This window comes from Barbus barbus (assembly GCF_936440315.1).
Source record: "Barbus barbus genome assembly, chromosome: 32".
NCBI lineage: Eukaryota > Metazoa > Chordata > Actinopteri > Cypriniformes > Cyprinidae > Barbus > Barbus barbus.
The window spans coordinates 10,883,120-10,999,241 of NC_136760.1; the positions used below are offsets into that span (position 1 = coordinate 10,883,120).

At 41.4% G+C, this 116,122-nt stretch overlaps 3 protein-coding genes across 5 annotated transcripts; 2 read left to right on the forward strand and 1 right to left on the reverse strand.

The window, feature by feature from the left end:
- The first annotated feature begins 18,410 nt into the window (after positions 1-18,410).
- Positions 18,411-37,957, forward strand: LOC306851973 (signal transducer and activator of transcription 5B-like). Of its 2 annotated transcripts, none has more exons than XM_079388523.1 (19): positions 18,411-18,539; positions 21,801-22,035; positions 22,130-22,286; positions 23,025-23,114; positions 23,209-23,383; positions 27,231-27,361; positions 28,375-28,526; positions 29,265-29,420; positions 29,514-29,693; positions 30,731-30,818; positions 31,037-31,159; positions 31,277-31,369; positions 31,748-31,954; positions 32,773-32,867; positions 32,941-33,083; positions 33,245-33,400; positions 33,938-33,995; positions 35,350-35,454; positions 35,575-37,957. In XM_079388523.1, exons 2-19 carry the CDS (start codon positions 21,908-21,910, stop codon positions 35,696-35,698), a joined length of 2,361 nt encoding a protein of 786 aa, XP_079244649.1. In that variant the 5' UTR covers positions 18,411-18,539; positions 21,801-21,907; the 3' UTR covers positions 35,699-37,957. The 2 variants fall into 2 exon arrangements, with proteins under 2 accessions (XP_079244649.1, XP_079244648.1); XM_079388522.1 differs by having other exon boundaries at positions 21,900-22,035.
- A 2,318-nt stretch (positions 37,958-40,275) lies between these two features.
- On the forward strand, positions 40,276-49,204 carry LOC306852450 (GH3 domain-containing protein-like). Its single transcript, XM_079389301.1, has 11 exons — positions 40,276-40,439; positions 40,836-41,099; positions 41,557-41,753; positions 42,078-42,272; positions 43,888-44,007; positions 44,446-44,743; positions 45,132-45,321; positions 47,140-47,211; positions 47,664-47,797; positions 48,067-48,155; positions 48,241-49,204. Exons 1-11 carry the CDS (start codon positions 40,361-40,363, stop codon positions 48,460-48,462), a joined length of 1,860 nt encoding a protein of 619 aa, XP_079245427.1. The 5' UTR covers positions 40,276-40,360; the 3' UTR covers positions 48,463-49,204.
- Positions 49,205-49,810: 606 nt separating this feature from the next.
- Positions 49,811-107,016, reverse strand: LOC306852451 (voltage-gated delayed rectifier potassium channel KCNH4-like). 2 transcript variants are annotated; one of them, XM_079389302.1, is made up of 17 exons: positions 106,480-107,016; positions 102,685-102,918; positions 100,142-100,273; positions 96,421-96,551; positions 92,510-92,750; positions 92,192-92,349; positions 91,690-91,897; positions 81,959-82,153; positions 71,468-71,667; positions 61,374-61,623; positions 60,711-60,925; positions 59,775-60,184; positions 58,805-58,911; positions 58,651-58,727; positions 58,161-58,422; positions 57,008-58,043; positions 49,811-51,270 (listed from the first exon to the last, which is right to left on the reverse strand). In XM_079389302.1, the coding sequence occupies exons 1-16, from the start codon at positions 106,553-106,555 to the stop codon at positions 57,340-57,342; spliced, it is 3,600 nt and encodes a 1,199-aa protein (XP_079245428.1). In that variant the 5' UTR covers positions 106,556-107,016; the 3' UTR covers positions 49,811-51,270; positions 57,008-57,339. The 2 variants fall into 2 exon arrangements, with proteins under 2 accessions (XP_079245428.1, XP_079245429.1); XM_079389303.1 differs by lacking the exons at positions 57,008-58,043; positions 58,161-58,422 and having other exon boundaries at positions 106,480-106,949.
- Between the last annotated feature and the right edge of the window lie 9,106 nt (positions 107,017-116,122).

Below are 116,122 nucleotides of genomic sequence, written 5' to 3' on the forward strand. Positions count from 1 at the left end.
ATGATTATGGCTTACAGGTTATGAAACCCCCAAATTCAAATAAATGAACTTTTCCACGACATTCTAATTTGAGAAGCACCTGTATGCATTAATTAAAGAGATTATTTATACAAACATGTACTCTTAATCCTTTCAGACACAACTGACCATGATGTGTCTGGGCCTACAAAGTTGCAAGCTAGTCATCTGGACACCAAGTGAGGACATCGAATTGGAGATTACATTTGATAAGCACTACACAGATGCACAAGTGCAACATCTGCAGAACTTCTTCTTTGTACACATGCTACCTAGATTGGCTGATGATTTTGCTGACAAGAAAATACATCTCTGTCCAACATACCTGCAGATGTTTAATGCGTAGTTGGGGGAATGTTTACACTGTTCTCAATATTATAATAATATTATTAATAATCAATACTTATAAAGGCATGGTTACAGTTGTGTGAGGAAACAAACCACAATTAAAATAAAAAAATACACACTGAATTAAAAACATATTACACACTTAGTCATTGGCTTTTGAGTTTATAAGAATAAATTAATGTGTCATTTGCACATTTGGTTAACAGTGGTATTCAGAACATTTCATTAAATAAAAATAGCAATACTATACTGTGAAAGTACACAGACTTCTCTCTTTTGCAGAATATTACGAGATTAAAAAAATTAAGAATTTAAACAAATTTACACAGCAAAAAGAAAATAGCTGTCTATGTAACAACAACTAAAAGAAAAAGTGTTGGTATATCAGTGCAAGTAAAAGTTTTGTTGTTGTGACATGTCGAATCCTAGGTCGGCGTCTCTTCTCCGGTTGCTTCTCGTAACCCAGAAAGAGCGTTGGGTACGGGTTATCCACTGTTGGCTTCTTGTCCACGAAGTGAAACGAGCACACAAACAGGTATTTTGGGGGTGTTTTTAAGTTTAAGTTCTTCCTCCATATTCTATTTGATTCGTCGTCTTTTGGGAGGGGATGGCAACTGTATAATCGTTCACAGGAACACTCAGATTTAGTTTTAGGCTTATGTTCAAAACACTCACGTTTAAGCCACTGAATTAGTTTAGTGCGGTTATATGTACAACCACGAACAGCACATGTTGTCCCTGAGCTCCGTAACGACATCTCTCATTAATGTTTGCGACTTTAAATAGCAGAAAAATGTACTCGAAAAATACCTAACCTCTTCGCTATCTAACACAAAATACCGTTGATTTACTACTTCCGCCACCTAACCGGAAGTTTCTCCCACGTTCTATTTTACAGTAGCGCCCCCCGAAAACAGGTGGATTGGGAGAGTGAAAAAGCCGAATCATCTCGGTTACGTATGTAACCATGGTTCCCCGAGTAGGGAACGAGATGCTGCGATGACGTCATCGCTTTGGGAACACCCTCGGTGTGACGAATGTCTGAAGCCCTTATACCATCACGCCAATTTATTGGCCAAATAGCGCTTGGCAACGCCCCTACGCATACGTACCGTATGCTATATCAGCGTTCCGCGCGCTATTTCATCAGATTTCCAAATGACGAAGGAAGCGCTATCAAGGTACGGAACGGCCCTCATCGCAGCATCTCGTTCCCTACTCGGGGAACCATGGTTACATACGTAACCGAGATGTTCCCCTTCCTAGGTTCACTCAATGCTGCGATGACGTCATCGCTTTGGGAACGCTATACCATAACGCCTGACGTACCTTAGATAGCTGGAGACCAAGGAAGCGTCTGCTCAAGCGGATAAGACCCGGGAGCCAGGAGCCATCCTCACATCTAAACTGTAGAACTTGATGAAAGTGCTAGGAGAGGACCAACCTGCCGCAGCACAAACATCCTCTATTGACGATCCTCTCAGAAAGGCCTGAGAAGAACTGCTCTTGTGGAGTGAGCACGTAATCCCAGAGGCGAAGTCAAGCCACGCGCCTCGTAGGCAAGCGAGATAGCCTCAACTATCCAGTGTGACATTCGCTGTTTGGTGACAGCGGAGCCTTTGCTCTTACCACCAAAACACACAAACAGCTGGTCAGATCCACGCCAATGAGCTGTGCGGTCTACATAGATTCTTAATGCCCTAACTGGACAAAGATCCATGTTACCTGATCCCGCGTCAGCATGGGAGAAAGCCTCCAAAACCACTTGTTGGAAACTAAATGGATTCGAAGCAACCTTAGGAATATAGTCCGGCCTGGGTCGCAATAAAACCTTCACCAGCCCTGGGGCGAAGTCCATACACGAAGGGCTGATAGAAAGAGCCTGTAAGTCCCCTACTCTTTTGAGGGAGGATAAAGCCAGCAAAAGAACGGTCTTGAGAGTCAACAACTTGACTGCCACAGACTCCAATGGCTCAAAAGGATGGCCCGACAGGCCTTCCAAAACTACTGAAAGATCCCAAGAAGGTACTCGCGTTGGGCGGAAAGGCCTAAGCCGTCTCGCACCCTGCATAAAGCGTGATACCAAAAGATGACGACCCACTGAAACACCTCCTACAAGTGCATGTCCCGCGGATATGGCCGCTACATACACTTTGAGAGTAGCGGGGGTCACTCCCTCAGAAAAACGACTCTGAAGAAACTCCAGCACTGAACCAATGGGGCAATGAACTGGATCCAGGGCACGTTGTCTACACCACGAAGTAAAGAGTCTCCACTTGAAAGCATATAAACGTCTCGTGGAGGGAGCTCTAGAATTAATAATAGTGTCAGTAGTCTCAGCTGAGAGACCAGAACACACTAACGCATTCCGCTCAGGGGCCACACCCATAGCTTCCATAAATCCGGCCGAGGGTGCCAAATCTTGCCCCGAGCTTGAGTCAACAGATCGTGTCTGAGGGGAACCTCCCAAGGAGGGCCGACCGACAGACTGACCAGATCTGAAAACCACGACTGGGTAGGCCACCACGGAGCCACCAACAACAGGTGCTCCACTCTGTCCAATCGTATCCTGAGTAGAACTACTGGGAGCAGCCGAACAGGGGGAAAAGCATACAGACTGGTTCTGGGCCATTCGTGGGCCAAAGCATCCAGACCCAGAGGTGATGGGGGAGACAGGGAAAACCAGAGCGGGCAGTGCGTAGTCATGCTCGAAGCAAATAGATCCACTTCCGCTCGTCCGAACTTCTGCCATATGAGATTCACCACTTGAGGGTGAAGTCTCCATTCCCCGTCTTTCAGTCTCTGCCTCGAGAGCAGGTCTGCTCCTGAGTTCAGGTGACCTGGGATATGGACTGCTCTGACTGACAGGAATTTGGTCCGAGCCCAAAGAAGAACACACCTCGCCAGCCTGTACAGGGGGCGAGAATGTAATCCCCCTTGACGATTCAGGTATGAAACTACGGTCATGTTGTCCGTCCTGACCAACACATGACAGCCTGTCAACTGTGGTAAGAACCGCCTGAGAGCCAGGAAGACTGCTAGTAATTCCAAACGATTTATGTGCCAACTCCGCTGCTCCTCTGACCAGAGTCCCTGGACTGGGCACCCTTGATGGACCGCCCCCCAGCCCGTCAGTGACGCGCCTGTCGTGATAGTCTTGCGACGAGGACATGTTCCCATCTGGACTCCTTTCTGAAGGAACTGGGGTCTTTTCCACAGTTTTAGAGAACGAAAACCTCTGTGTGTCACTGTAATTCTGCGTAACGGATGACAATGAGGTGAAATGTCCTGGCTCTTGGTCCACCACTGAAACGGTCGCATATGGAGCAGGCCCAGCTGGACTACAGGGGACACTGCCGCCATCAGACCCAACAACCTGAGACACAAGCCTACATGGACTAGACGTCCTGTCTTGAAATGACTGAGACAGGTCTGTAATGACTGCACACGTGCGGGAGACAGACGTGCCTGCATCGTGCGAGAATCCATGTCTACCCCCAAAAACGTTGTTTGCTGGCGAGGCAGCAGAACACTCTTTCGTGGGTTCGTTCGTAGCCCCAGACTCCGTAGATGATCGAGCACCGAGTCTCGATGTCTCAGTGCCTGATCCTGGGATTGAGCTAATATAAGCCAATCGTCTAAGTAGTTCAAAATTCGGACGCCCCGGAGCCGTAACGGGGCCAGGGCTGCGTCCATACATTTTGTAAATGTTCGGGGGGCCAGAGCCAGTCCAAACGGAAGAACACAGTACTGGTAAGCTTTGCCCTCGAAAGCGAACCTGAGGAACTTCCTGTGTCTCTTGACGATCTGGATGTGAAAGTAGGCATCCTTTAGTTCGATGGTCACAAACCAATCTCGGGGTTGGATCTGAGACAAAATGGACTTTATTGTTAGCATCTTGAACTTGCTCACTCTGAGCGCAAGATTCAAACGACGCAAGTCCAGAATCGGACGCAAACCACCATATTTTTTGGGAACAGCAAAATACCGGCTGTAAAAACCCGACTCCATCTGAGTGGGGTGTAATTCTTCTATAGCCCCTTTCTCCAGGAGTAACACGATTTCCTGACGTAACACCGCGGCCTGCCCAGGACGTACAGTCGTGGGAAGAATCCCGCTGAAAGGGGGTGGCCCTTTCCGAAATTGTATGGTGTAACCGTGTCGAATGGTGCGTAGAACCCATTGCGAGACGTTGGGCAAGCATTTCCACGCGGCCCAAAAGTCTGCTAGAGGTTTTAGATGCTCTATGTCTGGCTGTAGTTGAGCTACAGGTGTCAGGACATCTGACTGCGGAAAGCTTCTCGCATCCGCGAGAACAGGTAGCACAGGTGGAGTTGATAAAAATCTCTCCTGAGTTTCTTGCATAGGGTCCCGAAGCAACTGAGTGGCGGGAACCTCTATAACAGGGTGTCCGAGAGCCCTGTCGGGCCGGCCCAACACCCCAAGGGTACGGGCTTTGAAGGCCATCATAAACGGGCCCTTGGGCTTTTGCTCGAACTCTGAAGGCTGTGGCGCGCAGAGTGTCTGAGGAGGTGCTCGCCTTGAGGACCCAGTCTAAAACCGCCCGAGGCGCAGTAAGCGGCGGAACAGTTGAGATCTGAGTCGGGAGGCCACATTGAGAGAGGCGGATACGCTTGTGCGGTCCAACCAAACTCTCCGAAGGAGGGCCTGGCCTCCGAAGACGAGCGAAGGAATCAGGAGCTGCTACTAGGAGCCTGAGAACGAGAGGCCATGGCCGTCGAGCTCAGGTCTATCCGTTTGCGCTGACGTGGGCGAATGGGTGGACGAGACCTAGGACCCCAATTCTTCCGAGGGGGTGCCATAGGCGATGGTTCCCTACGCTGAACCTCCTGATGACGGTGCAGAGAGGATGAACGTGAACGAACCATGGGTGGTTGACGTTCTGCTTCCCTGGGCCTACGTGGAATGAGCTGGCGAAAAGCGGCAGACTGTTGTTTTGCTGCCCGAAACTTTTCCACCACAGTAGTGACTGAATCTCCAAACAGGCCGTCTTTCGAAATGGGAGCGTCCAAGAGAAAAGTTTTGTCCTTTTCTTTGATGTCTGTAAGAGTGAGCCAAAGGTGGCGCTCAACCGACACCAAACCTGCCATAGACCTTCCCACTGCTCGAGCTGTATGTTTGGTAGCTCTAAGCGCCAAATCCGTAGCTCTCCTGAGCTCCTTAACAGCCTCAGGAGTGAGGCCTTCCCCTTCATCCAGCTCCTTGAGGAGCTCTGCCTGATAGGCTTGAAGCACACTCATAGAATGTAGCGTGGCCGCGGCCTGCCCAGCGGCCATGTAAGATTTCCCGATTAAATTGGAGGTTATCCTACATGGCTTGGACGGTAACATAGGGCGCGCTTTCCAAGACGGAGCGGAATTAGGCGCGAGGTGTGTCGCAAGCGTCTCTTCGACAGCAGGCATTGCCCCGTAACCGTGATCCGCCATTTTGGATACGGTGGCGAAATCAGCGGCATTAGTAATCCGCGCCGAAAAAGGCTGTTTCCAAGACCTCGAAACCTCTTGGTGGAGGTCTTGAAAGAAGGGAAGAGGCCTACGGGGCTGGGATGGAGTACGACTAGTTAAAAATCGGTCATCCAGTTTAGATTGGGCCTGGTTTTGCGTCGGCTCACCGTCCCATTCTAGCCCCAATTTGTCGACCGCGCGTCACAATGTCTAAAAGTTCGTTGTAAGAAGGGGAATTGCGTTTCTCCTGTCCGCTCGGAGGGAGAGAACTGCAGGATTCCGCCATTAAATCCTCTGAATCGGAGGCCGCGGTGGACAAAACATCATCGTCATACGGGCCACAACCAAAGGAAACCGCGCTGCGGGCCTCCAGGGTAGGCCGTAAATCGTCATTGACGAAAACAACCGGCTCGACATAACGCTCTTCTAACTCTAGAACGTGGCCGGGAGAGAGCGCGAGGAAAGGAGAACTCCGTCATCCCGCTCTCCATGGGCTCTAACTCGCACGCGTCACCCCAAGCGATCGTCTCATGCGGCGCCTCGGCAACCGCAGAAACGGAATGGCTAGGGATAGACGCAGGGCCTTTCGAAAAGGCCGCGAGCCTCGAGCGTAATACTTTAAGCCGCAGGCTATCACAGTGATGACAAATGGATAGGCCGTTAAGCGCCGCTTGGGCGTGATCACGGCCTAAGCAAAGCACGCACCTGTCATGTGTGTCTCCCACTGTGATGAACCTTTCACACGGCTCGATGCACTTCCTATGACTCATCGTGTCCGCTAAGAGGAGTAAACTGCTCTTGTTTCCGAGGAAATAGCTGAGAACACGAAGTAGTATGCTTCCCAACGGGCAACAGATGATTCACTTCCTGAAGGAATTGAAATCTGATGAAATAGCGCGCGGAACGCTGATATAGCATACGGTACGTATGCGTAGGGGCGTTGCCAAGCGCTATTTGGCCAATAAATTGGCGTGATGGTATAAGGGCTTCAGACATTCGTCACACCGAGGGTGTTCCCAAAGCGATGACGTCATCGCAGCATTGAGTGAACCTAGGAAGGGGAACCATATTTTTTTCCCGTTTGTCATTTTTAAAGGGATCGTTCACCCATTACAAGCATTACAAACCATCAACTGTTAACCATTAAATTATGCTTTCCAGTAGCCTATGTTACTGGATTAGGAGTGGTTTTAACATGTCACCATAGAAGGCAACAAATATCATTACAGTTTCCATTAAAACAGAAAAATTCCCATTATAACCATTAAAACCACAACACAATCTGAAGGTTTCTGGTTTTTATGTCATTTTATTTTATTTATTTATTATTTAATTCGTTCCTTTACTACCGTCATGTACATTAAAGCATTTGCATTGCACTTATAGTTTGTCAGAACATACAGTTAGTCGCCAAACATGTCTTATATCAGCGTGATCTTGCGTTATTACCTCCCTTCTCCTGTGGGCTTGGCTGTAGTTTGCGGAAAGTCATGCAGTCATGTAGTGTGTAACCTCCTGTCGCCGATCCATCATGCAATGAACACAGCAGACTGAAAACAACGTTGACCCGATGACTGTGAACTCGGCATTAGGGTTTCATGACCATTCATGACCAGCGAAATAGGCCTGATTACAGTAACTTTTAATATACATTTTTATGCGTTTTACAATAGAGCATGCATCCATTTAATGAATGGATGCATATTAGTGCTGGTGAAATAAATAAATAAATAATAGACTAGTAATACCAAGTGAGTTTATTCTTATTTATTCCGCCGAAAGATTGGCGCGTAACTCCTCCTGCAGCTTTTGTCACAGACCCACGAATGAGGCGTCAAATCGTGCGGATTATTCGGGAATGGTGTGCTATGACTTTTATAAGCGATCGGGGGTACGTATGAAGGTATTTTAACGCCATAAAGATTTGCATGCGCAGGGTAAGATTTGTGAAAGTGTACACAAGACTGTAAGCGTAAATTAAATTTTCATGCGCAAGTGTAAATCGTGTTTCAAGCGCAAGAAAAAATTATTTGCAGCATTTTACTGTTACTTGTAAGTGTAATTCATGTATTGTGAAACTGCAGCTTCATGCTAGCGCAAAATAAATATGATCTGCATTCTTATGACTTCCATTTTTCTGCGCTTACACTTTTGGCACGGTTTTTTCGCCAAAATACGGTCAAAAGCACTGCAAGCCTGTGAACAGTGATTTGCAAGCGAGAACAACAGTTTAAAGAACTGCAAAACGGATTGACTCCGTAAAACCAATCTGTATGTGTAAAAAAACAGACTGTCAAATGTCTAAATGACTTGTGTATGTAGGGCAACACATTCCCGAAATAATCCGATATGTACAGCTCCGTCTTTCTTTTCTCTGCGCTCACAGTTTTGGCAGATTCTCTCACTAACTGAGATTTGCAAGTGTGAGGGGGAGGGCGGGGCCACCTTCTCTTTGTCAAGTCAAGTCACCTTTACTTATATAGCGCTTTTTACAATGCAAATTGTGTCAAAGCACTGCACAATATAAAAAAAAAGGAAAATAAAGTGTCAATAAATTTGAATAGTGTCTTTGAAATAAGGTCGGCGATATCGCTGGAAATGAAGCGTCCCCAACTAAGCAAGCCAGAGGCGACAGCGGCAAGGAACCAAAACTCCATCGGTGACAGAATGGAGAAAAAACCTTGGGAGAAACCAGGCTCAGTCGGGGGGCCAATTCTCCTCTGGCCAAACAAACCAGCAGTTCAGTTCCAAACTGCAGCAAGTCAGATTGAATGGGCTCAGCTGGTTCCAGTGGTCTTTTCCGATGGCTGTCTAAGTGGCGGGGTCCTCAATGGGGATCTGTCTCTGGCGTTCATCCAGGTGTTTGGCCTCTGCCTACGATCAGGGACACATACGTCATCTCCCGGCGCTGATCCTCCATCTCAGGTGTTCGGTCATCTCAGATCATGTAATGGTTAGATCCAGACTGAAGTTCTGTAATTCCTGGCTACCACGGGATGTTAATCCCGTGGCAGGAACGTAGAGACAAGCAGAGACATGATTAGCGTAGCTGCTGTTCCATCTAAGCAAAAATAAATTGTTCAACCCAAGCTAAAGAATAATAATAATGTACATTTGATCAGATATAACTGCAGTACAAGATTATAAAATGCATTATGTGTATGCTTGGCTAATGAGATGTGTCTTTAATCTAGATTTAAACAGAGAGAGTGTGTCTGAACCCCGAATGTTATCAGGAAGGCTATTCCAGAGTTTGGGAGCCAAATGTGAAAAAGCTCTACCTCCTTTAGTGGACTTTGCTATCCTAGGTACTACCAAAAGTCCAGAGTTTTGCGACCTTAGAGAGCGGGTTGGATTATAGCGTGGTAGAAGACAAGTTAGATACGCAGGTGCTAAACCATTTAGGGCCTTATAGGCAAGTAATAATAATTTGTAAATGATACGGAACTGAATAGGTAGCCAATGCAGAGACTGTAAAATTGGAGTAATATGATCATATTTTCTTGATCTGGTAAGAACTCTAGCCGCTGCATTTTGGACTATCTGTAGCTTGTTTATTGAAGATGCAGGACAACCAGCTAGCAGTGCATTACAATAGTCCAGTCTAGAGGTCATGAATGCATGAACTAGCTTTTCTGCATCAGAAACAGGTAGCATGCTTCGAAGCTTGGCAATGTTTCTAAGATGGAAGAATGCTGTTTTTGTAACATGGGAAATATGATTTTCAAAGGACAAGTTGCTGTCTAAAATAACACCCAGATTTTTGACTTTAGAGGACGTAACAGTACATCCGTCTAGTTGCAAATTATAATCCACGAGATTCTGTGTACTGTTTTTTGGTCCAATAAGTAATATCTCTGTCTTATCTGAATTTAGTAGGAGGAAATTATTGGTCATCCAATCTTTTACACTTTTTACACAATCTATTAGCTTAGATAGTTGAGAAGTTTCATCTGGTCTTGTTGAGATATATAATTGAGTATCATCAGCATAGCAATGAGAACTTATCCCGTGTTTTCTAATAATATTTCCAAGGGGCAACATGTAAATTGAAAATAGCAGAGGACCTAGGACAGATCCTTGTGGTACTCCATACTTTACTGGTGATAATTGAGATGACTCCCCATTTAAATGAACAAAGTGGTAGCGATCGGACAGGTAGGATCTAAACCATCTTAAAGCCTGTCCTTGAATACCAATATATTTTTGTAATCGATCTATGAGTATATTATGGTCTATAGTGTCAAACGCAGCACTAAGATCAAGTAATACTAGCAATGAGGTGCAGCCTTGATCTGAAGCAAGTAGTAAGTCATTCGTAATTTTAACAAGTGCAGTTTCTGTACTATGATTGGGCCTGAAACCTGATTGAAATTCTTCATAGAGATAATTTTTTTGCAAAAAGTAGCATAATTGAGTAGACACAACTTTTTCTAAAATTTTTGACATAAACGGAAGATTTGAAATGGGTCTGTAATTTGCCAGTTCATTAGAATCTAGTTGTGGTTTCTTAATAAGAGGCTTAATAACCGCCACCTTGAATGGTTTTGGGACGTGACCTAAATATAACGATGAGTTAATAATATTGAGAAGCGTTTTTTCTGCTACGGGTAGCAACTCTTTCAGTAATTTAGTAGGTACAGGATCTAATAAACACGTTGTTGGTTTAGATGCACTGATAAGTTTATTTAGCTCTTCCTGTCTTATAGTTGTAAAGCATGGCAGTTTTTCTTTGGGTGCGATGAATGAAGCTGAAATACTAGACGCAGTAGAATCTACATTTGATATTGTATTTCTGATGTTATCTATTTTATCAGTAAAGAAATTCATAAAGTCATTACTATTAAACTGTGGGGGAATATTTAGATCGGGTGGTGTCTGTTTATTTGTTAGTCTAGCCACTGTGCTAAATAAGAACCTTGGATTGTTTTGGTTATTATCTATGAGTTTGCGGATATGCTCTACCCTGGCAGCTTTTAGAGCCTGTCTATAACTGGACATACTGTTTTTCCACGCAATTCTAAAAACTTCTAATTTAGTTTTTCTCCATTTGCGCTCAAGAATACGAGTTTCCTTCTTGATAGAATGGGTATAACTGTTGTACCATGGCGCAGTACGTTTTTCTCTAACCTTTTTCAATTTGAGGGGGGCAACAGCTTCTAATGTATTAGAGAAGATAGTGCCCATGTTGCTAGTCATTTCGTCTAGTTCATGCGTATTTATGGGTACACAGAGCAGTTGAGATAAATCAGGCAGGTTATTTGTGAATCTGTCTTTGGTGGCTGGAACAATAGTTCTGCCCAGATGATAACGCGGAGCCATATAACTAATATCAGTAATAGGCAGCATGCACGATACAAGGAAATGATCAGTAACATCGTCACTTTGAGGTACGATATCTATATCAGTAAGATCAAGTCCATGCGATATAATTAAATCTAGCATATGATTAAAACGATGAGTGGGCCCGGTGACGTTTTGCTTGACTCCAAAAGAGTTTATTAGGTCAGTAAACGCAAGTCCTAACGCATCATTTGTATTATCAACGTGAATGTTAAAATCTCCGACAATTAGCAGTTTATCAACATTAACTAGTAGATCTGAGAGGAAATCTGCAAATTCTTTTAGGAAATCTGTATATGGCCCTGGCGGTCTATACACAGTAGCCAGAGCAAGAGATAGGAGAGATTTATTTTGCATATCTAACAGTGTAACATTAAGCAGAAGTATTTCGAATGAGTTAAACCTCCTGTATCCTGTTTTCTGAGTAACATTGAGAATATCACTATATATTGTTGCACCACCGCCGCCACGACCAGTCTGACGGGGCTCATGTTTATAACAGTAGCTTGGTGGAGTAGACTCATTTAGACCAAAATATTCATTTGGTTTAAGCCAGGTTTCAGTCAGGCAGAGTACATCAAAATTATTATCTGTGATCATTTCATTTACAATAACTGCTTTGGGTGCGAGTGATCTAATGTTCCCAAGTTGAGCCCAAGTTTTAAAAATTGTTTTTGTTCATTTATTTTGCGTTTTTCTGGTTTAATCACGGTCAGATTTTTTCTAGATCCTGCATTGAATTTATATTTTGATCTCGCTATTCGGGGAACAGACACAGTCTGTATAGATTGGACAACGCAATTACTTCTATTTTTTAAGTGGGTAGAACAAAAGTCGTCATAGCAGTTATTTGAGAATTGGCTTACTAGTCAGATGGAGCGTAGCGTCCTGGAGATGTTGTCCGACAGGAGTTCCGCTCCGACTCTGCTGGGGTGCAGGCCATCAGCACGGAAAAGCCTAGGACGCTCCCAGAAAAGATTCCAATTATTAACAAAGAGCAGTTTCTGTTCTTTACACCATGACGATAACCATTCGTTTAAAGCAAAAAGTCTACTGAACCTTTCGTTTCCTTGTCGATACGTGGGAAGCGGTCCTGACACGATGACCGTCGCCGCGGGCGATGTGCTGCGTACCGTCTCGATCAGGCTCCTGTAGTCCCTCTTCAGTGTCTCCGTCTGCCGCAGCTTGATGTCGTTGGCCCCCACGTGCAGCACGACAGCACCGATGTTCTCGTTGCCCTTCAGGATCGCAGGTATCTGCACAGAAACATCGAGAACACGTGCACCGGGGAAACAGTGAGTGTGCACTTTACCTTCAGCTGACGTAGCACGAACGTGCCGGACGATGGAGCTTCCCACGACCACAGCATCGCGTTCCGTCTCGCGGAGGGGGGCGAAGCGGTTCCGGGTGGAGATGAAGGACATCTGGGAAGATCGCGTTCTGGGTGCACAGGGTCTGTGCAAAGAAACACACGGAGTAGAGGTGGTGGGGATGTTAGAAGCGTGTACTTTACCTTCAGCTAGCGTAGCACGGACGTGCCGGACAATGGAGTCTCCAACTATCACAACGTCGCGTTCTGTCTCGCGGAGGGGGGCGAATTTGTTCCTTGTGGAGATCTCGAAGACAGGGGGGGGGGAGAAGTCGTCACCCGAGGCCTGGCTCGCGTCCTCCGCTGCTGCAGCACCCAGGGTCCGTGGTGTCCCGGCGCCGGAGTGAAGGACATCTGGGAAGATCGAGTCCTGGGTGCACAGGGTCTGTTCAAAGAAACACACGGAGTAGAGGTGGTGGGAGTGTTAGCAGCGTGCTGTATACTTACCCCGGACTTGTGAGCGTCAGCCCGGGATGTTTCCAGCGCAGCTCTTCGTTCCTTCAGCTGGGCCTTTTTCTCCAGCAGGTCGCGGATCTGTTTCTCCACGGCCTCCAGCTCCAGCTGCACCGAATGCAGCTCGAACGTGTCCTCACCTGCACTCAGATGTAGACACAAATACGCCATTTAAGCAAGTAACAGTGAAACGATAGTAATATGTGTGAATAGAGGATTTGCAATGTAAGCGAGATTAGCGGCTGCCACGCTGCCGATGCTAACGGGCTATAAGCTAATAGCAGACTCGAGAATCAGAATAAAACTAGTGATAAACAGGCGCTCTGATCGGATTTGTTATAGAACGCTATAGTGGATATATTCACACATTATAGAAAAGCCGTTTGAATAAGGCAGTCGAAGCCCCACTGTCGTCGTTAAAGCAGGTTCAGTGGCAAACGGTTCAATATAGCGCACTAACTAACAACCCGACCAAACGCGCCAACCCGTTTGACTAAGCAATCTCATTTGATTGTAGCCAATCAAATGAGGCTCTCGCTGACTCTCCATTTACTCTAATCTGATTGGTTCAAAGAAACACATCATTCGCCAAGACATTTATCTTCAGTTAGTTCGGGAACGTTCTCCATACTTTTAATTTACACACAGTCAAAATAAATAAATACCAGTATAAAACTTATAATTAACACTATTATTATTATGTATTTATTTATTTGTTTGAAACATTTTGAAACAACAAACTACAACATCTGAATGGCCTGAATCTTTCTTGGGGTGATTTTCAGTTTCAGGTAAGAAAAAGTATCTATTTTTTAAGTTGTTTTTGGAACTCACATAATTAATTATATTGTTGTGCGTGAATTGAGTGTGTGTGTGCGTGTGTGCATGTTTATGTGGTTTATGAGGACACTAATTTGTATAATGACATGGGTATGACAGAGGTATTACAATATGAAGGTGGTTTATGAGGACACTGCCTATGTCCCCGTAATTCAAAAGGCTTAAAAAAACATTAGTAAACATACTAAATGGTGTTTTTTTTGAAAATCTAAAAATGCGCAAAGTCTCCTGTGAGGGCTAAGTTTAGGTGTAGGATTGGTGTAGGGCAATAGCACACAATTTGAGGTATAAAAACCATTACGCCTACGGAGAGTCCCCATAAACCACAAAAACCAACATGTGTGTGTGTGTGTGTGTTTGTATTCTGTATTGAAGAAAACAAACTGCAGCATCTGAAAGAACATGAAAAGTGGCCTGAATATTTTTTGGCATGATTTGTGATTTCAGGTAAGAAAAATTACCTATTTTTAAATTGTTAATAGAACTCTTAATTAACCATTTTGTTTTGTGTGTGTGTATATGTGTATGTATTCTGTATTGAAAAACAACAACAAACAAACTGCAACATCTGAATGAAGGTGGAAAGCAGCCTGAATCTTTCTTGGGATGATTTTCTGATTTCAGGTAAGAAAAAGTACCTATTTTTAAATGATTAATAGAACTCGTAATTAACTGTTGCTGTGTGTGTGTGTGTGTGTTTTGCATTGAAAAATAAGCAAACAAACAAACTGCAACATCTGAATAAAAGTGGAAAGCAGCCTGAATCTTTCTTGGGATGATTTTCTGATTCCAGGTTGTCACAGAAGCAGCCGGACACAAGGGTAAATGATAACACAGTGACTTTATTTCAAGGTTTAGGTGCAGGGTATCGTGATGAGAGGTGAGTAGTCTTTCTTGAGGCTCGATATGAGAGTCGGGTAGCTGAACTGATAGTGTCCTTCTGCTTCACAGGTTGACTGAGCGAGACTGATGAAGAGAGCCGGAGTCAGATGAGGTAATTCCCAACAGAGACAAGTCTGCAGACAGGGGAGACAACGGGACAGAGAACAGAAGGTAAGTCAAAGAGGTAAGTAGTCAGAAGGTATACTCATCAGCTTGTGGTGCTTTGTAGAGGGGTCCACGTTGACGCAACAAGATCGGACAACTGGGAAGGCTGTGGTGTGAGCTTTTATCTGTGACTTGATGATGATGGTGACGAGGTGCAGGTGCGTTTGATTAGACTGCAGGTGATCAGAGTGCAGGTGAAAGTGATTGAGACGACACTGGAGACAGGCCATTCTGTGACACAGGTAAGAAAAAGTACCTATTTTTTAATTGTTAATAGAAGTAACAATTAAAAAAAATAAAACATTAACTGTATTATTGTGTGTGTGTGTTTGTGTGTTGTATTGAAAAACAAACAAACAAACTGCAACATCTGAATGAGGGTGGAAAGCAGACTGAATCTTTCTTGGGATCATTTTCCGATTTCAGGTAAAAGTACCTATTTTTTAATTGTTAATAGAAGTAACAATTAAAAAAAATAATACATTAACTGTATTATTGTGTGTGTGTGTTTGTGTGTTGTATTGAAAAACAAACAAACAAACTGCAACATCTGAATGAGGGTGGAAAGCAGACTGAATCTTTCTTGGGATCATTTTCCGATTTCAGGTAAAAGTACCTATTTTTAAATTGTCAATAGAACTCATAATTAACTGTATTGTTTTGTGTGTGTGTGTGTGTGTGTGTTTGGTATTCTTGTACTAAAAAAAACTAACTGCAACATCTGAATGAGGGTGGAAAGCAGCCTGAATCTTTCTTGGCATGATTTTCAATTTCAGGTAAGAAAAAGTACTTATTTCTGAATTGTTAATAGAACTCATAATTAACTATAGTGTGTGTGTGTGTGTGTGTGTGTGTGTGTGTATAAAATGCACCTGTGTTCGTTGTCCATAACATACGCCTGCCCATACCATAACCCCACCGCCACCATGGGCCACTCGATCCACAACGTTGACATCAGCAAACTGCTCACCCCACACAACGCCATACATGCTGTCTGCCATCTGCCCTGTACAGTGAAAACTGGGATTCATCTGTGAAGAGAACACCTCTCCAAAGTGCCAGATGCCATCGAATGTGAGCATTTGCCCACTCAAGTCAGTTACGATGACGAACTGCAGTCAGGTCGAGACCCCGATGAGGACAACGAGCATGCAGATGAGCTTCCCTGAGACAGTTTGTGTAGAAATTCTTTGGTTATGCAACCAAAATTGTATGCTCCCTCAAAACTTGCGACATCTGTGGCATTGTGTAAATGTCACGGGAGAAACGAGGTCTGGGTCCAAATGCAGGTGAGGTGATATTTTAATATAACAAAAGGCCAACACGGCACAACAAACACATATAAAACATAAACAAGGCAGGTTAACAGGCAGGATCAGGCAAGACATGAAACATAAGACAATGCAACCAGACAGAGAGACGGGTGCAGAGACACTTTATAGTTCATGGTGATCCGGATCAGCTGTGAGTGAACTGATTGTGTGAGACGCGTGTAATCATCCAGGTGAGTGCAATGTGAGTGTAGAGTCCGGGAGGAAGGGAGCTGGCGACCTCTGGTGGGGAAAGGGCAGACCTGCAGCCCGGCCTCGTGACAGTACCCCACCTCTAAGGAGCGGCTTCCAGACGTTCCCCTAGATCTAACAGCCCGGAGGGGGGTGAAGCAGTGACACAGGGGGAGGGATGGCGGGCCAGGTCTGTGTGGGGGCAGAGGGCCTGTCAACAGAGGCCGAGCAGGACGCCAGGGCGGATCCGGCAGAGCAGGGAACTTGAGTGGAGCCGGCAGGGCACAGAGCTTGGGAGGATCGTGCGCGGCCACCGCCGCCTCGGGAGCGCTGTTCGCGGCCGCTTCGGCGGGCTCGGGGGCGGTCTCCGCCGCTTCGGCGGGCTCGGGGGCGGGCTCGGGAGCGGTCTCCGCCGCTTCGGCGGGCTCGGGGGCGGTCTCCGCCGCTTCGGCGGGCTCGGGGGCGGTCTCCGCCGCTTCGGCGGGCTCGGGGGCGGGCTCGGGAGCGGTCTCCGCCGCTTCGGCGGGCTCGGGAGCGGGCTCGGGGGCGGTCTCCGCCGCTTCGGCGGGCTCGGGAGCGGTCTCCGCTGCTAACTCCACCCTGAAGTCTGAGCCGCTCATCCACAGGAGCAGGTTGATGTAGTTCTCCAGCGACTCCTCGGGGTCCCAGAGTGGCGCCAGGGACTTGAAGGGCTCGGCTAAACCCCCCCTGAAAAAAACCATGAGACAGGTCTTCTCTATAAACGCCTGCCGAGCCACTCCAATAAAATCCCTGGCGTAATCCTCCATGCTCCGGTCTCCCTGGCGGATGTTAAGCAGCCTCCCTGCTGGACCCATGTTTGCTGGTTGCATTCTGTCACGGGAGAAACGAGGTCTGGGTCCAAATGCAGGTGAGGTGATATTTTAATATAACAAAAGGCCAACACGGCACAACAAACACATATAAAACATAAACAAGGCAGGTTAACAGGCAGGATCAGGCAAGACATGAAACATAAGACAATGCAACCAGACAGAGAGACGGGTGCAGAGACACTTTATAGTTCATGGTGATCCGGATCAGCTGTGAGTGAACTGATTGTGTGAGACGCCTGTAATCATCCAGGTGAGTGCAATGTGAGTGTAGAGTCCGGGAGGAAGGGAGCTGGCGACCTCTGGTGGGGAAAGGGCAGACCTGCAGCCCGGCCTCGTGACAGTAAACGTTTAACGTGTGATAAAACTGCACATTTTAGAGTGGCCTTTTATTGTGGCCAGCCTAAGGCACACCTGTGCAATAATCATGCTGTCTAATCAGCATCTTGATATGCCACACCTGTGAGGTGGATGGAATATATCGGCAAAGGAGAAGTGCTCACTAACACAGATTTAGACAGATTTGAGAACAATATTTGAGCGAAATAGGCCTTTTGTGTACATAGAAAAAGTCTTAGATCTTTGAGCTCAGCTCATGAAAAATGGGGGCAAAAACAAAAGTGTTGCGTTTATCATTTTGTTCAGTGTATATTAATGTCCCATATTAAGGCCTGTATTGTGTATTTAATGCTGCTCAATGTAGGAGTGACTGTTCACTAGTTTGATCTGACCAATGAAACCCTATTCTTTTACACATTAAATTGATATTATTTAACCAACTTGTAACAGTTGCAGGAGACATAGGAACAGAAGACTGATTTATTGATTCTACTGAGTTTTTACTAGTGTATTCTTTATTATTTTTATTCATTATAACTTATTTAACTTTAAACTTTATAATTATTTATATTTAATTCACTTGGTGTATATATTTTTGTTATAGCACGTTTATTATTTGTTATAACACATTTAAAAACAACAGAGCTGACCTTAGTGCTTGACAATTGGAAAACTGGGAAAAAGAAATAAAGTACAATGATAACCCCATCATTAACAAAACAATCTAAACTCTAGTATATCAACAACAACAACAACAACAAAAAGAAGATTAATAAATAATTTATTTAAATAGTTAAAATAAAATAGTAAGTAACAAAATAAAATAAGATCTTGTGGTGGTCAGCAGATGTCAGTGTAGGGGTGTTCAGCTCAGAGTTGAGCTCATGGATGGATAAACCCTGTCAAACGTTTAACGTCTGCAAATCATCATCAGATCCTTCTGTTGCAGGTCTCCGTTAATGCTGTGAGCAAATGTTTTATCACTTATTACTGAGTTGTTCTTTATGGGACTGGCTTCAGCTGACTGTGCATTATGAAGTACTTTTACTAACATTAAATTAGCTTAGCAGACGTTAAACTGCTCCAGTGAGTGATAATGTATCATATATCCAGCCACAAATACAGGTTTATATGGTTTATGGCACAGGTGAACTGTTAGATGTAAACACTAAAGTTTTAAACACTTGTGTGCGTATGTTTTATCCTTCGGGTTGAGCTAATTCTAGCTGCCAGTGCTAAGTGCTAATGCTGACTAAACATTTCGCGAGACGTCAAATTCATCGTCTGAAAATAAATGTGTAATGTATAGAGGTTTCATACCGTAAAACATGATTTCGGTAATGTTTCATTTTAGTTTGCCTGTAGTCTTAGCGTTAACTCACTTCTTGAGATTAAAGCAACAAGTTTGTTTGGATGCTAATGTTTGTGTATGCTAACGTTGTATAGTCTGGTTCAAAAACGGGAATACAAACACATTTATTCAAAATAATATTATATTAGCTTAATTAACCCGTGTATCTCAAAAGCTTTTGAGCTAGCTAACGTTACCTAAATATCAGTTTTTGGCGTCATACCCGTACAAACAGTACCGTGATTTACTATGGTACAGTGATGGGATCATGGTGAAATTACAGTATTTACATGCTTCATCGAAAATACCATGATACTCTTTAGCATGTGTGGGCACATGCAGCATTTTGGACATCGTTAGCCCGTCAAAAACATACAGTTAGTTGAAACATACTACCATACTGTTCTGTTTTTTGCAGTGTTGAGCTTTAATGCTTTTTGAACAACATACTACTTGTACTGTGTCTACAGTTATACTGTAAATAAATACTGTATGCACAGTTCATGTATGCATAGAATATGTGACTCTGGAGCACAAAACCAGTCATCAGTAGCACAGGTATATTTGTAGCATTAGCCAACAATACATTGTATGGGTCAAAATGATCCATTTTTCTTTTATGCCAAAAATCATTAGGATATTAAGTAAAGAGTTTAATTGTTATATTATATTCATTGCTAAGAACTTCATTTGGACAACTTTAAAGGTTCTCAATATTTAGATTTTTTTGCACCCTCAGATTCCAGATTGTATTGTTCTTTCCTAACAAACCATACATCAATGCAAGGCTTATTTATTAACCTTTCAGATGAATCTCTGTTTTAAAAAAAAAATTGACCCTTATGACTGGTTTTGTGGTCCAGGATCACATACCTGGATGACCTTTGCTAAAAATATTTTATCCCACAATGCAGTGCGCATTGATGGGACTGCCAGAAGTTCAGCTTTTTTTACACAAAAGTGCACAAAAAATAACTGTATTTTTAAGATGGTCACTGAATTAAACAAGCAACATTACATTTACATCTAGTCATTTAGTAGACGCTTTTATCCAAAGCGACTTACAAATGAGGACAATAGAAGCAATCAAAACCAACAAAAGAGCAACAACACGCAAGTGCTATGACAAGTCTCGGTTAGCCTAATGTAGTACACGTTGCAAGGTTTTTTTTTTTTTTTTAAGAAACAAGTAGATAGAATAGAAAAAAGAAAGCTAGTGTTAGTTTTTCAAGAAAAACTAGCAGTTAGAGAATAAATATGCAGTTGATAGAGGGTCAAGTGTGTGTTTTTTTTTTTTTTAAATAAAAAGAAGACAGATAGATAAAATATAATTAGAATAGAGAGTGCTAGAGTTAGAGGGTCAAATAAAGAATAAAGTCATGTGATGACAGTGTAGCATGCTACTGTTGAGACATTTATTGTGCAGTGATTCCATCTAGTTTTAAAGTCAGCATTAAATGGACGTTGCTATGATCTTGTCTTCCATGTTGGGACTACAGTAAGAATTTAAAGGGATAGTTCACCCAAAAATGAAACTTCTGTCATTAATTACTCACCCTCATGTCGTTCCAAACCTGCAAGACCTTTGTTAATCTTCGGAACACAAATTAAGATATTTTTGATGAATTCTGAGAGCTCTCTGACCCTCCCATAGACCGCAAAGATCCTAACATGATCAAGGCTCAGAGACATACAGTAGCAAGGACATCGTTAAAATAATCTACGTGACGTCAGTGGTTCAACCGTAATTTTACAAAGCTACGAGAGTACTTTTTGTGTGCAAAGAAAACAAAAATAATGACCTTATTCAACACGTTGTTTATGTATGTGATGCTCTCCAAAATGGGTGACGCAGAGGAGACAAATTGTTGAATAAACTTATTTTTGTTTTTGCACCCAAAAAGTATTCTCGTAGCTTCGTAAAATTATGGTTGAGCCACTGATGTCAAATGGATTATTTTAACGATCTCCTTGCTTCGTTTCTGAGCCTTGATCATGTTAGGATCTTTGCTGTCTATAGGAGGGTCAGAGAATTCATCAAAAATATCTTAATTTGTGTTCCGAAGATTAACAAAGGTCTTACAAGTTTGGAACGACATGAGGGTGAGTTATTAATGACAGAATTTTCATTTTTGGGTGAACTATCCCTTTAATTTTGTAGGCCAACCTGAAAGAAATGCTATTTTGCCAACAAACATTTATGATTCTTACAAATGTTGTTCATCATGATAATCGTCACAAATAAACATAGCTATTAATAAAATTGAAATACAATTTCCAGATGCTAAAAGCCAAATGAAGGCTATAAACGAACTACACTACAGTTTCATGACTTCAATGCCACCATCACTAAGGTCACTAACTCATTCAGTCTTTATTTAAAAATCATTTTCCTTGATAGTTTGAGTCCCTTTAAGACAAGTCATGTCACTCGGCGGCCATCTTTGAAACGCCTCTCGGGCATGCAAGTGCAACTCCTGTTTCTCTGAATGGGGAAACATGATATTCTCTGAAACTGTTCACTAAACTTACGATTAAATTTCATATTTGAAATCACCAAAGAAATCTGACAACAACTGTGTTATAAATGTTGTTTCTTTCGCTCAAATAGCGTTATAAAAAGACTATTTTTTGGGCTATATCAGCCAGTGTGCATGCGCAGTCCCAAGCGCAAGTCTCAGAATGCTGACTGTTTATATATGTAAATATTGTATATATAATAAAGCTAATGTTCACAACAGAATGCCAGTTTACTGCGTACTGTGCTGTGTATACTGTCTCAGAAAATAAGTAAAAGTTAAATGCATCAATATGGTTCAGTTATTGTCACAGCAATAAATTTTCATTTTTTATCCGATTTTGCTTTCATCAAAGGCTGGAAACAGAAGGTCATGTTGAGCACACTTCTTTGTGGGACATAGTTTTCATACCATTCTTAAAGCTACAAGTGCACATCTCCATCTGTCTGTTCAGAGCCAGGTATGGCGCTGTGGATTCAGGCGCAGCAGCTGCAGGGAGATGCCCTGCATCAGATGCAGTCTCTCTATGGGCAGCACTTCCCCATCGAGGTGCGCCACTACCTGGCGCAGTGGCTGGAGGCACAGCCGTGGTGAGCTTTTTTGCTCTGCTAGCAGCTCATAATAAAGGCTGTTTACTATCGTAGCAGGGCATGAAATGGACTGAAGAGTGTTTGTCATGTGCAGGGTTGCCATTGACCTGGAGAACCAGCAGGATGAGTTTAAAGCAAAACGTCTGCTGGATGGTCTGATCCAGGAGCTGCAGAGGAAGGCAGAGCATCAGATGGGTGAAGATGGTTTCCTTCTGAAAATCAAACTGGGTCATTATGCCACACAGCTGAAGGTACGGAAATCAATTGCAGTTTGTTGCGAGAGGTCAGGTCTCTGTATTTCCTTCCCAGTGGAAGTTTTCATGTGGACAGCAGCAATACTTTATAAAAGAAAAAAATACACACAATTGTCATCAAGGATAAAGATATTGAGGACAAAGCAGTGATGTCACAAAAGTTTACTCCAAAATAATTTCATCAAAATATTTCAGCAGTTGAGCCAAATAGGATATGAATATTACAAGATCTGCTTTTTAATCAGAATATTAGCCTGACTTTTTTTTTTTCAGTCTGTGTATACTAATGTATATAGCGTGGGTGTCCAAAGTCTGGCACGCACTCTTATGAATAATCTTATGAATCTTAGAATTTGGAGCAGAGGTCTTCTACTGCAGTCAACTAATACTCTGATGAGAGTTAGTTGTCATGTAGTTGCAAAGTTACTTGTGCTTGGAAGAATATCTAAAGTGGACCATCAGAATAAAGTATAACCTGAAACGCTCTTAACACACTGAAAACAATTCGTCTTGATGGTAATGTTTGTGTGCGCTAATGTAGTATGTTCTGCGTCAAATCTGTTATAAAAACAGAAATAAAAACACTTATTTGTGAAAAAATAAAATAACATTGGCTCGCTCATTACACACAGACTAAAGTGACACGTTATTCAAGGTCTGTTGCATATTTTGTTCCAAAAGATTTGTACACCTGTTGAATTGAGTTCATACCCACGATGATCCTGTGTTTTGTAGAGTTCGTATGACCCTTGCCCTCTGGAGCTTGTGCGGTGTGTTAAACACATCCTGTACACTGAGCAAAGACTTGTACAGGAAGCATCCAACGTAAGTCAAACATGCAGCTTCATTGTTTATTTACACTGAGGATGTCATAATTGGATTTTGAGCAAGTGATATCTTGTTTGTTTGTGGCAAACAGGCCAGCAGCCCGGGGTCAGGTCCGGTAGATGGGACCCCTCAGAGATATCAGCAGATCAACCAGACATTTGAGGAGCTACGTGTTATGACACAGGACACAGAGAACGACCTCCGCAAGCTGCAGCACAGCCAAGAATACTTCATCATTCAGTACCAGGAGAGCTTAAGGATACAGGGTATGAACATACACTGTCTCAGTCTGCACATCCAGTATCATTTATATATCATAAACAGTGAGTTTATTCCATATTGTACTTCAACCCCACTTGGCTGGCAAGCTAATCAGCAAAACCTTGAAAAATTAATGTTTTTGCTTTTTTACTTGTGACTCAGCAAATAAAAGTAGCCTAATGGCTAAATTAAAGTAATGATGCTTTAACATGGATCTTGCGGTTAAGTACACATGATTCAGTAGCCACTCTGGAGTGCGACAACGGTGCAACAACGGAACTCACTGCCACATTATCATAATATGATGCATATTGACTAGCAGGTCACAACTATTTCTCAAAACTGTGCTGACAAGTTTGCACATCTGTTGTTGGAACAGCATTGGTTCAGCAATACGGGACTGTTGTTGGAACAGCATTGGTTCAGCAATACGGGACTGTTGTTAGTGATGTGACACAGAGGTGGTGGAGTAAGAACTAGCCTACTGCTAATTATTCAATTCAAGATCAAGACTATTCAAGTTCATTTACACAGTAACAACAGAAAATCATTATTTTTTAATTTTTTAAACATTTATATGAAGTATGTAATTGGTGTAAACTGTGCTCCTTCAGGCTATATAAATGGTTCATTCATGGCGCTTTTCCACTGCATGGTCGACTGCATCGACTTGGCTCGGCACGGCTCAGAACGGCATGACACGGCTCAGTTCGGCTCGTTTTGTGTTTCCACTGCAGTTTAGTGCCGCTTTAGAGTGGGCGGGATTATTCACGTGTCGTTATGCCGCCTCTACAGCCGTGACTACTGAAAAACTTTTTAACTCTGCGTCGCTCCATCACGCTCACGCTGGATCCGCTCCTAGGCTATCAACGAGAGGAACATCTGTACTTCCTCAACAGACAACGAAACAGCCATTTTTTGGTTGTTTAAAAAAGGTGCGCTCATTGAAAACAGTTGCATTCGACCCTTTGCTGGCTGTGCCGATTTAAATCTACCGGGTCTGTTGTGTCTCGTGCTGAAAGTTCAATGACGCAGGCAGTGACGATTTTCTCCGGGCCAATCAGTGATCAGCAGAGTTTAAACATCATGTTTTGGTAATGGTACTGCTCGCTTGAAACCTCGGCCGAGGTGGTACTAAAAAAAGTACTAGGTACCAGGAACTGTACCCAGTGGAAAACCCGCCAAAAGTGAGCTGTACTGAACCGTACCGTGCTGTACCATGCAGTGGAAAAGCGTCATCAGTCAGCACATCATAATTTCTACGACATGCTACTGTAACTGTCACGGAACGCTAAGAGGAGCGCCGTGGAAAGACGTAGTCAGGGTCCAGATACAGGTAAGGTGCTTTTAATAATAAACAAAAAGGCCAACACGGCACAAAAAAGCCAAAACAGAAAAGGACTGGGATACAAACGGCAACAAAGTACATGTATCCCAGACCAGAGCAAAAACTAGCACTACAACACATTCACAAATAACAATGAACAAATAATGAACCCAGGCAGAGTGGTGGGAGAGTGCTGCAAAAATAGTCTGTGCCAAATGGGGAACAGCTGGGAGTGTGACGTGTTTGCAGGTGTGTGTAATGTGACAGGTGTACGTGGTTACAGGAAATGAGTCCGGGAGATGGTGACCTCTGGTGGAAACGGGAAGAACTGCTGAGCCCAGACTCATGACATGACCCCTCCCTTAAGGAACGGCTTCCAGACGTTCCACCAACACTGCCAATAGTCCGGAGGGAGGTGGAACAGGGGGAGGGATGGTGGGCCAGGCCCGTGCAGCGGAAGAGGGCCCAGAGACGGACGCAGACACGGGTGCCAGGACGGCGCCGGCAGAACAGGAGGCCAGGGCGGACATGGTAGCTTCATCCGGGGAAGCTCGCGAGCGAACACCGCTGTCTCGGGAGCTTTGAGAGCAGACACTGCTGTCTCGGGAGGGCCTGAAGTGAGCTCCGCTGCCACGGAGGGAACATCAGCGAACACCTCTGTCTCGAGAGGAACGTGAGCGGTCACCATCGCTTCGGGAGCTTCGTGAGCTTCGTGAGCGGGCACCGCTGTCTCAGGAGGATCGTGAGCGGGCCCCGCTGCCTCGAGAGGATCGTGAGCGGGCACCGCCGCCTCGGAAGCTTTGTGAGCGGGCACCGCCGCCTCGGAAGCCTTGTGAGCGGGCACCGCCGCCTCGGAAGCCTTGTGAGCGGGCACCGACGCCTCGGAAGCCTTGTGAGCGGGCACCGACGCCTCGGAAGCCTTGTGAGCGGGCACCGACGCCTCGGAAGCCTTGTGAGCGGGCACCGACGCCTCGGAAGCCTTGTGAGCGGGCACCGACGCCTCGGAAGCCTTGTGAGCGGGCACCGACGCCTCGGAAGCCTTGTGAGCGGGCACCGACGCCTCGGAAGCCTTGTGAGCGGGCACCGACGCCTCGGAAGCCTTGTGAGCGGGCACGCCGCCTCGGAAGCCTTGTGAGCGGGCACCGCCGCCTCGGAAGCCTTGTGAGCGGGCACCGCCGCCTCGGAAGCCTTGTGAGCGGGCACCGCCGCCCTGGAAAGACCACGAGCAGACCACGCTGCTCGCACCGACATCAGTGGGGGATCCTGCACGCTGTGCATCAGCCCAGGATGCTCCGGAAGCGGGTGCGAGGCACTGGGCGCGGCCACCGACGTCTCCGCCGCCCCCCGGATCGCCGCCTCGGGAGAACTGTGAACGGGCTCCGCAGCTAACTTCACCCTGAAGGCTGAGCTGCTCACCTGCAGAGCCAGGTCAATGTAGTCGTCCAGCGACTCCTCGGGGTCCCAATATGGCACCAGGGACTTGAAGGGCTCGGCCAGGCCTCCGTAAAAGAAGACCATGAGGCAGGTTTTATCCATAGCCGACCGCCGAGCCACTCCAATGAAGTCCCTGGCATACTCCTCCATGCTCCGGTCTCCCTGGCAGATGTTGAGCAACCTCCATGCTGGACCCATGCTTGCTGGGTTCATTCTGTCACGGAACGCTAAGAGGAGCGCCGTGGAAAGACGTAGTCAGGGTCCAGATGCAGGTAAGGTGCTTTTAATAATAAACAAAAAGGCCAACACGGCACAAAAAAGCCAAAACAGAATAGGACTGGGATACAAACGGCAACAAAGTACATGTATCCCAGACCAGAGCAAAAATTAGCACTACAACACATTCACAAATAACAATTAACAAATAATGAACCCAGGCAGAGCGGTGGGAGAGTGGTGCATAAATAGTCTGTGCAAAATGGGGAACAGCTGGGAGTGTGACGTGTTTGCAGGTGTGTGTAATGTGACAGGTGTACGTGGTTACAGGAAATGAGTCCGGGAGGAAGGGAGATGGTGACCTCTGGTGGAAACGGGAAGAACTGCCGAGCCCGGACTCATGACAGTAACAAACATGGCATCAACCACACAGCTTTGCGATGCTGTGGATGTTCTTTGATCTCTTGGTTTTGCTAAAACTTAATCATTGATTAGTACTTGCAATGACTTATGAGTTGACTAACAAAGCTTTTGGGAAATGCATGCCTGACTGGTTTGGTGAAAAGTCTACAATCCACCACGCCTATGAGGGGGGTCAAAACAGGGCAGAAAATAGACTAGTGCTTCTAAACTGTGTTTTTTGATGTAAAAATCTTGGGACAGTGTTATCTGGTCTGATGTCCAATGTGGGAAAAAACAAATCATCTTTTGAAATCCGAATCAAAGTGTGTCAGTTTTGAACATGTTGAACTAAAATGAGTCATTCTGAAATAAATGGCAAAACTATGCCAAATTCTACACGGAATGCTTTTGAGTAATGAGTCATTGAACTGTATTTTTAATCAATTAATTCAAGTTTTCTCTTTGTCGTATAGCTCAGTTGAGTAGTTTGGCCAGCATTCCTCCAGCTGAGCGTGTTCAGAGAGAATCGGGTCTGCAGAGCAGGAAGTCCACGTTAGAGACCTGGCTCACACGAGAGGCCAACACCTTACAGAAATACAGACAGGTACACTAAATCCACATGATACACATGTCTGTTTTTTTCCTTACAACAATATGAAATTAGAGGTCAACCGATATGGGTTTTTCTTTTGCCTATGCCGATATTTAGAAAATAGGGCAGCCAATTGTCGATATATGATGCCGATTTTTTTTTTTTTCTTCATCTCACAAAAGTGTTTGAGTAAATGTTTATTGCAGGGTGCGAGATAGTAACAGTAGTAGTAGCCTAATTCATAGAAATAATACATGGCTCAAAACTTAAGCACCTTTCTTAAAACAGTTCTGGAGCAAGATTTTTGTTTATGTTTGCTGACAGACACCAACCTTTCCTACAGACTTGCAAATTCATTCTCTGCCAGCAGTAGGCGCTGTTGGAGTGGGAGAAATATAATCAAATAAGCACTGCTCACACACTACTTTATCAGGCATTACAGGAAAGACGAAAGGAAAATGAAATCGAGCTTTTCTGAAGACAGTCAGTTCTTTTCAAAGATACATTAATATGAAAACACCCACGCTGCATTTTAATTTTGAAACATGCAGTGCTCAGTTTATTCAAGGAAGTATAAGCCTTTTGGAAAATGTATTTGTGGTGGTCAGTTTTGATATTGTGACGAGCCGCCACAAATAACTCAATGTATGGGAAACACTGGACACTGCTGTAAGTCAAATGGCCATAATCTAAGTGATAACAAAAATAAAAGGGTTCACTCATCATCATGGAGGCTATTGTCAGTCCAACACACACATTTCATGAGGAACGTTAACGTGCATGTTATAATCAGCCCAGAAGTTTCATCTGAATTGCACGTGTTTCTACTTTCACATGCAAATGGCTTGTTGCACTTAAGAATATGATAAGAACGGTTGGCATCAATTCTAGTAGGGTAAAATGTAATTACGCTTTTGAAACGACCTCTATATGAAATCAGTAACAAACATTTGGTGTAAACCAGAAGCAATATTTTCCATCATATTCTCCAATGGCTGAATAACATAATATATGTTTGTGCATAGGAACTGGCAGAGAAGCATCAGAGGACTCTAGCTCTGTTGAGGAAACAGCAAACCGTGATCGTAGATGATGAACTGATTCAGTGGAAGAGACGACAGCAGCTCGCAGGCAATGGAGGACCATCAGAGGGAGGACTGGACATACTGCAAGCCTGGTACTGATGCACAGTATACACACTGGGCCTGATGGCTTACCATAGCCTTTTCTTTTTATAAACTAATTAATATGACTTACCTTGGCAGGAACTCTAAGGCCTGTTGCACACCATACAAAAAGGCAGATTAAATGGTTTCTATCAACTATTGACATATCGAGGCGTTAGTTATCAAAGTGTAAATCAGTATAAATTTCCATATTTTTCTGATAAAAAAGTTGCACCTGAATATAAGTCACACTGGGTCACAATTAAATTGAAGAGAGAGAAGAACATATATATCACATTTTATTATTGCTTTCAGAAATAATGTAAAATATTAGTTAACCAAATGAAATTTAACATTCTAAACATGTATGTATAAATACTAGCAAAAAAAGAAACATCCTTTTTTCAAGATAATTTTTTTAAAGATAATTCTGTAAAATCCAAATAAGCTTTACAGATCTTTATTGGAAAGGGTTTAAAGAAGGCAGGAAATTAAGGTCAAGAACTTGCAAATGCCTTGTTGGAAGAGTGGGGCAAATCTGGTTCAGTCCATAAGAGGGAACTGTAGTACTTAAAGCACATGGTTGCCACACAAAATACTGACTGCCATTTTTGAAATCGACCCCTCCATTGTTCAGGGTCTGTGACAGAAATGTAACATAAATGTTATATGCAAGTTGCACTGCTTGCAACTTTCTTTGAACATGTTGGTGGTATACAGTACTTCATGTTTTTGTTGTGGCAATGCAGGTGTGAGAAGTTGGCCGATATGATCTGGCAAAACAGACAGCAGATTCGCCGAGTTGAACACCTGACACAGCAGCTGCCCATTCCCGGACCCACGGAAGAACTGCTCACTGAACTCAACGCTACTGTCACAGAGATCATATCAGCGCTCGTCACCAGGTGTGAACTCAGTCACTGCCATCATTAGTCACTATTGTCTCTCTCAGAGAAGCGATGTTTTTAGCAGTGTCTTTGTTTCTGGTCTCTCCGCAGCACATTTATAATTGAGAAACAGCCTCCTCAAGTGCTGAAGACTCAAACCAAATTTTCAGCAACGGTTCGCTTGCTGGTCGGAGGGAAACTCAATGTCCACATGAATCCTCCACAGGTTAAAGCCACCATCATCAGCGAACAGCAGGCCAAAGCCTTACTAAAGAACGAGAACACCCGCAAGTAAGGTTCAGAAGGACTTTTACACTTCCCTACTCAAATAAGATTGAGACACTTTTCAGCAGCAACTAATTTTTTTAAACTATAGAAATAAAACCCAAGCAACTGACATGATGGCCTCAACCGGCTTTGACTAAAACTTGACATGGAAGAGATTTAGCGCTTTTCGCTTTATTGTATAACAGGGGGACCTGTCCCAAGAACAGAAGGCACCTATTATAATCAAAGTCTGAAACAAACTTTTTCACTCACCAGGCAATTTGGCAACTAAGTTAAGGGGAAATTTACATGATACCGTTTTTGACTAAAAATTTAAAACTTGTTATGCATTTTGGCTGCTCGTTTACATGACAAATGGAGTTTTGGGGCCTGAAAATGCAAACTTGAAACGGGTTTCAAAGTCTCTGTAAACAACAAAAACATGAATTTGTGTAAACGGTGACGTATTACGTGTTCACTCTATAGATGTGCGTGAATGCATAGTGTTTCTTTGCAAGGTGACATCTGGCCTGGCATGCATAATACAGCGTTTTTAGTCATTTTCGTGGATCCATGTTAACAGGGAACAGAAAGGAAAGGAAAAAGTTTTTCTGTTTTTACCATTTAGTTACCATTCAGAACTTCTACTAGCCAAAACAAACAGAAACAAGATTATAAGGTCAATAAGGTCAGAGTTTGTTCAGATATTTTTGAGAATGCTCAAAAAAGAACAAAAAATAATGGAAAATAACCTGTATTAAAGATCAATACTGCATCATATTTTTTTTTTTATCCATGTATTTATTTATTTTTATTTTATTATTAAAATTAATTTCGCACAAGTGAATAAAAAAAGCTAAAAAAAATTGCAGCTCTATATAACTGTTGACACGGTTGTGCATGATGTATATTATGTACACTGTTGCTTGTTGTGCAGTGTTAGTTTTATGGGCATCACCACCAAAACCTGTAGAGAAACGCTGTTTTGTTACTGCATGTGCATGTGTTTTTGAATGACAATAAAAAGTGACATGACTGTTTGTCCTCTTTTTACGCTGAAGTGACAGCAGTGGAGAGATTCTGAACAACAACTGTGTGATGGAGTACCACCAAACCACTGGCACCCTGACTGCACACTTCAGGACCATGGTGAATTGCACTTAAAGGCTTCATATTACACATGTGAAGTGTGTTTACATGCACCACAAAATGTTGTTAATGACTTTTATACTGTTTATTTATAATTTGTTAATAATTTTTTTGCCTGCTATTATTTGATTCAATGGATGTTTTGGAATTTATTTATTAAAGATATTTTTAATGATAAATGACTTAAGATGATGACTTATTTTCCCTCTTGTTTGCAGTCTCTGAAGCGTATAAAGAGGTCTGACCGCCGTGGAGCGGAGTCAGTGACTGAAGAGAAGTTTACGGTTCTGTTCGAGTCTCAGTTCAGTGTGGGAGGCAATGAATTCGTATTTCACGTGAAGGTGAAACATTACAATAAAACACAAATCTTGTCAAAGTCATTCCTATTTGTTGTGTTTTATTATGCAACTTTGTATCGTTTGTAAATTTGTCCCTTTTTGTTTCTCTCTCTTTTGCAGACGTTATCCCTGCCTGTTGTGGTCATCGTTCACGGGAGTCAAGACAATAACGCTACAGCGACAGTACTGTGGGATAATGCTTTCTCTGAGCCAGTTAGTGGACACTTCAGTTACACATTCTTTGCGTATTTCAACAAAATGTACTGTTCTCAGCTAATAGATCACATACATTTACAATGTTGTTTTGAGGCGACGTAACACAAATAGTATGATTTCTGTTGTCTTCTATTGTGTCAGATATAGTCCATTTACACTTATGAACATGTTGTCCTCATTTATTGTAAACAGTTGTTCCTTGGCTGAGATTGGAGTACATGCCACTCTCGTAAGAGGGTCAATAATGTTTAAATTCTTCTACGCAACCAAAATACAACATTGTGAAATTTCCTGAACTTTTTGTGCTTGCGTTGTACTACAACATTCACAGAAGTACACACTTGTGCTAATTAGGTTTACATGGTTTCTCATTAGGGTCGAGTGCCATTCGTGGTGCCTGATAAGGTGCTGTGGCCGCAGCTGTGTGAGGCTTTGAACATGAAATATAAATCGGAGATTCAGAGCGAAAGAGGCCTGTCAGAAGACAATCTGGTGTTCCTTGCTCAGAAAGCCTTCAGCAGTTCCAGCAACAACCCTGAGGACTACTGCAACATGACCATCACCTGGTCTCAGTTCAATAGGGTAACCATCAGTATTACCTAAAGATGTTCTTCTTTGAGTTGACTCTTTTCAGTGGTTGGCAAATCAGCCTGAATTGGTCTTTAGCAAATTAGACTGAATCGGTTAAATTGACTGATGCATTGTTCTGACATTGTGAGACTTTTAAGAGGATGTTGCTACACACATATGAAGGAGAGTTTAATTTAAAAGAATTGCATTTTAGAGACATTCATTAAATTCGAGAATGTAATATGTGACCCTGGACCACAAAACCAGTCATAATTAGCACAGGTATATTTGTAGCAATAGCCAACAAAATTATCCATTTTTCTTTTATGACAAAAATCATTAGGATATTAAGTAAAGATCATGTTCCATGAAGATATTTAGTAAATTTCAAAACTTAATTTTTGAATAGTAATATGCATGGCTAAGAACTTGGACATTTTCGCAATATTTCGATTTTTTTTGCACCCTCAGATTCCAGATTTTCAAATGATCAAATACATCAATGGAAATGCATAAATCTCAATTTCAAAAAATTTAACCTTACGACTGGTTTCTGGTCCAGGGTCACATATGTTAGTGCAGGATGTCTGGGAACATGTAATTACACCATGCCATAAAATAAACAGAATATGTGATGCAAACATAAATAATAGGTCTTCTCAAGTGTGCAGCAACTAATCCTATTATACATCGTCTCCCTTGAGAGCCATTACTTTAGATTTTTCATCAAAACATCCAGTGAGGTAAAAGAAGAAAATTGACTGAACATTTGAAATTAATGCAATATATCCAGTCTTAGGATTCAGTCTTGGGTGTTCTTGTGTTGACAGGAGAGTTTGCCGGGCAGGAACTTCACATTCTGGCAGTGGTCTGATGGCGTCATTGAGCTCATGAAAAAACACCTAAAGTCTCACTGGAATGATGGGTAAAGACTAATTCAGCACACTTCATGCACTAATAAGAGTACATTTAGTAAAATGTTCTATGTTTATCTGCAGAGCAATTCTGGGTTTCTTGAACAAGCAGCAAGCTCAGGACATGTTGATGTCCAAACCAAACGGTACATTCCTTCTGCGCTTCAGCGACTCTGAGATCGGAGGCATCACCATTGCATGGGTTGCAGAAAACCCGAACAAAGCAGGTAAGGAACACGGTAAATGGTTAGAAAACAAAATGGTTATGAAAACAATACTAATGAGAACTGAGATGTGTTGTTCAGCTAAAGGTGTGTCTAAGCTGAACAGAAATGCATGAAATTAACAACAGCCATCATATTCTGAGTTTGTGTGTTTCATTGTGCAGGAGAACGGATGGTGTGGAACCTGATGCCCTTCACTACTAAAGATTTCTCCATCCGCTCTCTGGCTGATCGGATCAGTGATCTGAACCATCTGCTCTTCCTCTATCCCAACCAGCCGAAAGAGGAAGTCTTCTCCCGTTACTGCACACCTCCAAACTGTATGCATGTTTTCTCTTGCAGACAGAAATGTCATCAAATGATTGTATGCTTGATCATTAGCATAGTTACAGTTACTTAGCATTATGTTTTCCAACTTTCAGGTATTCAAACTTGCCACCTTTTAGTGAGGTGATTCAATGTAGGTCATTTGTGGAATTGGTATCACATGACATGTCAGTTGAGCTTATGAAAGCAAAGGCCAATCAGAGGTTTTTAATTTAGTCAGAATCAACTTAGTACCGCTGAAAACATGATTTTGTTTAGTTTGAGCTCACCAACTGGGTTCTGCATGCTCCTGTTTCCTGTCATTTCATTTTCATGAGAGTGCAGAACGTAGTGAATGAACTTTAGTGATTGACAGCTTCACTGTTTATAAAGGGGTAATAAAGAGAGTCAGAATCTCAAAACATGTTTTTGTTCAGCACAAGATCAATGATTATGTTCAATATATACATGCTTACCGTGGGTCTTGTGAATTAAAGTGTTAAAGAGTTTCTATTAGCAATCTTTCATGAATGTGATTTTTGTTTTTTTAGCAAAAGCAGTGGGGGATGGATACGTCAAACCAGAGATCAAGCAGGTGGTGAAGGTTGAGTGAGTATTGTTCTCTTCTCTCAAGTTATTATACATAAAGTCAAAACATCCAAATGATTATCATCAATAATTCCTGGATATTAGAGAAATGTGCTTTTACATATTCAAATATATACAGATGAATAGTTCATCCAAGATGAAGGTGACTTTTTTTCTTCAGTAAAACAGTAAAGATGATTTTTAGCTGAAACCGTGGTTCTTGGTGATTTTTTTTTAAATGCAAGTCAGTGGCTACTGGTTTTTGAGAATTTAAAAAAATGTATATCAAGGAATATACAATTATATATTCAGGCCTTATGAAGCGAAAAGATCGGTCTGCAAGAAACTGAACATTATTTACAACATTACCTGTTATTACTTTTTTCTTTTATTGTATTACTGACTGTTTACTTATCTTAAAGGGGTCATCGGATGCCCATTTTCCACAAGTTGATATGATTCTTTAGGGTCTTAATGAAAAGTCTATAACATACTTTGGTTAAAATTTCTCAATGGTACTGTAAAACAACACCCTTTTTACCCTGTCGAAATCAGCTCTGTTTTCAGCAAGCCATTTTAGTGCATGTTCCTTTAAATGCTAATGAGCTCTGCTCACCCCGTCCCTCTCTTCCATGGGGTGACAAGCCGTTCTCATGATACTGTTTACTTTAGCCGTGGAACTTGCTAACTAGCACATTATTAGGAAAGGCGATTTGCAAAGATTCATAAAAAAAACTTATACTCGCTTCTTCTATAGGTGAGGCTGGATCATGAATGATTCACGTGAACATAAACACATTTAGGTAGATCGCTGGGCACATTCCCTTCAGAGTCAAAGGTAATCCTCTGCATCTTCAGCGGCTCAGATGTCGGGAGTAAATGACGACTGCTATGTTCATTATTACATCCAGCAACAAAACACCTCGATTAGGAGCCATTCTTGTCTACTCCTGCTCCGGTGTTGAAACAATGGCGGACTGATGACTGCTCACTCAGGACAGGTCTAAGATAAAGCGCTGGTGTCAATCAACAATCTTGGGAGGGACCTGGGTCTGTGTGATGTCACACAGACAGGAATCTGAGAATGGCTTGATATGAGAAAAGGGAAATGATTAAACAAGATAAAAAAAAAAAAATTATCATTATAGGGTGGTTGTGTGCACACACTGCCGATATGCATTTCAGTTCAAACAACTTGTAAAAGTGCATGTCACATCCGATGACGCCTTTAAATAATTGTCAATACCTTTTCTGGTATCAAACATTGTGGGATCATAACTTTATCTCCAGCAAAAACAAAAGTACAAATTTATATCAGATGTTAACACAGATGACCTGTGTATATATATATATATATATATTTTTTTTTTCCCAGGTTTTCTTCGCCCAATCCTGAACCATCTCCCGGGAATTCCTTTATGGAGCATGCAGCATCACCCTCTGTCAATCAACACCATAACTTCACAATCTATCCATCAATGTAAGTTCTGAGGAACATCTTGTATGTGATTAAAATTTTTCTGTTATTGTTTATCTCTGCAATAACAAACCCAGTGCATGACTGGTGTATGTGTATGTGTATGTGTGTGTGCATCTGAAGGAATGACTCCATGTTAGACACAGAAGGTGAATTTGATCTGGAAGAGACCATGGACATGGCCCGACAGGTGGAGGAGTTCCTGCGTCAGCCCATGGAAACCCAGTGGAGCGGACAACAGTCATGACCTTTAACCTTGTGATCTCTTATGAGAACTACAAAACCTCAGTGGTTCCATTCCATATTTTTATTTTAACAAATGTGAAATGCTATGTTTGTCAAAGCTGATCAGTGGATGTCTAACTGCTTTTGCATTTTAAATATAGTTTGATGTGTAATTTCCCATCATTAACCACCGAAGAACAATAGACTGTCATGTGCATTGATAAACTTCTATTTGGCTGGATATGAGCGGCTAATTTACTAGCCCAGTGTGGGTTTGCCACTTTCGTTGCCCTTTATCTTGATTGTTATAGTCGAGTTATAAAAATCTACTTGCTCAAATCCAGTCACACAGTTGGCTAAATGAAGACATTGAGCTTTTTATATTCAGTCTTCTCAGTTTGTCCACCTCCAATTAGAATGCTTTACAGCTACATTCAGGGTTGGGATTTTTCCCACTATTTTCACCTCCGCCATGGGTCTGCTCCATCGAAATCACATTCATGGGGTCCGCCTCTGAAGAAATAGTGTTCTGAGGGTGGAGGGGGACTTGGCAGCCCTGGCTGCATTGTGTCATTTGTGCACCTTGTGGCACTACACAGAATTGCCTATTGTATAACTAGTGCTGGATGTATAATTAATTGGTTTTCTAATCTCTTTAATTGTCTACCAAATGGGCAGTCCTGGCTATCCTGGTTGACATTAGTGTGGAGTTATTTCAACCCAACTTTAGTTACAGCATCCTCTAACATTGACAATTTATGAAATTTAGCACGTCAATATCCATACGTTCCAAACCATTCACAGTTTAAGATATTAGCTAATGAAATTTGATTGGTGATTTTTAAGATTTGGGATTGGGAATCTTAAATCTTATTGGGAAGCACTTCCTCTATCAAAAGGTTGCTGAGTTATGATATTTTTTTTAGTTGTGTTGCCCCCTATGGGTGGAATTTGACAATTTGTCTTGAATTCTTAATTTTTTGAGTTCAGATACCCTCTCCTACCCTTTCTTGATGGGCAGAGACACAGTCAGCTATTTAGTAGGCGATTCCACCAAAAGTGTGAACACTGTAACTCGGTAGAGCTTTGTAAATATCACTCTGTCACCAACGCCATATAGCAACATTTGCTCAGCCAATGGCTTGCGTTTGGGTAAACAGCATCTTCTCTGATAAACAAGCAATCATGTTATGGTGGTTGGGTCTGTATGTGTTTTAACTTAAAATGTGACAATCAGTTGAAAACATTTATTCTCTGTGTCTGATCTGTCTAGCAGCTTGGCCATTTCTGATTATCTGACTCCCTCCCACCCCAGATACCTCATTTTCCCTGAGCCATTCTTCCTGTGTCTTAAACAGCTGAGGTTTGTCAAGTAATTACACCAAAGTCTGTTGTTCGCCTTCAAATTTTTGCTCATTTTTAAATCCTCTCAGATTTCATATATATTGATCTGAAATTAGTTTGACACTTCAGTCTTTCTCCCAGTAAATATCTCTCTTAACGGTAATCAGTGCACTTGAGAGCCAAAATTGTACAAGATACCAGGAGTTGTTTGTGAAGTTTATTTTTCTTACCCTGTTGGCAAATTCTTCTTGCCTGTATAGTGAAATGGATTTTATAGATATTAAAGCAAATGACCATGTTAATAAAAATGTTTTTAAAAGTCTTTAAAGGGCCAGTCTATTTAAAATAAAGTGATGTACAATGTAAAACTTAATGTCAGTCATGATAGTCGCTCCCCTCAAGAATAGATCTCAGGAAAATACACATCAAAGAGATGTTTAATAGTACCTATGCAGACACAGAATTTTATTTATATAAAAAAAACATATATTGAGAAATAGTTATAATTACCACAGTGCTATCTAAAAAATAAATAAACCGTTGCGATGCAGATAAATTGTGCTTGATACAATAAGACACACACTAAAGCCAAGCCATCACATTTGGAACACATTAAAACCAAGTTTTAATGTGTGATGGCAGTACGTGTGTCTTATTGTTTTCTTTAAAATCTATATTTTTTTACATTATTTGTACTGTCTCCTATTGTTAGAAATAACATTACATTATGTTCTATATGTAAGGGATAATGTCCAGTCTAAATGTAAGGGAAGAAGCCTGTCATCATAACTTAACATAGATGGGGGTGATCAGGACCCTGGCACAAAGTCCTGGATTTTTTGTGTGGTTTTTTTTTTGGACTGTAATGATTGCCTAGCAGTACGCTAGCCCTTCTATTACAAGGCTACCTAACAAATAAAGATATACATGCATGGTTATGAGTTGAATTGTTGTATCTTGAAGAGAGGGTGGAAAGACAGCGAACAGGTGTCACGCATCAGTTGTTTTGATTACTTTGACAGTGCAATTATATAGAATACAAATATTAAGAAAAAGAAAAGTAGAAAAAATAAGAGGAATAAAATAAGAGATAAAAAAATATAAATATAAATGTGCAGGTCAGTACAGGTCAGTATATTGTTGACTTAAATAGTACTAAGAGGAATGTGCAAAACTTTGTACAGGGTATTTAAATAGCAGCATATGAGGTAGAGAAAAATTATGAATAGCTATTGATATAGTGGTATATACATGGAGTCAAGTGATGTTATGACACAGAGTTAGAGTTTAGGAGCCTGATGGCCTGGGGGAAGAAGCTCCTCCTAAGTCTCTCAGTTTTTGCCATCAGGCTACGGAAGCACTTACCAGATGGAAGCAAAGTGAATAGATGGTTACCAGGGTGATTTGAGTCCTTGATTATTTTAACAGCTCTACTTTTGCAGCGTTTGAGGTAGATGTCCTGCAGAGAGGGGAGAGCAGACCCTGAGATGTGCTCAGCTGAGCGCACAACTCTCTGTAGTGCTTTGCAGTCCTGATTGGAGCTGTTTCCATACCACACTGAGATGCACTGAGTCAATACACTTTCTATGGTCCCTGAATAGAAAGTTTTCAGGATTGCTAGTGAGACCCTGAATTTCCTCAGCTGTCGCAGATGGTACAGTCTTTGCCTGGCTTTCTTAACCTGTGTTTGGATGTGTGTAGTCCAAGTCAGGTTCTCGGAGATGTTTACACCGAGGTACTTGAAGCTGCTCACCCTCTCCACAGGGGTCCCACTGATCATAAGAGGAGTGTAGGGCTGCTGCTGTCTCTACATTAAACACTTCTCTTTTAGAAAACTACAGACCTGTCTCTCTCCTTCCATTCGTAGGGAAAACACTCGAACGAGTTGTCTTCAACCAGCTCTCACGGTTTCTTTCACAGTACTACAAACTGGATGCTAAACAGTCAGGTTTCAGGAGTGGCCATTCAACAGAGACTGCGCTACTCTCAGTCACTGAAGCCCTGCGAATTGCAAAGGCCAATTCCAAATCATCAGTCCTCATTCTGCTGGATCTTTCTGCTGCTTTTGACACAGTCAATCATCAGATTCTCCTGTCTACCCTCTAAGCACTGGGATTCCACTTCGCTGGTTTGAATCCTATCTCACCGGTAGATCTTTCAGGGTGGCCTGTGGAGGGGAGGTATCCAAACCACATCAACTGGTCACTGGAGTTCCTCAGGGATCGGTTCTTGGACCCCTCCTCTTCTCCACATACACTACATCGTCCCATGCATTATACATGCACATGGCTTCTCCTATCACTGCTACGCCGATGACACACAGCTCTATCTCTCTTTTCAACCAGATGACCCAACGGTAGCTGCACGTATCTCAGGCTGCCTGGCGGACATCTCGGCATGGATGAAAGAACATCACCTACAGCTCAACCTGGCAAAGACGGAGCTTCCTGTCTTCCCTGCCACTCCGACTCTACAGCATGACTTCACAATTCAGTTAGGCTCATCAATGATTACCCCATGAAAAATATAAAAATAATAAAAGCGTCTGCCAAATGACTAAATGTAAATGTAAGCAAATGACAAGGTGTTTCCAGGCCAGCCAAGATATGTAATCCCTCCAGCGCATCCCTCCACACTTCTCATGTGTCAGATGAGTCACCAAAAAGAGAGGTGAAACCACTGCTGCATCCTGGGAGAATTAGGAAATGAGGGCAGGTGGAATCACAGATGGTCTGCCCCCAGTTACCTCATCCATCAAACGGTACCAATTCCAGGTAGCAACAGTGCTTTCACCCCCCTCTGTGCTCACTATTTTGGGGCATCTCAACTCCTGTATAGGCAAATGGATAGTTTACCAAGCTACACCAATTTAATCTTATTGATCCTTGCATTTAATGTTTTTGTGTTGTCTATAATTTACTTCAGCAGTACGTACTCTTCTCTAATTAACAATTAATGTCCATTACTTTAGCTGTTCAGCAATACAATGAATAAAGCCTGATTGGTTTGGTTATGTCCACTCTTAACACACGCTGCAACCCTGAGTATGTTAGCTTCATGGCATGAGAGAGGCTTCTGTTTCTAGGCCTATACATGTTTTAATGAGTTCACCATTAAGCCATAAGTACACCAGTGAGAAAAGTCTTGACTTTCTGGGCTGGAGCTAGTAAATTATGGATTTATGGTGAAGAAAATGAAGCAGCAGTTGTGCAGTGTGGGCTACAGTATATCAACAGAACACGAACACTAGGTGGCGCGCCTGCGCCTACAGTTGCACAAAAGAAGAAGAAGTTGTTTTCAGTGTTTGCTTTCAGTTTTCAATCATGACCAGTCCATCACAATGATGCAGACATATCAGCGTTATTTGTGGATCATTTTACCATGTTTTATTGCATTATTGGCCGTGACCATTACATGTGGTGAGTATGTGCAACAATTTCTCCAAAATATAGTCATTTCATTAGTAGCTTTGTCCGTAACAAACAGTATCAAAAAAGTTATAACATTATAATCATGTTTTATAGACATTCATCATGGTATCATTTCAACTACTTTGAAGTAGGCTACCAAATAGTAAAGCCATCAGAAGTAAACAGTACTTCTTGGTGAGGAGCTGTTAATCCAAAAAAGAATAGCAAAGTACATCTAAATTGTGTAAATTCTTATATATTGCCTAAATTTTAATTATAAAATCATATAGTATATTTACATAGTTTAATACGTTTTATGTTTATATACAGTTTTGTTGTCAAATGTGTTATTGGCGCCCTCTTCCGGTCAGTTTCTGTTAATGCTGGTCTGTTTTTGTGTAACAGCTCCGCCGGGCTCACTTTTGCTCCTGTGCCTCTGCTGTATGGCTCTTCTATGGAAGATAAAGGTCAAGGATCGCTCCATATCGAGTCTTTTGGCTCAGTATGTGGCAGTGAAAGCGGTGTGCCTGCTGGGGAATCGCCAGAGAAACAGACTAGAGGCAGACACACGGGACATTCATCGCGTTCAAGAGGAGACTCTGCTCAAGCGTCTACAGAAACACTCCGACACAGTTTACGGCAAACAGTACGAGTTCACATCAATTAAAGGTGAATGATTTCGACAATTTAATAATAATATCATATAGTATATATGCTCTGCAATGAACTGGTTATCTGTCCAGAGTGTTTAGGGGTTGCTTGACACTTGCTTCCGAAGCAGTTTGGAAAATGGATGGATTTGTCACATTTTTTATTTTTGCAGTGTTTTACTAAAAGAGTGGGGGTTTTTTTTATTTTTTATATCAGTCTATACTCCATATCCAATAATGACAAAGCAAAAATTAGATTTGTGATAACAAATGTGATAACTGAAATATTAAATGTTACACAACATATTTATTAATTTAAATAAAGTTAACAATTCATACATTTAATAAATGCATAAGGTTTTTGATGAAAGTGCATATACATTTAACTTATTTGCTTCTATGAAATGGAAATAACCAGTGACATGTGCCACCGTCTTGTAATGAAATGTATGAGAGTTGTCATTGTATCATTTCAGACACAAAAACATTTCAACAGCACCATCCGATCACAGATTATGACCATTATGAAAAGTTTGTGGAGCGTGTGGCTAAAGGAGAGCAGAATGTTTTAATATCGGAAAAGCCTCTTATTCTGGCTATGACATCAGGAACATCTGGATCCAGCCGTATGCTTTTGAGCACCAAAGACACCAACACAGAATTCTTCCTACAGGTCACAACACATACAACATTGTTACAAGTACAAAGTTATGTCTGCTTTATTAGTGGCACCAAACACTAAATGGCACAAGTAATGGCACTTTTCAAACAAATTTTTCAAGCACACCCCTTGTCTCTCTGTTGGCCAAATGCATTATTCGATATGATTTGTTGCACAGAAGGCTGGGGACAGATATGGAGAAAGTGCATATGTAATGCATGTTTACAAGTAATAGGCCAATACAAACCAACTAGCAACAAGTGAGTTGAATATCAAGCTAATTTACCACATTTTGTGATCAATGTGATCTATTATTTCTGTGCACTTTTCTGGCAGGGGGTGACAGTTTGTCTAGATGCCATGAGGCAAGCCTTTCCAGCCACTGACTGTCTCCAGAAAACCCTGAAGATCTTTTACTCGCCCATTTTTCGTCAGAGTGAGGCAGGTATTCCTATTGGCCCCAACTCCTCAACTCCTGCCTCCTCTAAACACATGCTGCATCTGTACACCACGCCAGCACCCGTCTATCAGGTAGGTGGGAGATGAGTATGAATTTAACATGATATTTAGTGATAATATTAGCAAATGTTGAGGGGAAACACTCAGCTCCTCTAGCAAGTGTCAAAGCACATTACAACAAATGTGCCAAATAAGCCCCCAGAATGCTGTTGTTGTGTAAATTGATTTTCAAAATGCATAAAACGTTTTCTGTTTTGGTTGGAAACAAGTGTTGTGTAACCGCTTTTCTTATATTTGGAATCAAACAAGGTTTTATTAAAGGGTATTTTAATATAACATAGTACTCCACATGCCCATCTCTAATCAAGCACACCTGCCTGTAACTTTCATGCAACCCTCAAGGTGTTAGGGGGTCATTAGGGGGTCTGTTAAAACTCAGTGGGCTCTGGGAAGGTAAATTTGTCAAGAAATACTTACAAGAGCAAGCAGAGAGGGTCTGAATAAATGTTGGACAGATGACGCCAAGATTGTTTTGCATCCAGAAGTGTAAAGTGTAAGTTTTTTGACTCTATAGCATACATAAAGTACGATAATCACAAACATGATTAATGTATAGAAAATATATCAAATGTAATATGTAAAGGATTTTTATTTGATCTTTTAGTCAAACAGTAACAGGTACAAAAAAAAAAAAGTCATATGGTTAAATTGTTTAATTGATTTATAGGCTAAATAATGATTAATTAAGAGATTTTAATGGGTCATAAACCAAATATCCAAAGAAGATCAAACATTAAACTTTACTGCAGTAAAACTCGCCCGCTCTTCCTGTGTTAACCACACCATTACAATGTAGACCATTTAAAAAACCAAAAACATTTTGGTTACAATTGCATCTGTCTCAGAAAAAAAAAAACATTTAGTATTGACTGATATAATGTTATTTTCAGCGCTTTTATGACCTTTTTATCTGTAAACAAAAATACAGTTTTTGCTCAGAACAAACTGAAAATTCTGAAACTGAAAGTCTCAAGTCTTCTTGATGATGTCTGGTTGTTATGATTGAATATGCTGTTACTTCAATCCAAGTCAAGTACAAGTCATGCAACTCAAGTCCACAAACCTGCTGTGAATGCACTGGCAGTCATCTTGAATAAAAGGGGAAAGGGGGAAAGGGAAGTGGTGTGTGGCCAAGTATGGTGACCCATACTCGGAATTTGTGCTCTGCATTTAACCCATCCAAGTGTACACACAGTAGTAAACATATACCCAGAGCAGTGGGCAGCCAATGCTGCGGTGCCTGGGGAGCAGTTGGGGGTTCGGTGCCTTGCTCAAGGGTCTCACCTCAGTCGTGGTATTGAGAGTGTTGGTTATTCACTCCCCCCACCTACAATCCCTGCCGGACCTGAGACTCGAACCCACGACCTTTGGGTTACAAGTCCGACTCTCTATCCATTAGGCCACGACTGCCCCTTGTCTTGAATAAAAGAGCCTGATCTGATCAGAACACGAATTTATAGAATCTAAAAGACTACTTTTCTTTTTCTTAATATTTGTATTCTATATAATTGCACTGTCCTTGGAGCGGACCTGACCTACATTTCACTGCTGGTTATACCCTGTATAATTGTGTATGTGACGAATAAAAAATCTTGAATCTTGAAGACACTGTTGATTTTGTCTGTAGGTGCTGAATGAGAGAGACGCCTTATATCTTCATCTGCTGTTTGGGCTTAAGGACCGCTATCTTGGCATGCTGGAATCTAACTTCAGCTCTACCGTCTTTTATGCCTTCAGAGCCCTTCAGGTACTGTACAGTGAGGTCCAAAAGTCTGAGACCACTAATGAAAATGCTTCTATATTACATTATTTATTGCAAATTATATAATCATCATTGCAATTTTATCACTTAGTAGTAATTATTATTATCATTTATTTTGTATTATTGTATTCTGTATAATGCTATCAGGTGAATTGGAATTAATAATTTGCTTATTCGATTAGTGACCAAGGCATAATACAGGATTTATTTTAAATCAGTGTAGGCTCAGATTGTTGGGCCCCACTCTGTACACGTTCAAAAAATGAACAAGTACAGGTGTATGGAGTGCAACAGATGTGGAAAGAAGCTGCATTTCACTTGAGATTGTTGTCCCACTTCCAGATTTGTCTGATCAGGTGTTTTATAACTGACACTGAATAGAGCAGAAAGATCCCTAGTAGCAATCTGTCTGTCTGCATTTAGGAACATTGGAAAGATCTTGTGGTGGATGTGGAGGTGGGCATGATCAACTCCGGGCTGAACCTGAAGGCTGATGTGCGCCGTGCCCTAGAGAAACTGATGAAGCCAGATCCAGAGAGAGCCGCTGAGCTCACAGCCCAGTTTGAAGAAGGCTTTGAAGGGATCGCACACAGAATATGGCCCCACTTACACCTGGTTCTGACAGTGGACTCAGGCTCCAACCAGATTTATGGGGAGATGTTACGGCAGCACTACTGTAAAGCTGTCCCGTTCTACTCCCCTTTCTATGCTGCCACTGAAGGTGTGTTTTTATGTGGATGCATGTGGGTACATTTCTGAACTGGATAGTAATAAGCCGTGATAGGTCTTTGTGTTATGAATGCTTAAAAATGTTATTTGAAGTGTACTCCCTTGGATTACTGAAGGTCAAAAGTTTGACATAATTAAAACTTTTCTAATATTTTCAAAATAAGTCTTGCATTATCCTGGGGTATGTTTCCCAAAAGCAACTATGGTTTCAAGGTCAATGGAACTTACGACTATAGTTAACTAAAAATGTTTTTGGGAAGCGCACCCCAGCACAGTAACTGGCAACATTCATATGTAAAGTTGTAAATGAGCCGTATACCTGCATAAAGTCCAGTTCGCATGCATTAGTAGTATATAATGGTCTGTAATTCATGTTTCAGGCCTGATAGGTGTGAACCTGTGGCCTCAGCAGGAGAGCAGACAATATCTCCTTTGTCCTCGCTCCATGTTCTGTGAGTTTATACCAGAGGAGGATCTGGATTCAGAGCGGCCCAAAACTCTCCTGATGGGGCAGCTTCAGGAAGGACATAACTATGAGTTGCTGGTCACCAATGCTTCAGGATTATTCAGGTCAGGGACATGATCCTGCTTCTACATGTTTAATACAAAGTTCTGTCATGAGGGCACAGGCCGATAGGTCCTAACTCAGTCTGATATATGAGCTTGTTGCTTAACATTCAAATACCTGGCCAAAGTGTGCTGAATTTGTTGTGGGTTTATAAGATGGCAAAAACAAAAAAACTAAATGTCACAGTATGTTCATTCAATGTTCAAATTTTTGCAGAAGTGAAGTTATGGACTTTTTTTTAATGTGACACAACAGCCTTGCCAGTGCAAGGAAAAAAAAAAGAAAGAAATTAAAGGCATGTGAGAGAAAATGTCTTGCACATGTATGATACACACGCATACTATGCTTTTGATGATAGTTACACCACACACACTCACTGTACGATCGATTTGATTTCACAGATACTATTTAAACTAAACTGAGCTAGACAATGACATCACAGAATTCAATAATGAAATGCCTTTAACTGAATGCTTTTAATCTTATTATTATACATTACTGACACTCTATCCTCCAATTTTATACTGTTAAAGGATTAGTTCACTTTTAAAAAAACTTTTGCTGATAATTTACTCACCCCCATGTCATCCAAGATGTCCATGTCTTTCTTTCTTCAGTCGAAAAGAAATTAAGGTTGTTGATGAAAACATTTCTCAATATAATGGACTTCATTGGGACCCAAACGGTTCAAGGTCCAAATGACAGTTTCAGTGCAGCTTCAAAGGGCTTTAAACGATACCAGACGATGAATAAGGGTGTTATCTAGCGAAACGATCGGTCATTTCAAAAATAAATAAAAAAGTTTAAGTTTTATAAGCACAAATGCTCGCCTTGCTCTGTTCTGTGATGCGCGTTCATGACGTCACGTAATACGCAATGACGTTGAAAAGGTCAAAGGTATTTGGACCTTGAACCGTTTGGGTCCCAATGAAGTCCATTATATGGAGAAATGTTTTCATCAAAAGCCTTAATTTCTTTTCGACTGAAGAAAGAAAGACATGGACATCTTGGATGACATGGGGGTGAGTAAATTATCAGCAAAAGTTTTTTTAAAAGTGAACTAATCCTTTAAGTGCTTTGACACAGAGGGAAGTCGTGGCCTAATGGTTAGAGTCAGACTCGTAATCCAAAGGTTGCGGGTTCGAGTCTCGGGCCGGCAGGGATTGTAGGTGGTGGGAGTGAATGTCCAGCGCTCTCTCCACCCTCAATACCACGACTGAGGTGCCCTTGAGCAAGGCACCGAACCCCAAACTGCTCCCCGGGCGCCGCAGCATAAATGGCTGCCCACTGCTCCGGGTGTGTGTTCACGGTGAGTGTGTGTGTTCACGGTGTGTGTGTGTGTTCACTGCTGTGTGTGTGCACGTTGGATGGGTTAAATGCAGAGCACGAATTCCGAGTATGGGTCACCATACTTGGCCATATGTCACTTCACTTCACTTCACAATCTGTATTGTTAAAAGCGCTATATAAATAAAGGTGACTTGACTTGACTTGTTCACATACCTTAGCTTACACATAAAAACAGTAAAGTATACTTTGGGCTTAACTGTTAAACTTACTGTTTGGGCTTAATTGCTATGTCTCAAGCAGAATTATGAAATGCTATTAACATAAACAATACATTTAATAAGTCATTAAGTTACTTTGCCAGTGATCAGGCTGTGCTGTGATGCTGTTTTGAGCACTGTCCTTTAAGGACACAGATGATACCATGAATTAGTGTACTGGATATTTAAAAAATTAGAGAAAGTAAAATACTGAGCAAACTGGTAAACTGATGTAGTGGACATTCTCTAAAGTCTGTCTTTTGTGTTTTTCAGGTATCGCATTGGAGATGTTGTGAAAGTAGTTGGGTTTCATAACCAGTGTCCAAAAGTGGAGTTTCAATATAGGTACACTTTTTTTTTTTTTATTATGCATTATTAGATTTAAAAAAAAAATGTAATTACAATTTCTTGATATATTTTTAATATATCTTCATGTGTCAGATATAAAGAAATTCTGCAGTGTGAATGTGAATAGGGATATGAAGTTTTCTGCAGTAGCTTCATTCTTGTAACCCAATTAGTGTGGCATTGGCAACGCTAAGATCATGGGTTTGATTACCCAGGGAATGCTTGCTGGTGTTATATTCTGACTAATCACTGGAGCAACATTATTCTGTTTGCCCTTGCTGCAGTATATTCTAGTCTTTACGCTTTCTTACAAATTTATACATACTGATTTATTTTTGCCTAACTCCTAATTCAGAAAAGCTGACTGAAGATGGTACCTTGTCTGAGATTTGAGAAGCACTAATCAATCATCATTTATGTGCAATGGTTTGTTTGATGTGTGTGTTCAGGCGCGGGCAGATGTTGAGCGTGCGTGGTGAGAAAGTGTCTGAATCACTGTTTTTGGGGGCTCTTAAGAGGGCAGTGACACAGTGGCCAGGAGCCAAACTAATAGACTACAGCTGCGTTGAGAGCGGTGTTTTAGGTAATGTTTGTCTTTTATGAAGTCCACTGTATTTTAAAGGAATGTTCGAGGGTCATTACAATTTAAACTCTTTTTTTCAGCTGTCATTGTATGTGTGACTAGTGTGATAGAATTACGACTGTCTGTCGGTGTAAACATCACTATAATATAAGATGTATTGAATCTGGAACGTGAATTGAACTTTGCTAAGGTTGATCTCTTATGTAATACTGAAAGGCAAATAAATGCATTAATTGTTGCATTTAATTTGTTGTTTGTGTTTGCTGTAGGCAGTGCATCTGGAATAGCTCAGCCACATTATCTTGTGTTTGTTGAGCTAAAGGGTGTGAGGAACCTCTCAGAGGAACAAAGATACAAGGTCTGTAATGTTCATTTAAGAACTTTGAAGAGACTCTTCTCTTTAACTGCTCATTATATTCCAGATTGCTTTTTAAATCCAACAGTTAGATCACTGCCTACAGGAGGACTCTGATATCTACCGATCCTTCAGGATGAAGGGCAGCATCGGACCAATGGGAGTTCAGCTCGTTCGTGAAGGAACTTTCCAAGAACTGAAAGATCGCTTGATGGCCTTCTCCAGAACTTCATCCAACACCTTCAAAATGCAGCGTGTGATACGCAGGAGAGAGTTTGCAGACTTTCTACTGCAGAGGGCTTTTTCATGAGCATTTCATGAGATGAATGAAGCATCATTTTTGGCAATGCTAAAATATTTTCTGCTATCCTAGTTTTATGTGCAGAGATGGTAGCTGGTTCCTTTTGAAAAGTTTTACAATCTCATTTTCAAAGCATTTTTCCATTTGACCAGCCAAACACAGGAACATTGGTCTCAACCAATGCTATGAGTTTAGGGTGGGTCTATTTGTTTGTCCAACCAATGAAAGTCACAAGGATTGTTTGGAAAACTTGTTTATAGATTTGCTTTGTGCTGCTAGAGAGATGCTCCTTGATCCTGGTCCTGGGCTGCATTTCCCAAAAGCATTGTAAGGTTAAGTTGATCGTAGCTCCATTGGTTTCAATGGGCTACGATGTTCTTAAGCTTACGATGCTTTTGGGAAACGCAGCCCTGGAGGATCCCAATACTGCATATTTTGGATGTGTCCCTTATTTAGCACACCAGGTTTCTATCATTGGGATACTCTAAAAAAGTAGGTAGTAATTTATTCATGGTCAATTACTGTAGAGTAAGCAGCTAACCTCAATTTTCACTTCCAAAACCCCGAGTAACTTTCATGTTCATGAATTTCACCAAATTTGACTGATATCCAATATTACCAATGATTGATTTTTTTCCTTTTGGACATGACTTGAAACCACACATTGAGATACTGGGAGATCACATTACATATGTATGGAAATATTACATTACTTTCTTACTTTTGAATTAAAAATGCAGTATGAAACGTGTGTGCAGTTTGTACTTTTCTGGTTTCCTCCCAACGGATGGGTAAATTTCTATTAACCATCATAACCTTGTACCTGGTATAGCATTCTGAGCTTGAGCTTCTATATGTATTCTATGTGAGAGTGAGTTAGGAACAGCATTGGATTGCCCTTTGCTTTACTGTGGAATCAGAGCAGGATAGCCCACCTCGTCAGATGGGATGTTGGACTGAGGTACAGGTACTTCCGTTATTCCTTTTAAAATAAATGTACCCTTGAGTTCAGAGATACAAGTGCTGAAAGAAGGCTTCTGAAAGAGCAGAATTTCGGGGAAACCGTAACAGCAGCTGCATCAACATGCCTAAGATTAAACATAACATTAATTTCATAGAATTATGGAGTTGTGCGAATACATTTTTGGTGCATTAAACAGTTTGTTTTAACAAATGCCATGTCAGATACAGCGTTGTTGATGTTGCAAAATTTCATATTGGTATCTTCAATTAATTTACATATGACATAAAGGACAACACAGATATATTTAATAAGGTGATTATAAAAATAAATTGTGACCCTACCCAAGACGACTTGCACGTAATAAAGTTGAGACAAAGATACTAAGAACACACTAAGGGGAAAAGTGTTTTATTGAAACCCTCATAATTAAATATAATTGCATGCATATAAACAAAGACAATTTACAATTGGAATAATAATTATCATGCAAAAAGTGTAAAATGAGGGGGGAAATCATTTTATATACCATTTCATATAAGATTAAAGCTTAGTTAATGTAAATGAGTGCAATTAAAAAATCTGGCAAAGAGTTTTGATTGATAATCAATAAAAGCATAAACAGTCCTCTACAAAACAATTAAAATCTGTATTCAGTATCATAGTTTTTAAAAGTATAAAACAATACATAAGTGTGTAATCATGTTTATCCAGTCTGCTACTGCAATGCTACTTTTATGACCACTCACATTTGTGAACACTTATTAAAACGTTATCCATTACATACACTATAACCACATACAAGTGTCCACAAGAAAGTCTATATTAATTCATATGTGTGCAGGCCTATGTTGCAAATAATGTGGAATTAATTTAAATAGCTCCTTATCATTGATTTAAGTGGTCACACATTGTGCAAATGAAAATAAACCCTGAGTCTCCTTAATCCAAGTATTAAATTCAGTTACTTCTATTTAATTCTATTGGAATTCTGGCAGGAGCTTTTAATGCAACATGCAACATTCCCAGATTCCGCAATGACAGCAATACTCAGTATATTTGAAATGCATAACTGTTTTAAGAAGCTTAGTTAATTAGTCGTGCGGTATTCTGTCAACTGTGCAAATATCTATTAAAGTGGCTGTCATTTTATCTGTTCTGAAAGTATCATTTTATGGATGCATTCTGGGCTTCTAATTGTATGGTATTTCTACATGGCCATCAAATAATGCATTATAATAAGGTCATCTAATTGAAAAAAATTTAAATAAGAAATATAAAAAATGAGGGCAGTCTCTCATGGGAATAGTTTATAGAGGTCTGCTGCAAAAACTGTCGACTAGTACATTTTGGATAAAATACAATACATTTTTCAATATAATCTAACTCTACAGTAAAATTTTTATTCCATAAGTGCATTTGCCTGCTTTTCTTTGATATGTCCCATTTGAGAAAACAGTCAAGATCTGATAGGTAAAGTGAAATTATAAAGTACTGTAAATATATGCTGTGTCCTAGGTATCTGCAGTAGTTTAAAATATTCATTCAACATTTCAGAGTACATTTTCTGTAGGAAAAATAACAATCCACTATGCAACTCATACCTACAGGCATAGGTATGACATATAGGCATACAGAAAACTAAGTTCAATGAAAGTGATTTTTGAAATAGAATTCTGCGAATTCTACAACTGATGTCTACAGTAGACAATTAACATGTTGACTGTACTCATGAACAGACAATATAGTCACCAGTCTCCTTTTTTTAGTGAAGATCCAGTTGATGACAATTCATATGTAGCTTTGCATAGTTTTACAGTTTTTGAGAACGAGATGGAATACCAGGAACCAAGTTTCTGAAAAGATAAAGCAGTTTCAAAATTAGTTTGCATTTTCGCCAGTTGATCATCTAATGGATAATGAGCTTACATTTTTATATGCAGTATATAGAATTGCAACGCAAGATGCTGGCCCATATAACTGAAATTAGAACTTATTGAAAAACATTCATCGGAAATAATTTCCAGCAGAGAATTTTGCAAGAAACATTTCATCCACTTTAGTTTTAATGTAAGAGCAGGTGTGGACATTTGCAACATAAATGTGCAAGGCTTCCTTTCATTCGCTTCCAGTTATTTTACCTTTAAATGAACTAGCTAATGAACTGGATGTCTTTTGCCAAGAAAACATTAACAGGATTATACCTGTTAATGCTATTTAATGGACTTGAGCTAACAAGGACTCATAAAGAATTGTTATTAACTGATGTTAACAAAGATTAATACTTCATGCAAAATATATATATATATTTTGCTCATTGTTAATGTAATAACTGAGGTCAACTAATGGAACTTTATTGTGGTGTTACCAAAAAGGTTGTTGAATTGGACCCCTTCTGTTTACTATATTTGCTTTATAGCTCTGGAAAATTTAAAGAGACCACTGCAAAATTAGCAGTTTCACTGATTTTACCGTTTATATGTATGTGTTTGAGTAATGAACATCTTTGTTTTATTACTGACAACATTTCTCCCAAATTCCAAATAAACATATTGTCATTTAGGGCATTTATTTAAAGAAAACGACTACTGGTCAAAATAACAAAAAAAATATGTTTTCAGACCTCAATAATGAGAAGAAAACAAGTTCAAGATTCAAGATTTTTATTTGTCACATACACAATTATACAGGGTATAACCAGCAGTGAAATGTAGGTCAGCTCCGCTCCAAGGACAGTGCAATTATATAGAATACAAATATGAGAAAAAGAAAAGTAGAAAAAATATAAATATAAATGTGCAGGTCAGTACAGGTCAGTATGTTGTGACTTAAATAGTAATAAGAGGAATGTGCAAAAAGTTGTCCACGGTATTTAAATAGCAGCAATATGAGATAGAGAAAAAATTATGAATAGCTATTGATATAGTGGTATATAAATGGAGTCATGTGATGTTATGACAGAGTTAGAGTTTAGGAGCCTGATGGCCTGGGGGAAGAAGCTCCTCCTAAGTCTCTCAGTTTTTGCCATCAGGCTACGGAAGCGCTTACCAGATGGAAGCAAAGTGAATAGACGGTTACCAGGGTGATTAGAGTCCTTGATGATCTACAGCTCTACTTTTGCAGCGTTTGAGATAGATGTCCTGCAGAGAGGGGAGAGCAGACCCTGAGATGCGCTCAGCTAAGCGCACAACTGTCTGTAGAGCTTTGCAGTCCTGATTTGAGCTGTTTCCATACCACACTGAGATGCACTGAGTCAATACACTTTCTATGGTCCCTGAATAGAAAGTTTTCAGGATTGCTGGTGAGACCCTGAATTTCCTCAGCTGTCGTAGATGGTACAGTCTTTGCCTGGCTTTCTTAACCTGTGTTTGGATGTGTGTAGTCCAAGTGAGGTTCTCGGAGATGTTTACACCGAGGTACTTGAAGTTACTCACCCTCTCCACAGGGGTCCCACTGATCATAAGAGGAGTGTAGGGCTGCTGCTGTCTCTTCCTAAAGTCCGCAATCAGCTCTTTAGTTTTGCTCACATTCAGAGAGAGACAGTTGTCCTGGCACCATGATGTGAGTCTCTCTACCTCGTCCAAGTATGCGGTCTCATCGTTGTTGGAGATGAGGCCCAGAACCACAGTATCATCAGCGAATTTGATAATAGATGTGGAGCTGTGAGAGGACACGCAGTCATGTGTGTAGAGAGAGTAGAGCAGGGGACTCAGGACACAGCCCTGTGGGGCTCCTACGTTGAGGGTGATGGAGTTTGAGGTGAACTGGCCAACTTTCACCACTTGAGGTCTGCCGGTGAGGAAGTCTTGAATCCAGTCACAGAGTGAGGAGTTTAGGCCGAGGTTTATGAGTTTAGAAGCCAACTTGATGGGGACTATAGTGTTGAAAGCTGAGCTACAATCAATGAATAGCAGCCTTACATAATTCCCATTGTTGCTGTCCAAGTGTGTGAGGGAAGAGTGGAGGACGTGAGAGATGGCATCGTCCGTAGATCTGTTTGGGCGATAGGCAAACTGAAGAGGGTCCAAAGTATCAGGGATGGAGGAGCAGATGTGGCTCTTTACAAGTCTCTCAAAAACCTTCATGACTATAGATGTGAAGGCAACAGGGCGATAGTCATTCAGGCAAGAGGGTTTATTGTTCTTTGGCACAGGGATAATGATGGATTTTTTAAATGCGGTGGGAACCACGGCGGTAGTAAGGGACTCATTAAAGATGGAAGTGAACAAACCAGCGAGTTGATCGGCGCAGGACCTCAGAACACGGCCGGTTATCCCATCGCCTGCTGCTTCCTGACGCGCTGGGCGGCAGAGACGCGCCGCCGCCGTTGCCATCGAAGCGGCCGAAGAAGTTGTTTAACTCGTCGGCCAGCAACGGATCTGCTCTCACCTCCGCGGAGGATTTGTTTCCAAAGGCACAGATGTCCTCCGTCCCTGCCACATCCGTCGAGAGTCATTGAGCTGGAAATGAGACTCAATTCTCTCTGTATCTGTGTTTAGCGGCTCTTACTGCGCGTCGGAGAGCACAGCACGATGCTTTGTACTCGCTCATATTCCCGGTCAGAAGAGCCTCATTGTAAGCGGCAGTGCGTGTGTTAACCGCAGCACGGATTGATCTGTCCACCCAAGGTTTCTGGTTGGAGAATGTCCTTATCGGTATTGTTTCTGTAGCTTGCTCGGTTAGCGTGTTTACAAAGCTCAATGCTACATCCGTGAACTCGCTGACGTCAGAAGAACTCGCCCGGAACATGTCCCAGTCGACATCATCAAGAGCTGCCTGCAGCATAGCCTCTGAGTGGGAGGACCAGCGCGTCACTACTCTCTGCACCGGAGGTTCCTGAACGAGCCTTTGCTTGTATTCCGGTGTTAGAAAAATGGCGGCATGGTCCGATTTGCCAAAAGTTGGTAGTGAGCGGGCTTTGTAGGCATCCTTGAACTGAGTGTAGCAATGATCCAGTGTGTTTGGTCCTCTAGTTGGACAGGTTACATGTTGATGAAAGTTCGGCATGACCTGCATGGTTGGCTTTGTTAAAGTCCCCCGCGATGATGAAGGCAGCGTCAGGATGTTTGTTGATGTAGCCGCTGAGCACATCGTGAAGTTTAGACAAAGCCAAGCCGGTGTCCGCCTGTGGTGGAATGTACACCGCAGTAACTATGATCGATGAAAACTCCCGGGGCAGATAAAATGGGCGGCAAGTAATGGAAAGATGTTCCAGATGAGGCGAGCAGGAACGCGACAGAATGGAGATATTTCTGGGATCACACCATTTCTTGTTAATCATGATACACACTCCTCCACCCCTGGATTTACCGGCCTCTGCTGTTCTGTCCGTCCGAAAAACAGATAAGTTCTCACTGGGCGTTACAGCAGTGTCCGGGATCAAGGACGAAAGCCACGTTTCTGACAAACAAAGGATGTTGCAGTCCCTTATGTCCCGTTGGAAACTAATCCTGGCTCTAAGATCGTCCATCTTATTCTCCAAGGATTGGACATTTGCGAGTAGAATGCTCGGGAGAGGATGACAGTGAGCCCTTTTCCTGAGTCTGTCTCGAATTCCAGCGCGTTTCCCGCTGTGTTTCTTGATCCGGCGCCTCGGGGGGGTTATTGTTCGTCTCCGCGTTCCGAAGAATCTCCAGAGGCCATGAAGGATTCCTGGATAAAGTGTCCTGAAACAGGTTGGTGTAGCGGTTTCCAATGTCCAAAAGCGTTTCTATGTTGTAGGTGATCAGTGCCGATGTAAAATGTGTAAAAAGAGAAAGTAAAAGTAAGTAAAAAAGTAAGTTAAAGCAAAATCTCAGAGGAGCGTCCGAACACAGCGGCGCCATTTTGTACCTATTCATTTGTAAACAACACAATACCAATATTTTTAACTTGGGAAGTTCAGAAATAAATATTTAGTGGAATAACTACGATTTTTAGTCACCACTTTCATGCATCTTGGCATGCTCTCCACCAGCCTGTCGCATTTCATTTGGTTGACTTTATGCCACTTCTGGCACAAAAATTCAAGCAGCTCGATTTGTTGATGGCTTGTGACCATCTTCCTCTTCATCACATTCCAGAGGTTTTCAGTGGGGTTCAGTTTAAGTCTGGCTGTGTGGAATGAAGCATTGGCCTGCTGGAAAAACCAGAGCAGAAGGATGCAAGTTTTCTTCCAGGACAATCTTGTACATGGCTTGATTCATGCATCCTTCACAAGGACAAATGTTCCTGATTCTAGCCTTGCTGAAGCACCCCCCATATCATCACGATCCTCCACCAAATTTCACAGTGGGTGGCTTGTATTCCTATCCAGGTCTCCTTCTAAGCATTAGACAATCAGGTGATGGGCAAAGCTGAAAACTGTACTTGTCAGAGAAGGTCCAATCTTTATGGTCTTTTGCAAACCACCCAGGCTCTTCTTTGCTTCTCATTGATGAAGGGCTTTTTCTAGGTTTGAATGACTTCAGCCCTGCCCTAGGAGCCTGTTTCAAACCGTTTCGCCATGCACTTCATCCCAGATGCCGGTTTCCATTCTTTTTGTAGGTCACTTGATGTCATCCTACAGTTGTTTAGTGACATTCGAATGAGTTGGTGGTCATCCTGGTCAGTGGAGAGTCATTTTCACCCTCTGCCAGTCTGTAGCTTTGTTGTCCCCAATGTCAGCAGATTGACCTTGTTCTTATGAACCACTGTCTTTGAAATTTTAAGGATGGAAGCAACCTGACGCTCACTGTATCTCGTAAAGCCAGAATTGAACCCTTCTTTTCCTCACTCAAAACTCTTTCAACTCTTTTGGCATGGTCAATAGTTAGATTCCAATTACTTTTGAGGTACTACTAGCACTGTTTTTGCCATCCAGCTGGTCCTATTGCAAAAGAACAGTGATGACCACGGTAGTGGTTTTTATACTTTTCCTCATTAAATTAAATAAGATTTGGTTGAGGTGATCACCTAATCAGTACTTCATTAAGAATGAGGTGTGCCTGTGCTGGAATGGAATGCCTGCCATACATGTGGGGTTGCTGATTTAAGAAAAAAATTGAGTGGTCTCTTAATTTTTGCAGAGTTTTATATATGTATATATATATAAATATATATATATATATATATATACACACACACACACACACACACACACACATGCATAAAAGCCTGAATTAAATCTGTTCGTCATATTGTGTCTCTTCAGAAGACTTGGATTTAACCACTCCATTCATATGGACTAGTCATAAGTTCAGTGTCTTTCTGAACTTTTTTTAAGCTTGAAAATTGTGATTGCTTGAACTTTTAATGAATTGACAAAGGTGATGAGAGAATATTACAAATATCTTCAACTTTGTTATACAGATGAATAAAAGTCTTATGGGTTCAGAAAAACAAGAGGGTGAGTAAATTATTAAACAATTTCCATTTTTGAGTGAATCATCCCTTTAACAAAAATAAGGAAAGCAGTTGGTTGTGCACAGCAATTATGGTGTATGCGGCCAGAAAAGTACAGTAAACATATACAAAGTGATAATAGCTTTCCTGATAAAAATGGGAACTATTTAGTGTTGTGTGTATCTGTGTTTGTGTATGTGTGATAGATATTCTAGTTTTAAAAAAACTTACTTGGTAAGAACATCCAGGCCCCGGCCTCTAACATTTTGTAATTTTTGTTTAAGATTCGCAGGTTTTAGAAGTTGGTGTGGCGCCAGTTCTTCTGCACCATTACTGCCATTTTCTGTGGTGGAACATGAAAAGGTCCAGATCAAGCACTGGCTCTGCCACCAAAAAAGACACCCTATTGATGGAAAATGGATTCAGTGATGGTCCAGATGATTAACTGCTGAGCAGCTTTTTCTCTTCAGGAACTAATGAAATTCATAATGAAAGAAAAATGGTGTTAAACTTCAAACGAAAATTTTGGTTGCAGATGTCTTGATTATAGTCTTTCCTCATTGTCAGTCCTTCAGATCCAGGCACCATGTGTTCTCTGAGCTCTTGGATTGGCTACAAAGTCCTACACTGGACCCGCTAGACCTGCTCTCTGATGTCTCACTATCTTGGCCCAGCCTTTGATTACCCAGTAGGCACTCCCGACTGGTGTGCTCTACTTCTGGTGACTCCTCAAGAGAAGAGTGAACTATGCCCAATTCCTTTGGAGAGGGTGGAGAATCCTCTTGTAGGAAAGTGGAGGGTGCCACATTCTGATTTAGGGCCACCTCTGGAGTCCTGTGCTCTTCATCCACGGTTAGAGTGGAATAGGGAAACGTTGGTTCTGTGGAAAGGTGTAGGTGTGAATAAGAGCTTGGCGTGACCTTGCAAGGAAAAGACAAACTGTCCAATTTTTGAGGAAACAATGTATGCAAAACAGGGTGTGACTGGCTGATACTGGCATGGGCTCCATCTCCAGCACAAATGCCTAGTGATAAGCCCTCTGCTCGGGGGCTCTCTCCAGGTGTTGGCCCCTGGGTTCCTGTGCTGATGCTAAGGAGAGTGGAGCCAGAAGAGAAGTGATGGTGGCTGATATTGGAGGGAACTGAGGTGTGGCTGGAACTCCAGTCATGGGAACAGGGCTCATTTGCTGTGACAGGAGAGTGTTGATTAGGCTCATGCTGGTGAAAGTGTCCCTGTTTCTCAGTGTGCTGAGCGAAACCAGATCCACCTGCACAAACCAGAGAAACCAGAGAAACAAATGATGAAGTCTCTGCCAACTTGAATACAGAAATACAGATGGTTTCATCAATGAAAAACAAAAGCTACAAGGAGTTTGTGGCCATACCACCAGGTCTGCCGTGACTCCAAGATGTGGACCCCAGGAGACCCTCAGGGACAATATGGTCTTTGTGCTGCATGTGGATGCTGGAACCCACGATGTAGGCCGGAGACATACTGACAGAAGAACTGGACATCATGTGGACTCCATAGGGACAGGAGGACAAAGGTGCTGTGTAATGACGAACAGCTTTTTGTGCTTGCAGGAGGTGCATTATGTGATGCAGATCCTTAGATAGAATTGACACTTCCTGTTTCAGGTTGCCCATCTGGAATGAGTTGTATTGCAAGTTGTATTGAGCTGATATTTCATTTAAGTATATATAAACATGAGAACCATAAAATACAAATAAACTATCAGCAGCAAATTTAATTTGTGTTCTTCATTTTTTCACTTGAATGTACCTCAAATCATTACGATTGCTGAGCTTGTACAGTAAGTAGGAACATTTTAGAGGAATTAATGTCTGTGTTTAGGAATGAGATTGTCACTGTACCTTCTTGTTAATTTGGGCAATGGTCTCTCTCACTTCTTTTGTCTCCTGAAGGAGTGATGCATTCACCTGACCAGACCCTGCATTAAAACAAAGATGCAATGACCCAACTGATCTATACAGTAAGTGACTTATACTAAGAATAAAATATCATTACCGTTCAGTGTCTCACTACCCAGTGATGTCACGGTACTAGTTTTGGCAGTGGTGTCCTCCACATTAAAACGAAACACATGTCCGTTGTCCTCAATTCCATCTACAACTCTATAAAAATCCATAAAGTCAGATACAGAGTCTTTTACTCACAAATATTAATCACACAAAAAAACTCTAATCCTCTTTTAAAGTACTCAACATTAATTCATATTGTCTCATACATTATACAGGGGTAGGCATCTCTGATCTTAACAGTAAGTAGGTCTAAAGGCTGTGACACACCAAGCTGGTGGTCAATTGTCATCAATCAGCTCAGATATTGCGGTGTGTTCCACACCGTCTGCACTAGTTGGATCCTGTCAGAGGCTTTTTGGACAATTGAACAAGTTGAATTCAATCCCTCTGATTGACTGTTCAGCTTAACAAACCAGTACATGAGAAGAAAAGCGAAAATGATGAAAGCGAGCAAAGTCAACAGGGCACACAGTGAAAGCCTGAGCTGACATAAATATTTTCAAATGACATGGCCATATGAAATAAAGAAAATGAAGCCCAACTGATTAACATGATTCATATTTAAAATAGTAAGCAAGTGCTGCTCTGTTTATGGTTTGTATATCCGCAGTCCTAGTTTTGAGTGACAAATATGGACTACTGCCATCAGCTGGTATAAACCGATATTTTCTCTCACTCAGGTGAAGAATGTGCATTATTTGCATTTGGTCCAGATGCAGACCATGCGAGTCAACAATACCATTAGCTTTCATAGACGCTTGTTTTTTGATGTCAAATTGGTGTGTCATGGCCTTGATACCACCCTTCACAGTAGCAAATCATGGTTTTGTTAATCTGTGGTATAAATGTCACTTTAACACAGGAAAGAGAAATGTGTTAAATCAAACTATTTAATGTGGTCTTTAAGGTGATGTATTAATAATATATTTCTTTAGTTTCTTAAGAATGTCTGTTACCTTGGACTAAGATCTGGTGGTCCAAAGCAGTTGAGAGTGGGTATGAGCAGTTTGGCAGGTTTGCGTCCTGTACCCCCAGAATCTGCCTGTGTCCTATGGGTGGATTTGGGTGTAGATGTGGGTGGGAGTGTTTGTTTCTGTACTTTGGTCTGATGTTTGGGGGAGGGGTTTGGAGTCCAACCCCTGACAGGAGAACGGCAATGTCGCAGGGTGTTAAATTGCAGTAACTCCTCCCCTAAAAGATTCCCTAATGATGTACGTCGTACTGGGCTGCCTAGATTGGGCAGAAGAAGGTTTCGGCATGTATTGGAAACAGGCGGGACGTGGAAGTACTTGTCTGGTTCATCAGCCTTTTCTTCATTGGATGAACGCTTATTCTCAATTGATGCACCGGAGTCTGGGTAGTTCTGCTGCAATGAAAAAGAAATGACACCAGGGGATGGGTCAGTATATAGCACAGTATATAGCAGAGACAGACCACTCTTTCATTACAATGAATGAGAAAAATTGGAAAGCCCAAGAACGCAGCTGTAGTAAAGTAACTACCACATTTCAAATGAAAGAGTCAGGTCAGTTATGTTTGTACCTCTGTTTAAGTTCTCTGGTTATCACTGTTTTAAAGAAAAGAGCTTGTGGTTAGGTTGCAGACAGCTCTTCCTACATTTCACCTAAAATTTCTAATTTACCTTATCTAAATATTTTTAATCTGTAATTCAAGGTGAGTGTGGCGGTAGCTCGAGGCCTTAGCAGAGTCTCAGGCCCATGCCACTCATACAAGCACAGCAAGCCAAATTTCTTTATCTTTATTTCTATACAGGATTGAATAGTAAAGTGAACTAGCTAATTTTGATGTGACAGCTTTGATAGTGATAATGAATTGTTTAGTTTACCATGTAAGTAAGTATGTGTGTTGAGATCGATTGATTGTAGCCTTACCTCAGTCTCACTGCCCTCTCTCAGATTGTATGTGAGGTTTCGGTGGATGTCAGTAGTGAAGATGCTGGCATACTCGGGATATAGTTCAAGAACATCACTTAAACCTTTCATGCTGATGTACTGCAGGTCACAATATGTCAGTGCCTTCACATCTGCATTCGTCTTAATCACATGATTCTGGTCTGGCAAGTCTGAGCCAATCAGATCTCCTTTTCCTGTAATGACATCAACACTAAATAAAATCAATTACTCTATTACAATTCATTTTCATATCAATGTAATATTTAATTCTGTTTACCAGTGTATAATACTGTAGTTGTACTGTAGACCACATAGATCAGTAATCTCACTACTAAAAGTATATATTTAAGACAACTGTACAGTTTAAACAACACACATTTTTAGAAATAAAAAATAATTAATATAAACTTCATATTTGTGATTTTAAAGTGTCTGGCACAATTGCTCCTAAATGTGTTATTGTAAACGTGGTTTTAGTTTAACTAGAGAAAAGTCAAAAGTAGTTGCTGTGGTAATTGATAGCTATATACCTGAAACATTCCATCAACATATAGTACATCAACATGTAGCATTCAGAAAATCAGTATATAGTGTCCAAAAACTAGTCAAAAGCTAGAAAAGCAACAAAGAAATGTTACAAACCCAGAATAGCCAAGACCATGTTGTCCTTTAGAACCTCTAGTGACCCAGAACAGACAAAGTATTTGGCCTGCAACGCGTCCCCCTGTCTGATGAGATATTCCCCCGGTGTACAGAAAGTGGTTTTGATATGGAGGGAGAGAGAGCGCAGGCAACCCCTACTAGCACCATCAAACACAGGCAGCTGCAGGATGTCTTTGTTTAAGTGCATGGCTATATCGGCACGCAACTCATCAGGAAAGTCATGTAAAAGCTGCAGAAAAAAACAAAAACAAAAATCCTTCTTTACTAGTTTTTAAAAACTTTTTTTTTGGCTTTTGAAAGTATATTAGACGTTAAACAATGATTTGAAATATTTGAAGGTCCAGACAATTAGACAATTAAAAAACGGATAACACTTTTTCTCACTATTAACTAGTGTCTTATTAGCATGCATATTACTAACACATTGGCTGTTTATTAGTACTTCTAAAGCACATATTAATGCATTATTCTGCATGACCATATTGTACACCCCTTAATCCTATCCAATACCTAAACTTAACAATTATCTTACTAACTATGAATAAGCAGTAATTATGAGTTTATTGAGGCAAACGTCGCAGTTAATAGTTAACAGTGAGAATTGGTGACCAAAAAAAGTTGTTCTTGTAGAGCATAAGGATCTTAAAGGATGTTCTTGTAGAGCATTCCTAGGCAATTGCTGGGTGTTCTTTTATGGTTACAATGACATTGCTTTGTGATTGCTAGTGTCAGGGGTCCGGGCCCTGTGTTTCTCCCTCTCACTTCCAGAGGTCACCATCGGCCATCCTCCCAGACTCCTTTACCTTAACTCCACACACCTGTGCACCTACTCACACACACACACACACACACACACACACACAGCTGATGCCCATCCTGATGGCTATTTATACTCCTTCCCCACGTCTGTCTGGGCTGAATTATTAGTTGTTAATAGGTGGACTGATGCAAGCAAGTTGGCGTAATTGTGTCATATCCCTGTTTCTTTAATAAATACCTGCATTTGGTCCCCGACCCCTGTTTACACGGTGTGTCCCTTACCGCGCCGTGACAGCTAGAGTTTTGCAAAGTCATTATTGTTGACAGGCATGCTGAGTCCCTCTTCTATAGTTCCTAATCTCCTCTGTGGCTCACTTATTAATTGCCAGTCCTTGATGCAGCTAGATATGAGCACTGGTCCAGAAAGAGAGATTGGATTTTGTGAGGTTTGACCCCCCTTTCCTCCTCCTGCCACAGTTATGTTTTTCAACAGCGGTATTAGATGAATGCTCTTATGCATAATGTGTCGAATCTTTTCAAATCAAGTGTCCTCAGCCAAGTTCTGCTGAGAAAAAGTAGGACTCGGAGCTCTTTTAGGAGCCATACAACACAACAGATTTGGTATGCATAGCACACAAGCAGTTGTATGCTCTTGTAGCAGCAAGGTGTTCCTAGATCATCATCTTGGCCTGACTCTGTCTGTGATTATGTGTAAATAGCATGAATTGATTGCATGAGTGTCACTGTGGAAGTCTTTTCAGGGTATTTCAGCACATCTCAATGACAGTCAATGAAAATTTTGCCGCCAAAGCCCGTCACAACCCTGTGGGCTTCCTGCTCCATGTTGAGTTAGCTCTCTGCCAAAATCCCTTTACCTGGCATTCCAACTCTGCAGAGGAGGCCAAAACCGGTGAAAAAAAGCACTTGGTGTGACATGAACAGACTCCTTTTAACAAAGGGTTCTTCCTCTTCACTGGTGAGCATCACTCAGCCTTATCTCATGAACGAGTCTCTGTGCCCATTATCCTGTCACATGAATGTGTTGCAGTTTCTCAAAGGTCTGGCTAGATAGTGAAACCCATTCTGGACTCAAGACAATTGAATTTGCACTCTCCACAGTGACCATTCAAGATGGTCTCCCACAAACAAATCACATCAAACCAAACAATCATGTCCTGAGGACTGGTTTGTGTCTTTGAACCTAAAGGATACTTTTCCTGGGAGAATAACTGCTGAAGAGGAGCCTTGATATCCTCAGCCTGAGCTGTGGAGCCTACATTTTGTCACTCAGCGGAGCTTCCCAGGATCACGTGGGTTATCATGGTGATGGTTGGTAAGGTGATGGTTTATCTACTAGATGGCTCTATGCTCTGAAATACAGTGATTACATTTCAACAGTGGATGGGCGCTTCACCCCATCAATTCCCAAACTGTTGCTGCCATATCAGCACACCATGCTGTTATAGCTGGCTATTCTGTGTGCTGGCATAATCTAATGGCAGCAGCTATTTGCACTCAGTGATAGATGCTATTTACACAGTGTAAATTGCAATTAAATGCTATTTACTCTAAGTGCAAATAGTATATTTTTTAGCGATAGATGCTATTTACACTAAGTGCAAATAGCAATGGATGCTATTTACACTAAGTGCAAATAGCGATGGATGCTATTTACACTAAGTGCAAATAGCATATTTTTTTGCGATATATACTATTTACGCTAAGTGTAAATAGCCATGGATGCTATTTACACGAAGTGCAAATAGAAATGCATTCTATTTACACCAAGTGAAAATAGCAGTATTTTTTAAAGATATTCTATTTACACTAAGTGCAAATAGCTATAGATTCTATTTACACTGTTAAAATAGCAAGATGTTCTGCTATTTATACTACTTATTGCAAATAGTGGAAATTATCTGCATCTCAGTATTCTCGTACATTATAAAACAGTACGCAATAATAACGTATTGAGTGCAAATTATAGTTTTAATTCAAATTATTAAATGCATGCCACCTAATTGGGACAATAAAGCCCTCCCTACACCTACCCTAAACCTACCCGATACTCTTATTTTCAACTTTTTGATTATTTCCTTCATTTTTATTTAAAATAAATGCCTTTCTGATGCAATATGAGATTTGATAAGGGAGAAAAAAAGTTTGGTAAAAGGTGGGCTCGACAACTCTGGTCGATCGTGTTAAAAAGCATGAGTCTTACCACCTGTGCCACTGAAACTTTTGTGTGTGGCTTCCTGCGCCAGGAGTATTATGGCTTCTCAGTGCTGCAGGTTTTGTCACTCAGCAATGGATTCTCGTGATGGGCATAGGGAATGTCCTTCATGCTTGGGGGTTGCTCATTTGAAGGATGATGTGGATAATCCCTGTACTGCAGCTTGTGATCTACCTAGAGATGAACAAATTTTTCGCGCTAATAGGGCATGCAGCCCTGCACCTGAGCGTGATAGGGCGAGGGAACGTTCATCGGACAGGCATGGTCATAAGCGCCCACGCAAGCACTCATGTGACCTGATGACATGATGGCATGACTCCACACACAAATCAAGGCGTGAGTTTGTGGCTGAGGCAACTAAATGTCCAACGCCAGCTCCGACAACAGAAGGTGGTAACACTGATACTCAGATCCTAGCAGCTATTCAGAGTTTATCACGGAGAATGGATCAGTTTGAAGCTAATCGGTCCTCCTACTCATCTCTACCTCCCGGTAAGGAAGACGTTCCAACGGATGGTCAACAGTCTCGTCCTGGGGAAGGCGCAAAGGGTACTGATGTGTTATCACTTTTGGCTCCCCACTCTCTCTTTGATGATACACAACAGTCAGGAGAAGGGAGCCAATGTGAGGGAATTCATTCAGACTCTGCAGAACTTGATGATGAATCAATAATGAAAGAGGAGTTTCCTTCAAATACCCTTATTACTAAGGTATTTAGTGCAGCCAAGCTCATTGGCCTGCAGTCTACATTGTCTGCTCCTGCTCCTGTTGGGGGTGTATGGGAAGGCATATCTCAGAATAGTTCTGCACCTTGTATTCCGGTGGCAGACGACTACACGTCTATGTTGAGAACAGCTTGGAAGAAACCGTCTCAAAAGCCTCAATTTAATTTAATTTAGACATGCCGCCAGTAGAACGAATGATAACCCTCTAATAACCCTCGCTGTCCCAGGAAGGAGTGTGCCAAAACTGACCGTCTGGCTTCACAGTCCTTTAATGCTGCTGCACGTGCAGCCCGCACAGGCAATGCTTTGGCTATCCTGTTAGCAGCTTTGCGAAAAACAATAAGTGCGGATGACCAAGATTCTAGGAACCTTGTTGATTCAGCTTTGGCTGCCCACATTCAACTGACATGTGATGTGGGGGAGGTAATGTCTTCGGCTATTTTATGTCGTAGACAAATATGGCTGGCACAAACCACTTTGCCTGACATCATAAGAGATGAGCTAATGAATTTGCCAGTGATGCCTGGTCAGGTCTTTCATTCAGACTCTCAAGAAGTGCTGGATAGGGCAGAGCGTTCTATCACAATGAGGGAAACTGTTCAGCGAGCCTGTCATAAACCTCCCACAGCCTCCAGGCAGAAGTATAGAGAATCCCAGGGGATGCAACAACCTGCTTGGTCTAGGCGTAAGGATAGTAATCCAGCTGTTGGTCAAGCTTTCGTGCCCAAGGGCAGAATCCTGCCACATATTCTCAGAGGAAATCTCAGTCCTGGGGGGGGGGGACTGAGAATTTCCAACAGGGAAATTCACGAAGGTATGCAGGCAGAGAAGGACTGTTCTTCCCAACTTCTGCGGGCCAGTTGGGAAAAAATAGTCTCAGACCCATGGGTTTTATCCACCATAGCTCACGGGTACAGACTGCAATTTCGACGGCGCCCTCCACCCTTTTCAAAAATCAGAATGACTGTTGTCAGGGACCCACTACTGAAGTCCATACTGGTAGAAGAGATAGAAAATCTCTTACAAAAAGGAGCAATTTCAAAGGTGCCCTTCGACGCACAGCAGGCTGGCTTTTATTCAACTTATTTCATAGTGCCAAAAAAAGACGGCGGGCATCATCCTGTTCTAGACCTCAGGGGACTCAACCAATACCTGAAAGTTCTTCCATTCAAAATTATCCATACAAGGATTGTAATGCAGTCCATAAGTGCAGGAGAAAGGTTCACATCTCTGGATCTAAAAGATGCCTATTTTCATGTTCCAAGTTGCAGCTGCCCTAGCTCCCCTTCAGTTACACGGGATCAAGATCCTGCCATATCTGGACGATTGGCTAATTTGTGCTCCTTCCCGAGAGCAGGTCTTTCGGGAACACAGAAGAAGTTCTAGCCCATATTCAGTTCCTGGGGTTCACTGTGAATTGAAATAAGAGCAATCTTCAGCCCAAACAGCAGGTGGATTTCCTGGGTCTACAGTTCAATTACTTGACAATGGAGGTATGTCTTACTCCTCGGAGAATAGACAGCCTGGATAAAGCAGTAAATCACTTCCAGACAGGGAAGATTATGACAGCCCACAGGGTCCAGAAGCTATTAGGCATGATAGCAGTGGCATCGATAGTAATTCCCTTAGGTCTGTTGAGGGCACGCCCTATACAACGGTGGTTCAACTCTTTTCGTCTTCATCTGAGAGAGGACCGGAGGAAGAGGCTATGTGTTTCACAGGCCTGCATGAGAGCCTTACTTCCCTGGAGAAACAGGAGTATCCTTCGCAGGGGAGCCCCATTGGGCAATATGCCCCACAGGAGATCAGTGATCACAACTGATGCATCACTGACAGGTTGGGAAGCCGTTTGGGAGGGCAGGTCAGTGAACGGCAAGTGGGAACCCCCTTGGTCATCAGAGCACATAATTGTGTTAGAACTGAGGGCTGTTCATCTTGCTCTGGAAGCCCTATTACCAATTATATGTTACAAACATGTACTGATAAAACGGACAGTACCTCTGTAGTTTACCACATAAATCACCAAGGAGGGATGAGATCGCTAAAATGCCTTCAGGTGGCAACCGATCTATTAACGTGGGCATGTCCACGGCTGTCCTCGCTAAGAGCAACCCACATTCCGGGTACAGCGAACAGAGCAGCTGACATTCTGTCCAGGATGGGGCCTCTCCCAGGGGAGTGGCGGCTACACACAGAGGTGATAGCCCAAATTTGGGCCCGATATGGGACAGCCCAGGTAGATCTTTTTGCATCCGCGGAAACAGCCCATTGCCCGAGATGGTACTCTCTCAAAGTACAGGATGGCAGTTTGGTCCTGGATGCTCTGTCGCAAGAATGGCCGACAGACTTATTGTATGAATTTTCCCCCTTTCCCCTAATAACTCAAGTTCTTTGGAGGATCAGGGAAGGTTGCTACATGATTTTGCTAGTTGCTCCACGTTGGCCAGGAAGACCATGGTTTTCAGAGATGATTCAGCTGATTCGGGGTCACCCGTGGCAGCTACCATCACGGGCAGATCTCCTGTCACAAATGGGTGGCCAAATTTGGCATCAGAACCCAATGGCTCTGCACTTGTGGGTATGGCCCCTACAGAGCCCGTCTCTCAGCAGCTAGATGATGCTGTGCGGGAGACCCTAAACAATGCTAGAGCCCCATCTACTTGTGCTAACTATGCCATTAAATGGAGAATCTTTTCAAAATGGTTCAAATCTTTTGGCACAAATGTTGATCCAATAACCTGTTCTGTGCCTCTTGTTCTTCGTTTTTTGCAATTTCCACTAGTCAAGGCAAAGCGACTAGCACGATCAAGGTCTATGCTTCATCTATCTTTGCATTTCATGAGTTGATGAAATGAGTTGATGGCCAGCCAGTAGGCTGACATCCCTTGGTATGCCAGTTTTTGAAAGGGGTTCGTCGTCTCTGTCCAAATCGCACTCTGCGGGCACCAAGTTGGGACTTACCTCTCGTATTGGACTCTCTCACTAAGCCCCCATATGAACCATCGGCTAACACAGATCTTAAAGCTTTGTCTCTCAAGAGAGCTTTGCTTTTGGGGTAGGAGAATTATGTGCTCTATCTGTTAGTGACGACTGTCTACGTTGGAAACCAGAGGGCACAGGTGTGTCACTTTGGCCAAACCCTGCCTTTTTACCAAAAGTAATTAATCCCCAGTTTAAGAATCAAATACTGGAGATCACTGTTTCAACCTCCTTCACAGACAGAACAGGAAAGCTTGCTTACCCTATGTCCAGTAAGGGCATTACGTACTTATGTGAATGTTACTCAGTCTTTGAGAAAATTTCATTCTCAGCATTTTGTTTGTCATGGAAAGACCAGGCTAGGGTTGCCACTTTCGAAGCAACATTTGTTGGTTGGTTGATGTTATCTCCCATGCTTACAACCAGAGGTGTAGCTACTTCATGGGCTGCACTAAAGGGAGTTCAAGTAGAGAATATTTGTGCTGCAGCATCATGGTCTACGAGTTGATGTGACTAGTGCAACACCAGTGAGCACTGCTGTTTTAATGTCTGTTGCCCAGCGAGGAGCGAATGGTATGGAATCTGTAGTTCCTCGCGAACCTGTTGAAACGAGTCATCCTATTTAGACCTTTAGTGACGGTCAGAGTGAGGTCGAAACAGACCGTAAGTTATGACTATAACTATGGATCTGTGAGACCGAAGGATGACCGTCACTAATCCTTGTCGCTCGGAACTATGGGGCGTTAGAGAACGAGCCGGAAGTAAAACCCACTTTTATACGTGCGGGAGTTCCGCCTCCAGGGTCATGGGCATGACTTTGTTTACATAAGGTCTCGAGAGAAGGCGGAATGAAGGTTATCATTCTATTTAGACCATTAGTGACAGTCATTCTTTCGGTCTCACAGATCCAGAGTTATAGTCATAACTTACGATTTGTCATGTTCACAGCTTTAAGAATATTTATATCTTCAAATAGTGGTACCATTGTTTGCCAGTAATGTGATGTGATGGTATGCTTTTTACCATGTTAGTTTATGTGACTCAGAAATAAAACTGGTCTGACATACAGTACATGGAGCAGCTTTAAGCATCTTTACATGTGTCACACCCCTTTGAACTGTTTTGTTGTGTTTTCTCCCTCTGTGACCTACATTCCCGTCTGATTATGTAATTTGGTTCAGGTGTGTCTTGTAATTATCCTGTCTTGTAATTATCCTCATTTGCTTTCATACTTAAATCCAGTCAATTACGTTAACCAGTGTTAATGTGTACGCTGTGTTGTGCGTGTGATTCCTTCCTGCCTTCTGTGGATTTACCCCTCTTGTTGATTTATTAAAGGCTGATTGAATTCTTCTTCTTCTTCATGCACCTTTTGTACACCTCAACCCCTTGACAACATGGCATTTGTAATGCCAAAATTGTCTGATCATAATTCTAGAAACTCTCACATAATGCAAACATGTTTGAATTTGTGACTGATGGAGGGCCTAGACTTTCATTCACATCAATGGGATTCTGAGTTTGGGGACAAAAGCACCACACAATTAATTAGACCTTTAAAAAAATTTTTATTTTTATTTGAGGCACCCCCTGAGATTTTACTTAATATTTCAATTTAACCACACATTTGTATGCTTATAGTTCTCAGTTGTTGATTAATGGTCACACAGGACATGCAGGTAAATAAATAAAATATTTCATCTTTTTAGTCAGTTTTGCTACCTGGTCTCATGGCATAAACGTACCTGGGCGCACTTTTTAGCGAGATGCAAAATACATACCAATAAATACATATCACTGCAGTTTCCAAAAGAAATGAACACTAGAGGAAACTCTGACGCATTTTATTCCTTCTGAACGTTAGCATCACACATATCTATGGGTTTTCGTAGATGGTAAGTTTGTTCGGTAGCTCACGGCGTACGGAGACGTACTTGAGAGGTGAGGAGCTCCGGTTCGAATTCTATGCAACTACGGCAGTAAGGTATGTAAAAACGGCCTCGCTAAAAAGTGCAACCAGGTACGTTTATGTCATGAGACCAGGTTGAAATTTTATATTTGGTTTTATTTTATTTTTTTAATTTGACATTTTAAATTATTTTTTTATTATTATATTTTCATCAACTCTCAAACCCCCTGCAGTGCTTTTACGAACCCCAGTTTGGGATATAATGTAATGTTAATATGCTTCATGTTACTGACAACAAATAATTTTTTTTACTAATCTTTTTTATTTCTCTTTGTATTTTTATCAATATGGTACTAAACGATTAGTGCAAGGTAGTAATTGATTACATGTAATTTGGATTACGCAATCAGATTCCAAAAATTAAGTATTTGTAATTAGAGTATATTACATTATAAAATGCTCAAAATCAGTTCTTTCTTTATGGATTATTCATAATTTACTTGTTCTCCCTAATTAATATTTTTTCCTCTTTTAAATGTTCCTTTCTAAAAATGCTACTCTGTGTCATACCACTCAGCTTTGATTATATTCACAAAGACAAACAGAAACAAAATAAATAAATATTTAAAGGAATATATTTTCTTTCCCTTCGCTTTTTTTTATATCAATATGGTACGATTAATGGTAAGTGTAAAACAGGTTTGATTAAAAAAGTAATCTAAAAAGTAGTCAGAATACATTATCTAAAATGAATAACCTAGATTATTAACTACAGTTTTCATTATGTAATCTCTAATCATCAACGGACTACAATTTGTAAATAATCTACCCAGCTCTGTAAACAATTATATTATATAAGTGAGTTAGGTCAAAACTAATCTAAAAGTAATAAAAAAATTACTTAGATTATATTATCCAAAATGTAAAATCTAATAGAGAACATGACATTTAGGCACTTCTTTAGGTAATTTGGAATTGTTAATTGGTAATAAGGTGTGAATAGTTCTCACTTTAGATTAGGTCAAGGAAAAGGGGGAAATGTTATTAATTAAGTGCTTTAAACCAACCTTTATTGAAGATTAATTGCATTCATATGTTGTGAGAACTTATGGTTGCATTCATATGTTCATATTGCATTCATATGTTGTGAGATTTATGGTTAATAAGTTGTTAACAAAACATTATCTAACTTTTACATATGAGCTAATTAAAACAACAATAATTCTGTTAATTACAGTGGCAATGAATGAAGAACTCACTATTTGTATAGAGTCTATTAATTTATTAACTACAGTTTATAAACTATGAATTAACTACAAACCAATAGTTTGCAAATGATTTGTAAGTACATTAGTGCATACTTATTTTTATAAAGTGTTACCGATATCCCAGCACAGACTGAAATTATTTTGCATAAAATGTAAATGAATAAGAAAAAACAAAAACAAAATGCCAAGCACTTTCTCACCTCATTGACATCAATGCCATTATTCACAGACCAGGTGGTCTGGAAATATTCCAGCATGCGTTGTTTCAGCTGCTGTGGCAGCCGGTGAACACGAATGAAGTCCTTCAGATCTTTCATGCGTGTATGATATAGTGAGCGACGTGAGTACATGCGCTGGATGATGGCTGTTACATTCCCAAACACCACAGCATGCATGAGAGCTGTGTAAGAGAAACAACCAATCTGATTCACAATCTAACGAATAGCAATAAAGGCAATAAACAGTCTAATATTAAATATGAACTGTTGAACATGTAAATATGTACAGGACTATGAAAAAAGTCTGTGAACCTGTTTGTGGCTGTTATTAAAAATTCTGAGGTTCTGACTCATGGGCGAGTGATTTGTTCATATGGTGAGAATTATTTGTTGTTAATTCCTTTTCAGGTGGTTTTTCAGAGCATTTATTTTAGAGTCTTTGTTTTAAGGTCAGTTTTGGCTTTCTCTAGTAGCTGTTGTGTAGACTGTAGATGTCTTCGCATGTCTTTCTGGGAAGCTTTTAGTTCTTGTCGGTCACGTTCAGCAACCGCAAGGGCTTCTTGGAGCTGTTCAACTTTTTCCTTTGTTTCCTGCTTCACTCCCTCTGGTACCTTGAGTTTATCCTGGGTTTTCACTTTGAGCTTGTCTGTGCAGCGTGAGATGTGCAATAGCGCTCTCAGGAACTCAGTGGTCTGATGCCTGAAATCATCCTGGACTTTCACTGCCAACTTGTCTATGCGGCTTTGGGCACATGTCAGCTCCTTCTGACGATGGGTGCTGTGCTCGTCGCTTAGTGTCAGCTGGGTTGTGAAGGCGTAGCTTAGGGAACTGATGGCCTTGTTTAGCACCCCGTGGTGGTGATTCTGGCTTGAGTCGTGTGTCAGGAGTCTCTTCCGAATCGTGACTATTACTCAGAATTTTAAAAGTTCAGTGGTCTTGTGGGTGAGACTATCTGTAATGCCTCTTAGCCAGGTGTTCACATCTCCTCCTTGGGCAGTGGGGTTTGCAGTCTGTGACATGACACAGTGAGGACTGACACAAATCTGTATGGTGTTATAGGCCCATATGTGGTGAAACAGCTAAGTGTCATTTCAGTGATTGCAAACCCAAAGTGGAGTGTGTTGTAGTGGGGCTTTGTGGTTCAGGTTTGCTGTTCGGAATTGACAGCAACCTGACATGCTCTGACATATTCTGTATGCCACTTGTTTTAGTGTCTCATAAGTGTCTCTGGTACTGTGGTGTCCAGCACATAGTGTGTTGTGGGCAAACATTAACCTGACCCACCTTTGTCACTGTGGCACCACAAGCTTTGGCGCAGTGTGGTCATCGGGGACATATTATAGAATGTTGCTCAGCACACGCAGCATGTGTTTGATGTCATGCAGCAGTTGGAGGGCTGGAGCAGCAGCCAGTTGAGCCGATGTGATAGGGTGGTTGGAGGGGTCAGGGAGGTGGCAAAGAATAAGCGTCATTGATCAGTCAGAGGTTCGCATGTAGGCAATGCCATCCATGGATAGTCATTAGGTTAGTGCAGGACTGCGAGGTGGGTACCATGGAAGAAAAAGTTGGTCTCCTGTTGGTTACGGCTGCCATGTCATGGGTGGGTAGGTGGGTCTTGGTTGAGACCATAGCTCACCATGCAATGTACTTTTGATGCTGTTGCACGCCTTGGACAGGTGTTGGTGCTTGACTGGCTTCTTGTTCATTGTGGCAAACTCATCTTTTTCCTAGCCAAGGAGGTGGCATGTGAAGCTGAGCTTGGCATAACATGAGTCTGTGTAACTGAGGAGTTTTCTGATGCAGTTTTGTGAGCCGATGCAATTTAAAGGGTGATCAGGATGGCTGTCACTTGTACTGTGATGACTAGGAGTCCAGCTTGAAGTGTTGCTGTGGGAGAGGTTTGATGTTAACCCACAAACACCCACTCTGGGCACACCATGCCTCAAAATTGCATCCTTAAAAGGCCATTGACCATGTGGCTTTGGGTGCGTTGGTCCCCTGTACTTTGTGCTTTGGCTGTTGAGGGACATTACAGGTTGGCGGCACGTCTCTGTGATCACTTTCCATGTTTCATTGTAACTGGAAAATCGCTGGATGGTTCGTGAAGTGCAGAGCAGGGCTCTTTTGTCATCTGAGTAGTTAGTGCTACGGTGGGAGCAGTGTTCTACTGAAGTGGGCAACCCCCATTTAGTTCTGGCCATGTTGTTGGTGTAGACCAGGACTAAGGCAGTAGTTGGTGAATCCAGCTGTCAGATGAAACTCCTTGGGATGAGAGTAAATCAGGTAATGTGTAATGTAATGTGGTCTTGAGTGAGTACACAGTTGACATTATCTCTGAATCATTGCCTCTTGTGAACAGCAGCTTTGGCACTGGCAGTTGTCGGCAGGTGCAGGATGTCTCTTAGAAAAAGAGGGTGTGGCTCAGAGTGGGGCCAGGTTCCCTCCCTTCCCTTGAAGGTGTGTGGTTGAGGGTGTGTCACACTGTCGCTGTCTGTTCCCCTTTTGTGTATGCTGGTACTGCAGTCTCATATTTTTACCAGAGTAAATGTCTGGTATGGTCTGGCCGGAAGTTCTTGCACTTTACAGGGCTTCCCCAGGGGGTTGCCAGGTCTGCAAGAACCAAGAAGTAGCAGGTTGAGCAATGGTTATTTTACAACAAGTACGCAGGTGTCTTTGGCAGTCACCATGGTTGACAACAGGACCTCATAGGAAACTTGTGCACTTGCTTGCAAAGGAATGTCTGGTGTGTGCTCAGTGAGTGCTTTGAAGCTTGTGGCTTTAGACTATGTCCTCATGGCTGGCTGTGAGATTTTCCCGTGACCTCGGTGACCTGACAGTCTGTCTGGGTGACCTGTCCCGCTGGAGTGGCAGGGGTTCTCGCACTTCAGCCTGGGGTTTCAGCTGTCTCAATTTCAGCAAAGGGTCAATGTGACCCAGCAGCTCTTTATCACTGAGAAGGTGGTATGCATGTATGACTGCATGTTCAGTGCACACCTTTGAGCCTTAAGAGTTCAGTTCTGTTTCTGAGCTTCAGCTTGGGGTCTGCCAAAGAGTTGGAAGTGACATAAAAGTTGGATTTACTCCAGTGTCACCAGAGCTTTAAGTCTCACCTTGTTTTCCAACATGCTGTGTCCTTGTTGGTGAGGAACTGTGTTGACTTTCTGATGAAGCATCTATTACAGTGATGTGCCTTTTAAGATGTAAGGGCAGGAGGAGTCTGGGTCATGGGCTGGTCTGACCTTGAGACTGAGTTCTTGTGACCAGCTGTGATGTCAGGCCTGATCTTTGTGACCTGGTAGTGTACTTCAGATGAGTTGGCTGGCTGAAAATGTGAATGTTCCCACACTTGAGGCAAATTCTATGAATGCTTAAAGTCCATTGGGCTCAAAACCATATGGCAGGTCCATGTTGGTGAAAAGAGAGTCTGTGTCCATTTTGGTTATGTACACGGGGTGTACAGTCTCACAGAGCTGAAGGTCAGGTGCAGGGGAGTTGGCCGTGCGTGTATTTTGGCCTGTCATGGGTGGTCAGCCGTCTACTTATGTGCTGTTTGGGTGCCATGACCATCTGGTGTTAGGATGGATGTCTCTGTGGTGAGAGATTGTTTGCCAAGATCTGGGCATTTCTTTTAGTAGGAGGGCTTTCTGATAGGTTGTTGGTTTCTCATGCCACTCGTATTTAAAAACGAGTCTGATAGTCTGATATATCCTATTTATATCTGATATATCCTGATATATCTGCTGCTGGCCCGTGTGCTCTCCAGAGTCAGTTCTGGGTACTGTGCAGATATAGGCAGGATTTTAACAGTCTCTATGGAGCCAGCGCTGTGTTCTCTGTAGGCCATATGGACTGAGTTCCGCAGATGTCAGGTGGTCATTGTGCAGGGGAAGGCCATGGCGCTTGGGTGGTGACTCACAATAGGCGCTTTTCCACTGCATGGTATGACTCGGCTCGGCACGGCTCAGAACGACACTGCATGGCTCAGTTCGGCTCGTTTTGTGTTTCCACTGCAGTTTAGTACCGCTTTAGATTGGGTGGGATTATTCAGGTGTCGTTATAGTTGCGCCGACTCTACTACCGTGAATCCTGAAAAACTTTTTAATTCTGCGTCGCTCCATCACGCTCTCGCTGGATCCGCTCCTCGGCTATCAACGAGAGGAACATCTGTACTTCCTCAACAGACAACGAAAGGCAAGTGTGGTGGCCTTTTGCAGTATTTAGGTTGACAGTCGTATTGTCTCTGGCCAGCTTGTTCGGGCCACATGGTGTGTGTGTCTGCAGTGATCCTCTGAAAGGGTCCGTTGTTTCGGTTCGCCTGGGCCATTACTTAAGAGAGCTTCAGTCTGTTGGAGCCTCTCTGGCTTCTATTCCAGCTGCTCTCTGTGCTCAGTGTCTGTGTGGGTTTTGTAAACGCATCCTGAAACTTTCTACTTCCTCCTGTTGCTCCTTGTCCTCTTCATTTGCTGTCACTTGCTGGTCCAGCTGGTCTGGCAGTTCTGCACACGCTCCCGGTTCTCCGGGCCTCCTTGTGGTTGAAGCATCTTTCGCTCGGCTTTAACTGTATGATACGGTTGTAGGCAAGAGCACCGATGATCCTGGTTGGCTCTCTGTGGCTGTAGCCTTGGTTTGATCATGGTCTGTCTGCCAGTTCAGGTTGTCATCAAACTGTTTCGCTCAGGTGCTGTAGATCAGGAGTGGTCCCGGACCGGAGGGAGTCTGTTGCAGCGCTTAGCCAAGCCTTTGGCTGATCAGGTGGGTGGCAGGGCTGGGTGATCTGGACACAGGTGGAACACAGATGGAGAGGGAAAAGCACAAAAAGCCAATGCAAGTCCGTACAGATTTAGTGAGCTAAAATATTTGGGCTATGTGTTGCGTGGTTAACTGGTGTGATCAGTTAGTGACGCAAACTAAACGCTTAAATATCGTGGCTGATAAGGCAGGAAGAGCATAATTGGTGTGAGTGAGCACCCAAAAACTATGAGTAACACTGTTGATGGGTGATAACCTAGGGGGTAATTTAATGACTTAGGCTATTCGGTTTATCAACGTTATTACCAAGTATTTTCTGATGCTTCAGACAGGTTCGGTCTCCAGGCACACAGAAACAATCAAAACAAACAGAAGCTAAATTAATAAAACAAGTCAAAGTTCAAACCTTGAAAGGGATAGTGGGAAATCAAGGGCTTACTACCACCTCTAGGGGCTGTGACAAGGACTGCAGAGCGGGGGCTCTCAGGGGTTGTACTGCCTAGGGAGGTGATGAGAGAGATAGCTGGACAGACCAAGCACGTTAAAGCAGAGAGGCTCTCTAGTCCTCTTCAAGGTTCATATTGAGTGTATGGCTATATCTTAGATGTTGTTAGGCTTGGTGGTGAGCTGAGGCCGCCCAGGTGAACTCCAATGGTTGGGCCATCTCCCTTGACTCTCCCGAGCACGCCACTGCAGGGGCTCCCGATTACTCGCACCCAGTGGCAACCACTCAAACAGCAATGACTTTTGGCACAATGTTGGGTAACTCAAGTGAGGAAGGGTCAATGACTAGCTGGCACATCCAAAATTGGGTTTCGCCTGTGGGTCCCAAGTTACACGGATCCCTTTTGGGCCTCGAGCTTTGGATGAGTTCGCTCCTCTAAAAAGGGTGGACCACCGTGTAACTTCACAGGGTAATTAACCAAAATTGTCCTTATGTGTCAGTCAGTATGGTCGATACAACACTTGAGGTACACCATTGCTGATGTCGTGCTGTGTTGCCTCCCGGAGTACAGGGCCAGAGGTATCCGAGGCGCCCTCCAGTGCATGTCGGGTAGGTCAGGCAGACGAGTCCAGTCACTGAGAATTCCCCATGGATGACTCATCAACTCACTGCCCAAGCACCAGGGGGCATGCTACCTAATAGGGAACATTGAGAGGGGACAACAGAAAGATTAAGCATCTAGGATGCATGAAGCAGCTTGATGCTAATGAGCAAGGGAATCAGATGTGAGACGGTGGGCCACTAATAGGTTTGAGGGCTCATTGTGCACCACAGTGGCTAGCATTGCCTATACCTATGCCTATAGGGGAAGGAAAGGAAAAGGGTAACAAAATAAAATTGAAAATTAGAAAAAAAGTTAAAATGTCCTAATTGCTTAGGAAAGTAAATGGAAGTAAAGTAAATTCAATTTTGCTCAATAGGTGTAGCTAGACTTTACTACAGACTGGAGTAGATTAAATAAAATAAGCCCAAATAAAATAAATAAATAATTGCTGAAAATAACACAGTAAAATAAAATAAACCAAAGCATGTGGGGGAGACCAAAGTAATTGATAGCCCAACAGAAGGTGGAACAGAAAGAAACTGTAGAGGGAAGAAGGGAACTGTTACACTTTACACACAGTCTGTAAGTGTTAGTCAGATGCTAACAGCTGAGGTAAGGGGCTTTAGCTTCTATCCATGTAGGGCCGTTAGTGCGGTAGCTTCGGCTACATGCAGTGGTCTGTTTACATTAGTCTGTGACGTGTGCGCCGTCTTGAGTTTGAACCGGAAAGGGCTCGTTATCTCCTTCTGGGGTCAGACGTTGCTAAGAAACCGATGCACACTTAACAGCTGGTGTGCACGAAGCATGTGAACCGGATGTAAACATGCATGGGAATCTCGCGCTCAGCCAGTCATGACCTGTCGTTCACACTTCATTCATAACTTACACAGCGCGTTCACTTCACAGACAATGGCAAAGCATTACACGATTAAATCGACCATCAATTGCATCACATCAATGGATTAATATGAATGCAATGATACACAACAATAAACAGACGACGTACCAAAAACTGTAGTGAGATTTTTTTTTTTCATTACACAGTTAAAACTTAAGCCATTGTCCTGAAGAGATTTTATCTGTTCAGGAGAGACTTACGCGGTTTAAAACAAAAACACGAAAGTGGGGATTTTCTTTGCCCAATATTAAATAGATTTCATCTAAAAATCTATGCCCTGCCGATTTGAGATTTACTAGTCAGATATGGGGCTTATGCTGTTCAAAAATGAAAGTGGGAATTTTTCGCCCAAGATCAGATAACCTTAATATAAAACTATTCATACGCGCTGCCGATCTGGGGTTTCTTCGCCAGATATATGGGACTTATGCGGTTGTTGCAACAATTACTTGATCAAGATTAGGACTCCCAGTTATCATTAATCCGATACTGACCTGCAGTATTCTAAGATTAATTTTGCTCTGTGATCGGGCGAGGGGGCATGCATTAGTTAGCTACGCTAATGATTAAACCCACGGGAGTAATAGTCTAGTTGTATGGCATTGGAACACCAATGGCATCAATCTAGCTATACATAATAAGGCCTTCATTTTAAGATAAGCGAGGAACATCGCTCGCTATCTTCTTCGCGCTAAAAGAGGTTTTCTTCGCTCAATTTAGGGCAGATAAAATAGCATTAAGACACATTATAAAAGGTTTGGTTGTTTTATAGGGTCAAATTTATAAACTGGCGTTAACTTAAAGGTGCCATAGAATGCATTGATACAGTATTTTAAATTGTTCTCTGATATCTACACAGAAGGTATGTGGCTTAGGTAAGGGCAAAAAATCTCCAGAAACGATTTTACATGTCCATTTACAACCCTAGGATTTCTCCCTAGAATGAAACGGTCTGTTATTGGCTTATTTGGCAGGGTCATGAATAATAATGAGCTCTGCTCTGATTGGCTGTTTCACAGTGCTGCTCAAAGTTGAGCCCTGCTCTGATTGGCTGTTTCACAGTACGGCTCATCAGCAGGAAGGAAGCACAGGGAGGAAAATATATACTTAAATACTTTCTCTCGCAGTTATATCGTCGGGTAATTATACTGTATATAAAACGCGGGAATCAGGGAGCCGTTATTAATATGCGAGGCATTGAAACTGCTTTTGAACGATCCATCGATCGCGTTATAGTTTCACTTTCAAGAGACGCGATCACACAAACTATGTTTACATTATGGAGCAACAGTACTTACCACACATTTCACAAGATCAAATGCTTGTCAGTGGTGCTCAGGATCTGTAAGTCATTCGCCATCATCCTCATCTCTCCTTACTGAGAGTGAAATCTTATGTACTGTAACAGGCTACCGCTAGCAAGGAGCTAACCATGTCCCTTAGTGGCTCGCGTTATGAATACAGTGTGCCTTTCTGAATACAGACACCAACCCATCCCTGCACTTCACACCCCCTGCACGGCCTGGAACATAAAATTTATTTTGTTATTTTCGCTGTTGTCCGCGCTTGTTTATTTACAATACCTGCAGAGCTTCTGATGGTTCGGCCGGCTTAGAACAAGGGCGGGTTTATGCAAATGTTGGGGGCGTAGTGATCCCGACTGTTGCATCACAGTCAGTGTTATGTTCTGATTCGCCTGTTTTTCAGTGGTCTTTTTTAATCACGAGATTTACATATGAAGGAGGAAACTATGGTGTTTGAGGCTCACTGTATGTCATTTCCATGTACAGAACTGTTATTATTTAAATATGCCAGGGTAAAGACAGTTTTTCATTCTATGGCACCTTTAAGTCATTAACAGTGGTTGGTTTCTCAGTGAGAAACTCGAGAACTGTTAAGGCACGGAAAGTGGGCGTGTAGCCTACACATTCATTCACAAAAAGACACAGTTGGACAGTTTTAATAAACACACATAAGAAACACATCATTGTTACTGAGTCTGAAACGTTTAAAACGTTGCCCCACATTCTCCACCAAAACTGTAGCAAATTAGCTCAAAATGAGATGAACATAATGAATCATAATGGGTTGTTATCAATTATATATTAATCTTCAGGAAGTATAGCATTAATAGTACAATAAGATGATTTGTTCGTCCGCAGTACAGACAGTTTTAATCGTCTATTGACTCTAAGGAAAATTATTTCTCTGGCCACGAAAAATTATTTCATCCCTAATACATTGCTCATAGAGCATGTAACAAAACCGGAACGTTTGAAGTGACCTCGTTCTGTGGGCAGCAGACACAGACAACCAAGTGTAAATACATATGTATGTTTATTAAACTACACTACAGGGGAACATGCAACATCGAACTAGACACAAACATACACACATAGATGCCAACGCAAGGAAGATAATGTAATGGCAGGTAAACACATCAGCTAAACACAACCTGTTAGAACCATCGGAGAATCACATCACCTTATTTAAAAGGAGTCGAAGCCTAGAAGCGCATCTAAATAGTTAACAAGCAGTTACTTGCATATTGGTTTTGTTGGTGCTGAGTAAAATGTCCTGGTGCATGTACAATGCGTAGATTCTTGATGAATTCCTTTAGGTGTGAAAGCTTTGTCATTCCAGCCATGGGTTGATTGGTCCAAAGTGAATCGACAAAGTTACTGAACTTAAAACTGCCAGAAGATTTCCAAGGTGATATGTGTGTCTCCAGGGCACCGAAAGTAAAGAGAAGACCTCGCCTTTTGGGTGTGGGAGAAGTTTTATCTGGTTTCCCTGTAACACCCATTTTGGTTAGTTTGACCAATAACAAGGCACATAGTTTCAGCGGGAAAGTGTTTCTTTGTCCCACTTGACACCTCATTTGCATGTTTTATGAGTGTTCTGGCAAATCGGTGTAAATTTTCCCACAGTACAGTAAAATAGTATGATGCATTTCACGATCACATAGTATACATCATTGTTTGAGAAATAAAGAGAAGATCATTTTGATATCAAGAAAGAGACATCTAAAAGATATTAAACCAGAGATACATTCATACACTTGAATACGAGTGTTTAGAGCTTACTAATACGATTAACGAGTGGTAACTAGGCTAATATAATAAGGAAACATACAAATAACACATGCATATACCAGATACCTTTGTAACGGATTAAATATGGTCTAAATAAAGAAATGTCTCTGTGTGTGTTATGTAATCGTGGGGGGTAGTCCACTGGTCAGCCAGGCCTGGTACTGAGGGTCATTTAGTTGGAATTAGTTTGAAGTCCGATGGAGAGAAAAGATAGTCAATCTGTTTAGCATCTTTTGACAGTGGGGGGGGGGGGGGGGGGGGGGGGGGACAACCATTGGCAATTTAGCACCCATATAAAGTTCGAATGTGGGGCCAGGTCTGTGAATTATATGCAAATGTCAAAAGGCTAAAAGGGGTCTCTTAACACATAAAGTACCAACGACCGTCAAGGATGGTCAGACAAAGATGGGGAATACTGCAAAATAGAGTTAAATGAAGTGTTGCAAGCAATGTGTGACATTTTGCATTTTGTGTGTGTGTTTTGAGGTTTTGTCTGTAGAGTTATAGGACATATTATTACATTGGACATATTTCTAGAAATCATGTGTAAGCACTTATCAAATACTGTAAAACTGTGACAAATGCTGAGAATTAATGAATGCACAAAACAAAATGAGAATTAGGTATTCCAGAAAGCTAATTCAATTAAATAAATGGTCTAGAATACCGTGTTACTGCTTACCTCCAATGAGCATAGTACAAACAGAGAAAATCTTCTCAGCATCAGTGTTGGCACAAACGTTGCCGAAGCCCACACTGGTCAAACTGCTTAAGGTGAAATACAGAGAGGCGATGTAGGCACTGCGAACCGAAGGACCACCAACTGTACTGTTCACATAGGGCATGTCCAAACGCCTGCCCAACTCGTGTAGCCAGCCTGACAGAAAGAAATAAACTAATGTCAATCTGCATGTTAGTGCTGCATGATTTGGCCAAAAACCCATATGATAATTATTTTTTTTAAACATTGTGATTGTGATTTGAACATCTCATAATGTTGCGTAGACAATCATTCTGCTTACAATAGAAATAGTTGCTTTTTAAGGGTAAAAGCACAGCAGCGTCTCTACTTCCTCGGCAAACTGAGAAGAGCCAGAGCCCCGGCCCCCATCATGTGCAACTTCTACAGAGGCACCATCGAGAGCATTCTAACTAGCTGCAATCTGCAATCTGCATGTTAGTGCTGCATGATTTGGCCAAAAACCCATATGATAATTATTTTTTTTAAACATTGTGATTGTGATTTGAACATCTCATAATGTTGCGTAGACAATCATTCTGCTTACAATAGAAATAGTTGCTTTTTAAGGGTAAAAGCACAGCAGCGACTCTACTTCCTCGGCAAACTGAGAAGAGCCAGAGCCCCGGTCCCCATCATGTGCAACTTCTACAGAGGCACCATCGAGAGCATTCTAACTAGCTGCATCACTGTGTGGTATGGTGCTTGCAACGAGCCCTGCCGCAAGTCAAAGCCCTCTGCATTGCTGGTGATCCCACCCACCCGACACAAAGCTTCTTCAGTCTGCTGCCATCAGGAAGGAGACTGCGGAGTCTCCAGGCCAGGACCAGCAGACTGAAGGACAGTTTCATCCATCAGGCTGTCAGGAAGCTGAACTCCCTCCCGACCTTGCCCCCCTTCTCTTTTACCCCACGCACCACTGAACTCTTTTTTTTCTTTTACAAATTTTTATTTGTATTCACAAAATAATGTAAATTATGATGATAATAGAATTGAATAATAATAATATTTTTTTGCACAGTACTATAGTAAAATTACAATACTAATATTTATATTTACAAATATTTATTCATATTTATTTCTTTGCTTTCGACATTAAACAACCAAACTTCTATTTTGGTGGAAAACTACAGATTCCCGTGACCTGGGGGGCCTCCGGATGTTTGGGGCCTGGGTCTCTTCCATGCCTGCTTCATGCCTTGCGGGATGGGGCTGTTGTTCCCCACACACACACTATTAAACATTTACATGGAGGAACCTTATGAACACAAGCGCGCTCACACACACAGGTGTACACTCAAGCATTCACATTGGTGTAAAAACGGGTGCTCACAGACACACATTGTTCTGATCTGCTGTTGCTTCAAAACTTACTTTGTAATATTAGTTATGCGTGTTGCTCAATAACATTTAACATTTAGAATTTATTGTGATTCATACAGATGTTGGTTGTTGCTGCAGTTTCTCTGATGTTGTGTCTTCTGTTGTGTCTTCTGTTGTTTTCTCTTTTTGTCAGCAGGTATCGAAGCAAATTGTCTGTTTTTTTTTTTTTTGTCTTGTTTTTTCCTCTCTCTCTCTCCCCCTTCTCTGTTGACTTTATCCACAATTTTTTAATTTTTTTTTTTTTTTTTTTTTTTTTTTATTATTATTATTATTTTTATTATTATCATTATAATTATAATTATTATTTTTTTTTTATTATTATTATTATTATTATAATTTTTTTTTTTTTTTATTTATTTTTTTTTCTCTCTCTTGTTTCCTCTGTCCCCTGGTCTTGTCGGTCATAGTATGGTTAAATAAAAGGGTATATAAAATTTAATTAATTAATAAAAAATAAATAATATAAAAAAAAAAAAAAAAAGGCTGTGAATGATGATAGCATAACTACACATACGTACTGTCATGTGTTATCTGTGTTACTGACAGGCCAAAAAAAAAAAAAAAAAAAAAAAAAAGGAAAACTACAGATTCTGTTTAGCTGATAACAATATACATTCTTCTTATTACAAATGTGGTGCAAAAGCTCTGTTTACAAAATTGTTTGAAATTATGCAAATGGGAAAAGTTAACCTGGCACGTTACATTTCCAAATGCATGTTATTAGCGACTCCAATTCAGAGCAAAAGCAGAGATGGAGAATGTATGGGGCAACATTTACTGTGAAATGAGTTGTGTTGTGGCAGAAACATCTTGTCTCATGCAAAAGTCCCCAACGGCGTGATGGCAGACACAACCACCATCAGTTCTGAGGCACTCTTCCCTAGCTTAATGCCAAAAACTGATAAATAGCTTGTACGCGCTTAACTGTTAAATGCGCACATAGTCACCAAGTTGAGTTGGACTCTCTAGGACCCATTTCTCAATACTTTTTAAAAACTTGTCTATGTGGGCACACCTGTGGATAATTTTCCTTTGTTTTGGCACAAAATAACCCTTTTCTTATTCAGACAAGCACCACCAAAATTCTACATACCTACAGGTCATAGAAAATGGAACAAGACAGAAATTAGCTTTGTACAGTAATACCATAATAAAATAAGAATCTAGATCTAAAAAAATAAATACTGCCAAAACAATTAGATTAGCTAAACACCTGCACAGGTTTTAGTTTTTTAATTTAATTTCCAGCTATACAAAATGAGACAACTTAGGAATAATTTTGCTACAGTTAGGACAAAGTACTTGTTTCATGTAAGATCATCCCTTATTACATGCCATTCTTAAGGTTCACATTTGAAGGAAAAGGTTATTAATATAAGGTTCTCCATTTTGGGTTATTTTTGGCTCTACACACATTCATAAAGTGCCAATTATGCTCACTATCTTTAAAATTAATTGGTAGGTATTGGCACAATTGGAGACTAGTGCATTATACAATGTTATCTTTTGAAAAGATTTCTTGGTAACACTTTAGAATACTGTTTCTTACTTACTGCATAACTAATAAGGAATTATTGAAGAACTAGCAGGTTCATTAACACTTAACTCACTACTAAGGAAGATGTGTTAACTAATCAGTATGTAATACAATTTTATGACTGTGTTAAGTAACAGCTAGCTAATCAATAACTAATGTAATCTGTCATACCTACTGAAGAACTACTATTAATTATCTACTAGTTAATTTTCAAGAAAAATAACTAAAGTGAAAAGTGAAGTGAAGTGACATATAGCCAAGTATGGTGACCCATACTCAGAATTCGTGCTCTGCATTTAACCCATCCAACGTGCACACACACAGCAGTGAACACACACACACCGTGAACACACACACACCGTGAACACACACCCGGAGCAGTGGGCAGCCATTTATGCTGCGACGCCCGGGGAGCAGTTGGGGGTTCGGTGCCTTGCTCAAGGGCACCTCAGTTGTGGTATTGAGGGTGGAGAGAGCGCTAGACATTCACTCCCCCCACCTTTTTTACTGTAAGAAATCAGCTTCCGATAGGAACCCCACCACCACTCCAGTGCCTTGCGATAACTTACCTTAGTTTTTATATTTTATATACAGTACTGTATGTGTGCCTCCTCAGCATATACCATATTATCATTAATTCAACTCCTGTATGTAAGGCAAGGACTGAGGTAAAGGGAAAATACAGGTAACCCATTAGTAATTAATAAAGAATTTATCAAATAATTCTCCAGGACTTATTTTGAACCTGAAACAGTACACCTATTCTAAAGTGAAAATATTTGGAACCCATTAGTAATTAATAAAGAATTGTTAGATAATTCCACAAGAATTACTTAGAACCTGAAACAGTATTCTAAAGTGAAAATATAGGGAACTCATTTTTAATTAATAAAGAATGATCAAATAATTATGCAGGACTTATTTCGAACCTGAAACAGTATGCCTGTTCTAAAGTGAAAATATAGTGAAAGCTTTAGTAATTAATAAAGAATGAATTACTCGTGCGGGAGCTGGGCTCAGTTAAACTGCAGTTAACTTCCCTGTGTTTACTTTGGCGTTAACACAACACAAAAACTACCCAAGACTAAAAAACAAAACAACAAATATGATCCAACAGCTTCATCCCAGTGTTTTCGGTAAATAAATAAATAAATTAATTAATTACTTAACAAACCACCATTTTACAGAGAGTACTGTATCTGTAGTAAGTTGGATAGTTATGGCAAGACAGTGGAGTTGGGGTTCCTTTCCGAAGCAGATTTCCTACAGAACATGTGCACAAAGCATTATTTACCATACAGGCAAAAACATAAGGGGTGAGAATGTCTCGGTTACGTATGTAACCCTCGTTCCCTGAAGAAGGGAACGGAGACGTCACGTCGGTGACCGACGAATTGGGATCTCGCTTAGAGAGACCAATCCCCTACGAGAGTATCTAAACAAGCCAATGCACATTGGCATGCGATTATTGCATCCAGCTGCCGCTAATCACAGCGTGAGTATAAGTAGGCAGCGGATGCAGCGCATATTCAGGTTTTCGCTGAGGAGCCTCAGCGGTGGTACAGCAGCCGTGGCGACGGGACGTGACGTCTCCGTTCCCTTCTTCAGGGAACGAAGGTTACATACGTAACCGAGACGTTCCCTATCAGTCGTCACTCCGAGTCACGTCGGTGACCGACGAATTGGGATCCCTACCAAAGGGCCACGGATACTGTCCCTTCCAGTGTCCTGTGAAAGCTTCCTGAGCCCCTATTTTTTGGCGCAGGTCAAGGCTAGCACAGAAAACCAGCTACTGTAACCACGGCACTACCCACTCAGTAAAACTGGATAACACTGGGAAAAAGCGTACCCGTTCCAACTGGAACCGGACGCTGCGGAAGCTCGCCGTTCCCGAAGGAGGTCCGGAGCAACTACGCATATGATCAACCTTTAGGTGCATATGGAAAATTAGAGGAATTTGTACCTCATGGAATTTGGCAGAAGACCTGCCGGGGAAACACGGGCTCTCAGGCTGCACCGTGGATTATACACATATGGGGTCCAATAAGGGCTTTCATATGGAACCCAGCCCTCTACCGGTTCTGATGGATTCAACAAGTGAGGGCCTAGCGTCAGATGCTCCGCCACATCGGACTGCCGAGGGGACGGAGGAACTCGACAGGGTCTACAGTACGGACTCTCTGGAGCAGTTTTAGCAAGCCGACCCGAAACGGAACCTCTCAGGCTTCTACCCGTTTGAGGTGAGAACACAGGAGGAAACCGGTTCCACACAAAGGCTATAGAACCTGAGTGAGCTCTCAACCTGAACGGGCAGGGCACACCCTGTACCTGATAAGCCAGGGTGATGGCGTCCACTATCCAGTGGGCCATCCTCTGCTTGGTGACGGCCTTCCCCTTCTGCCGGCCTCCGTGACAGATAAAGAGCTGGTCTGAGGTCCTGAAGCTTTGTGTCCTGTCAACGTAGCATCTTAGCGCTCGGACGGGACAAAGCAAAGCAAGGGCTGGGTCTGCCTCCTCCGAGGGCAACGCTTGCAGGCTCACCACCTGGTCCCTGAAGGGAGTAGTGGGAACCTTGGGCACGTAGCCAGGCCGGGGCCTCAGGATTACCTGGGAGTCAGCCGGCCCAAACTCTAGGCACGAATCGTCGACCGAAAATGCGTGCAGGTCCCCTACCCTCTTGATGGAGGCCAATGCAAGCAGGAGCAGAGTCTTCATTGAAAGAAACTGCAGCTCAACTGACTGCAAAGGCTCAAATGGGGCCTGCTGTAGTGCTTTGAGCACTAGAGACAGGTCCCAAGAGGGTATAGAGGGGGGCCGTGGAGGATTTAACCTTCTTGCCCCCCTAAGGAACCTGATGACCAAGTCATGCTTACCCACCGACATCCCTTCCACGGGGTCATGGTTGGCAGCAATCGCAGCCACATAGACTTTAAGGGTGGAGGGACAGCCTTCGCTCCAACCCCTGCTGCAAAAAGGAAAGCACAACTCTGATCGGGCACTTTCGGGGGTTTTCTTGGTGAGAAGAACACCACTCGACGAACAGGTTCCATTTCGAGGCGTAGGCCTGTCTCGTGGACGGCGCTCTAGCCGAAGTGATGGTGTCAACTACCCCTTGGGGTAGGTCACCTAGAACCTCCGTGTCCCGTCCAGGGACCAGACATGTAGTTTCCAGAGGTCTGGACGCGGGTGCCATAAGGTGCCCCGTCTCTGAGTCAGTAGATCCTTCCTCAGAGGAATCTGCCAAGGAGGGGCTGTCACGAGGAGCATCAGTTCTGAGAACCAAGTCCAAGTGGGCCAGTACGGCGCCACGAGCAGGACCTGCTCCTCGTCCTCCCTGATCTTGCATATTGTTTGTGCGAGAAGGCTCACTGGGGGAAACGCATACTTGCGAAGGCCCCGCGGCCAGCTGTGTGCCAGTGCATACATGCCGAGTGTTCCCTCGGTCAGGGAGTAAAACATCTGGCAATGAGAGGTTTCTAGAGACGCAAACAGGTCTACCTGAGCGGGTCCGAAATGTCTCCAAATCAGCTGGACCGTCTGGGGATGGAGTCTCCACTCTCCGGGGAGCGCAGCTCGTGACAGCTCGTCGGCTGCCCGGTTGAGCAAGCCCGGAATCTGAATGGCACGAAGCGACCTCAGATGCTTCTGACTCCAGAGGAGTAGGTGGCGGGCGAGTTGCGACATGCGACGGGAGCGCAGACCACCTTGTCGGTTGATGTACGCAAAGGTCGCAGTGTTGTCCGTGCGGACCAGTACGTGTTTGCCTCGTAAACGCCTTCTGTGACGGATCAAGGCCAGACGTACCGCTAGCAACTCTAGGCAATTGATGTGCCAGTACAGTTGGGGGCCCGTCCAAACCCCCGACACATTTTACATTTACATTTATTCATTTAGCTGACGCTTTTATCCAAAGCGACTTACAATTGCTATATATGTCAGAGGTCGCACGCCTCTGGAGCAACTAGGAGGTTAAGTGTCTTGCTCAGGGACACATTGGTGTCTCACAGTGGATTCGAACCCGGGTCTCTCACACCAAAGGCATGTGTCTTATCCACTGCTCCATCACCACCCCTGCAAGCCCATCGAACGTGGCACCCCAGCCGGTGGTGGAGGCATCCGTGAAAATCACAGCATGCCTGGAGACCTGTTGCAGGGGCACTTCCGCCCGCAGAAACGAGAGGTCTGACCACGGGGTGAGGGTTCGGCGGCAGGCCGGTGTGACTTGGACCCGGTGAGTGCCGCGCTGCCACGCCCACCTCGGGACTCGGCCATGGAGCCAGTGTTGAAGCGGTCTCATATGAAGCAGCCCCAGCGGCGTGACCACCCTCGTGCAGGTCTCTCAGTGCCTTAGCCTGATGAACCTGCAACAACGCCATAGCGTGTAAGGAGGAAGCAGCTTCACCACAAGCCGTATACGCACTGCCGGTCAGGGCCGACGAGTGCCTACAGGCCTGGGAGGGGAGCAACGGAACCCCACGCCAAGTGGTAACAGTAGTCGGACACAATTGCATCGCAACCGACCACTCCACCGGCGGGATGCCCGTATACCCCCGCGCTACCCCACCATCAAGGGTGGTGAGGGAGGACGAACCACCAGACCTCCAGAGAGGTCCGACTCACCCTCCGACGCAGCGATTGACATCTGGTCGCCGAGGGGAGCACCAAAGGATACAGCTGGTACTCCATGAGAGGGTCCAGCATGCTCCCTTGGCAGCTCCACAGGCTGCGAAGTGCCGGTGGCAGGAAGAACCCCCCCCTGAGGGGAATTCCTCACTGTCACCGTCAGACCAGTCCGGCCACTGTCAGAGGTAGTGGTCCCCCGGCTGCCGCCAGGAGGAGCCCTAGATCTAGGCAGGGGCACGGGCACTTATAGGAAACGGAGCCTGGTCCGCAACTCCGCGACGGTCATCCTCCCGCAGTGAGAGCATGACTCGTCCACGAAGGCTGCCTCAGCGTGATCAAAGCCCAGATACGAGAGGCAACAATCGTGACCATCGCCCGGCGCCAGGTAACGACCGCATCCAGAAACGCACGGGTGGAAAGGCATCTTGAAAAAGACGCGTCTTTAAAAAGACGTTCCACCCGTGAATGCTCTTTTAGAGAAAAGCACTCTTTTAGTGTGCCGAAGCGCACAGGGGAGATGGCCGCTTGCAACACAATCAGAGGGTAGTGCAATCCGATGTGTGCAACCCACTCGACAGAAGGAGACCACCGCCGCTGACGCGCCGTAACACCAACACACTGACTTGCAGACACCTGTTGAAGAGTTGGTCAGGAGCAGAACGAAGAATGCTTGGCTCCGAAGCGAAAAGCTGAATATGCGCTGCATCCGCTGCCTACTTATACTCACGCTGTGATTAGCGGCAGCTGGATGCAATAATAGCATGCCAATGTGCATTGGCTTGTTTAGATAGTCTCGTAGGGGATTGGTCTCTCTAAGCGAGATCCCAATTCGTCGGTCACCGACGTGACTCGGAGTGACCGACTGATAGGGAACCAAGAAGGCGTAAGTGACATTTCACCAACTTTACAGGAGGGCCAAAACAAAAATTTACCATAGGTTGATCTGACTTTGTGCACTGATTTCAATTGTTCATTATAGAAATTTGTACACTCATGGATAACAGTATACTTTTGCCAATAGAAAGAGCTCATCAAGAGCTTTCATTTGATATATATTGGTGTGCAGCAAACAAAATGCATATTTCCTTTCCATTATAGGCTAATAATAGTAGTAGTGGACTGTAACAAAGTTGCTACTGTAGTAGTACTTTGCAATCTTCCTTTTACTCAAGTAATTTTGAAAATGGATAGACCTTATAATTTTACTGGGGTAATATTTTATTGGGGTATCTGTACTTTTACTCAAGTACTTGATTTGTGGGCCACAACCTGATTATTATAGTGACTATTTGCGTATAACTGTTCAGTAGTAGTTATTTCATAGTTATTTTTCTTAACCTTAACTAGTAGATAATTATAGTAGTTCTTCAGTAGGTATGACAGAATACATTAGTTACTGATTAGCTAGCTGTTACTTAACACAATCATAAAATTGTATTACATACTGATTAGTAAGCACATCTTAGTAGTTAAAGGGGTCCTATTATGCTTTTTCACTTTTTGAATTTTAGTCAGTGTGTAGTGTGTATGTTTGGACATAAAACGATCTACAAAGTTACAAATCTCAAAGTCCACTCCAACATGAGAGCATGTTTTAGTACACCCCCAAAACAAAATCAAGACTTTGTAAAAGAGCATAATAGGACCCCTTTAACAGTAGTGAGTTAAGCGTTAATGAATAATTACCTGTTAGTTCTTCAATAATTCCTTATTAGTTATGCAGTAAGTAAGAAACAGTATTCTAAAGTGTTACCGATTTCTTTACAGAACAAGAAGGACAGCTCTCAACTGTTTGGAATTCACTGCAGCATATGTTACATGCTCCATGTTTCCATTACAGAACTGTATTTCACTTTGAGTTATGTCTGTTAAACAAATGGAACCTTCTAGACAGATCAACATTGAGATCACAAACTAATTTTCTGCTTATGCTTTCTGTACAGCTGTGTGAGGAGTTATTGTTTTTCGCTCGTCTATTTTTGTGATTTGTGAAGCTAGTGAAAGCTGCCCCTAAACAGCATGATCTGGTTCTGTGAGACTTTTCAAGGGAACCTCCCATTTAACTTGTTAAGAACACCAAGCAGCTCTTTTAAAGATTTATTTGACTTATCAGAATGTGTGAATATCTCACCAATGTCCCAGGCTCCATTGGCATTGGTCTCCATCTCTTTGCGCCCGATGATGTACCAGATGCAGGCCATCCAGTGAGCCAGCAGAGCAAACATCGACATGAGCAGCGTTAGTACCATGGCGCTGTACTGCGAGTATCTGTCCAACTTCTGCAGCAGTCTTAACAGACGCAACAATCGCACAGTTTTCAGCAGGTGCACTAGAGATGTCTTGAACAAGCACAAACATGTGTGTGTCAATAGCCTATGTAAATAATAATAATACCTTGTAATCACATAATTTACTTTAATTTTCCAAATAAAAACCTAAAACTAAACTAAAAACATGGGAACCATTCTGTACCATGGCACATATACTGTATGTAGATAATGGTATCATTACATAACTTTTTTGTAAATGACCTCTGGAGATTTCTTTTGAACCATCATACCCTCCCAATCCTACTATTTTTAAATAAGCTATATTATTGGAAAAAAGTTTTTTACATTCACACGTGAACTTACAACAGTAATGTTAAATGCATAGAGCAGGTCAAAGGGCAGTGCGGCCACCAGATCCACAAAGAACCATGTGGTAGCGTAATGTAGACAGATCGAGCGAGGCTCGTACACCACCTGTCCTGATTGACTCACGTAAGTGGTGCGAAAGTTAAGAATGATGTCTGAAAGAGAAGGTAGATCAATGACATTTTCTTGGAAAGCCTCATTTTTTGAGTCTCTTTTTGAAGTATATATACTTATATCACAGGTGGTAACTGAAGTTTTGTGTTTATGTGTAAACCATCAAGGTCACTCGAAGGTTCTTTCATTGAGTAGACTCACCCAGAATAAAGAGCATTTCAACTGCGATGTCGCTAACTATTGTGCTCCTGCCTGCAGTCTCCACATCGCTGTACGCTGTGAAACACACATTGTATGGCACAGTCACAGCAACATAGAATGTAGCCAGTAGAATCATCCAGTCCCACAATGCCTTGGACACACTATAATGCAGCAGGATGAATCGAGACTTCTGGACTGCTGCCACTTTGTACTCAGGCAGTGATGGTTTTTCAAACATGTCCTGAGGGAGAGAGGCACAGATTAAGGAATGAGAGCAAAGAAACTGAGAGATGAGTTCTCTTTTAATATCTCAAATTCTTCAAGGTAGCAAGAAGATTTCTATGATTCTCATATGTTTCTCATGAGGAAAATACTACAGTAACCTCACATGCGTTTGCTCTTCTTAAACATTGACTCGTTAGAATTCATTAAGTATGCATATAATTTAAAATCCAATTTATTCCTGTGATTACAAAGCATAAATGTTCTAAAATAATAATTAAAAAAAAACATCTGACTAGAGCCCTTATAAATGTCCCAGCTCTCATCCCAAATATCATACTGACTCTCTCTTCATATTTTACAACCACTCCCAAAAGTCATATAAAGACAATTTGACAACCCAATAAATTCCTGATAAATAAAGGCAAGTTCTGCCATAAATATCCTGTTCAAAAGTCACAAAAAAATTATTTACTGACATACTGTTTTAGTAAAGTTTCAACAGTAAGTGTCTTTGATTATTGAAAGGAATAGTGAAGCAGAACTGACAGAATAATCTGTTATTATTCAGAAAATAACAGGAAACTAAGTTTCATCTTTATCTGCAAGGACATTGCATGACAGATGATAAATCTTGGTGTTTCTTTAATTTAACATTTACATCACAGAGGTCAGGGCAAGGGTCAAGCTCATGGATTTTGGTCATGATTAGTTTGAGGCAGCAAATCATGTGGTTTCTAATCCTCCATGCACTCATCCGCCACACTCTTCATTAAGATTAAAGAATAGACCCATGATGTCACTGAACACACATCAGAACCTCATGCCTTAAATAGTCTCTATGAAGATATTGTGTTCTGTGATATAGTAAAATGTTGTTTAGGACACTGCTTGAAGTGTATTTATAATTCAATATTTTTATATAATTTAATCTGAGATTAGCCACATCACATAGTACATAAAAAGAGTAGCACCATAACAGATACAGTACTAGTCAGCTAATTTCAATTTAAATAACATTAGCACCAAAAAGCACAGCTGTCCTCCCTTATTCAGTTGCTCTCTCGTAAGCTGTGTTACCCGGTTTGGTTCATTCAATAGTATTTGTGCGCTGCACTTAGCGCTCCCACGAAATTTATATAGAGTGTGACGAAATATGAACACAAGTGGTCAGAGGAGACGGATTCAAAATGAAGTTTTAAACAGGTTCGGGAGGAGCGTAATCCTTCAGGCTAGTCAAACCTATATAAGCAGCAGTCATTGCACCGTCCCAGAAACAATTCTTCCGCCATCCCTCCACCTCCTCCTCTATTTGTGTTATTCTCTCTCTATGTAGATCCTCAATGGGGGTTGGGGTGGGGGGGGGGGTTAAACTCGGGGCTCAAGCCGACCCTCAGGTTCCAGACTGTTGAGGACAGCAAGCCAAGTTTGTTTACCATTAACTATTAGGACTGGATGGGCAGGCGAACTCGTGAAACGCATGTTTACCAGCTGGAAATGCTAAACACTTCTCAGCTGACAGCTTGTGATTGGATCGTCAAAAAAATGCACTTTCATACCCTAGAAACGGAGCTTTTCTCTTGCTAGCTTGCTCACTCGAGTTCCGATTGTATATAATTTGTGTGCATTAGGGGGCCGCTAACTATATGTAGGAGAATCCCGAATGTTATGGGAGTGGTGGGATGTCTGTAATTGTCACATTTTAAATTTCTACAAAGAAAAAATGACTTAGTTGAAGATATTTACAGATTGTTAGTACAGATGGTTAGCTTTTGCGGCTCACAGACAATGACACTAAAGCTTTCAAGAATTTAAGATTTTTTTTTATTCGTTACATACACAATTATACTGAGTATAACCAGCAGTGAAATGTAAGTAAACATCTAGCTTACTTGTAAGTAAACATCTAACCAGCAGTGAAATGTAAGCTTTAAACATCTAGCTAGCTGACATATACTGTATTGGGCTTTGTCAAAATCGCAACAATGACTTGAAAAGCTTGATCTCATCACTAGGAAAGGCTGAATTTTATAATTTTAATGGGCTTTTTGGTAACACTTTATTTTAAGGTGTCCTTGTTACACACGTTACATGTACTTACTATTATAATAACAATAAATTAAGCATTATTACCTGCAAGTAATTAATATTACTCAGTACTTAAATGTATAATTACACTGTAAAAGGGACACCTTAAAATAAAGTGTAACCGGCTTTTTGCCTTTATTTACAGGACAGTAGACCAGAAGGTAGGTGTGGAAGAGTGTAAATGAGATGGGACTGGAACCTGGATCCTCATGATAACATCACTCCAATCACTGGCAGTAGGCTGAGTAAGGACACCCATATGTCCTTTTCCCTGGCCACTTCCTCCAGGTTATTGTGGGATGCCAAGGCATTCCCAAACCAGGAGAAATATTATCCCTCCAGGATGTCCTGGGTCTCCCCTGGGGTCTCTTCCCAGTTGGACGTGCCTGGAACACCTCCACTGGGAGGTGTCCGGGAGTCATCCTAACCAAATGCCTGGACCACCTCAACTGGCTCCTTTCAATGCGGAGGAGCAGTGACTGTACTCCGAGTCTCTCCCGGATATTCAAGCTTTGCCCTCAGCCCAGACACTGTGCGGAGGAAACATGAACTCCTCTGCTTAGGGAAGCATCTCACTCCCTTCCTGCTTGATCTTGATCAGTCTACACTTTTCCAGCTGATAACCATGGCCTCAGGAGCTGACTCTCATTCTCGAAGCTTCACACTTGGCCACAAACCACCCAAGTGAATGCTGAAAGTCACAGCCCAAAGAGATCCTAAAACCATACCCCCCAGCTATTATTTCCAGCTATTACAGTAAATTATGATTTATTAAAAAAATACATAACATTTTCTGGCACAAACATGGTGCTAAGAGAAAAATGTATCGCTTTTTGTGATGGAGCAAGTAAAAATATGTGTAGGACACATTCACTGTAAAAAAAATCCTTATTGTTGAGCCCTGCTTGAGATGCTCTTGTTTGCCTATTTTTCTCTCAGTCTTTTGGAGTGTGATGGAGCGAAGGCAGGTGGCTCTGCTGAGAGTGAAGTTGTGCTGAAAACATGACCATCTGTTCACAGGAGCGAACGGAAATGTGACCTGCCAATCTGGCCTCCTGTTCTGCAGTGGCCATGTGACATGGAGGATTAGACATACTTTATACTTCTGGCCTGCACCTTCCACACTGTTTGAACATTTCTTGAGTCAAAAGGTCACCGGAAAATGGGATCCTGCATAGATCCTGTGCTTTACAGTAGCCATAACTCACAATCTCATGATAAAAAAGAAATGTTAAAGAAATGTTAAAAGGCCATCTATTTGCACAGATTATTTCAGGGGGAAAAAGAAAAGAATGGACAAGTAGAACAAATTGATTAGAACTGAGGTTGTCTGGATATCACACAAGTAAATTAAACTAATTTTGTTGTTTATCTCTTAATGGGAATATGGGAAAGGCTCTCTTGACTGTTGTCAATGCACAAGCCAATTGTGAGCTGTCATCAAAGATAATCTCGTGCAACTTGATTTTTTTTCCATTATTTTAACATCCAATTTACACCCCTAGCATTTGCAATGGCCCTTCCGTGAGAAATTATTACTACAAAACGAGTTTTAATTAACTTTCATAGTTTTAGTGTATGTAATTCATACATTTACTCACCTGGCTTAAGTTGACATCGTTTTTGCTGTCACGGGTAAACTGGCTGGTTACCTGGAAAATCATGGTGTGACCCCTCCTTCTGGCTTTACTGAAATGAGAGTTCCTAGTGGTCCTTTTGTATGGCTTATTATCTGCACAAAATGAAAATAACATTTACAGCCTAGAGAGTTTAAAAATTATAAAAATTTTAAATGGTCTAGGTGTAAGTGTCAGTCCTGTGCCTTGTTTCCCCCTCCTCTCGTGTCCATTTTTGGCCTTCCTGTTCCTGTCCTCGTTCCCTGTCATCATTAGTTAATTTGTTCCCAGTGTCTAGTCTGATCGTCTGTCTCTAATGTCAACCTGTGTGTGACCTTGTCTCCAGCTATCACTGAATTTTGTAAATGAAGGTCTGAATATTAAAGACGTTCCTCGCCTCCTCGTTTCCCTGCTCCTACGTGTGATGTGACAGAAGACTGGACCGAAAACATGACCACGGCTGAAGATAGGCTTTGGTGCCTGCGGCAGGATGGTCGGGAGTTGGTGAGGTATGTAGAGGAATTCCTAGAGCTTTCCAACCAGGTGAGCTGGATTGATGCCTCGCTCGGTGCCTGTTTTCGGTTAGGGTTGGATGAGGATGTCATCAGCTGCGATCTTCCCATGTCCAGTTTTTCCCTGATCGAGCTGATCAATCATGTCCTCAATGTAAGTAACATTAATTAAGTCGAAGAATTTCAGAACGATCTTCATCCAACCCAACCCGAAAACAACCCGGCCTCACCAGCTCACCTCTCGCCAGGACCCTCCACATACCCTACCAAATGTTCCGGCCACCCAACTCTTCCCAGCACCGCCTCTGTCCTCAACCCAGAGCGCCCCCGCGAATCCGCGCTGCCCGAGCGTCCCCAGGGGTCCGCGCTGCCCGAGCGCCCCCAGGAGTCCGCGCTGCCCAAGCGCCCCCAAGTGTCCACGCTGCCTGAGCGCCCCAGAGACTTTGTGCTTTCCGAGTGCCCCAGAGGATCTGCACTGTCCGAGCGCCCCAGTGAATTCACGCTTCCTGAGCGCCTCCTTGAATCCGCGCTGTCAGAGCGCCCAATCCAGTGTTCAAGCCACGGCCAGGAGTGCCGATCCCGAACCCCGAGAATCCAGTTCTCAAGCCACGGCCAGGAGTGCCGATCCCGAACCCCGAGAATCCAGTTCTCAGACCACGGCCAGGAGTGCCAATCCCGAACCCCGAGAATCCAGTTCTCGGACCACGGCCAGGAGTGCCGTTCCCGATCCCCGGGAATCCGTGGTGTCAGAGCGCCGCCAAGTGTCCGCCCCCCCCAGAGCCCGCTCCTCCTGAGCGCCCCCCCAGAGCCCGCTCCTCCTGAGCGCCCCCCCCAGAGCCCGCTCCTCCTGAGCGCCCCCCCCAGAGCCCACTCCTCCTGAGCGCCCCCCAGTGCCCGCTCCGCCTGAGCGTCCTCCAGAGCGTTCCCCAGAGCCCGCTCCTCAAGAGCGCCCCACAGAGCCCGATCCTCCTCAATGGCCCCCAGAGGGGAACTTCCCCAAGAATTTTTTTTGGGGGGGGGCATATAGCCACGACCTGTGTGGCCAGGCCAAGGGCCAAGGCCATGGAGCTCCCTGATCCACCATGGCCGTTCGAGCTCCCTGCTCCACCATGGCCGTCCGACCTTCCAGTCCCGCCATGGCCTCCCGAGTCCCCGGACCCGCCATGGCCTCCCGAGTCTCCTGTCCCGCCATGGCTCCCAGAACGGGTCCCGCTCTGGAGGCCGGTAGCCCTGCCCCCTGGTCCCTGGAGGCCTCCAGAGCGCCCACCCCCCCTCCCCATTGGATGGTATATGGCGTGAGGATACGCCTTCCGGAGGGGGGCGTAATGTCAGTCCTGTGCCTTGTTTCCCCCCCTGTGTCAATTTTTGGCCTTCCTGTTCCTGTCCTCGTTCCCTGCCATTAGTTAATTTGTTCCTAGCCCTGCGTTTAATTGCCCCGCACCTATTTCTGTTCTTCCTTGTTGATTTCCCTGTGTTCATAAGTAGGGCTGGGTATCGAGTTCGATACTTTTTAGGCACCGACCGAATTGCCTCGATACCACCGAGTATCGAAAAACGTCTTGTCGTTCGGTACCAAATTTCGATACCTAAGGGGTTAATCTCATCACCGTCAGTGAGCCAATAATCCTGCAGCACTAGATGTGTTTGACTAGAAGCGGCGCGGCGCTGATAGATCAGTGTTTGACATCCGCGAGAGCGATTATAAAGCGTACGGAGCAGTCTGCTCTCTATATCGCGCAGTTTGTTTACTACACACAGACTGAAGCTCGCGTGACGCTCGCGGTCATTTCAGCATCTGCCGCCTAACTAAATGAGGACATAAACACATGAACAACATCTGCAGAACTGCTGTGAGAGTCAATTAATGAGCATTTTACCGTTTGATTCGAGTAAAACTTGCGTCATATCATATACACACAGAACTGTAAAGGTATTCCCGGAAACCCGTCAAAATAAAAGTTCGGTTTAACTTGGAAGACACTGCAGCAGAAATATATTAATATTGTTCAGCGGACAGTACATACTGCTACTACTAGGCTACTATTAAAATGATTAAAACTTTATTATTATTATTTTTTTTAGAAATTATCACACAACAGTTATTCCATTTTTTTATTTTAATAGTAAACCCCCTTTGTTTGCCAAAATAAATAAACTTTAATTTTCAATAATTTAAAGAAATTAAATTAATGTTTTATGTCTTCATTTGAAAACCAGATACAGAACACAGAATTTCTGAGGAAAAATAAAACCTTTCATAAGGCTATTTTAAGAATACATTTAAATAAACTAAGTTGTTTTTATGCATTCAAATAATTAGACATACTACACCAGAATTTAATAACAATAAAACATATGGTGAAAGAAAATAAAACACCCACTTATGAAAGTGGATGAAGATTTTACATTTCTTGAAGTCTTTAACAACCTAGAAGTGTTGATGTGTTTTAAAATGAACACGCACTAATGTAAACGTAGCCTAACAGATGTGTAAACTGAAAACAATTTGAACTTTATTAAAATTATTTATTTATTGTGTTGGATATATTTTGTTCTTTGTGCAGTGGCTCAGGAGATGAGGCTTTGAGTCTGTATAAATATCAACATTAAAAAAGATTTTTTTGAGATAATGTAATCTTATTAAAACTGGTATCGAAAAAAGTATCGTTCAGGAACCGGTATCGAACTCAAGGTATCGGTATTGGTACCGGTATCGAAAATTTTTGAACGATACCCAGCCCTATTCATAAGCCCTGTGTTTCCCTGCCTCAGTGTCCAGTCTGATCGTCTATCTCAAATGTCAACCTGTGTGTGACCTTGTCTCCAGCTATCACTGAATTTTGTAAATAAAGGTCTGAATATTCAAGACATTCCTCGCCACCTCGTTTCCCTGCTCCTACGGGTGACATCAAAGACTGTTGATTACACTATCCTTTTACGCCATTTGGCATGTGATGTTGGCTCTCATTTCATATTTTTCATCTGGAAGCTCATCTTCCAGTCTTTTAAAAAGTAAGCTAAGGGCTAAATTTAGATCTCACAGAATTTTTATTCTATAGTGCATGTGCCTTCTAGGCTCCAAACATGCTATTTCTTATAAAACGCTGAAAACCAATGCTAAATGATTTTTAGGCTATTTATTTTGCCAAATTTAAAAAGATTAGTGAAACTAATGTTTTCAGTGTTGCCAGTACCATCAGTTCTGCTGCTGTGGTGGCTCTTGTCTTTTGTTTCTGTGATATCCTTGAATGAAAAGAGAAAAAGCACCATCTCCCCTTTCTCATTCTTAATGGGCACGATGTCCAACAGACACCAGAATGAACTTCCTGTGATAACACACCAAACAGAGTTGCAGAATTACACAGACATAAAAAAAAAGTTACTACATAAAAATAGCAACTTACCAACCAATAAAATAGTTTTGCTATGGAAGAGCTACATTAGCAGTAGGCTGGTGATTTTAAAGCAATTAAACTTACAGCTTCACTATTATGTTGACCAGATTTCTAAAATGGAAACTGAGGATATTTTCCTATGGTTTTAAATATCACTAAAATCTCAGTTGATCTTGTTATCTCTAATTTTTTAATTGTTGTGTGTTCCATATCAATATTATATTAAATAAATAATTATAGTTTTATGTAGACTAATTACAATTTTTCTTTACTTATTTAAAGTGTTGTGCTTTTGGAAATTAATTTTTACTACCCTAATTAAATTTTAGGCACAAATAATGTGTTCATTCTATAATTGTTGCAAGTTTTATTGTTTAGTTGATGATGATTATTATTATTATTATTATTTTAATCCATTCATTTTGGGCTGTAATTTCACACAGTTAGCTTCCATTGTTTGCAACGAGCAGGTAATCTATCTGTGAATGTGCGAGAGTTCCAATTACTAAAAAAAACAAAAAAACCCTTCTTTGTTTAGGCCTTGTCTCGTCCAGGTTCTTCATTGCTAAAGTAGCGGCGCTTGACCAAGTATTCAGTATTCAGTATTCAAGTAGTCAGTAGCCTATAACTCACAGCCCCCTCTGTTGATGAAAATAATCACTACATGATTGCTCTGGTATCCAGCAGCCTTGACACTACCAAAAGCACTGAGATTTTTAAACATGTTTTACAATATTGTTATTGCCCACTCTGGGGTCTGGTCAGGATTGAGCTTGACAATGTTTCTCTACTAAGTATGGGAGTTTGATCTTGTTTCACATCAGGATGAAGTCTTTTTTCATGGGTTTTTTACTGAGCGTTTTATTTTGATTGGCAGATCTGTCTGTGTCTGCCTGCCTCTTTGATCTGGGTCTGCGACTGTGCTCAGGTACTCTGGCAATTTAAATTCTCTGATTTAGATTCTGATATCTAGTGTACCTTGGCCGTACAGTTACAGACTGTCCTGTTGTCTCTGTCTGCTGGTAACTCATGTAATTAAAAGTGTTCTATTCTCAAATTTTTGCACTTCGCACATCACTAACAACACTGTACTACTGGTTCTACAAAGGTTGCTGCCAATGAAAGTGAGGATTCCCTCCAGTGATTAGTGAAACACCACCGGTCATGCCATTTCAACATGGCAAAATACACTGAGGGAGCTAACTAAAACGCATAAAAGAAAACTATTATGAGTACAGTTTTCATCTCGTGAGTGTACAAATGTTAGAATATAATTTGCTAACCAATCATGGTTTTGTTACATCGTCTACTACAGGTTAAGGACCTGGAGTTTGTTTAATTACCCAGCTATTGCCATATGCTGTTTTTAATGCTGAAAATTATTCATGCATTTATGACCTCAACACTAGACTATTCTAATGCTTTATTGAGTGGATGTCCTGCAGGCTCTATAAATAAGCTCCAGCTGGTTCAAAATGTAAGGTAAAGTGCTTGCTAGAGCCAAGAAACATCAGCCTTATTTTATTGTCTCTATATTGGCTACCTGTCACTCCTACTATGGCTACCTTATCTATAAATCATAACTTTTACAGTCCAAATGTAATTTAGTAACATAAATTTTCTAAGTTTGACATTACGTTTGACTCTAATGCTGATTGATAGGGGATCAAAGACTTATTTGACTCATTAAAATGCAAATCAATTTATAACTTTTTTTAAATGTATTTTTCTGGATTTTTGTTGTTGTTATTTTCTCTCTCACTGTTAAAATAAATCTACCATTAATTATAGACTGGTCATTTCTTTGTCAGTGGGCAAACATACAAAATCAGCAGGGGATCAAATTTTTTCCCCCACTGTTGTTATCCAGTCTGTAAAGCTGCTATGAAACAATGTGTATTGTGAAAATGCCATACAAATAAACCTTACTTAACATTGCTTAAATGGAAAATGCCTAATGTAATAGCACAGACACTACAGCAAATTTCAGTACAGTGCTTAGCTCAAAGTCACAGCAGTGATATACTGTAGATGAAGTAGGGCAGTGGTTTCCCATTCCAGTCAACCCCCCACCTACCCCCAGGCACTACAAATTTCTATGTCCCTTTTATCTAACACACCTGATTTAGATCATCAGCTTACTAGAAGAGTGCTCTTATTTGTGTCAGATAAAAATTTGCAGAGCAGTGGAGCAATTTTGAGATTTAACAGCCACCAATGTAAGGGAACTCAGTTCTTGGAAATCACACAGTCTACACCAGAATTTTTTGGGGTCCCTGTATTAAATTGGCTGCTGCTTGCAATGCAAGTAATGCACGATAAGAGTCCTACAGTATTATTACCATTCTTCTTGTAGAACTGCACCTCAGCCTGATACTCTTCTTTGTTCTCCAGTGCTTTCTCCACACCCTGAGTAACCTGCTCACTAGTACCCGAGCCATATAGGAAATGACAGTTGCAGTTCTTCTGCATCACCTCTGTTCGTCCGAACCCGGTCAACTCACAGAATCCATCGGAACAGTACACAATGGGATAGCCACGGTGACCTTGAGCATTCCCAAGGAGGAAGTTGCTGTCTGTGGGACAGAAGAGACATCAGGATTATTAATGTTGTGAAGGACATTCTAAAGCTAGTTATGAGTATTGTGTTTTGTGCAGTATTACGCCTGTACTGCCTGTATCTATCTATCTATATAAATCAATCTAATAAAATTGCATCATCAATCACATGGCTCAGATGATTGGTTTCTTTTTGCATCAGCAGCCAATGAGCTTAACACTCAGCATTTTAATACTTGGGTAGTGCTTGCTGTAGCAGTTGCAGCACACTTCAAAAACCCTCCACCTTCCCCAGCTCCACCTGTATAGATCTGCTACAGGGTAATTTCATGTATGTTATACGTGCAGCAACAGTATTTGCTTATATGCTCAAAGCAGCATGTTTGTGGATGGATTAGCAGTAGCAAGTCTCGGCACTTGCTGTACCACATCAGCAGCAGCATCAGCAGATATATTCGTAGTCTCAGCCTCAGACGTCAAGCCCACATTGGTTGACAGTTGGCTGAACATCTGATGCATATCTCACACTAAATTGGAAGCACTTCAGGAGTTTCGAAGTCATCATCGGATTGATTGACCTATACAGGATTTCTGGGAGATGTGTGTCGCATTCTTTAAAGTTCCATCTGGAAACAAAAATGGCGTGATGCCAAACCCCCTCATGGTAGAAGTGAAGTGAAGTGACATTCAGCCAAGTATGGTGACCCATACTCGGAATTCGTGCTCTGCATTTAACCCATCCAACGTGCACACACACAGCAGTGAACACACACACACACCGTGAACACACACCCGGAGCAGTGGGCAGCCATGCTGCGGCGCCCGGGGAGCAGTTTGGGGTTCGGTGCCTTGCTCAAGGGCACCTCAGTCGTGGTATTGAGGGTGGAGAGAGCGCTGTACATTCACTCCCCCCACCTACAATTCCTGCCGGCCCGAGACTCAAACCCGCAACCTTTGGATTACGAGTCCGACTCTCTAACCATTAGGCCACGACTTCCGAAGCCGTTCTGTTTACAACTGTGACAATTAGCGCTTATCAGGATCAACTAAATGCTGGATTTTCAAAAGTATGTAAAATATTTAAAATTTGCAGCATAGAATCTTTAAAATATGTCCAAGAGTTTTACACACCAATCTGTTATTGTGGGAACATTTTCACACTAGAATAGAATAGAATAATAAAATACACTGGAGTAAAATTGTGTGACAGCTAACACTGATCTACATTTTATTGTTTTAGAAAATTGAAGGTTATAAACAATAAAAGTAAAATTATCAGCATTTATCGGTAATCAATCAGAGTAAAGGTTTTTGTGTGTGTGTGTGTGTGTGTGCAAAATAGACACAAGTTCTTTCAGTAAGTCTTCAGTTAGTACCAAAAGCTCAGTTTCACCCTGTTATCATCACTGAAACTACTGCACAGGAAAACTGGTCTCTACGGCAACAAGAGGACAGCTATTTTGGGCCGTGAGTACACTGGTGCCTTGTTACCCAGAAGCATCCAGCATTGCGAGGAAAGATCCTTTATCTCAAGAGGATAAGTTAACATTACTGACATATCACCTGTCTCTAAAGTGTTCATCATAGTTTAAGATGAAATCAAGACCCATTAAGACATCATTAACATTACTTTCCTCATAATGTCAAATTAAAACAGAATGTTAGTTTCAATTCAAGCTTCAGTTAGAAAAACAATCCTTTGGCTGAGAGTGAATGGCAGCCCATAGAACTGTGTGGTAAAAAGTTTGAAATTTGGCACACTCACAGGAAAAGCCTGAACAGTCCTGATAGCCACTTCTCAAACCCTATCTTCTGTATTAAACCCTTCAGTCACATCAACAAGTCAAAGCTTCATTTTTTACTAGCACTTTAATGTCATCACACACACAAAACTTGGTTAGCATCATGGTGATTATGCCCTGAAGTTGTGAGAAATTTAATAATAAAATTAAAAATGTCATTTTTTAATGCTCATAATTGTATTTTATGTGTAATTTTATAATCATGTCTTTAGGCCATAGATTACAATAATATCTTGTAAAATAGCATATTGTTAAATAAGAAGCTGTGTGTGCGCAAAAACTTGCTGTTGTGTGTTTGTGTAAGAGAGATGTTATCTAACACAAGAGATTAAGTTTGTAAACTGTGTGAAGGATTTTCTTCATTACTAGTAAGCAAGCACAGATGGGAGGATTGTATGTTACTTTTTTTCTTTAGATATGTGTATGTGTACCGCTGCCTTTGTTTTGTGTATTAGTATAAATACTGTTAAGAAATTATATTATCACATTATAACATTTCCTGTCATGATGAATTGTATCAAACTGTGTTTTGCTTAATGATTATATTTTAGCATTTTGTGTTGTGAATGTGATGCTAATGTCATTAGACATCGATATTTCAATGGATTATATAAAAATTCAATAATTGGTTTTATTATTATGAATGAGAATTATAAACTGTTAACCAGCCTTTTAACTAGTAGCTTGAGAAGGTTCTTGTAAAGTCAAGGTAAAAGGATTGCATGAACACAAACAGCTTTGTCCCTTGACAATCTCTATTCCCATGACACACACACACACACACACACACACACACACACACACACACTCACTTATCTCAAAGATATCATGCCATGAGAGCAATACAAAACAAGAGATTTATCTCCCATGATAAAACAAGAACACACAAGTGTATGTGGTGTCTGTGCACTACATGTATTAACCTGCAGGACAGATACAGCACATATACAGTATACATTTACTAATTTACAGTAATCAGTATAATGTATAATAGTAGTACAGAAATACAGTACAGATATAGATATTTGTGTCAGACCATTGTTGAATCGTTTATGACATGACTATTTATTATTAGATAATGATTTTCACTTTGAAGCTTAAGGTTTGCCTTCATTTTGCTGTTAAATAAACAGTAAAATCACTAATTGATCCATTCATCCCTAGTATATTTTTAGTAAAAACAAATGTAATCTATATGTAAAAATGTTTGTCGTTTTAACAGAAAATGCTACATTGAAAAAATGCTTTCTGGTTAACTGTAAGTTACTATATCAAATATGGTGAAAGAAAAACATTCAGTTTGGTCAGTTCATGCAAAACCCTGGGACAGAATCCATGGCCTTGGCATTGCTAGCATCATGCTGTTTGAGCTATAGGAAAGCAGAGAATTATTTAAGACTGGAAATTATTTATGAAAGTGCAGAAATATTCAAGTATATACTGTAAATGCAGATGCAAAGTCTCATCATACATACTCAATGTGTGCTTTCGTGCTACTGTGATAGTATCAAACCTCATTTATCCAGATGTGTTGTTATTCAGGTAGCTGCTATACACGGCAATAGTTTAACTGGCATGTTTAGCAAGACTATATGATAGAACAAAAAAGTTTGTTAAATAACCTGTTTGAAATAAGCCATTATTTTTGCATATTCATTTGGTGCTGGTGATGATATAGGCATGAAAATCCTTCAGGGTACCTTTAAAACTACATTTTCATCTTGAGCACTCTCTCTCTTGTGCGGTTGGTGTGTGTGCATTTGTGCCAGTACTTACGAGTGCCATCGAAACGAGTAGCAATGGTGTCCAGGAAAGTGTTCTGGGGTGCCAGCAGCCCCTTCATCACTGGCATGATGCCAGGTTTCCAGAGTCAGCTGATGTTTAGGGGAAAAGCCGGTATGAACCATCAATCCTCATTATATCCCAAATGAAAGGGTGGCCAGGGAAAATGTGAGGTACAGCAGAGAGAACACATCCTAAAAGAATAAACACTTCCTCAAAAGATGACTCCTTGCTGTATACTTCCTCAGGTAGCTTTTGGGAGTCCAGTGGATGCATGACCAAGAAACAAACAAATCTCCTTCATTGTCAGTGCATACATTGAAACCAATTTCCAGTTAATTTCTTCTCTTTTGCCTTTTCTGGTAAGTCTGTCTCAGCTGTGTACACCTGCATGATAGAGAAAAATCCACAAGATGTGCATTTCCAGAACGGCGTGGATTTGTTGTTGTTCTATAGCACACTGTGGCAGAGCGACAGAGACAGTTACATTTGTCTTCACCCCTCCTTCCCTGGCTCTTTCTCTCTTTATCCACACCCACTATTCATTTCCTCCAGTTCTTATCAGCCAATGAGAGCACACACACATTCTTGAAAGAAATCTATCACACATATGCATGTTCACATATACCCACACTCTCAGAAAAAAGGTACAAAAACTGGTCACTGGTCAGAAAAGAATGAGTTACCATTTCTTTTACACTGAGTGCATATGTCATAATTTATTAGATATTAGGCATTTTTCAGATGGAAAAACAGTTTTACATGTTAGAAATGTGGCTTTCAAATGACTATCAAATATCAAATAACACATCCAGGTTCTTGACTGATGACTAAGACTTGACAGAACATCCATCAAGTGTTAAGCAGTGTTCTAGGTTATAATGTGTGGAGAGTTTTTGGTCCAATAATTAAAATATATATATATATATATATATATATATATATTTACTAAATACACATTCCGTTAGTTTTAAGAAATGGGATGTTTTGTTCGGCCTCAAAGAAATATAGAGCTAAGTATTGTCTGTGTAACCATGAAAACTAACTCCATGTTTTTAATGATATCTCCCAAGTGTAGCATTTACATGGTTAAAAGCAACAGTCCTAGCACTGAGCCTTGTGGTACTCCTTACTGCACTTGTGATCGATATGACACCTCTTGTTTTACTGATACAAAATGACAACAGTCAGAAAAGTATGATTTGAATGATGCCAATGCAATTCCACTAATTGTAGCATGATTTTCAAATCTATCCAAGAGAATGATGCGGTCAATAGTATCAAAGGCAGCAACTGACTCATTCCTTTTCTTCCCACTTTTGTGACGACTTCACAAACACCTTTAATGAGGTGTGCTTGTCTCTGTCCTTGGAGACATCTTTACCTGACTTGGATGCTGAACAGCATCTTAGTCTGTTTAATACTGCCTGCTCAGAGGTTTGGAATACCACTGCTCCTCTTCAACCTAAAACTTGATAACAAGGCTCAATGATAACATCTGCTCTCTGAGGCAAGCTTGTAGAAGAGCTGAACGAAAATGGAAAAAGGACAAATTGCACATATGAAATGCTTAAAGACAGTTTTGCTACTTGTCAGAAAGTAGTGAAATCAGCGAAGTCTAAGTATTTTCTTAATATAATTGCAAAGAATCATCATAGTTCTAAAGCCTTATTTTCTGTTATAAATTCTGTTTTGATTTCAAATCCTTCAGTGTCATTATGTGAAGGTTTCTCAAGGTTTTTCTGTGATAAGATTACTACTATCAGTTGCAACCACTCGCTAATGTTTCTCCTGAATTTTTCTGCCCTTCAGCCATTTGATCCAGTTTCTCTCCAGTCTCTCAAAGAAATTATTGACCATTTTAAACCACCGTTCTACTCTCATGATGGTCTCCCTCCGTATTTTAAAACAAATTTTTGACTCAGTTGGACCTAGTTTGGTGTCTTTTCTGAATGAATGTTTAGTTTCAGGGACTATACCTGATAGTCTCAAAGAAGCTCCTGTGACACCTCTTCTTAAGAACCTTCACTTGATGCTAGTAATTTTAATAATTGACCCATCTCAAATCTTCCATTTATTACTAAAGCACTGGAGAAAACTGTGTTTATTCAGCTACAGTCTTTCTTTAGTGCAAATCATATTTTTTAAACTTTCCAGTCTGTTTTTAAATCACTGCATAGCCCAGAGTCTGCTTTATTATGGGTCCTTAATTATACTTAATTGGCGACTGATTCTGGTGACTCTGTTTTCTTAATTCTGTTAGACCTAACCACGGATTTTGATACAGTTGATCATAAAATTATTTTATCTCGACTACAATATTTTGTGGGCATCCAGGGAACTGTTCTTAGCTGGTTGAAATCATATTTAACAAATATAAGTTTCTCTGTCGGATTGGGTAATTTTTCTTTGTTGCCTGCTAAACTTTCCTGTGGAGTGCTGCAGGGTTCTATTCTCGCAACAATTTTTGGTCACACTTTATATTAGGTGGCCTTAACTACTATGTACTTACATCAAAAAACAAGTACAATGTACTTAGTGTTCATATTCTATTGCAAAACACTTCTGCTGCTATTGAGGTGGGATACGGGTAAGGTTAGGGACAGGTTTGGTGGTATGGGTAGGTTTAAAGATGGGTTAAGGTTTAAGGGATGGGTCAACAGTGTAATTATAAATGTAATTACATAAATTAATTACAGATGTAATTATATATAGGTATTTTTAAAAATATAAGTACAATGTAAAAACATGTATGTACACAATAAGTGCATTGTACCAAATGATTAATTTAAATGTAAGTACATAGTAGTTAAGGCCACCTAATATAAAGTGGGACCCAATTATTTTTTCTTTGTATTTACTTCCTTTGGGCTCTATTTTCAGAAAGCATGGTGTATCATTTCACTGCTATGATCTACCTCTGAAATTAAATAAACATGCTGCTCTGGAATCTCTTTTTGCATGCCTTAATGAAGTGAAAACATGGTTCTTTCAATTTTTTTTTTATTTCTGAATGATTCAAAAACCGAGGTTATAGTCTTTGGCCCTAGTGAAAATTCAGGGTGCAGAAGTATCTGATCTGATAAACAAATAAATGTGCCTGTTCCTGATTTTTTTTTCAGCTATGTCTTCTCTCCAAAATTAAATATTTTCTCTCTGTGAAAACTTTAGAGATTGCTATAGATGTGCTAATTACACCTCGCTTGGACTACTGCAACTCTCTTTATTTTGACATTTCTAAATCTTCCATCGATTGTCTCCAATTAGTACAAAACGTTGCTGCTAAATTCCTCAAAAAACATTGCAAATTTGATCACGTTACTTCAATTTTGAAAGCGTTGCATTGGTTACCTGTGCATCTTAGAACGGAGTTCAAAATTCTTCTCTATGTTTTTAAATCTATAAATAATCTGGCACCAACCTATCTATCTGATCAACTTTATCCATACAGTCCTACACAAAATCTGAGGTCTGGTGATCAAAGACCAGAGCCTTTGCAGTCGCTGGCCCAAGGCTGTGGAAAAACCTTCCAGCCTATATCAGATCGGAACAGTCTTTAACTGTTTTTAAATCATCTCTTAAAACCACCTCTTTCTTTTCTTTGGCTTTTAATTCATTGTGAGTTTAAGGTATGAATCTGTGGGTTGCCCTGTATTCTATGTCTTTGTTTGTTCGGCACTTTGGTCACACGTGCTTGCTGTTTTTAAAGGTGCTATAAAACAAACTTGAAACTTGGAGTGCTAAACACTCTAATTCAGAGTATGTTTCATTCATATTCAAAGCTGGAGGGTGCTTGAAATTTCAAAACAGACTTCTAGAAGTAATTACTTATGAAGTGGCTATATATTTAAGTGAATAAATAAACATACAGTAAGAATAATGGAGTGTTAATTGACAAAGCATGTATTACAGTATAGAAAGTATTCTGCCTTATTCTTTGATTAAAAAAAGAGAAAAAAGTGTCTATAGTATAAACCAATCATAAAATTGTCATTAGGAAAATACAGGGAAAAATATTATAGAATATAAATTATTGGTTATTGTCCAGCAGTGTATTTGATTTAAGAGATAAGAAAAATGTGTCAATTAGACATAATATACATACATAACATATAAATCTAAATAAAACAAAATGGTAGGTCTATTACATTTGGCATTACTATCCCTCTTATTTTTTAAATGATGGCTATGCCCATAATAGTTCCCATTATAATGTCAGGGCACCAGGATCCTGACAGCCCTACAGCAAAATAGCAGTTTGGAGAATGGATGGATGGTTATATGGATAGTTAGTTTAACTTAGAAAGTGTTACCAGACATATTGTGAAAATCATGATTAAAAACACACAAACAAACATACCTTTTTTCCTCTTTCAGTACAGTTTATAGAACTGTGATGTAAAACATTTGGTATCTTTGAAAAGCCCAGGATGTCTCTTAATGATAGATTTTTCACATGCATTTTGTATTCCCTATTGACTTCAATAGCACATATATATTTACATTTATGCATTAAGCAGATGCTTTTATCCAGGGCATCGAATGCATTAGCAAAGTTCTGTAAGTTAGTGTCATGCTCTAGGGATGATTCAGCAACAGAAATGTGATGCATGTTCCCTATCAAGCCCAAAAGCTAAAGTTATGGAAAATGTGTGGGTACAGGTATCCATCACTCTTCATGGAAAGATGGAAGTTTGAGTTCCACAATTGATTTAAGATGCTGAGATGTAATTATGATTATGTGTGGGCATTCCTTTGCCTTTAAATGCCATTTTGAAATAAGAGAGGCTAGACTAGAAAACTGCTCACAGTGCAGAAATGTAGAGAGATGATCAACAAATGTGACAGCTTTATTTATTCATCTCCTCTAGAACAGCAAATTAACAGCCTCCAGAAACCCCCAAAGAATCATTAGCATGCCAAAGCTGACAAATATGACTTACATAAGCTTGGATTTCCATTTATTGACTAATAAAGTATGAGTATGTATTTGAAGCATAAAATTGCTGTGATTAATGAACCTTTATAATTACTATTATACTACCCAATGTACTGTATAAAACATGCATTTCTTAAAAACATAATTTTGTTAGTTATTTATTGTCCCTCCAGTTATACTGTCTTCAAAATAAAAATGAATGGTGAAATAAATGATGAAGTTTACCAAAATAATTTAGATAAATCTAACAAATTCATGGCCATATTTCAGATTTCATGATGCAGTGTTAAAGCATCAATGACGTGCAATTCAATACTGCTACTACCATAAAAATTGGGCTGATCAGCTATTTAAATTGATTTATTTAGCAAACAGTTTATCAAAAGTGACTTACAAAACAAATGCGGAAAATAACTAGTTTGACTCTGAGGAAGCAATAACATGAAGTGCTATAAAAGTACTTTTATTTAGAGAAAAAGAGTAAGAAAACTTTATTTCACTTAGAAACAAATCTCTAAGACAGTAAAGCCAACTTTTCGGAGGAAAAATCCTCCATCTGTTCAGATGAGCCAAAGATAATTTCTCTAAGGAATTTCCCAGTATCCCTCACTCACTGTAAGAAATGTGCAACACAGATTGATTCTGAAATCCCTGGAAGCACATTTTCCATTGACAGATGCACTCTTGTAAATCCTCCCTGGGTCACTAAAGGATACCCACACTGTGTGCTCAGGACACTCAAACTCGCCTCATTTATACACCAGATGAATCATATGCAGAATGAGAAAGTTCATTGCAAATGAAAGTTAAAGGCATGACCAATGTCAGTGTCAAATTCATTTACATAACACAGTGTGGAGGACTGTGGTGGAGCCAAGGGATTGAAGATTTAGCATCACTCTGATTTTTCCATAGATTTTTTGGATAACTGCCAATGCACTTACAGTCAAAGGGAATGCACCTAAACACCTTTGGTCCTTGGACCCCTAATAAATAAAAAGACATTCACAAAAATCACCTACCATTAAACATTAAAAACAATCTGTTAATCTTCCTAACATCTCTAAATGCTTTGTTGTTTTTGCAACAAATGGGGGGTTTATTAAAATCTGTTACACACCCTGGCTTATTTAGAGAACTATACCTTTTGAATCTAAACCAAGCGAGAAACTCCTCTGCCCCTTTCCCTCAATACCCCTCCCTCTCTCTCACACACACACACACACACACACACACCCCTTAACTCATTTGCACATATTCCATCCACCGCTAAAAGAAAAAATTCTCGCTGGTTCTTGTGGTGGTAAATTTAGCCAGGGTCATTTTTTTTTATCAGGGTTTTGTCTAATCACAGAAAGCAACTAGAATAGCACAACCATCAGAAATAGGGCACTGCTAAAAATATTAACCCACATACAGTGAACAGAGGATAGACCTCTGCCAGCAGAAATACAAGGGCACAAACCTACTGCACACTCATCAAGGTTTCTATGCAGCAAAAGTCTCTTCCTACAAAATAGCATTTTCTGCGGCACCACTACAGATAATCTCCTCAAAACTAGAGAATAAAAAGCACTTTGTGGAATTTAGAGGTACGCTATAACTGCAGGTTACTTGGAGAGAATATTGTTTTGTTTGGGCTTCGGTGCAGCTCTGTACCACCACGTACCATTGTGATGATGTGAAATTAAGTTATATGCATGTACATGTATATTTCTATGTAGGCCTATTAGTCTAAATAAGGTATTATGAATGAATAAATTATCTGTTTTCACATCTTGTTAATGCCCTGTTTGTTCTCTTTATCTGGATTTAAGGTGTCTTCAGTGATGAAAAATTTCAGTGCATTATTTTTGATCATACTGTACATTTTCTTTGTAAAGAAAGAATTTAGTCTTTATAATACACAGGAGAAGAAAACCCCACTGGAGTAAGAGGTAAGTCTTCATAAAATACAGGAGAAAAAAACAATAGCTGAAATCATATCTTAAAAAATGATCTGGTTTTTGTGACTGACGCCGAAATGTTTGAGAAATTCATTCATATCTAGTGTCTTTGCCCTCCTTGATTCAATGCTCAATACTCCAAGGTGATTCAAGCGGTCATCCCCCATTGTTGTTCTCAGATGGTTTTTAATTAAGCCAACAGCTGAAAAGCTTCGTTCACATGAGGCACTGATGACTGGTATTACAATAGCAATCTTGCCAAGCCTAAAAAGCTCATGGAATACCTCCTTTGAATGGTTCTACAAATTTGACAAACTCAAGGAGGGTCGTCAGCCTTTTCATTCCACTATTTTCTTTCCTCTCCAACACTCTCTTGATTTGATGTAACTCGTGCTAAATCATCAACATTTGAATCAAAAATCTCAGCAAAAGCAAAAAGATCTTCATGTAAAAAGATGCTGCTTTGTGGATGAAGGGCTTGGATTCCTTTCATTATTTTACAATTTAGCAGTGGTCGAAAGAGTACTGAAAATTTGTACTTAAGTACAAGTACTGTTACATTGCTGAAATACTACTCAATTACAAGTAAAAGTACTGGTGTCAAAACAGTACTTAATAAAAGTACAAATTACTCTTCTCAAAAACTACTCAGAGTACTAGTTAGTAGTTACTTTTTGGCCAGCGATATTTAATGATTTCATTCATATCAAAGATCTATGTGGATAATAGCTGCTTTGAACAAAAGCCACTTGTATCTTATTAGCAAACTACGTGAATTAGTGGTCATGATACAGGAATTTCTAACTTCAGTACCTTGAAAAATATCAGTATTAAGGTCCCCATGAACCGGAAGTTGACCTCAGTGTTGTGATGCATTTTCAAGTGAAACAGAATACTGAATAAAGGGAGGGGTTTTATTGTGGCGCACCTCCTCTCCACCTCTTGCTCATAGCAGATTCACGGTTGGATAGTGGTTAGGGATATTTGCTTGTTACGTCTGCCATCACTCTTCACCGCTTCTGGGTCCTAACGCTCTGCCAGATGCCACAAGACAACACCAAACTATGCTAATATACACCCATGATGTCATGTAATACTGAAAAATTATAACCCTAACCTTTATCTCCATACTGAAAAGACAGATGGCCAGACAGTGATTCAGATAAAATATTAGTGTCCGAGATACTGAGCACGGAGACTGTAGTGTGCCCAGCAAATTTTTAAATGCTTAGCTTAAATATGTAACATTAATTAAATAGTGCTCATAAATGGCTGTTGAGCTAGTATTCTCAAGTGAAATGAGTAGAGACATGGACCTGGAAACAGCATTCCTTACATCATGACTTAAGACGATTTTCCCCAAGCTGTCAAACTGACGTCATCAGAGCGAGAACACCATTCCAGAGCGGAAGCAAATTTTCAGATTTTGATTAAAGATTATGATGGCAAGACTTTTTTTTTTTTCCCGGTGTATTGACTTGCACAGTTTACTTGTTCACCACAAGACTAGTAATGTGCACTAAAAAATGTAAGTAGGGTCATATTTTGATTTCATGACGACTTTCCACTGGCAAAACTACCACATACTGTATACTGCCATTTATGTGTTTTAATATCTCACTTTTTTTTTCTTTTTTTTTGTCCATCCATTTTGGCAATCATTATTTCAAGCTTTGAGTGCTTTAATCCAAGTCTTTGGAAAAAAAGACACGTTTGCTTTATATTATGAACAGATTTTCAAATAGGCTTTTATTTACATACATATAAACAGTGATCAATTACCATCACAAAAATCGCAATCTTAAACATTTGCCCATTCTGTTTATTTGTATCTTTAAAATAGGGTAAATTTGTTGCAAAAGTTACAGCACAAGAAAGCTTGATTTCAAACTGAACTGAATTTACAAAAAAGTCAAGTACACTGTCAGTAATAAATTCATAAAACAAATTACCTCAATTCAGTTGAGGTATTCGAAATATGACTGAATACAATGAATTTTTATAAGCAGTGATTTAAGAGCCATTTATGTTGTTTATTTTGATAAATGGATGGCTTTTACCTGTAATGTCTGTACAATGTAGTGATGCAGTTAGACAGACTAGAATATTTATATGTACAAATCATACAAATATCCCATTCCAAAACATTTCTAGCATAAACTTACATTGTAAAGAAATTAAGGATCCATCTTTGATTTTTGAAAGACTTTCTGGTGCATTTTACTTTCAGTCAATAAAATTTCCAGTAGCATTTCCATCGGTCAGGCGTGGATCTATTCTGAATGGTTGATAACCTTTCACAAAGATTAATCCAGGAGTAAAGAGAAATAATTTCTACGGTAAAAGCATGGAGATAACGCGATAGCACACAGTCTAAGTGCGCACAAGCAATAACAAGTGAGAGGACAGGCAGTTCATTTGTGTAAGTCAGGACTATTTGAGAGCTCCATCACTGTCCGATCAGCTCTACACCTGCTGCAAAGGCAGCTTTTCCCGGTTCAGATATCAGGGCTTTTATTGGTCCATTTACGATCGGATATCTTTATTGGCTACTATACAGGAAAACAACTTTGTAGTCCAAACAAGCTGTTCGTTGTAGTTCTTGAAAAGGGATTTTTCACAAATGAAATATCTCCCTTTGGAGTGGACTTGAGATTTGTAACTTTGTAGATTGTTTTAAACATACACACTACACACTGACTAAAATTCAAAAAGTGAAAAAGCATAATAGGACCCCTTTAATAAACTTTAT

Excerpts from the sequence above, each read along its gene's own strand:
- LOC306851973 (XM_079388523.1), top strand. The coding sequence starts at position 21,908 with ATGGCGCTGTGGATTCAGGCGCAGCAGCTGCAGGGAGATGCCCTGCAT. Across the intron at positions 23,384-27,230 it reads GGAGAGCTTAAGGATACAGG|CTCAGTTGAGTAGTTTGGCC; the intron begins GTATGAACATAC and ends TTTGTCGTATAG. Across the intron at positions 32,868-32,940 it reads AAGTCTCACTGGAATGATGG|AGCAATTCTGGGTTTCTTGA; the intron begins GTAAAGACTAAT and ends GTTTATCTGCAG.
- LOC306852450 (XM_079389301.1), top strand. The coding sequence starts at position 40,361 with ATGATGCAGACATATCAGCGTTATTTGTGGATCATTTTACCATGTTTT. Across the intron at positions 47,212-47,663 it reads AAAGTGGAGTTTCAATATAG|GCGCGGGCAGATGTTGAGCG; the intron begins GTACACTTTTTT and ends GTGTGTGTTCAG. Across the intron at positions 48,156-48,240 it reads CAGAGGAACAAAGATACAAG|TTAGATCACTGCCTACAGGA; the intron begins GTCTGTAATGTT and ends TAAATCCAACAG.
- LOC306852451 (XM_079389302.1), bottom strand. The coding sequence starts at position 106,555 with ATGCCAGTGATGAAGGGGCTGCTGGCACCCCAGAACACTTTCCTGGAC. Across the intron at positions 92,350-92,509 it reads TGAAATGCTCTTTATTCTGG|ACATCATTCTTAACTTTCGC; the intron begins GTGAGTCTACTC and ends CTTCTCTTTCAG. Across the intron at positions 58,423-58,650 it reads TTGCCCAAATTAACAAGAAG|ATGGGCAACCTGAAACAGGA; the intron begins GTACAGTGACAA and ends AACTCATTCCAG.